The sequence below is a fragment of the Trichosurus vulpecula genome, chromosome 4 (assembly GCF_011100635.1).
Source record: "Trichosurus vulpecula isolate mTriVul1 chromosome 4, mTriVul1.pri, whole genome shotgun sequence".
NCBI classification, from domain to species: Eukaryota; Metazoa; Chordata; class Mammalia; order Diprotodontia; family Phalangeridae; genus Trichosurus; species Trichosurus vulpecula.
This window is the reverse complement of record NC_050576.1, coordinates 399,201,681-399,345,859: the sequence shown is the minus strand read 5'-3', so window position 1 is coordinate 399,345,859 and position 144,179 is coordinate 399,201,681. Positions and strand designations below refer to the sequence as shown.

General features: G+C 39.9%; 3 protein-coding genes and 1 pseudogene across 3 annotated transcripts; 3 read left to right on the top strand and 1 right to left on the bottom strand.

Annotated features, from left to right (window-relative positions):
* Positions 1 to 27,601: 27,601 nt before the first annotated feature.
* GPR45 (G protein-coupled receptor 45) lies at positions 27,602 to 28,723 on the top strand. The gene has a single exon (XM_036753446.1). The coding sequence runs from the start codon at positions 27,602 to 27,604 to the stop codon at positions 28,721 to 28,723; it is 1,122 nt and encodes a 373-aa protein (XP_036609341.1).
* A 25,509-nt stretch (positions 28,724 to 54,232) lies between these two features.
* TGFBRAP1 (transforming growth factor beta receptor associated protein 1) lies at positions 54,233 to 120,956 on the bottom strand. Its single transcript, XM_036756329.1, has 13 exons — positions 120,786 to 120,956; positions 107,123 to 107,329; positions 100,701 to 101,405; positions 92,955 to 93,149; positions 90,947 to 91,101; positions 79,010 to 79,092; positions 75,341 to 75,682; positions 73,408 to 73,465; positions 71,827 to 71,970; positions 68,514 to 68,660; positions 67,369 to 67,528; positions 59,001 to 59,434; positions 54,233 to 57,154 (listed from the first exon to the last, which is right to left on the bottom strand). The coding sequence occupies exons 3-13, from the start codon at positions 101,386 to 101,388 to the stop codon at positions 56,978 to 56,980; spliced, it is 2,583 nt and encodes an 860-aa protein (XP_036612224.1). The 5' UTR covers positions 101,389 to 101,405; positions 107,123 to 107,329; positions 120,786 to 120,956; the 3' UTR covers positions 54,233 to 56,977.
* On the top strand, positions 105,566 to 109,380 carry LOC118847316 (annotated as a pseudogene).
* A 12,332-nt stretch (positions 120,957 to 133,288) lies between the features above and the next one.
* Positions 133,289 to 143,810, top strand: C4H2orf49 (chromosome 4 C2orf49 homolog). The gene is made up of 4 exons (XM_036756993.1): positions 133,289 to 133,432; positions 136,054 to 136,220; positions 138,860 to 139,226; positions 140,664 to 143,810. Exons 1-4 carry the CDS (start codon positions 133,334 to 133,336, stop codon positions 140,718 to 140,720), a joined length of 690 nt encoding a protein of 229 aa, XP_036612888.1. The 5' UTR covers positions 133,289 to 133,333; the 3' UTR covers positions 140,721 to 143,810.
* The last annotated feature ends 369 nt before the right edge of the window (positions 143,811 to 144,179 follow it).

The window sequence follows — 144,179 nt, the reverse complement described above, 5'->3', positions numbered from 1 at the left end:
GAAGCTATATTGGCTCTTCATGATCACTTCTTCCTTTTCCAGATAATCACCAACCAACCCTTTTACAAGATATTCTAGAATTTTTCTAGTAACTGATGACAAACTCATGGGCCTATAATTGTAGACTCTATTCTCTTTCCCTTTTTGAAAATCTAGACATTTGCCCTCACCCAGTTCTGCTATGCCTTTCTTGTTCTCCATAGTTTTTAAAAAACCATTGACAGTTGCTTAAGAAATATATCTGCCTACTCTTTCAGTGCCCTAGGATAGAGTTCAGTTGGATGACCTGATGGTCATCTGGGCTCATCAAAGGTTGTGGGTGCTCTCTCACAATTTTGCTACTTTATATTGGGTTTCAATCCCCTATTACCAATTTTTGCTCTGTCCTTTCAGGCCCAAAGGTTATTTTCCTTGTCAGAGAAAACAAGCAAATTGAATTGATCAGCTCTGTCTTCTCTTTGAGCAGTACTTTTATCCCTTGATTCCTCTCTTTTTCTCAATATAATTATGTTATCTTTAGTTTTCCTTACCTGTAGCAGCTCATTCTGTACTTTAGGACTCTTGACACTGTCATTACAGGGTCATACCTTGCTTTTCTATTCATTCTTCTTCACGTGCCTTTGCTTCTATATACGTTACCAACACAGGCAGCCAACAAAGGAATGGCATATATGTTTGTGATCTGGATGATACAGAAGCATTGTGTTAGCAAGCCTAGACTGCATCTCCACTATGGTAAACAAATATTTTCCCCTACTTCAGTATGTGAGCACAAGAACACCGGAAATCACTGACCTGAGGGTCATTTCACCCGCCTGTAGCCTTGACATGTAATTCACATGTTTCAAATCTCATCTGTTTTTGAACTAAATATGTTTCTCATCCTATTAAAGACATATGTTTGGTGTTACTAGAAACCTGAGCATTAAAAATATGTTTGGCATTATTAGAAATTTGAGCATCTGGCATTTAAGTACATATTGCCCTAGGTTTGATTTGGTGACTTGGCTTTTTTTTCTTTGATAAGTATTGAAATTCTAGTCTGGAATTCAAAAGAGAATTTGACTAAAATCTGGAAAATGGCCTATAATGGCAGGTTACATACCTCTCTCCCTTCTTCTTCCCCTTCCCCCCTCCACTTCACCCTATCCCACTAAAATCTTGACTTTAACCTAAGGATGCTTTGAAATGCAGAAGGCAAAGCATTTTTGGCAATACAGGCATCAATATAGCAGGGAGGATTTAGGACTCTTTCCCTGACCAGTATATTCACAACACTTTCTTAACCCAAATCAGACGTGACAGCAAAGTTTTTGGAGCTTAATATTCCCTTCTGTGGCTTTGTAAAAATAAAGAAAAACAAATTTTACCAAAATCATTACAGGAAATATATTTGGTTTATACACAAATGGAATAATAAGCTATTTTAATAAGGCATATCCCACAACTCTTGTAATAATTGTATTAATATATTATAGTTATCATTATGCTTCTCTTTCCTCTTCCTTACCCCTCTAAAGTAAAAATCCTTTTGTAATATTGCTTTGCTGATCATTCATTTGTAACATTGTTCCTGTGATCTGCACATTCACAGGATACCTGTTACTGTTGTCAGGGAGCTGCTTGAAGAACCCACTTGGATCCCTTTGCACCTGAGCTACACATTTCTGAACAAATTTAGACTGGAACTAGTCTCCCTAGCTTTGGTTCCAACAACCAGCTGCAGAACCATTCATAATTAGAGCTCTTAACTAAAGAGACAATTTGGTCATATACCATCAGAGGGGGGAAAAGGTACTGTGTAGCATCATTGAATTTTATAACTGTTACCTTTCCTAGTACTACTCCCTCATTTTGGAATGATTTTCACTTTTTTTCAGCAGATCCCCATACATAGTCAAATCTGTTCATTTATAAGTTTACAAAACAGAGAAAAAATACTAATTATCTGGACTCTAGAAATCTGCTTTATTCTAGAACTTGGTAAATACAAGTTAGAATGTTAAATATACCCTTGACAGTAATAGTAAAAACATATTGTTTATAGTATCTTTTTTCCTATGCATTTTAAGTATTTCTCATTTTGTCTATGTATTTATTGAGGTATCTCTGTATCTAAGTATGATAAGTATTTATCATCTACCAATCTATGTAATTCTGTTTCTATCTGTCTGTCTGTCTCTCTCACTTGTCTTCATATCCTTTTGGTAGATTTCACATATTTTGATAGATCTGTGAGCTCAATGATATGAGTATTCTCTCTAAGGTATGTTTCATCTACATAATCCCATATCCCTCTATAAATACTCTATAATGGTTCTACCATTGTGCTATGAGGGAGGGGGACAGAAGGGCTTTCCTCTTGCTTTTCTGTGCTTATCAATGGAGCATAAAGGCTATTAATCTTACTAAATGATTGGCCACCTTCTTATTTAGTCATACTCTTTGATAATATGATTTATACTGCTTTTGGAATATAATTCTTTATTGGAGATATGCTATAACCTATTTGCATTCACAATGTATCCCTCTTCTCTTTTTGGTGACTCAATATTTTTGATCCTTTAGAGATGGTAGTATTCCACAATGTGTAGACAGGCAACATCACTGGAAGAATACAGCAAGGACTTGTGATGCTTGTTAGTATGAGAACTCCCTCACAGCTTTTGGTCCATCTTTAATTTATAATCTTAGGGAGGTGCCCGAGGTAAAAAGTAGAGTGAGCTGTTCATGATCATAAAGCTAGTAACTGTCGGAGGCAAGATTTCCTGACTGCAGATCCAACACTCTATCTACTTGCATAGTGGTCAAAGAATTTATCAGCTAGTGGCTAGCCAAGTGGTCATAAGCCTCTCCATATATAGTTAGGCTGGTTCTCCAAAAACGGACACAGTCCATTGTCAGGATAGTGTTTGAAGCCTTACTGGTACAGTAGAAGCTTGTATTCTACTGTAGTAGTCTTTGAAAACTCAGTGACAACTCAAAAGAATGATGAAGAATCTGATAAGTATTTCAGTTATTGAAGAATTTCCTTCATTTATGAATGTAGATTTTCCATATTTGGGGGGTCTCCTTTAACAAATTGTTGACTTGTTTTTCATGATTTTCTTGCATCATTCTCATTTCTCTTCCCAATTTTTCCTCTACTTCTCCTACTTGTTTTTCCAAATCCTTTTTGAGCTCTTCCATGGCCTGAGACCAATTCATTTTTCTTGGAGGCTTTTAATGTAGGATCTTTGACTTTGTTGACTTCTTCTGGCTGTACATTTTGATCTTCTTTGTCACCAAAGAAAGATTCTATAGTCTGAGTCCTTTTATGCTGATTGCTCATTTTCCCAGCCAATTACTTGACCTCTTAGCTCTTTGTCAGGGTATGACTGCTTCCAGAGTAGAGAGTGCTCTGTCCCAAGCTTCAGGGGGCTTGTGCTGCTGTTTTCAGAGCCACTTCTATTCTGAGATGGTATGATGCTCCTCTCCTGGCCTGTGCTCTGGTCTATGAGTGCAAGCACTCCCCTCTGCTGTGTAACCACCAGGAGGACTCCCTCTCCACAGCCACCACAAGCACTGCCACACCAACACTCCTCCTACCCCAAGGACTGCCAACCAGGACCGTGACTCAGATCCAAGCAGGGCAAGGCAAGAGGACCTTGCAGATTTTTGAAAAATCACAGTAGTATCAAAAGTACCTGTAACTTTCTCACTAATGCAAATCATAGCTATTTTCAAATCATGTTATAGTTGTTGTTGATATCCTGAAATACAAGTTATACTCATCACTACTTCTAAAAATTATTTTAGTTATTAGACCCACCACTATATCACACATGATTGAAATCCTCCTGTTTGCAGATGATATTTCAATGTAATTGGTTTTCTTTTGCAAGCCTATGTATTTTATTTTGTGTGTCTAAAACGATTATTCTGAGAAGGGGCCTATAGGTTTCAGCAGATTGCCAAAGGGCCCATAAGTTTAAAAAATGGTTAAGAACTCCTGGCCTAGATGAGCTCTGGAACTCTAGTTCTTTAAGGAGAACTCAAGCTCTAAAACTTTTAATGAGGTCAGTAAGGCAGAGAGTAGAGGAAAGGGAGAGAAGAGGGTCAAGGATAAAATTTCTGCAAATGCTATCACCCAGAGTTAGGCAAGAGGTAGATGAGCCAGCAAAGGAAATAGAAGAAGGAGCTGGAAATATAATAGGAGAAATATCTTAGAAGTCAGGGGAGGAGTGAGTATCCAAAAAAAAAGATGATCAGGAAAGCACAAAGTTGCAGAAAAGCCAAAGAAAATGAAGTCTTAGAAAAAGGTCTTTGGACTTGACAATAGGAAGTGATCCTTGTGAGAGGAGTTTATTTAATAAGGTTGTGTAGATAAAAACATTTGAGGAAGGATTGATGGAAAGATTTAAGGAGAGGATTGGTGAAGAACTGGATACACTCAGTATAGGTTACTTTCTCAAGAATTTTTGAGGTAAAAGAATGAAGAACAAGTACAGCAGATAGAGCATTTGCCTTAGAGTCAGAGGACATGAGTTCGAATCTCATTTCTGATGCTCACTTCTTGTCTGATTTCAGTTCCCTCATCTGTAAATAGAGGGGTTGGCCTCTGAGGTCCCTACCAGCTTTAGCTATGAGTCTATGGCATTAATTTTTTTTTTTGCAGGGGGAAAGCAAGGCAATTGGGGTTAAATGACTTGCCCAAAGTCACACAGCTAGTAAATGTGTCAAGTGTCTGAGGCCGGATTTGAACTCAGGTACTCCTGACTTCAGGGCTGGTGTTCTACTCACTGCACCACCTAGTTAATGGAAAATGAGTTAAGGACATGGTTTTTGCTTTGTTTTGTTTTTGCCTAAGGGGACATGAGCATATTTATAAAGAGATGGAAGAGTCGATGGCAAGGGAAAATACTCATGAGAGAAAGGAAATGATTGATGGAACCAGAGGGGAGGTCATCAAAGGGAACGGTAGCGGGGATGAGCTTTGGCAAAGTCTAAGGGATACCTTATTTCTTGAGAGCAAGGGAGAGAATAAGTATAACTACTGAGGAGTGTTGCAGTGTGGAGGAAAGGAGTCAAGGGACCTTATCTCAGATGGCCTTATAATAATATAACATTTTAAGGTTTGCAAAGTACTTTCTTTACGTACATTTTTTTCAGTTGAGTACTGTAGCAACCTTGTTAGGTAAGTTTTATTATTCCCATTTTACAGATGATAAAACTGGGGTTCAGTGAAGTGACTCACCCATGATCACATGGTTGAAGTGGAATTCAAATCCAGAGTCTCTTAACTCCAAACTCAGTGCTCTATCAGTTACACTATGTTGAAAGAGGCATTGTCTTAAGGGAGATGAAAAGAATTTGAAATAGGTAGCAATAAATCATGGTAAACCAGTGTGGTTTGGGGTCAGGGACTCATCTGAGTGTAGGGCATAGCTCATGTAGATGCTTAACAAATGTTTGTTTACTGGATCTAGAGCAGGAAGGGATCTCAGAAGCCATCTAGCCCAAACTCTTTATTTTACATACGAGGAGGCTGAAGTTAAGTTAACTTGCCCAAAATGAAACCTGTAATATTAGAAGTGGGATTTAAAACCAAGGGTTCTGGCACCAGAATTTTTCTCTCTCAGCATCATATAGGAAGCTTTCCCCAACTCCTCTTAACTCTGGTGTCTTCCCTCAGTTATTTATTTCCTATTTGCTCGTATATAGCTTGTTTTGTATAAATTCATTTGCATGTTGTCTTCCCCATTAGATTGTAAGCTCCTTGAGGGCAAGGACTGTCTTTTTTTTCTTTTTGTATCCTAAGCACTTAGCACAGTGCCTGGCACATAGTAGGTACTTAAAAAATATATGATTGATTGTTGAAGCAGATTGGATAGAAAGTGAAGTTCCCTGCTCTCCCCCTCCCCCTAAGCCAAACTACACCCCTCTCTACCCCACCCCACTTCTGCCCCTAAAAGGTTGCTTTGTGAGGTTTAGTAAAGGGAGACCATATACAAACCAATTCTTAAAAGTAAGGGATTTGGGGAGTTTTTGAGCTACAAGAAAAAATGTTGGATTCTTTCAGGTTAGAAAGATGATCCCCCTAGAAGAATAGATGATGCCTTTCTTATGGAGGAAAGCTAGTCTATACAAAGGAATTAGCAGGTGAACGAGAGGAAGCAGATGAGTGGTGAGCACCATCTACTGGAGGAGAGCTCAACAGCAGAGAGGAGTGAACCCCAGCAAAAACCATGCAACTGAAAGTAGGGATTGTGGACAACAGAAACACTTTCGAGAGGTCTGCCTTCTTCTGGAAACTGAGGTAAGCTGCAGTGAATCAATGGAGGACTGCCTGATGGAAGCACTGGTGGGGACCTGTGATGTCACTGAAGCAATGTGGTACAGCAGACAGAATTGCTATGGATGGCAGCAATAATAAGGGAGAACAAATCCCAACCACCCCTTGGCAAGAGCCCAGAAAAGTACTGTAACCTACAAAGACTAAATAGGTCTTGGGGGATAACAAGGGAGGATGGCTCACTTAAAAGACTCAGATGTGATGGAGCAGCTAGGTGGCACAGTGAGTAGAGCACCGGCCCTGGAGTCAGGAGTACCTGAGTTCAAATTCGGCCTCAGACACTTGACACATTTACTAGCTGTGTGACCTTGGGCAAGTCACTTAACCCCAATTGCCCTGCCTTCCCCCTGCCAAAAACAAAACAAAACAAAAAAAAGACTCAGATGTGAATGCTATTTGTTTCCATGAACTTCTAAATAAATAGTGCATAGTTTGAGCCTTGTGAGTCTGTATGCTTGTAAGGGGAGCTGGTGGCTACTCGGGGGGGAATATCAGATATTGAAATTCCCAGATCTCTGGGTAAGGCAAGAGATCCCTTTGTGTCTAGGGGTGATGGTAAGAGAAAGTTGACAAAAGGGTTACATTTAAATGATTTAAAAGTCACATCAAGCAAAATTCTCTTAGGCCCTTTATCCCTCCATGGTAAATCAATCTTATATCAATCTGTCTGGGAAGGTTAATATAGCTTCCTAAGATGCCTGACATTAGTAGGAGAGAGTGATTTATACATTGAAGAGAATGGAATCTAGTCATTCTGGGGATCACTTTAAAAAATTTTTACCCCTTGAGGGATTAAATGAAGTATGTGAATAGATGTCATTGATTAATGAATTAAATTTTCTTGGCACATGGTGGGGGGAGGGAGAAGGCATTAGCTGAGGGTATTCCTGGATACCCACCTAAAACTATCTCCTCCTACTTTAAAGAGCAGTAGTTTATCATTTCTTCCCTCAGTCTAACAACATCACTTTAATAGTATTACTTCCTATTGAGAATGGTTGCTGGAGGTACTGTTTAGAATTCTGCACACTCCCTTTAGCTCAAGCCTATGTCATCTCAAAACATGGAGAAGCTTTCAAAATTATAGCTTTTATAGCTTCCTATTTTAAAATATGCTATTGTGTCTTATAATAATGCAATTATGGGCCATAAATTCCATTTTTATTGGATAACTAATAAAGCAATATGCCATAAGGCTCAGCCAGCCTTTTACTTTCCTATCATATTTTTCCAGGTCTTAGAAATTTGGCCCAAACCATGACTCATCAGTAATATCCTTTTTGTGGCACTATGAAAAAACCATCGGTCAACTCAGTTGTCCCCCTCAGAGACATCGTATTTTCGTGTATATTCCAAGGATAATTTCAAAATGGAAATTCTCAATTTGTTGTTTGTTATGGGGAATCCAGCACGGAAATTAACCTAGGATTTGCTGTGTCATGCAAAAATAGTGTGAACCTTAGGTATATGTGCAATATGCACATATGCTATGACCAACCAATTTACAAATGGGAACCCCATTAAGAAATTGGCTTGCTCACGCATATGAACTTTAACATTCACATCAAAGGGCTTGTGTCAGTTGGATAGTATTCTAAAATGACTACTCTGATGAAGAGAATTTGGCTAGTTTCTCAAATTCTGGAGAACCTTTGACAAAGCAACTCTATTTCATCTTCCCAGCACATTTTGATCCATGTGGCTTAAAATGCCAATACACGTTGAAAAAAATGCATTGGGTTGGGAGTTGGAAGACCTGAATTCTCATCTAAGTTAATGTCATCATCTCCCTGATTTCATGGTCCTCTTCAAGAATGAAGGACAAATCACAACCTGTGAATACTCTGAGCTGCCCAAGTGGGGACCCAGTTAGCTAGTTCCAGTTGGGCAACTCAGCAACTACTCTCCCCTCCTCCCTTCTCCTTCCCTCTCCTCTTTTTTCTTCCTCTCAGAATGGGGTATCATAGCCTTACCTGAGGGTGTTCTGCCCAAAGGAAGGTTATCTTGGGGTTTACTGGCTAGATCTCTTTTTCAAAGATCATGCCTTAAACCCAATTCACTCTGGATCTCATCAATTGGACAACAATAGGTCCCTGCCCAAGCACAGCTAAATGGTTACTTTTGGGGCTTCTCTGCCTCAGAGTGAAAGTAAATAGTAATTGTTTCTCTTTTGTACAGCAAGCCTAAGGGTCTTCCCCTTCCAATGTGATTTTTTTTTTAATTAAAGCAGCCATCCCTTGACTCACTTCTTCAACAGGCCTAGTTGAATGGGCGTGGCCTTACTCAAAGTGACAACTCTGAAAAACCTTAACTTAAAAAAGCCAAGGTCTCCCATTGCATCCTAGGCCATCTCCAGTCATCCTGAACAATATCTGGCCACTGGACCCAGATGGCTCTGGAGGAGAAAGCAAGGCTGGTGACATTGCACAGCCCTCCCTCACTCAAATCAAAGTCAACTACAAGTCATGTCATCATCAACTGCTGTCATGGTCCTCTTCAAGAATGAAGGACAAACCACAACACCTAAGTTACATCATTGACTTGCTGCGTGAACATTAGCAAGTCATTTAACTATTTTGAGTTTATCTGAATATAAAATTGGAATAAAAATACTAGCAGTTAAAGTAAACCTCATGTCACAGGACTCCCTCTTTACATGAAGAGCCCAGGGACACATTTGGGATCTCTCACTCATCTGGCTTCTCACTCCTGCCTTCTTGTGGAATCTGGGAACTTCAGTCTACTTCTTCCCCAATGATAAACACAAGCTTTCCTTACAAGTTTTCAATATCAGAAGGCTTAAGAACATAATTTGTTGTGCTGGAAATATATTTGTAATAAAGAGAAGAGGCAAGGAATGGTAGATTAATGGGTAGTGATAGGCAAAAAAACACCCTAAAACCCCCAAACCCAACCCTATTAATAACACTTTTTTAAAAATTCATGGAAGAAAAAAGTATAAAAGAGAACATGAGCCTATAGAATAATGCTTTTAAATGCATGAAGTAAAATATATAAGATCACAAAGGAAACCAGTTGTACTGAAATACATTTATCATGGTAAAAATAAGAGAAAACTGACCTAGGGCATCCATAGATTGGGAGCTGGCTCAGTCAGTCCAGATCTAATGACTGATCACCCATGTTTTCAGGACTGAACTTTCCAGCTATCTCAGGTAAAATATTTTGGGTGAGCCCATGGGCAGTTTGGGGTATTTAGCCTGTTGCACCTCTCACCAGTATCCACTGCCACTGAGGTCACTTGGCAGCATTGTAGAACAAGAAATCAAGCCTGCTCTTATGCCTAGTGAAAACATCTTTGTCATTTCAGCATTGTAAATACCAATAGTATTGGTATATTGATAACTGGCCAGGACACAGAGAGTTAATTGAGAGGCAGTATAGCAGTGAATAGAGGGTTTGCTTCAGAGGCAGGAAGATCTGCTCTTGAATCTTGCCTCAGACAGATGCTTCCTAATTTTGAGATCCTGGGCAAGTCATTTAACTTATCTGGGTGTCAGTTATCTTTAGAATGAGGGAAGGATTCAATGAAGTCTAAGGTTGATTGTAGTTCTAAGTCTATGACCCAGTGATCCTAAGAACATCAGAGAAATGATTTATCATTTCAGGAGGGAGGTGACTTCTCCAACAGCAGTCTTCCCTTCTGTCATGGGGACATATGGGGACACAGGGAAGAAGGTTGCTATAGTTACCAGTCATACTCCATTCGAATGTGCTATCCATAAGTACTCACTGCCCTCTTCCCAAAACCCATTTCAACCTCTCTACACACAAACTCTAAGCAATCCCCATTTTAATCCTGTGCTCAGGCAGTATCCCACTCTTTGCATTCGCAACAGAAAAAATGGCCTTTTCCACTGTCTTAGTAGTTTTCACAACAGGTACATAAAAGAAAATTGCAAAAGTTTTTATCAAAGTTAAAATTTGCTTTTTTGGAAAGGCCAACAGACTGGTGAATCCACAGCTGTTCTTTTGAGGAAGTAAAAAGTTTTCACAAGATGACTCTGGAGTCCTAAGAAATCAGAGCTGCCAACATCCTGGACTCTCTGCCAAGACAAGTGACATTACAGCTGTCCTGAACTCTCCCTGGGTCTAGGAAAGCGGTGATGTCATCTGTTCTGCCAGGAGAAACAGGCCGTTTGTTGGCAGCTATGGGTTTTCAGGATCTTGGGGAGGTGCTAATTGTCTCAGATTTTGTTAAAATACCAAGCTAAGGCTTCCATTTTTAAACAAGAGCCATATGCTTTCTTCCTGCCTTAGAATCTTCATACAGGATCTAGGGGCTTAATAAAAACACCTTAATAAAACACTCCTAAACAGTTCAAAAGGGAGAAAATATTGCCAAATTGGCTTTTAGCTGTAAAAAAATGTACAAATAAATTCAAGGCTGCCTCTGAAAATGCCCAACTTTAAATCAAGTAAGAGTCAAGTACTTTGACTTCTTCTGATAAAAGGAACTATGTAAGTATAAAGCTATTAGAGAGCTTTTGTGAATGCCAAAGAACTTAATTTTGAGTCTTTTAGAAAGGACTTTACAGTACAAATCTTTCTTTGTATAGTAAGTCTGCACTTGGAGCCATTGAAACAAATGTGGCCCCAGAAGAAGAAAATCTGTCCTGTATATAATGTTTGCTCCCTAAGATTTTCATGGTATAGTCAAACAGGGTTTGGGAGTCTGCAGCCTCAAGGTCACATGCTGCCTTCTAGATCCTTGGATGTGACCTTTTGACTGAATCTAAGTTTTACAAAACAAATCCTTTTATTAAGGGGGTTTGTTCTATGAAGTTTGGATTTAGGCAAAGGGCCACACTTGAGGACCTAGAGGGCCACATGTGGCCTTGAGGCTGCAGGTTCCCCACCCCCCGTAAAGAGCACTGGCTTTGGAGTCAGAGGACATGGGTTCAGTCCTTACATTTGATCATTACTAACTCTTGGGCAAGTCACTTAAACTCTCTGTGCCTCAGTTTCCTCATTTGTAATAGGAGTGGTTTGGACTAGATGGCCTCTGAGGTCCTTTCCAGTTCTCTGTATATGATCCTTTGATCTTAAGAGGATAGCCTGTGCAGTACAGAAGGAAACAAAAGAAAACTCAACTAAATTAGTCCCCAAAGAGGGTCTCAATAAACCAGTTTGGTGTTTCATTGACCAAATCAATTGGAAATAACCAATGTCATATTGTACAGCCCCAGAAAAGAGAGTGACTTTGATGTGCTGAGTCTTCTAATGATTTTCCCGCGACCATCCCTGTTCCATTCCCTTTTACATACCTGAGCCCCTTGTCCACATCTTTCGTCCCTTCATTCGGAATGAAATAATCACCTTCATTCCAAAAATACTCATTCAGTTCCCAGATGAAAGTCTGATGTTAGCTCATCTCTAGAGTTGTATCTAGGATAGGATGATGGGAGCTCTGCCCCAAGGCTTCGAATTTAGAGGATGCTGACAGCATTCACAACCCTTCAGCAGTGAAGAAACAACAAAGCTCAGCACCTAGTTAGCAAGAATAATTAGTGAAAACAGGAAGCTACCATATGGTGGAGTGAGGTGAGCTCCTCTCCTATCCAGCTGTAATCCCCTCCAACCCTATAGCAACCTCCCATACTGTCGTTAGGCCACTCCTCTTCCCTCCCTCTCCCTCACACTGAACATTGCTTAACCTATACCAGGAGCTCTTAACCCTAGGTTTGTGCCTAGCTTTCCGAGGGTCCATGAACTCGGATAGGGGGAAGTGCAACTTTATTTTCATTAACCTCTAACTGAACTTTAGAACTTCTTTAATTCTTTTAAAATACTATTTTGAGAAAGAATCCATAGGTTTCACTAGAATTCCAAAGGAGCCTATGGAACACACACACACACACACACACACAAAATTAAAAAAACAAACCTGTCCTAGATGCTGTGGAACCTGCTACAGGTGGAAAAACTCATAGTCCAAAGCTCGTCTCATTCCATTAACAATTCTTTTACACGTGTGTACTATTTAATGGAGATAGTAACTTTTAATTTGCTCATACAGGTATACCAATAGCAAAGCTGTGTTTTGCTAATAATAATTTTCTTTTAGAGCAGTTTTAACTCAAAGAAATGGAGAAACAGGTCCTCTTAGTACTCTCTCTTTTTTTTCAGGAAGTAAGGACACATGGTACAACACCTGTTCTTAAACATGACTATTGGATGTATGTTGAGCAGCTTTTGCATATTTTTTCCATTGCCAATAAAGTTATTGAAATTGAAGTATGCCATCTGGTGGGTTGTCTGTATCAGAAGACAGGTGACAGGTAGTGATGGATTCAAGCTGTTTCCACAGGAAAACTGTTTCAGTCTTTCTCTTTTGCCTAAGATGATTCTATTTCTTAACTCTCCATTTTTAGACCCATGTGTTCTTAGGCTCTAGGAAATGACAGTCCAGTAGTGCAACTGTAGAGGGAGAAACGAACCCAGGGATGCAGAAATCCCAAACCAGAATTCCCAAGGCAAGGCCACCTGGAATGAATTCGCGGACCCAAGCATTCTTTAAGTCAAGGAGGCAAAGATTTATTACGCTTTAATAAAGTGGGCAAGAGTTCTTAAGGAACCTGCAACCATACAGGGCTACAGGGAAAATTTAAGTACAAGATTTAGGGGTGAAATCTGTCAATCAGGTGTGTTGGGGTGGGATTAGGGAGTGGTCAGGGCGTGATTAGAGGGTTGGTCAGTTCTTAAAGGAACATGCACTTTTTGTATCTACTGCGCAGGCATCTTACCCAGAGTTCACTGGGAAATAGCCCGGGGAGGGGGAGCAAGAGGAGGTGTGGTTTTGCCTGTGAAATGTCACTAAGTCACCAGGAGTTCAGGGCCAGCTGGAGATACTGGCTAGGTTCCATCAAATGCTTGTTAGTCAAGATTAATGTAAGGGAGTATACATTTGAACTATGTCTAGGATACATGTTAGACTCAGTATATGGTCAGTTATCAACACCTGGGAATCAAACTATAACTGGGCATAGATGCTCACTAAGGAATAAGCAGAGATAATTTTGGGGCACACTCCCCTTTAGCTAGAGAGGCTGCCTGGGAAAGAATGAGAACTAGATGTGTTCTGAAATTGGAATTCTGCCACAGGCACAGGCACCCAGGCAGAGGCTAAGGGGAAATGTGATGTTAGAATTAGGGTCCAAGCACAAGCACCCCATCACAACCACTTGTTTGATAAAGGGGCCAGGTTATTTCAGATGAAAGATCCCATCATATCACTTTCCATTTGGCTCAGAATTCACCCCATCCCCCAAATATATATACACACACACATACACACGCGCGCGCGCGCGCACACGAACACACACACACACACACACACACACACATGAAATATATCTGTGAACTAAAGTCGATGACAATACTGTTCTTTTCATAGCTGCTATATAATTCCAGGAAATTTAAAATCTGTGACTTGAAATATCAGAAAAGTTTCACTCTTGTTGTAAAAGTCTGAAATAGGTCAGGAATAATGACTTTACATTGTATGTTCTTCATTTGTTTCAACTGTGTCCCACTCTTCATGACCCCATTTGGGGTTTTCTTGGCAAAGATACTGGGGTGGTTTGCCATTTCCTTCTCCAGCTCATTTTACAGATGAGGAACTGAGACAAACAGGGGTAAATGACTCGCCCAGGGTCAACAGCCAGTAAGTATCTGAGACCAGATTTGAACTCAGAAAGGTGATTCTTCCTGACTCCAGGCCTGGCATTCTATCTACTGCACTACCTTGCTTCCTCTTTTACGTTGTATAAGTACTTAACCTAAGTATTTTTCCCACATAGTAAAATCAAATCAACAAGTTATTTCTTAAGTGACTACTATGTACTAGACACTGTGCTCATCCTGGGATACAAAGGAAGGCAAAAGGCAGTTCCTACTCTCAAGGAGTCTAACGGGGGAGACAAATATCAAAAGATCAATAATCTTCCTGGGGAAAGGCAACACAGCAGGGTGGGTAGAGAGCTAACTGAGAAGTCAGGAAGACTTGGGTTCCAATCCTATGTCTGATACATACTAGTTTTGTGACCCTTTGGAAGTCTCTTAACCTTTCAAAGAATAGTGGTAGGACAGTTGCTTTCCTGCATTGTCAGAGAGAATTTCCTCACTGGGGTGTTCCCTTCACCAATTAAATCACAAATCCATACTAAAAATCTTTCTTGGACAATCCCCAAATTTAGAGATTACCTGCAACTGAAATACTGAAAGGATCCATGAATGGCCCATTCCCCTGACTCCTCCTCAATCTAAATTTGTCCATCTGGTTTAAATACTTCCATGAATGGGGATTACATAACTTTCTTTATGAACCTTTGATGCCAATGTTTAAGACTCATTGTCAGGACTTTTCTTCTATGAATTGAAATTCCTCTGAGAACTTGTCCATTTCCCCTTTTACTGTCCTCTACAGATGGGAAGACCTTTTGGTTAACTAAATATCCTTTTCCTCATACTTCCTGCTTTTTCGGACTTTTTTCCTTCTTTTTTAATAGTAAACTTAAAAATCATCCATTTTTTAAATTTTATGTTAAATTAACATGGTAGTAATAAAATTGCCTTGCCTCCTCCTTCTAAACCTTTTTTACTTTCTTCTCTATATTTTTTGTGGTTTTTTAATTTTTCCTTCATTTTTTTTTTACATTTATCACTTCCCACCAACTTATCCCCTGGACCCCCCAACCCAAGCCTTCCATTATAACAGACAACTGTACTTAAGCAAAAGAAATCGACATGGTGGCCACACCTTTAAAAAAATGCCACATTGAACATCTTGTCTATCACATCCCAACCAAGACAATCTTTTCTAGGAAATGTGTGTGTGTGCATGTGTGTGTGCACATGCGTGTGTGTGTGTGTGTGTGCATGTGTGTGTGTGTGTGTATGCACACACATAGAGTCCCAGCTATGGGAACTTCCTCTACTGATATATACTGGTAAGTAATCTATAACCTGTAATTTTTTTTTATAATTAAGATTTTTTATTTTTAGTTTACAACCCTCATTTCCATATAATTTTGAGTTCCAGATTTTCTTCCCCCACCCCTCCCCAACACAGCATGGAATCCGATATATCTTCTACGTACAACTTCGCATTGAACTTATTTACACAATAGTCAAGTTGTAAAGAAGAGCTATGGCCAATGGAATGAATCAGGAGAAAGAAGAAACAAAACCAAAAAAACCAAAAACAAACAAAAGAGAAAAGGAGAGCAAACAGTGTGCCTCAATCTGCATTCATATTTCATAGTTCTTTCTCTAGTTGTAGATAGCTCTCTCCATCATGAGTCCTTTGGAGTTGTCTTTGTACCTTTTATTGCTGAGAAGAGCAAAGTCTATCAAGGTTAGTCGTCACAGAATCCATATATCTGTGGCTATATATTATAACCTGTAATTTTTAAAGAGTCAACAGGATCACTGAGAGGATAAGCCAATTTCCCATGGTCTCACAGCTGGTATGCATTGAAGGCTGGCTTGAACCCAGGTTTTCTTGTCTCAGATGACTTGGGTTCAAATTCCAGATCACCTACTTCTGAGCTTAGACAAACCACTTAACCCCTTTGGGCCTGTTTCCTCTTCTGTAAAACAAGGGAATTGAACTAAATAGCCTCTAAAGTCCTATCTGCTTCCAGATTTATGATTCCTCTCACTCTCTCCCACTACCCCATACTGCTTTTCATAAATATAAATGGCGAATCAATCAATCTTATTTTCCTTTTCACATTTTTCTACAATACATAGAATGTGCAGTCTGCCTAAGGAAGGAATACCAGAACTCAGCCATCTCCCATTCCAGATTTTCCCTCTAACCACAGGCCAAAGTGAAACTCACTAAAGAGAATAGCATTCCTAGAACACAGAGCCTCTGTGAATGTCAGCAACGTAGCTTTCCTGTATCTGATGAAAAACAACAGAAAATAGCTGCTTGGAGTTTGGGGGAGGAGAGGAGAAGCAATAAAGAGGCATGGGGTGGATCTTGTACCATCATCAGAATCTCAGCTCCTCCTACAGAGTTTAACCTACAATAATAAGCATTTATTTTATAACAAAGAAAAAACATTCTGGAAGCATTTGTCATGGTACTTAAGAAAATTTGATGGCTTATACCCTTCGAACTGGGGAAAGGATAACATAATCATTGAAAAGAAAAAGAAAAACATCTTTGATGATAACTTTCAAAACTAGGACTTGTGGGGGTAGGTTTTATGGAAGCAGATTTCAGCTTAGAACAAGAAAGAACTCGTAGGGGTAGGGACTGGAAATGTGACTTCACTAAGTATGAGGAAACTCCTGCTATCAATACAAAGCAGTACCTTTTCTTAAACATAATCTTGTTGTCCAGAGCACTGAGAAGATTGGTCAGGATCATCCAGCCAATGTTTGTAAGAGGCAGGATTGAACCTATGTCTTCCTGGCTCTATGGCCAGTTCTCTGTCCATTAAGTCATGTTACTTCAACAGCAACTAGAGCTGACCAGAAATAAAATAGTCCAAAAAATTAACAAGTTAAGACCCTGAGGAGAGATTGGAGTTATGTGTTATAGGGTTATGTGTTTTTTGGAGTTATATGTTATAGAGAGATGATTCATGGTTCAGGTAGGTAGTCTGTTAGATAACCAAGGTAGACGCCTCTATTTAATCTCTTACGTGTATTCTCTCCTCTCTTCCCACTGCCACCACCCTAGTACAGGCCCACATTACCAACCTTAGATTATTACCTCCCCCAGGGTCAACCTGGCACAGTTCTGCACATAGTGGCTGCCTAATAAATGTTTGTTGATTGAATGTGTGCATGCATGGATGAATGGAATGTGTTGAAATTCCTTCTAATTTTGAGATTACATGACTCTATGTACTCAGATGCTGACTGATTAAGTTCAGCATGTATCTATTGCTTCTCTTCCCAATTCTTACTTTTTCTGACATTACCTTCCTGGGTGGTGAAAGATTACTACAGGACCCAGAGATGTGTTATATGATTCCTTGTCACATTTATAACTCACTTACTCATTAGTAATAGTCTACACCAAGAAAGGGGAAGTGGATTCTTTATTGCTATAATTTTTTTGCAGAAGGATATTAGAAGTTTCTATAAAGACGTGTCAGTAATGAAGTACATTTAAGCATATCTTAAGAAACAAAAACAAACAGGTTTGTAATTTCACCTTCCAGAAACTGAGTACTATATATTCAGACACAGGAATAAGGCTGTTTTATAATGCATAAGTATGAAAAACTATGATGGAAATATAGTCTGTGAATTTTGTTAAAAGCAAATGAGCTATTTGTTCCCAATATTTATAGAAGCATTACTTATAATTGTGAAAAAGAGAAGGCAACCTAGATGTCCAATAATTGGAAAATGGCTGAATGGCAGGTACATCAATGACATGGAATGTATTTCTCATAGATTTATAGATTTAGAGCTAGAAAGGCCCTATTTTACAGATGAGGAAACTGAGCCCAAGAGAAGTGACTTACCCAAGTTTACGCAAGTAATGGCAGTGGCAGGAGAAGGATTTAAAGCTAGATCCTTCAGTTGCAAATCTATTGCTGTTTCCTCTGCATGAATATGACAAACAAATGAAAAGAAATTTTCAAAGACATATCAAACAATACAAAGAGAAGAAAGCAGAAGCAGATTGGTATTCATATTAATTACAGCTCTAGAAAAGGAAAATATATGAACAAATAGAGGATCAAATGAAAAACAATAAAAGGAACAAGGGAAAGAACAACTGAGAAGTTATCATAGATATCTGTAGGTCAATGATTATTTTTAAGGTTTAAATGAACTGCGTAATTTTAGGCAAGTCATTTAACCTCATGTGCCTCAAGCAGCTTATAGCATCATCAGCATAGAATTGGAAGGGACCTTGGATCCTATCCAGTCCAACCCCTCATTTTCAAAATGAAGTAATTAAGACTCAGAAAAATTGTGACTTGGTGAGGGTCATGTAGCTATTAAGGGCCAGAGATAGGATATGAACCCAGATCTTCCTGAACACATCTATCACTCCATCCTCTATGTCATAGTAAATTATAGATTAATTACAGTCCACCTCAGTATAGGGCATTCCCATGGTAGGAGTTCCTCCAACTGATTTGTGTATACCTGGAAATACTTGTACAACAGAGTGACCTTCATGTAATAAGGCTCCATCTGTAACAAGAGGCCACCATTGGTGAGGCCTGTCTTTGTGTTGGCTTGAAGGGAGGCAGAATAGACATCTTTAGCCTCTTCTTCTTCCACTCTTCTCCAAGGAAGACTTTCATTCCTGCCAGGAGGGGAAGCAAAAGGTTGGGACCAGAGTCTGCTCTAATCTCCTTAGAGAGAGGGGGCACTGGGAAGAAGTACCGGGCCTATCTGTTCCCTTCACTATTATTAGTCTAGGGGAGATGGTTAGGTTCAAGCTAACTTCTGATTGCTTTTTCATTATTATTGCGGGGGCGGGGAAGAGGACCCCAAACTCTAAATCCAAGGCAGGCATCACCCCTCTCCCATCAGTATCAGTTCCACAATGAATACATATAGTAAATAGCAAAGAAGTCCATTTATCCAAATCGTAGCAAAAACAGAAATCAGAGAAGGCATACATAGGAGAATACACACACACACACACACACACACACACACACACACACACACACCTCACAATACAGTGAAAGACCTTTCTTATTGGAAGCATGGTAACTCAGCTCAACTAAGAGAGAACCCTGGATTTCACACAAAGGGAAATGCCCCACAGTTGCTAGTGTAGTAAGCTAGAGATAGAAACATAATGAAGAGTGACAGCTCTTTTCATGTCTTCTCAGTCTTTGCCTTCAGCAACTTATAGTAGGGTTGGTCTCCAAGACAAAAGGCAGAAGTGCCTGAAACAACTGGATGTTTAAATACTTCCCAAAAAGCTTGAGCAGAGAACTGAAGCTCTCTTGCCTTGTCAACTCTGCCCTGCCCCTAATGAGGGGCAAGGGATTCCTCTCCACCATAATCCCATAATTTGGATGCTTGGGGAGGGGGGAGGAGGGGGCGTTACACTTGTAAATATGCATTTAACTGGTTTTGTTGTAGTTTAAAGTTGATCAAAACTTTTTCAGATAATTTTTAAAAATCAAACTTTCCATAGTTGTTGATTATGTCTCCTATCAGTCTCATGGTTTTCTGGTTAAGAAAAGTCTCCATCTTTCTTCATGTTAGTCAGTGGTGCAGAAATGAAATCCTAAAGTCTTCATAACAAAGCTTGTTCCTTCTTTTCAAGTTGTATGAGAAAGAAGGAAAAAAGAAAGAAAGAAGTAAGGGGAAAGAAGGAAAAGGGGGAGGAAGGAAGAAAGGAAGGAAGGAAAAGAAAGAGAAAGAAGACATAGGACTAGGAGTTATGAGACCTCATTCCTGGTCCTGGCTCTCCCAATATTTAACCTTGAGCTTAACCTCTGATTGACTCAGTTTCCTCAGTCATCAAAGAGAAATGATATCATTTCTCCATTTAGATTATAGTTGTTATAAGGATGAAATGAGACAAGATATTTGAAAGAGCACCTTTTATTGGTGTTGAGTTATCTCAGTCAGGTGATTCTCTGCCATCCCATTTGGGATTTTCTTGGCAAAAATACTGGAGTGGTTTGCCATTTCCTTCCCCAGAACTATTGACGAAGAAACTGAGGCAAACAGGGTCACTCAGCTAGTAAGTATGTGAGGTCAGATGTGAACTCAGGTCTTCCTGACTCCTGGGCCAGTGCTCTATCCACCATGTCACGCAGCTGCCTGATAGAGCACCTAGAAAGTTTAAAGTACCATGCAAAGCAACAACAAAACAAAAAACGTAAGAAGTAAGGTTAGCCTAGTAATGACATATCTTCTTAGGAGACTGTTTATTCTGTCTGCTACTGCTTCTTTGGGCATCACTCTGGCAGATTACATAAGATAATGGACTTTGAATCAGAAGGTCTTCGATTTAAGTCTTTCTCCTGACAATAGCTGAGGGGACCCTTGCTTAGTAATTTCTTTTCTCTGTTGCTCAGCTTCCTCATCTGTAGAATGAGGGGATTGGACTAGATGGCTCTTAGATCCCTTCCAGCTCTAACTCTGTGATCCTATGACTCAGTGAAATGTTTTGCAAATTTTCACCAGAGTAGCTATGTGAAAACACATATACAATAGTATAGCTCAAACAACCCTGGCCTTTTCTCTGGGATCTAGTTTACACTGAAGTTACAAATATTTAATTAGGTTGCTTACTTTCTCTTCTGATCAGTAGTCTAGATTACTGATCTGCAAACATTTAAAATTGCGTATTTCAATCAGTAAACATTTTCAAGCATATACTCCCAATATATGTGTGTATATAAACATATATATGCATATATAAAGTACATATGCTACTGTATTAATAAGATATCCTAAAAACATTAAAAAATAGTCACTTTAAAAGAATGAGATAAAGAGCAAAGAATATTTGATGCTGAAGGCTCCCAAGAGCCTCTAGAATTTATTGAGTAAAATGATATGGTCAGATATTCAATTTAGGAAAACCACATTGGAGGCAGTATGGAGTATGGAATGGAATAGGCTAAGAGTTGAGATATGAAATCAAGTAGAAGGTGGTTGCAAAGTCTGTATGAGAGAGCTTCTTGATAGCAGGGACTGTGTTTTGCTTTGTATTCCCAGCACTTAGCACAGTGCCTGGCACATAGTAGACACTTAATGTGTGTTTATTGACTGACTGATTAAAGAAAAGGGTTGATTATGTGAGCAGAGAAAGGGGATAGATGCTAGAGATATTGTAGATGTAGAATGAATGAGACTTGGCAACTGATTGAAGGTGTGGGGTGAGGCAGAGCCAGAAGTCCAAGATGATACCAAGTTTACAAACCTGGGACACTAGAAGTTTGGTGGTTCTCTTTATAGGGAAGTTTGGAAATGAGTAGGTTTTGAGGAAAAGATAATGTAATAAGATATATGATGCAGATTGCAGCCCATCCATGCCTTCCCATCCTGAATAAATCACTTTGCCCACCTAAAACAAAAAAAGGGTGAGGAAGGGCTCTTATTAACCAGACACTGACCTGCAGTTCAAGGCCCCCAGGATGGTGCCTGCCAAATTGAGATGAACTAGAAATAGTGTGTAGATATGCTCAGGGGAGGATGAATTTTGCCTACGTGGGTAATAATGTGGGTCATAGTTACTTTATGACTAGTCTGAGAAGCCAGCACCCCAGAGCAAAGAGTTTGAGATCATGTACAGGCACAGCAGGCTAACTACAGGATGGGGTAAACTAGGGCAGTGCTGGGCAACAATGGTTAAAAAGGGAGTGGGATTGTGCTGGACGCAAGTCCCACAACTGGTGATCCTAAAAAGATTAGGATATGATCCACCTTCTTGCTCTCCAATTGGTTGTTCCTTGGGATCATAGAGGGGTGCTGGAACAACCTAGGTGGTGGTAGTAGCCTTGGGTATGATTGAAGGGGGTGTTGAATAAAAATAAGGGGGTGGTAGAAGCATAAGGAAAGAAGAGAAAATTTTGAAAAACAGTCCATATTATTATTATTATATGATTATATTATTTTCCAAATAAACGCACAAAATGCAAGTTATAACCAATCAGTGGTCAAGTCTGCTGACAGGTCTTAACAAGCAAGTGTTGGCAGGCAAGCCTGTCATGTATTGTTGGGAGTCCAGCAGAAATATATGTGTTTTGTTTACAAATGTTACTCATTTACAATATGACACTATATGGTTACATGACATAACATTGTGTCATCAAAATTTCAATGCAGAGAAAAAACCTCAGAAATTTACAATAAATTATTAAATTTAAGATCCATCATTTAAAAAAGATATATTTTTTTTGAAATGATGCAAATCTAAAAAAAAAAAAACCATTAAAGGGTTAAAGAAAGTAGATTTTTAGGGGAGTGCTGAGTAATTTTTTTAAAAGGGGGCAGCGGGCCAAATAAGTTTGGGAACCTCTGCTTGGGATCATGCTATGATTACATAGAGATATGGAATCCCAACTTTGGAAACAACTCAGGTAGAGTTTGGAAACTGTGCTAAGCATCTCATAATGGGTCAGGTCCCAGCCTTACATTTCTCCTCCCCCTTCTTCATCTTCTAGTTCACACAATATCATCCACCGATTAACATTTAAATCCGGGTAAAGATCAGGTAATTATTCTCTTAAATTAGATCAGGAAGAGAACATGTCTTCTCTTACCATTCATTTTTTTTGGTACTGAAGTTTTGGGAATTCTGATGCATAATAAATTCTATTTCAACCTCTTTTTTAACTCTGTACATCTTTATGTGTTAAGGGTGTTTATTTTAACAATAAATTGTTGGGTTCTGCTTTCTTGTCTATTCTACCACCTTCCTCCTTTTTATAGGCAAGTTCATTCCATTCACATCCACAATTATGATTGTTTTTTTTCTCCTTATCAAATCCTGCTATAATAGGCAGCTAGGTGGCACAGTAGAAATAGTGCTGCACTCACAGCTAAGAAGAACTGAGTTCAAATCCTTCCTTTCGTCAGATACTTATTTAGCTGTGCATGTGACTTTGAGCAAATCATTTGACCTCTTTCAGCCTGTGATTCCTCACCTATAAAACAGGTATAATAATAGCACCCACCTCTCAGAGTTATGAGGACAGCATATATAAAGTGTTTTGTGAATTCTAAAGTGCTATGGAAATGCTAGCTATTTTTAAAGGCAGCTAGGTGGCCTACTGGGTAAGAATGCTAGCCTCAGAGTCAAAAAGTCCTGAGTTCAAATTCTTCCTTAACCACTGTAACTGTGATTCTGGAAAAGGCATTTAGCCTCTCTGTCTCAGTTTTCTCATCTGTAAAATGGGAGTAGCAGTAGCTCTATCTTATGGGGTTGGTGTGGGAATCAGATGAAATTACATATAATATAGTATTTTGCAAGCTTGAAGAGCTATATAAATACTAACTTAGGTCGAGAACTGGAAGAGACTTCAGAAGTCATCAAGTCCAATCTTCTCATTCTATAGACTTAGAGAGTTATCTGGATAGAACACTGAGAGGAAAATGACTTGTCCAGGGTCATAAAGCCATTAAATGTTAAAGGTGGGATTTGAGCCCAGGTCTTCCTAATTTCAAAACTCCCCTTTATCCACAACTCCATGAATCTTTGTTATGGAAGCCACTGAAACTGGCAGAGCAAGTGGTTTATGGCCTGGAGGGGTGGTATTGGGAATGAGGCCCCGAAGAGATGGGAGTTCTGCTAGGAGGTCCCATTGACCACTTCTCCTGCCACTGGTTCCAAACTTCTGCAGAAAGGTCTTTAGGTGGAATGCAGAGAATGGGGTATCATAGATCTGAAAGAGAAGTTGAGAGCTCCTGATGGACTTTTACTCTACATGAAAACAGCTCTAAACTTCTATCACCTGGGGCAATGATAACTAATAACAATAGTAAATAGTAATAATAAGAATTAATAATGATAACAATAATGGCTAGGTAGGTGCTATTACTATTTCCAATTTGCAGATCAGGAAACTGAGGCCCAGAGAAGTTAGGTACCTTGCCAGGGTCACACAGCTAATAAATGTCCAAGGCAAGGTCTAGTACTCTATCCATTACACCACTAGGTGCTTAATTGGGGATAGAAAAATGATAAGGTGCCCTTGCGTTAGTTTTCTCTTTTATTTCCTGCAGGAATCTTATCTTTTGCATTCTTTCTTTCTTTTGAATTCTCTAGGTCTGTCTCCCTCTGTCTGTGTCTCTCCCTCCCTCTCTGCCTCTGTCTCTCTGTCTGTCTGTCCCTCCCTCCTTCCTTCCCTCCCTTTCCGTTCCTCGTTCCTCTCTCTGTCTCATTTATTGTTCCTTTCCCTTTGGGGAGGAGGCATTTCTCATTGTTTGGGGGCTGGTGGACAGGAGACCTGGGCTTTACTGGAAGCCTTATTCAGCCAAGTTCCTGGAAATCCTTACTGTTTATTTACTTGGACCTGAAATGTGTCAAAGCCTTAGTTGTATTCGATATTAATAGAAAGCCTGTGACCGAAATTCTAAATCGAAGTTTTAAAAATAACTAGTTGCTCAGAAGCCAAAATACACTTAATTAAAAAATATCTCAGAGCGGGGAGGGGATGGAATCTCTCACAATATTTGCTACTTTTGTTGAGCATTAAATTGTTCTTTGTAATGCTCAAGTATTCTCAAGTCAACACATAGCTATCACATAGAGGGCTGTAGGTCAGACATCGGAAGGAAGTTCCTGAGAAGAAAGACTATTAGCAGAGATTTAGACTAGTTGCTCTTTCAGTGTCCTTCAAAATCTACATTTCTGTAATCATTACATATAGCAGATCCCAGGGCTCAAAGGCTTACAGGAAATCTTGGCACTTCTCTCACCCTTATCCCTCATATTCTTTGCTATGCAATTCTTTTGTCTATAATGTGTATGCAATATTTTTCACATTTATCCCCCTCCCCCTTTTTGCCTTATCACCATCTTAGTTCAGACCCTTATTACCCCTTGCTGGGACTACTGTGACCAAATTTAAACCTTCCATGCTAGAAAAGAACCCTTTAAACATGCTTCTTTCCAAGACTCTATAAACCCCCAAACTCATGCTTCTTCTCCATTTCAATTTCTCCCACCCAAATTCTACCCCTCAATTTTTCCACAAGGCTTTCCATGAACATTTTTCCCTTCCAAGATGATGACTCGGCTGTTAATGTAATCCTGTTGATTTTATTTTGTTTTTTTCTTTCTGTCATCTTAATTTTATTTTTTTATTACCAACTTTTATCCAAGCCTTTGTTTTACATCAAAATCATGTTCAAATGTACACTCCCAAACCACAATTGAATACTTCCTTATAAAACAGAAAAATCTGAGCAAAGCCTAAGGAACAAAGAACCTCATTTGACTATACAAGATGTCCCAAAAAGTCTTACTACAGTTTTAAGCTATTGAAGCTATTAAATCTTTGGTGACCCCAAAATCTTGGTGAAGTCTTAAAACTACTAAAGCTTAAAACTGTGCTGAGATTTTTGGGATCCCCTGTATAGTCAACCTTCTACAAGTAGTATCTCACCTTTCTATCAAGGATATAGAGGTATGCTTCCTTCTCTTTCCTGTGGGACTAAATTGGTCCTTGGAATTCTGAGTTTGGTAAAAATTCTAGTATTGTTTTTGTTAACAGTCTAATTGGAAAAAAATCATTTCTTAATGACAGAAATATGGAAATATGGTACGATTTCTGACCCTGACCCATTTTTCTTTTTCTTTCTTTTGTACAAAAAAAAAAAGAAAGAAAATATGGCCATATTCTAGGCTTACCTAAAACAAGTTTTGCTCATTTTTATTTTGATAGATGCTCATTTTAAATTAAGTGCATCTTGAGAGAATTACAAATTACTTCACAGTAAATCTTCCTTTGCAAAGCCCTTGAAAGCTTCTCCAGCCTTAAAAACAAAAGGTCTAGTTTTGCCAAAATGAAAATGAATTTCCAATCATTGAACACGGAAAAAAAAGACAAAAGCGGCAAAATCTTTAAATAATTCTCCCAACAGTTAGACTTATGTTTTCAGGTGCTAACTGCCCTCATTAAAAATGAACCAGATAAGCCAATGAGGATGGGAGGATTTAAAGGAAATTGTTTATAAATTAGATCATTAATTAATTTAACTCCACGCCTTGGTGGCACTGGTCCTCTTTGAAAGGAAAGACAGACAGCAACCACTAAGTGCTAGCACCCAAATGAAATAATCCTCGTCTTTAAGAAGTTTATGTTCTATTGGGGGAAACAGTATGGATACAGATAAGTGGCTACAAGATACATCCAGAGTAAATACAAAAGTAACTGGGGAGAGAAAAGGAAAGAAAGTGCTTGGAACAACTGGAACGATCAAGGGAAGGCTTCCTCTGGGTCAGGATGTGACACCTGATCTAGGCTTTGAACAAGTCTAGACATTCTTTTTTTTTAATATCTTTTTTTTTAATTTTGTTTTTTGCAGGGGGGAATTGGGGTTAAGTGACTTCCCCAAGGTCACACAGCTAGTAAGTGTCAAGTATCTGGGGCCGAATTTGAACCCAGGTCCTCCTGTCTCCAGGGCTGGTGCTCTGCTCACTGCGCCACCTAGCTGCCCCAAGTCTAGACATTCTACAAAAGGAAATGAGGAAAAAGAGTATCCCTGCCCTGGGGGATAGCCTGTTACAGCTACAGAGACAAGAAATTAAATGTTGCATTAGCAGACTACGAAATATATAGGCCAGTTCTACTGGAACACAGTGTGTGTAAGGAGAAATAGTAATGCGAGGTAAGTCTGGAACAATAGGTTGAATCCAGACTGTCCCTGACATAAGTCAAAATGTGACCCAAACTGTAATCCTTGAGGGTGGAACAGAAAAATAAATGAAGGGGAAAAAAAGAAACTGTGCCCATTATAAATCAGTGTCTTTGCACCTTTGTACAAAACTATGTAAATATATTCTGAAACAAAGTAGAAATAAACAGATTATTTTTAAAGGTTTCAAGGGAATTTCCTTAGAAGGCATTTTCCATGCCTTGAAGGAGCCAAGTTCAGTTCCCAAATCTGGAAAGCCTAATTTCAAAAGACAGATTTTAGACCTCACTGAGAAGGCCATCAGCAACCTGGGATTCTGCCAGACGGAGACTTCATTCTACCAGTCCAATTTCAGGGAGATTATGGTATAAAGTCTTCTTACAAAGAATTCACACTTCAGCCTTTTGAAGTAAGAGGGCCATTGACTTCTTTTTCTATGGTACTTCCCAAAGAACAAATAAAACCCAGGCATATCCAGCTTTGTTACAACTCTTGAAATGTCAATAAAGAAATAAATCTTGCCTCTCTCCCCCACTCTCCACTGTTGTTTTCAGAATGGGTTTAAACTTAAGAAGAAGCAGCTGTCACATGTGTGTACTTGTAAAGAATAATTCCTTTCCTCTCTGCATTCTTCTTTCCTTTAGGTCGCAGTTCCCAGGAGAGAATGGAACAGAGGCTACAATCAGTTGTCACCAAAAAGAATCTTGCAAGTCAATGATTTATGAATATAATTTCCCAGATAGCCTTTCATGTGTGAAGCAGAACCTCCCCAAAGACTTTTCTTTCATTTATTAAGGCCTAACAGAGGTCTATAGGTGTGCCACCAGACAATGCATTCAACAGATCAAAAATGGCAGTTACCATTGTGTTAGTGGCAACCCTTTCCTCCATTGTTAGCCTGCCTAAAAAATTTTCTCAGTGATGGCTTGCAACAGTACTCCCATTGAGACTTATGATTCCCTCTTGCTGAATATGAGCAGCCTGTCCCCAGCATCCAGATCTGTGGTTTTCTCCACCCCACTCAGGGTTTTGTTGGCACTAGTCATGATGCTGATGATTGCCGTTGGATTCCTCGGCAATGCCATCGTCTGCCTCATCGTATACCAGAAGCCCGCCATGCGCTCAGCTATCAATCTGCTCCTGGCGACGTTGGCCTTTTCTGATATCATGCTGTCCTTGTGCTGTATGCCTTTCACCGCAGTCACCATGATCACTGTGAACTGGCACTTTGGTGCCTACTTCTGCCGTTTTTCAGCCATGCTCTATTGGTTTTTTGTCTTGGAAGGTGTTGCCATCCTCCTAATCATCAGTGTAGACCGCTTCCTCATTATCGTCCAGCGCCAAGACAAACTGAATCCCCGAAGGGCCAAGGTGATGATTGCAGTCTCCTGGGCTCTGTCATTCTGTATTTCATTTCCCTCCCTGGTGGGCTGGACTTTTATGGAAGTGCCCACCCGGGCCCCTCAGTGTGTGCTGGGTTACACAGAGTTTCCAGCAGATAGGGCTTATGCTGTGGTACTGGTGGTGACGGTTTTCTTTGTACCATTCAGTATCATGCTCTATTCCTACCTATGCATCCTGAACACTGTGCGCAGGAACGCCATCAAGGTCCATACCCACAATGAGGGTCTCTCCCTGGGCCAGGGGAGCAAACTAGGGCTGATGGGTCTCCAGCGGCCACATCCGCTGAATATCGACATAAGCTTCAAAACGAGGGCTTTCTCCACTATCTTGATCCTCTTCATTGGCTTCTCCTTCTGTTGGCTGCCTCATACCATATTCAGCCTCCTATCTGTGTTCAGCCGGAAGTTTTACTACAGCTCTTCCTTCTATGTCACCAGTACCTACATTCTGTGGCTTAGTTACCTCAAGTCTGTCTTCAACCCTGTCATCTACTGCTGGAGAATCAAGAAATTCCGTCAAGCTTGCTTGGAGTTTCTACCCAAAACATTCAAGATCTTCCCCAAAGTGCCTGGACGGTCAAGGAGGAGAATCCACCCGAGCACTATCTATGTTTGCACTGAGCGTCAGTCAGCAGTTTAGGGAAGAACCAGGCAGAGAAGACCTAGCAAATGGTCATGGGAAGGAATTTGGCTTTTGCTCTCAGCATCTAACAGTGATAGCAGGTTGGCTGTCTTCTGTGGTCAGTGTCATATACTGTCTTCATTCATTATTCTGCTAAATGACCCACTGCCCAAAATTGGGGGAGGAAACCATCCAACAAATTCAATTTAATAAACCTATGTTGAGCACCTACTGTGTGCAAGAAATTGAAGTAGACACTGGAGGGGGGATACAGATCCTGGATCTGGAGAAAGAGGACCCAGGTTCAAATTCTGGTTCTGCCAACCTATATGACCTTAGGAAAGTCATTTAACTCTTCGGCCTCAATTCCCTCATCTATGAAATTAGGGGGTTGGACTAGATGACCTTTGAGTTCTCTTCCAGTTCTAAATCTACAATTTGATTAAAAAAACAGTCCTTGATCTCAAGGACTTTGTAATCTGGTAAAAAGCCAGATCAGGTTACTCATTCATTACAAGTAACACGGTCTGATGAAAACTGCCAAGTAATTTGAAGAAAATATTTTGTATGTATGTGTGTAAGAGGAGGAGGTAGATTGTGTTAAGATGACTTAGTTTTTCACCTCAGCCCCCTTCCTAGTACCTTTGTCCAAAGAAACTCTTGGTGCCATATTGTAATAATATAAAAATACCCAATCTGGTCAGTATGATGACCTAGTATTACTTTTCTTTTTAATTGCAATTTCTCTCCTTTGCAGCAGTCTTTGTTGTTATTTATCCTTTGTTTTGGGAGAGGATCAAGCACTCTTTAGATCTGTATTCGTTATATACTAAGAACAAAATGTGCCCAAGTTTTAATCACTGATGCAGTATCTGTTTTCAAGAGTTGCCACGTTGTATACGTTGGCAAACCAACACCTAGTTCAATAGCAAATTTGGCTTTCTACTTCTGTCAGTTAATAAACATTTATTATTATTGTGGCTGGGCACTGTGTTAGGTACTGGGGATGCAAGTACAAAGAATGAAATAATCCGTACTCAGTTCCTCATACACAGTGGTCTTTAAGGCATAGATTCTATGTCAGTGAGGCACAACGAACTAAGTTTAGTTTCTGACTTGCCTTATCTGAATACACATGCACATACCATGATGCCTTTCTCTTCACTTGACCACATGGAAGGTGTGGATAGCACAACGACCTTTTTTTTTATGGTTTTGTTTTTCTTTCAAATATTTATTTTTTTTAATTACATGTAAAAATTTTTACCATTTTTAAAAAAAATTTTGAGTTCCAAATTCTCTTCCTTCCTCCCTTGCCTCCCCCCTCATTGAGAAGGGAGGCAATTTTGTATAGGTTATAAGTGTAGAGTCCTCCAAAACATATTTCCATATCAGTCATATTGTGAAAGAAAACACATATAAAACATATTTCCATATCAGTCATATTGTGAAAGAAAACACATATAAAACATATTTCCATATCAGTCATGTTGTGAAAGAAAACACAGACCCCTCCTCCCCCGCAAAAAAAACCCAAGAAAAATATAATGAAAAAAGTATGCTTCAATCTGCATTCAGACTCCATCACTCCCTTGGAATTGTCTTGGCATTGTGTTGCTAAGAATAGGTAAGCCATTTACAATTGATCATAGTGCAATATTGCTGTTACTTTGTACAATGTTCTCCTGGTTCTGCTCATTTCTCTTTGCATCAGTTCATATAAGTCAGAAAACTAGGTTTTTTAAAACCACTCTGCTCGTAATTTTATTTATTTATTTTTAGTTTTCAACGTTCATTTTTATAAGATTTTGAGTTCTAAAATTTTCCCCCTCCTTTGCCTCCCCCCTCCCCAAGACAGCATGCAATTTGATATAGGCTATACATGTACAATCATATTAAACTTATTTCCATGTTAGTCATGTTGTAAAGAAGAATCAGAACCAAAGGGGAAAACCATGAGAAAGAAAAAAAAAAGAGAGAAAATAGTATGCTTTCAGACTCCATAGTTCTTTCTCTGGAGGAGGTTAGCATTTTCCATCATGAGACTTTTGGAATTGTGACTTAGATCGTTGTGGTGCCGAGAAGAGCTAAGGCTATCAAAGCTAGTCATTACATAATGTTGTTCTTACTGTATACAATGTTCTTCTGGTTCTGCTCATTTCCCTCAGCATCAGTTCATGCAAGACTTTCTCCAGGTTTCTGAAATATGCCTGCTCATCATTTCTTATGGAACAATAGTATTCCACTACATTTATATACCACAACTTATTCAGCCATTCCCCAATTGATGAGCATCCTCTCAATTTCCAATTCTTCGACATCACAAAAAGAGCTGCTATAAATATTTTTGTACATATGGGTCCCTTTCCCACCTGGGTGTTCTCTTTGGGTTACAGACCTTGAAGTGGTATTGCTGGATCAAAGGGTATGCACAGTTTTATAGCCCTTTGGACATAGTTCCAAATTGCTCTGCAGAATGGTTGGATCAGTTCACAACTCCACCAATGCATTAGTGTTCCAATTTTCCCACGTCTTGTCCAACATTTCTCATTTTCCTGTTTTGTCATGTTGACCAATCTGATAGGTGTGGTGTGGTACCTCAGAGTTGTTTTAATTTGCATTTCCTTAATCAATAGTGATTTAGAGCATTTTTTTCATGTGACTATAGATAGCCTAATTCCTTCATCTGAAAATTGCCTGTTCATATCTTCGACCACTGCTCATCATTTTTTTATAGAACAGTAGTTTTCCAGTAAAATAATATACCACAGTTTGTTCAGCTATTCACCAATTGAGGGATATCCCCTCAATTTCCAATTCTTTACCACCATAAAAGAGCTGCTATAAATATTTTTGTACATATAGGTCCTTTTCATTTTCTTTTTAATCTCTTTGGGATACAGACATAGTAGTGCTATTGCTGGGTGCAAAGGTATGCCTTCTGGGCACAGTTCCAAATTGTTCTACAGAATGGTTGGATCAGTTCACAACTCTACCAACAGTGCATTAGTACCTCATTTTTTCCTACATCCCCTCCAAAATTTGTCATTTTCCTTTTCTGTCATGTTAACCCATCTGATAGGTGTGAGGTGATACCTCAGAGTTGTTTTAATTTGCATTTCTCTAATCAATAGTGATTCAGAGTATTTTTTCATATGACTATAGATAGCTTTGATTTCTTTGTCTGAAAGCTGCTCGTTCATATCCTTTGACCGTTTGTTAGCCGGGGAATTTGTATTCTTAGAAATTTGACTCAGTTCTCTAAATATTGGAGAAGCAAGGCCTTTATCAGAGAAACTTGCTATAAATCCCCACACACCCCCACCCTGGTTTTCTGCTTTTCTTTTCTTCTTGGCTGTATTGGTTTTGCTTAGTGCAGTGACTTCTTATCATGGAATTCTTACCGTCATGGAGCCATGCACTGAACCCAATTACCTTCTGTACCTCTTCTCTCCTTTCAATTTTCCTCCTTCCTTCCTTCTTCTCAGCTCCTATTCTTCTACCCTCTCCTTTTCTACTCTGATTACTCAAAAGTAACCTTTAATTCATTCAACAAAAAGAAATCCTATTTCTTTGTTTTCGTTGATTTCCTCTGCCTTTTAGGGATAGAAGGGTGATAGCTGTCTGTAAGTTGCTTCCTTAAACTCCATTCTCCTTCCTCAGTTTATAAGGCTGTTGATCTCTAGGCCAGTGCCTTTCATGAGCACAAAATCCACTTTGGTGGAGGAATTTCTGCTTCTAAGGACAGAAACAAAATTACTACCTTCTTAGGGTAGCCTGGTCACTTCTATGCTCCTCCTACCTCCCTCTATGAGCATTCCTCTGTTTTCCACCCTGCCCTTCACCTGGGTAGCTCACTTCTCAGAAACCTAAGCATGTTTGGAGACTCTGCTAAGTTGTCTGGCTTTTGTCTAGTTGTCCTTCATGCTGGTCCCTGTATAACATAGGACAGACCTTGCCCATTCCATGTTTTGCCATGAGGCATTTAGTTGGACTTTTCCTTGTTCATAGGAACGTAAGCTCTTTGGTTTTGTTTAGAGGTTCAGGTTCAGGTTCAAGCTAAACAGAGCATTAAAGATAAAACTCCAGAAGAACATGGTTCCATACCAGCTCTGGCACTAACTTACTGTGTGACCTTGGAGCAGTCATATAACCTCATTGGCTTTCTCATTTATTAAATGAACTAGATGATCTCTTCAAGCGCCAAAATTCCATGATTCAACGGGTCAAAACCTTGCATGGTTTGTGATTTAGCTAGGTCTCAGAATAATCATAGCCCAGATTTAGCCCTACAACTAAAGAAAGCTAAAGTTGGGCTTATGTTTCCATCCTAAAGTCTGGCCAAGGAACACAGTCTAACTCTTTTTATTGTCCTGTGAATAAAGAAAAGCCTACAGAGAAGCATTCTACATATTATTTTTATTGTATATAATTACATTTCCTCATCCTACATATTATTTCCCATAAAGAGGTGGTTGGATATTTCATTTAGTCTCATCTATTTAAATAGGATTCCTTATAAAAATGAGCTGAGACCTTTTTTCACCAATTGCATTAACGTCCATATGCAGAAAAAGAAAAGGCTCATTGCCTTTGCTTTGGAGCATTGCCGCATGAAGTGTTTAAATCTGTTCCACTCTATTTCTGTCCTGAATGCCAACATAGTATTTGACAGTTTCTCCTTGTGGCTTCTTTTGATGGAGGCTTAAGAATTCAGTCTAATTGTTCAGGAAAAGTGATAAAAGACAGAGCGGGTGCACATTTGAGCCCCTGCCTGTCTCCAAGAGCTAACTGATAGTACATAACACGTAGCATCTGGGACACAGAAGTGAGGGCTCCCCCTTCTTCTTTGTGTTCTTAAAGGAGTGTATCTGGTGGGAGCCTCAGATAAAATATATACGTTTGGAAAGAAGGTTTGGTTTCCCCAGTTTATATCTAACAGCATTGTGTGGTTTGTGGTTAAATATTAAATGTAATGTGTTTGTCTCAAAAGAATAATTTTGTACATGTCTTAAATAAAGTGTTATTGTCCTACAGGCATCTCTGAGACTATGTTATTGGCTCCAAATAAACACCAAAACCAAACCATTCCCCGAATTTAACCCTGGTAGGCAGGTCAAATCCAAATGATGCTGCATGTTATATCAGATGCCCAACATCACCCACGGGACAGCTACATGGCAGAGTGGATAGAGCATCTTTTTGGGTTTGGAATCAGGAAGACTTATCTTCCTGAGGTTAAATCTGGCCTTAGACACTTACTAGCTGTGTAACCTTGGACATGTTTGCCTTAGTTTCCTCATTTGTAAAATAAGCTACAGAAGGAAATGGCAAACTACTCCAGTGTCTTTGCCAAGAAAAGCCCAAATGGGGTCACAAAGATTCGGATGTGACTGAAATGACTGAACAACAAAGACACATTTCCCACAAAACAACAAACTGTAGTTTCAGAATACAGATAAGCAACAGATTACCACAAGGCTGGAAAAATGGGAGGGAACGAATAGCGGAAAAGCACTGAATTTGGAGTCAGAGGACCTACATTCAAACCTTGATTTACCACTGACTACTTATGTAAACTTGGACAAATTGCTTCATAGTTTGCTCCTCTATAAAATAAGAAAATTAGAATAGATGGCTTGTAAGATCCCTTCCAGATCTAAAAATTCTGTGATATGGAGTGCTGGGCCCGGAATGAGGAAGATCTGAGTTCAAATCCAGTATCAAACACTTACTTACAAACAAGTCACTTAAGCTCTGTGTGCCTCAACTTCCGCAAGTGTAAAGTGGAGCTCATCATAGCCCCTACTTCCCAGGGTTTTGATCAAATGAGATAATAATTGTAAAGTGCTTAGCACAGCATTTGGCATATTGTAGGTGCTTAATCAATGCTTGTTCCCTTTCTGTGCCATCCTCTGTCCCCCATAAGATGCTAACTGGGAAATTAGATGAACGGACCGAGGAATAACATAGCATTTGTCAGGTGATCACAGAGGATTCCTTTTGTGCATGGGTTCGACTAGATGGTTGTCTGTCTCTCAAATTTTGTGATTCTGCTAATATGGATTAGATTCCTATGGGTTCACCACAGTGGCAATATAGTGGTTTAGTGGAAAGATTTCAAGTGAGAGAACCTGGGTTCAGATGTTAACTGTACTACTAATTATACTGCTGTGACCTTGGATAAATCACTCCCTGGGCCCCAGGTCCCTCAGCTGTAAAATGTACTTATATTTATGTCTGGGGGTTAAGTACTGGGGGTTCTCCACAATCTGTTCCCCACATTAAATGCACCCCCAATCCACCTCTCCTACCAACAAAGCCCAGGTCCTTTAGCAGAAGAAAACCTGTAGCCTGAAAATGGATGTGGATTTTCTAAAGCAAAGCTAGTTCTGAAGGAAAAACAAACACATTTCATGCTTACTAGTATTCATAATTACTTCAGCTGAGCAATCCTTTCCTCCTGCCCTCCTACCTCTTCCCTTCGCAGGACTGAAGAGAACAAGATGTTCCCGAGAACAACAGTGACATCAGATGATGCCAGTCGCTCAGAATGAGCCAGATGTGGCCAGGGCACAGTGAGATTTTTCCTAATTAGCCTGTTAGGAACAGGAAGAACTAACTTAGCTGTATGAGCAGCACTTCAGATGTGCCTGGGAATCTTACATTCTGTGTTTTCCAAACCGATAAGCAATCCTGCTGCCAGGCTCCTTTCTCTAACGTGCTTTGGCAACGTCTACAGACCCCAAACAGCATGACTGAGCAAAAGGCACTCCCAAATTCCCCCTTACTGTCTGGATATTGCTTCTTCTTCCTCCTTCCTCCTCCTCTCTGATATTTATCTCTTGAGGGAAATGTGTGTGTGTGTGTGTGTGTGTTCAGAGACTTCTCAAAAGAATAGGCTGCACAGTTGTTACTAAGGATGTTTTTTGTTTGCTCATTCCCCCTTCCTTGCCCCTGCCGTTGTTGCATTCCTTTCTCACCTCAGTCTCTGTGACACCTCCACGCCATGTTCCTTTCTGCTGCATTTTGCTGAGATAAAATATTTTTTAAAAATCAACTCTACAATGAAAAGGCTTGGTTCTGGATCACTGGGGCCACTGCCCAAGATAAAAAAAAAAGGGCAAACCAATGGACATTTTTAAAAAGTAAAGGTAAACAGGAAAGAGAAAGCATAAGGGACTTACTAAAGTTGAACTGTTTTGTTTACATTCCTATATGGAAAGATGATGTGTGTGATTCATGAGACCTCAGTATCATAGTAGCTGAAAGGAATATGCATATATATGTGTGTATGTGTGTATATATATATATATATATATATATATACACACATATACGTGTGTGTCTATGTATGTATATGTGTGGGTGTATCTATATATATGTATATGTATATATATAGACAGAGGGCACAGGGTGAGTTGAATATGAAGGGATGATATATAAAAAAATAAAATCAAATTAAGGGATAAGAGAGGAATATATTGAGAGAGGGAGAAAGAGAGAGATAAAATGGGGTAAATTATCTCACATAAAAGTGGCAAGAAAAAGCAGTTCTGTTGGGAGGGAAGAGGGGGCAGGTGAGGGGGAATGAGTGAATCTTGTTCTCATTGGATTTGACCTGAGGAGGGAATACCATACACATGCAATTGGGTATCTTACCCCACAGGAAAGAAGGAGGAAGAAGATAAAAAAGAGGGGATGAAAGAAGGGAGGGCAGACGGGGGGAGGAGGTAATCAAAAACAAACACTTTCGAAAAGGGACAGGGTCAAGGGAGAAAATTCAGTAAAGGCGGATAGGTTAGGAAGGAGCAAAACGTAGTCAATCTTTCACAACATGAGTATTGTGGAAGGGTTTTACATAATGATACACATGTGGCCTATGTTGAATTGCTTGCCTTCTTAGGGAGGGTGGGCGGGGAGGGAAGAGGCGAGAGAATTTGGAACTCAAAGTTTTAAAAACAGACGTTCAAAAACAAACAAAAAAAAGGTTTTTGTATGCAACTAGGAAATAAGATACACAGGCAATCTGGCCCTACAAGAGAAGAAGGGAAAGGGGGATGGGAGGGGAGTGGGATGACTGAAGGGAGGGCTGACTGGGGAATGGGGCAAACAGAATATACGCCATCTGGGAGTGGGCGGGAGGGTAGAAATGGGGAGAAAATTCGTAATTCAAACTCTTGTGAAAATCAACGCTGAAAACTAAATATATTAAATAAATTAAAGAAAATTTTAAAAAGAAAGAAAGAAAGGCAAACCAATGGACATTTTTAAAAAGTAAAGTGGGCCGCTAAGAAAAGGTTCTTGTTTTCGTTTCTCTCCCTCTCTACCCCACCCCCACCCCAATACACACAAATACAGGCACAATAGGCTTTAATTTCCCCAGTACCCAAGTGAGTTGTGGCCAGCAAGTTAGGCATCTGGTGAGGTACAGTTCTCATTTCAGACTGGGTCCTTCAATCAGGCAGGGTGCTGGTAAGAATGGTAAGAGTGAGGATTATAGTGTCCCAGAACCTCAGAGCTAGAAGGGACCATTGAAGTCACTTAGTCCAACTGTACACAAACAGGGATTCTCTAGAACGTTCCTGGCGAGTGGACAATCTGTGTGATTACCGTCCACTGAGGGGGGCCCCACCCTCTTAAGGTTGCCTATTCTATTTTTGAGATAACTAATTGTTAGGCAGTTATATTGAGGCTTAATATATTTGCCTCAGCAGAACTCCTCTTCCCTGCACAGCTTTGCTTAAACAATGAATATTTATTAAGAGCCTACTATGTTCCAGACACTTTGTTCAGAAGTCCTGGGAGCATAGAGACAAAAATGAAACAAGTCCTGAAGAATATCCAGAAGACTATATGTTCTCTAAGTCCTCTCTCAGCTTTAAATAAAAGGATATCATTAAAGTGTTTTCATCTTGAAGGAAGACTATCTGTGAAAGGGTGTCTGGGAATCAATCTCCTTTTGTTACTCACTTTTGTGGAGTTGGACTCCCTGTGACCCCATTTGGGATTTTCTTGGCAAAGATACTGATGTGGTTTGCCATTTCCTTCTCCAGCTCCTGTTACAGATGAGGAAACTGAGGCAGAGAGAAATGACTTGCCCATGGTCACACAGCTAGTAAGTGTCTGAGGCCAGATTTGAACTAGGGAAGATGAGTCTTCCTGGTTCCAAGCCCAGCACTCTATCCACTGTGCTCAGATCTCCTAGGAGTCTAAAAGAATGAACCTGCCCCTAAATACCAGGGAGAGATTGACCTAAGCTTGGAAGTTGGAAGGTAAACTGAAAGGAGAGGCACCATCACCAGGGGCACTGGAGTGGGGAGTAACATAACCAGTATGTCACAGGCAGAGCACGAATCCTGGTATTTCTGAATCCAAGACCAACTCTCTGCCAAGCTGCTTCTCAACCGTTCGCAAATCCTCCCTCTTCTTCTCTACATTTTTCTGTGTTAATCTGTTGCTTCTCTCTGGCTTTCCCCCAAGCAACACAAGACATCATGTGACTATTATTTTATTTAAATCCAACAAGCATTTATTAAACTATTTATTCAGCACCTCCTCATATAGGGCATTCAAGGAATACTGGGAGTTTCAAAAGAAGCCGGAGGCATTGTTTTTATTCTAACTGAATGGGCTTGACCAATGGAAACTGCACAGTCTTAGTCCTGGGAGGTCATTTAAGCCCTTGCCTTGTTTTCCAGACTAAGAGTGACTAGTAAAAGGACAAGTTGGGAGCACAAGCATCACCCCTCCCACAACTTACATTCTTCTCATCTGCTTCACCTCTGCACCCTGTGTACCATGGGACCTGTCCATCTGGTTTCCCAATGAAACCTCCAATATGTGTTGTCTCCCCCAGGGACTGCTTTTCTCATTATTGCTTGAAGACTTTACACATAGTAAGTGCTTAATAAATGCTTTTTCATTTATTCATTCATTGGTTCATTCACATTAGGTAGGTAGATAATACAGTGGATAGAGTGCTGGGTCTATAGTCAGGAAGACATGAGTTCAAAATCCATTCCATGAGTCCAAAATCTCAAACATTTATTAAATGTATGACCTTGGGCAAATAACTTAACTTCTGTCTGCCTCACTTTCCTCAACTGTAAAAATAATGATCATAATAACACCTTCCAGGATTGTCGTGAGGATCAAATGAAATAATACTTGTAAAAAATGCTTAGTTAGCACAGTGTCTGGCATATAGTAGGTGCTTAATAAATGCTGTCTCCCTTCTCTTCTTTTCCCCTTCTCTGATTCATTCATTCCAAATGGCTATGGAGGAGAAAGTGAGGCTGGTGACCTTGCACAGCCCTCCCTCACTCAAATCAAAGTCAGCTGCTAGTCATGTCATCATTTCCCTGATGTCATGGTCCTCTTTGAGAATGAAGCACAAACACAACCTGTGCATAGACTGAGCTGCCTGAATGGGAACCCAGCTGGTTGGGTAACTCAGCTCATCCTCGCCCTCTCCCTCTCCTTCTCTTTCTCCTCTCCAAAGGAAGGTAAATTTTGATGGTCAGAAGCTGCCCCCTTAACTTGGGGTTTACTGGCTAGATTTCTTCCTTCCTTCCTTCCTTTCTCTCTCTCTCTCTCTCTCTCTCTCTCTCTCTCTCTCTCTCTCTCTCTCTCTCTCTCTCTTTCTTCCCTCCTTTATCTTTCTTTCTTTCTCTCTTTCTTTCTCTCTTCCTTCCTTCCTTCCTTTCTTTCTTCATTCACAAAACCTTAAACCCAGTTCACTCTGAAGCTCACAGATTGGACCACAGTGGGTCCCTGCCCAAGCTTCACTTAATGGCTGTATTTTGGGACCTCCTGGCTTAGAGTGAATGTCTATGGTAACTGTTTCTCTTTGGAACAGCAACCCTGAGGGTCTTCCCCTTCCAGCTTGATTTTTTTTCTTTTTTTTTTTTCTAACTAAAGGGGCCTTCCTTCGATTCACTTCTTAGAGGCCTGTTCACTGAATGGGCGTTACCTTACTCTAAGTGAGTACCTGAAAAGGCCTTACCCTAAAAGGGTCAGGGTCTCCAAATACATCCTGGGCCATCTCCAGTCATCCTGATGAATATCTGGCCACTGGACCCAGATGGCTCTGGAGGAGAAAGTGAAGCTGGTGATCTTGCACAGCCCTCTCTCACTCAAATCAAAGTCAACTAGAAGTCCTGTCATCATTTCCTTGATGCCATGGTCCTCTTTGAAAACGGATAAACACAACAACAACAACAACAACCTGTAATTCATTCATTCATCTGGTTACAGATGGCCAGATACATGATTACGAATCAATGAGAATACTTTCCAGAAGCCACTCAGAAGAGCCACACTAATAATTTTAATTTTAATTTTTACATAATTTGCAATGTGCCAGGAATGGTGCTAGTGATTGGTGATGTAAAGATGGATATTGACAGACCCTTCCCTCAAGATATTTGTAATCCAGTAATTACTGGAGAGGGACAAGTACATGCAGAAAGGAATATTCATTTTCCCTCCTACCCTGAGCATGTGACAAGGTTGAAGGGCATTTGGCTCCTCCTGGACTAAATGTCAAGGAGAACAGCCTTGGATAATTTTGATAACTGATGAATTCACCCCAGAGGTACTCATGGAGCTGGTGGAATAACTTTGAGGGCAATTGGGTTGTTCTGTCAAGTTTCTAGACTATGGAAAGTGCTGATATGGGCAGGAAATGCACTGCCTGAGTACTGAGAAGAGAACACCAGATTTTGATTTCACCTCGCCCTCATCTCAATTCCCTGGTTGAGCCCAGTTCAAACATGGATGTTACAGGCAAGCTGGGTTCTTCACTGCTGGGCAAACTTTTGTGTGAAGTCAGAGGACAGTGGGAACGGTGTGCAATGAAGAGACTTTGGAGTGACAGCATCTCAGTCTGGTCCAGTGTTTGAGCTGCTGTACTGACAAGTCAAGGTGCCAAGGGAACTCTGAAATGCCCGCTTCAATAGTACTGAGATGGGATAACCAACCACAAGACTGGCTTTTTCTCTGGGGGGAATAAAAGGACTAGTAATGCCACCTGCTGGTAACTGTGGAGAACTGCAGTGAGCACCAAGTGCTCAGTCAATGGCTCCTGGGTCCCATACCCAGCACGATTGTGACTAAGGCTAGGCAGATCTCTGGGAAAAGGATGCTTATTGACTAGGATCAATGTTATTCTTTAGCTCTGATTAAAGCCATCTTTAGTTTCTTCAACCTGTAAATAACCTTTTGTCTTCTCGGAGCTTTGTGAATCATATATTCACAAGACGAGTCGGTGACAATGCTGTCATATAGTGAAGGACACGTATTTTCTGGGTTTGGACCACAAGCCAGAGATAGGAGAAATCCCCCAAATGTATCCAAGCCACTTATGACATGTGAAAAGTGACCCTGGTTACATATACAAATAACTAAATGACCTAAGTGTAAAGGAACAGTCTGGGGTAAAGGGCTATAAGAATTTTCAGCTGGCATGAAGGAGGAGGGAAGATCTCACAGAAAATATTATCCCATTTTTACAAATGAAGAAACTGGGGCTCAGATAAGCTAAGTGACTGCCCAGGGTCACAAAGCTAGTAAATAAGCTAGTAAATATTAAAGCTAGGAAAACCCAGGTCTTCTGACTCTCAGGCCAGTGTTCATTCCACTCTGACCATGCTACCCAGATCAGAGAATCATGTTAGCAAATTTACTTGGGTAGTCATAGCATAACAACGGATGAGGCACTTAACTTGAAGTGGAGAAGGTCCAAGTTCAAATTCTGCCTCAGAAACTTAAAAGCTGGTCAAGTCACTCATCTACTATGTGCCTTGATTTCCTCACCTGTAAAATCTAAATCTTCGATCCTATGATCTTATAAAGTTTAGCTTAGAAAAGAGATAGCCTGGATTCGGAAAGACCAGTTGAATGACGACCGCAATTGTTTAGGTGAGAAAAGATGTGAACCTGACACAGAGTGGTTGCAGTGGAGATGGAGGAGACTAATGAGGAATATTGTAACTAAATGCCAAATGTCTAGGGAGAAAAATTACTGCCCTGAGTTACTGGATGGCTTTTTAAGATCTACCTAAAAAGTTGCCAAGGCTAGCTGGTGATCGTTCAGGATGGTTTCATGAAAGAGCAATTCTAAAGAATGGGGGGAAACCATAATTTAGTGGGTTATGAGAGAGAGGAGGGATTCCAGGTGGTCAGAACAGTGAATATGATGCGTTAGAGGGAGGAAGTAGCAAACCCTATGGGAATATGTGTGCTCAGAGACCAACAATTACAATAGAGTGGAATGAGGCAGGTAGCTAAGTTAGTGGAGATAGCCAGGACCAGTTAAAATTCCAGCTTCTACAGGAAGTCTTTACCCACGCCCCTTAAGCTAGCACCTTCTCTCTAAGACTAGTTATAACTCGTCCTGTTGTTATGTTAATGAAAATGGGAAGATCTTTCCCATCCATTAATAGCCTGTGACCTGCCTGAGTCACATGAGTCTGAGTCACGTGAAGCCTGTGGTGGAAAGAGCTTGCTGAATGTGTGGAGCAGGAAGGGGTGGGGCAGGAAGGGTGGAACAGGGAGGGTGGTACAGGAAGGGGTGGGGCAGGAAGGGGTGGGGCAGGAAGGGTGGAACAGGAAGGGGTGGAACATGAAGGGGTGGGGCAGGAAGGGGTGGGGCAGGAAGGGTGGAGCAGGAAGTGGTGGGGCAGGAAGGGGTGGGGCAGGAAGGGTGGAGCAGGAAGGGGTGAGGCAGAGCTGAGAGGAAGTGAGACAGAACAGCAGGAGAGAGAGACACAGAGCAGTAGCTAACGAGAGAGGGAGTGATTTTGCCCTTTTTGTGGGAAGGCCCTAACAGAGGGAAGGCTTGGGGATGGCGGTGTCCCCTTCATTGATATCGTTGCTATGATGGAGTTGGCTTCCTGGTGTTTGAATAAATGCTTTGGTTCTGCCTTCAATGAAGAGACTCTGTTGTATCTTGCGATTCAGAACTATGCTGACATATTCATAGCAGCTGTAGCTACTGCATATGGAGTATCACATTAATGCTGTACCTGTATACAGCATGTTTCTCCATAATCATTTGCATGTTGACTTCCTCCTTAGATTGTGAGCTCCTTGAGGGCAGGGACTGCCTTTTACCTCCTTAATTGTGAGTGCTTAGCACAGCCTGGTACATGGTAGGTGCTCAATAAATGTTAATTGATAGATTGATCAACAGAGGAGCTTAGACCCCAGATTTGGTTTTGCTTTAAAAGGTAATGGTGTGTGTGGGGGTGGCAGGCAGCTAGGTGATACAATGGATAGAGCACTGGCCCTAAAGTCAGAAGAACCTGATTTCAGATTTGGTCTGGCATCTACTATCAGTGTGATCCTGGGCAAGTCACTTAACACCGCTCGCCTTCTCCACCCTCCCCAAGAAAGGAGGCAGTTGGGAGCTACTGCGTAATTTTATAAATAGCTGCCTTGACTAAACCCTTTTCAGTTTTGAGGGTCATATTGCATTAATAGTAGAGAGTGAGTTTGTTTATTGTGACTTAATCACTACAGGGAATTCCCAGTGCAGAAACTTCTTCATTGATGCAAGTCAACAATATATCTGTAACTTACAGACTTGGAAAGTTGAATGGGAGGCACTGACAGGTTAAGTAACTCACCTATGGCTACATAGGCAGGATGTGGCAGAGTAGTCTTTGGCCTCAGTTTCCCTGACACCAAGGCCAGCTCTCTATCCACCATGCCAAAATGCCTCTAATAGAATATTAAAACCTTAATTAAATAGAATATTTAAAGTATGAGGTATTCTGGTTAAATCAAATTTTTGCTTAAGGATAAAGCAGAAATGTATTTTCTATAGAATGACAGAATTTGGAAGCTGGAAGAGATCTTAGAAATAATTTAGTCCGACAATTCCTAACCTGGGGTCCATGAATTTTAAAATGTATTATTAATTACTATGTCACTATAATTGCTATCTTTCTGTACTCCTATTTTATTTAATGCATTTAAAATTTATTATTATTAATTTTTATTTTATTACATATTTATATACTGTATAATATATATGTATATATTAATTAACTACTAAAAGTTTGAAAAAAATTAAAAATTCTAGTTTGAGAAGGGGTACCAGACTGCCAAAGGGGTCCATGACAAAAAAGATTAGGAGCCCCTAATTTAGTTGAATCCCCTCATTTTATATCCCTGAGGCCTAAATAAATGAAATGAAATGCCCAAGGATATACAGATAGTTAGAAGTAAAATTTGGATTACAACCTCACTTTTCTGACTCACTCTATTCTTTGCCATTGAAAATCTTCAAAAATATATTAGTCTATTTTTTTCTCTAGAAATTATAATGGGATGAGCATAATTTGATCTAAATGATTCTAAGCTGGTTTCCCACGATTAGCCAGTCAAAAAGCATTTATTGAGCATCTACTATACGCTAGGCACAGTACTAAGCCCTGGTGATACAAAAAAAGGCAAAAGACAGTCCCTCTTTCAAGGGGCTCATAGTCTAATGGTGAAGACAACACGTAAGCAAGTTTATATAAACATACTATATACAGGATAAATTAGAGCTAATCAGAGAGGGAAGGCACTAACATTAAAGGGGAATCAGGAAAGGTTTCTTGTAGAAGCTGGGATTTTTAGCTGGGACTTGAAGGAAGTGAGAGAGAGTGGTAGACAGAGATGAGGAAGTGTGCTATTCTATCCTCTTTATGAGAATAATTTTATAATGTCTCTTAGTTAATACTCTGACCATCACTGATCATCATTTTGTAAAATTGTAATATCAATTAAGTTGGGTGTCTTTGACTGAGTCTTACTAGGTGCTAAACCCCAGGCCCAAACCCCTATCTACTAGGTGCTAAGCCTATGTGGGTATGAAGCCCTCAGGGTCCTAAGGGGAGTTGCTAAGACCAGATTCAATAGTAGGAGGCTGAGTTCTGGGTTTGATGTTGGCTTAAAGAGTGTCTAAAAAGAGAGAACAGAGCTATTTGCTTCGGGCTCTCACTTTTGGAGGTGTGTTGGTGTGGAGACTGGGCAGCTGTAGCTAAGAGCCCTCCAGCTTGTAAACCCGGATGTTGGGACTTTGTTAAACCCTGGTAACTATGCATTGAGATTTGAATCAGACAAGATCTGTCGATGTCTGTAATTTGTTTGTGTTTGCTCTGAAGTTCAGGGTGCTGGTTTTTTCCCCTGAACTAAGTCAATGATGCTTCTATGTTGGATTGAAATAAGATTGTTAACCCCTTAATGTTACTTTCCTTAGTAAAGCAGATCAAAAGAACCTATGCTGGCAGCTTTCTGTGTGCTGGTTGTTGGCAGGTCTCACACCCTTACAGCAGCTGCTAGCAGATTGTTCCAATACAAGTGTTGTATAACTTTGGGGGCCAATGCCTACTAAGACTATGACCTATGTATTAGAAGACCATAGAATTTAGAGCTGGGAGAGCTCTAACCATCTAGCCCAAATCCCTCATATGTACCATTTGGAAAATGTTAATAGATGATCTCTAATATGAACTTTGTCTTTTGATTGCTCCCCAAATTTAGAGAGGAGGGAGGGAGAAGAGAGAGAGAGAAAGGGAGGAGGGGTAGCAGGCCTTCAGATCAAAAGGACTTGGGTTCTAATCCCATCTCTGATAAATTCTCGTTTGTATAATCACTTAACCACTCAATGTTCTAGTGAACTCTAAGACTCTAAGTTGGAAAGGAGACCTATATTGGTGGAGGGAATTTCCATACCTGGGAGTTTTCAATACTAGTGAAGTCACAGTCATTTCCTATCCCTAGTCTTCTAAAAGTAGAATGCTAAGGGGTGGGGTTGCTGGTAAATTGAAGTTTTAATTGTCCTCATTGAGTAGCCACATACCCATCTGCTTTGCTATAAGTTTCCTTGTCTGTTTTTAAGCTCAGCCCTAATGAAAGAGAATAAAATTGTTCTTTTCCTTTCAAAACCTGTTACCAACTTCCTGAGAATGTCTGACATCTCTCCCTCTCCCTCTTCCCCTCCCCTTCCACTCCCCCTTCCCTTCCCTCTACCCCCTCCCCAGCCCTGTTTCCTTACCTGAAAACTTAGGAGAGTTATAAATGTCTCTTTGAGATCTGACCCCAGAGCACTCTGCGTTTCAGGAGGGGAAGAAAGTCTCTACATTAACCCTAAACGTGATTGTCCCAGTGAACAATGACATGTCCCTAATCTGGCTGACATGAGCTGGAGGCAATGGAGGTCCATTTTTTTTGGCCTAAGGGCATATTTTTAATCATTGAGAAGAACCTGGGGCAGTAAATTTGAAGTAAATCGTTAACCATTTTGAGTTGTACTCAGAGATAAACTGGGGTAATTTACCAATTGAGTACTTCTCTAATTTACTCTGCATCCCAAGAACAAATTTGCTTCCTCAAGGCAAATAATTCACTGGCAGAGAGAACCTTTCACCATCCCCAGGTTGCAGTAGATTCTATTCCTTTAGACACATTCTGGACACTCTTGTTTCAGGTTTGAAAGGGCTTCCACTCAGTATCAGCTGCTTCACAGCAAGCAGTTTTTTTTTCCCCTAGTATTTATATAAACATGAAATATCTGAAAATTGCACCATTAGGCAAGCACTGAACATGAATGGAAAATTGGCACTGTCCCCACTCATCTCCAATATCAAATTGCATGAAATTACAGTTATGATGTCAGATATGATAATGGGTTTACAACACGTTTGCTACATCTTACGTACCATGTTGGTATATCAACACCTCCAAGTATAATCAGAGAACCCTTAATGTTGTCTGCTCCAGACAAGATTACCCAAGGACACCAACCTGCTGTGCAGGTGCAGAAATGCATTAGTCGATTCACCAGCAGCAAGGTTGTTCCACAACAATGTAAGCAGGTGCATTCTGTGGAAGATTTGGGACCCTCCTAATGTGATGAAGCATTGTTCATCCCTGGATGAACTGAGAAATGCCTTTTCTTCTCATCAGTGCCTCCACCACCTGCAGAAAGCAATGCAGCATGGCTTCATGGAAAGGGGAAGTGAGAAAACCTCGGTGCCAGGCCTACCTCTGCCATTAACTAATTTTGACCTTAAGCATGTGTCTGAGGCTCAGTTCTCCCCAGATAGAGAAATAAAGAGTTGCCTAGATAAGGGGTTATCAACCTAGGATATGCACACCACAAGGGGATGTGAGATTGTCAAGGGGTACAGGGTTTGTTGTTCATTCATTTCAGTCGTGTCCAACTCTTCATGACCCTATTTGGGGTTTTCTTGGCAAAGATACTGGAGTGGTTTGCCATTTCCTTCTCCAGCTCATTTTACATATGAGGAACTGGGGCAAACAGGTTTAAGTGCCTTGCCCAGGGTCACACTGCTAGTAAGTGTCTGAAACTGAATTTGTACTCATGAAGATAAGACTTCCTGAACTTTGGATTGGGCACTTTGTCCACTGTGCCACCTAGCTACCCAACAGTAAGTAATTATGTTGTCCTATTGAAATTAAGCTATTTGATTTATTTGCAATTGCATGGCAAACTCTAGAACTTATTTCCTTTCATATTGAATAGGGCTTACAAGAACTCCCAGGAGTAGATGATTTCTGAGATCGTTTCCATTTTTAGCATGCTATGATTTTAAATGTCTTCTCTGCTTCTTAAGCCACTTACTTGTGTCTGAGAGGGAAAGGTAGAGCAGAAATAGAGAGGAACAAAAGCTAAAAGCCTTTACCTCTTTCATGGGCTTTGTGTATTTCCTTTGTATTCTCACTCAAGACTCTCTTCGGGTGCTATTCACCTTCTAAGCTCTGAAGGCAAGGACTGGGGCTGTGGGTCATGAGTGACTACTGCCAAAAGTGGCTACGCAGAGCTTGAAATGATGGGTAGAGTCAGCTAGACTTGGAGTCAGGAAGTTCTGCCCAAGATTCATTAGCTATATGACCCTGAGAAATCACTTCACCTTTCTGAGACTCAGTTTCCACCTCTGTAAAACAGGGATAATGGTATTCCCTACCTCACGGGGCAGTGGTGAGGACCAAAGGAGATGCTTCAATTTGCAAATCCTAAAGTCCTATATAAATGTGATCCGATGGAGAGCAAAGTTTGGCCTTTTCTTGTCTTAAGTTTAGGCAAGTGAATGAATGGATTTAAAGTAGTCTGATTAAGTGGGCACAAACATACTTCCCCTATTGCTGATTGCCTTGCTTTCCCCCCTCCAAACAAACAAAGAAACAAAATCAAAAGAATGAAAAAATGGAAGAAAATGTGAAATATCTCATTAGAAAAACAACTGACCTGCAAAATAGATCCAGGACAGCTAATTTAAGAATTACTAGACTATCTGAAAGTTATGATCAAAAACAGAGCCTAGACATCATCTTTCAAGAAATTATCAAGAAAAACTGTCCTGATATTCTAGAACTAGAGGGTTAAACAGAAATTGAAAGAATCCACTAATAACATCTGAAAAAGATCCCAAAATGAAAACTGCCAGGAATATTAAATCCTGTAATGGTAATTAGGGTAGGACTTTTTTTTTTTTTTTTTTTTTTTTTTACTGTTTTCTCTTTTGGAGCACTGAGGTAATGAAGTGCCTTTGATGAGTCTGGCCTTTGTTTCTTTGATTAAATCTGAAGTCTTTGATGACCTGCTTAAGAAACAAGAAAGCCTAGTTCACATGGGCTTGAATCGAATAGCTGTGACACCCTATGACCCTGAACAGGGTATATAAACTCAGAGGTTAGCATTTTGTTTGGGGTTCTCACTCACTGGAAGGGTGTCGTGTGATTCGACCAAACGAGACTCTGAGTAGCTGCTGGAGCCCCCTGGCTATGAAAATCAAGATGTTGGTGCCTCTCTCTAGTAACTATGTAATTCTTTGGTCAGACAGCTAGAGGCCTGTCTGTTGATAACTGTGTGTGTGTCTGTTCTGTTTATATTGTCTCTGTAATTTCTGTTTGTATTTGTTCTGAAGTTCAGGGTGCTGGCTTTTCCCCTGAACTAAGTGAATGGTATATGCATGTTTAATTAAAGTGAGATTGTTAACCCCTTAAAGTTGCTTTCCTTAGAAAAGCAGATCAAAGAACCCGTGCTAGCAGGCCTCCTGTGTGCTGGTGTTGTTGGCCTTACACAGTCACAATAGCAGCAAGCAACACTGTTGCTTCAGCAAAATTCCAGACATCCCAGATCAAGGAAAAAATAATGCAAAAATGATGTAAAATAAAGCAAAAAAGAAAACAATTCAAATATCATGGAGCCACAGGCAGGATAACATAAGATTTAGCAGCTTCTACATTAAAGGACCAGAGGTCTTGGAATATGATGTTCCAGAAAGCAAAAGAGCTAGGATTAGAATCAAGAATCACGAATCACCTACCTGGCAAAACTGAGTATAATCCTTGGCGGGGGCGGGGGAGGGAGAAGATGGACATTCAGGGAAACAGAGGACTTTCAAGCATTCCTGATGAAAAGACCAAAGCTGAACAAAAAATTTGACTTCAAAGTATAAGCCTCAAAGAAGCATAACAAGGTAAACAGGAAAGAAAAATCATAAGGGATTCAGTAAGGCTAAACTGTCTACATTCTTACATGTGAAAATGATATTTATAACTTAAAAACTTTCTCATTATTAGGGCAGTTAGAAGGAGTATACATAGACAGAAAGCAGAAGTGTGAGTTGAATGTGACGGTATGATTATCTAAAAAAATAAAATTAAGGAATGAGAAAGAAGAATGCACTGGTAGAAGGGAAAAGGGAGAGATAGAATGGGATAAATTATCTGACATAAGAGGCCTAAAAAAGATTTTACAGTGGAGGGGGAAATGGGGAGGGGAGCACATGAACCTTACTCTCATCAGAATTGGTTCAAAGAGGGAATAATATACACATTCAGTTGTGTGTAGAAATCTAGCTTACCATACGGGAAAGTAGGAAGAGAAGGGGATAAGAGAAGGTGGGGGAAGCTGATAGAAGGGAGGCAGTTTGGGGGAGGTAAAAGTCAGAAACAAAACACTTTTGAGAATGGACAGGTAAAAGGAGAGAGAGTAGGATAAACGAGGAAAATAGGATGGAGAGAAATACAGAGTTGGTAATCATTACTGAAAAAAATTTTTACAATGTATTTCTCCAATTAGGACTTCAGTTCTCAAACATAGAAAACTGAGTCAAATATATAGAAATAAGAATCATTCTTCAATTGACAAATGGTCAAGGGATATGAACAGGCAGTTTTCAGAAAAAATAACCAAAACTATAGGTTCTATAGGCATATGGAAAAAATGCTCTAAATAACTATTGATGAGAGACTTGCAAATTAAAACAACTCTGAGCTACTACCTCACACCTGTCAGATTGGCCAATATGACAGAAAAAGAAAATGGCAAATGTTGGAGGCAATGTGGGAAAACTAAGACACAAATGTTCTGTTGGTGAAGTCATATACTGATTCAGCCATTCTGGAGAGCAATTTGAAACTATGCCCAAAGGGCTATAAAACCATGCATACCCTTTGACCAAGCAATGCCACTACTAGGTCTGTAACCCAAAGAGATAAGAAGTAAAAAGGAAAAGGACATATGTGTACAAAAGCATTTGTAGTGGCTCTTTTAACGGTGGCAAAGAATTGGAAATTGAGGGGATGTCCATCAATTGGGGAATGGCTAAACAAGTTGTTTTATATGATTGTGATGGAATACTATGGTGCTTTAAGAAATGATGAGCAGTATGCTCTCAGGAAAACTTTGAAAGACTTACACGGGCTGATGCAAAGTGAAATGAGCAGAACCAGAATACTGTATACAGCAACAGTAATTTTGTATGATGCTCTACTATGAATAACTTAGCTGTTCTCAGCCATACAATGATCCAAGACAGAGCCTGAATGTAGACTGAAGATATTTCTTCTTTATTTTTCTTGGGGTTTTTTGCTGGTTTTCTTTCACAGAATAACTTACATGGAAATGTGTTTTGCATGACTATACATGTATAACCTGTGTCAAATTGCTTGCCTTCTCAATGAGGGAGGGAAGGAAAGGAGGGAGAGAATCTGGAACTCAAAATTTGAAAAAAAAGAAGAATGTTAAAACTGTTTTTACATGTAATTGGGAAAAAATAAAATATTAAATTTTTTAAAAGGAATTTTAAAAGCATCTATTAAACATTTATTAATTACCAAGCATACTAGTCACTAGTATGAAGTTCTAGGGATACAAAAAAGATAAAACAACCCCCCCCAACCCCAAAACACTTCCTGCCCTCAAGAGGCTCACATTCTAATGGGGCAGACAACAAGCAAAAATTTGTATATATCAGATATATACAGTGTAAATGAAAAGAAATCTCAGAAGGCACTAGCAATGAGGGCAAGGTTAGGGAGAAAGGGAAAGACCCCTTTTAAAAGGTGGCATTTGTTTGAAGTAGAAAGGAGAATAGTAAAAAAATAGGAGTTGAGAGGCAGTGAGATAAAAAGGAGGGTAGTATCTGCATCAATAGATTCTTCCCCCTCATTTTTCTTATTACTCACTTCCTTGCTCCTTCCCCTTCCTTCTAATTGTGGTTTCCTTGGGACCAGATCTCAAATCATATCAGCTTCCTCTCACATTAGGTAATTCACAGATCACCAGCCTAGGTCTCTGCCCTAACTGACTTTTGGGTGGTTAAAAGTGGCCCTAGCTGGATGCTATGCGTTTTCCCTCTGGCTTAGTGGAGTGCCACACAGCTACCCACATGCACAGGGGCCCATCTTGTCCCACTCTCTTTGTTCTCTGGCCCAACGCCAGCAGTTCAGAGCCTGCTTTCCCCACTACCAACAGTTCAGGGCTTTGCAGTGTTAGTACTTCTGGCTTGTAGCCCGTCAGGCTTTTGCTCCCGAAGGGCTATGGCCAAGTTGGCTATTGAGGCCTGAGCAAACTTCCAGTTTGGAGCCAGGGTCTCTATTTCACTGAAAAGAGGGAGGGGGAATCAGGGTACCAGGGTGGGTTTGATGTTAGCCAGTCTTGTGTCCTTGGGTCTGCTTTGATGCTGATAGCATACGGGTTTGTGTTGGGGAGCTCAGGGTCAGTAAACATCAGTTTCTGGGTTTGGGTGTTTTTTTCCTTCTTTTGAATTCTGGGTGCCCAAGACCATGGAAATAGCTGACGATGTTTTATATATGGTACATAATTTCTGTTTTAAAGAAGTTTGAGAATGTGGAGAGCAGAGAAAATGTCTAGTCCACCATCTTGTTGTATATGTGACTGCCTCAATAAATTTCTACTGTAGCTTGCTGTAGATTTTTTTCTTTCTGGTTAAGTCTAAATGACAATAAAATGTTTCCCTAATGGCAATACTTGACAATTATTTAAAAAAGAAGGGAATGTTCTTTGTCCTTTCAGGAAGCCCACACTCTAGGGAAATGTTAGCACCCGATGCCTTAAAATCTTTGCAAAAGATTATGGAATGAGATCCAGGCAGAATAGCTTTCAGCTTGATAGCCTGATCTCCTATGACCAGGAAGCTTATTAAATCAGGCTGTGCATGGCACCTCCAGCCCTTATTGCTACAAAAACTCATCTTAGGCTTTTTCTGCTCTGTACACTGAATGACAGCTGTTTATTTCTCAATGCAATCTATAGAAAACCAGGCTTCATTAATTCAAGTGGCCTGTCTCCCAACAATGTGTTAACAAGCTTTTAGATGATACTGAAGCCATTTAACTTTTTTAAAAAGGTGAAAGGACTCCTGGTCCATATGGTCTTTACTGACATACATTTTCATTTTAAATGCTAAGGTTGACAGATTTGCTCAGAGTAAATGAGGTGTTAGTTAATATCTAATTACTTTATACACCAGTCACAGCCCATTTAACTGATTCAGATACCAGCCCTTGCCTCTACCACCAGACACATTTAAAACTTCAATTGACATGATTGCTCTCATCACATTGGATTTCTGTGCTGTTCTGAAAATGCCCAGCATCTCATGAGCCTGTGTACTTTGGAGTGGAAGAGGGAGGAGGTCGGGAGGTTTCTGGGTTGGAATCTATTCTCTGACACTTACTATCTATATATCCTTGGGCATATCACTTAACATCTCTGGGCCTCAGTTATCTTCATCTATAAAATGACAAGTTGAATTAGACTTCTAACCAAAAGCTATTTTTAAAAGTTGATAGGATCGTGTCTTCTGGTCTTCTCCTAAGGCAGTCCCTGGCAGAGTTTCAGGTCACATAGGAATAAACTAAAGAATAAGGATTTGAACCCAGGTCTTCTGATGCTCTTATGGATCACTAATGTTATTAGCATTAATATCACTAACAATGTGGTTAAACTTCTGGACATTAGTGACAGAAATGCCTTTTCAAAAGTTTATACATGTATACGAAAAGGTATCTGCGATGACGTTGGTGTAAGCACTACTTTCACAGATTGTTGTTCAGTCATTTCAGTTATGTCTAATTCTTCACGACTCCATTTGGGGTTTTCTTAGCAAAGATACTGGAGTAGTTTACCATTTCCTTTACAGATGAGGAAACTTAGACAAACAGGGTTAAGTGACTTGCCCTGCATCCCACAGCTAGTGTCTGAAGCCAGTTTGGACCTCATGAAGATGAGTCTTCCTGACTCCATGTCCAGTGCTTTATCCAATGTGCCACCTTGCTGTCCTCACTTCCACAGATATCACCCTTTTAGAAAATCCTTTCTGAAGATTGCTCTTGCCAAATATTTCATCACCTTGCAGCTAACCTAGTGACAGCTAGGTTGGTACAAGAATAACAGTCGATTTCCCTTGCCCAGCACATTCAAAGCCCTTGTAGCTTTAGACTTTGCCAAAGATTGCAGGCTGCCAGCCTTGCTCTTAAGTTGCCAAGGCCACCTCCATACATAAGCAGCATAGGAGGAATTTAGTGGAGGGCTTATAGTTTCTCCACCTACAAAATGGGGATAATACAACACAAAAAGATGGTCAGGATCAGTTAAACCAGGATACTACCACTTGCCCTGCCACAAGAATTTGGTGAGAAAAAGCTCTTCACTTGTCAACTGAGGCATCACTGGCCTCATCATGTGTCCCATGATTGTTCTGAGGATCAATGTACCTGAAAGCATTTTGAAGAATTGTAAAAATTCATTCAAAACATTGTGCTATGTTTTGATTTAAGGTCTTATTAAAGAAAAGAACCCTACTACAAGTGGGAGAATAATACTGCGCTCTTTGTAAATGCTCACTATTGAAACCAGAGGAATGCATTAACTTGTTTGCCTGACTGGGCAGAGTTAAAAGTTGAAAGGCAGAAGAGGTCGTCACTCACTATAAGAGAGATCAAAATCCTTTCTTAAAGTGAACCTTTCACTGAGTAACTAACCTGGAGGGAGTTAATGGCAGTGAGCAGTACGAGGATCCATCTGAATTTAACAAAGAGTTCTAAGTCTGTACTATAATTTTTAAAAAGATGTACCTGTTTTACAAAAGCTTTAAAAGCAATGAAGACAACAAAAATTCCTTGGAATACATCAAGTAACAGGAAAAAATATATTACTTTAAGATTAAAAAGAAAAAAAAACTTAAGAGAAAAAACCAAGAATTAGAAGAATTTTAATAAAATCCATATGTTTACATTTGTACATTGTGTATTTCTGGCCCTGTGCACTGACATAATCAGAAGTCAAAAAACAGAGTAGCAAGGATAAAAGTTTCCGGCAGAGCGCAAGCAGAAGGTAGGGGTTCTCTTTGTTGGATTACAGGCATAAACTTGATCGCAAACCACAACTAACAAACGGCGCCTGGCCTCCACCCCCTTTTCAAGTAGCAGCATGTTTAATCATTCTCATGGACGTCAACTTTTTAGCTTGAAGTTCAGATGACATTCTCTACTGCAAACACCTTTAATACACATTAATACTTTATCGGCGACAGCAGATAAGTAGCTCATTAAAACAGCATATTATTGCCCATGAAGTATTAATGTAAACAGTTTAGATCATGCCGAATGAACCAAAGAATTATGCAAAATCTAGTGGCAAGAATGACTGAATGAATACCTGGATTGTTCTACACAGTAGCATGATTACAAAACAGTAGATGCCCTACTGGGAGGGACCTCATTTTAAAAAAAGTTATTAAATAAGAAAAAGGACCTCAAGGAGACAGAGGAAAGAGTTTACTTCCAAAGTCTAAGATAATTCTGCACAACAAGGCAGATCATTGTGCCAAAACCCCAGTAGGGTAGAAATGGAGAGCGGTTCAAATTTGGCTCCTATCTGTCTCATGTATGCTTAAAATAAGTTTCACAGGACTATCGTTTGTTTGGTGAAAAGAAAGGATGACAGCATCACCAAGACTTATCCAAACTTCTGCGCATCCTGTGGAGGGAGTACTTTAAAAAGTGCGGTGTTCCACATCCTTGTATCCATTCTCCAACGAGCATAAATTCAAACTCACAAGTTGTAATTACAACATGTGCAACAATATAATCATTCTGTAAGCAGTAGAGTCATCGGCTGTGCAAAATTCATGAGCAGGTTCTGAATTAATCACAAGTCAATTTACATCCGATATAGTCCAGCTACAGAGCATCATTTCGTAATAATTCATTCTTCAGATAACAGAGCCACAGTGAGTAGAGAGAATGATACCATTCCCCTTGCCCTCAAATAATGTAGTGATACTTAATTTTTGACCCACTTGGAATTAGAAAAGGGGAAGGGTTACAGATTACAATTTAGGACAGGAAACATCTGTAATGGAACTGGGAATGGGTGAACAGCAAACCTTCACAAGTCTGTAGTGGATGAATGGTAGTGGAGGGCACCGTTTAATATCATTAAGTTATCACAGGTAGCAAAATAGTGCTTGTATTTGGAAAGTAACAGCTGCATGGGTAGTTTTCTTGAATGCCAGTTCTGACTAGAAATTATAATAACGAATCTGTATCCTAGCACAGATCTAAAAAGAGGACAATGAAGTAAGAGTGGCTTTAGATGATCAAGAATGTTATACTAAAAACACAACATGAATTCCAAATCTTTTGAGAATGAGAAGCATTTTCATGTTTTATTAATAAACGTTAAAAAAGTATGAAGATATCAGGAGGCAAGACTGCCTTATGGTTTTTTTTCCTTGTAGTAGTAGACAAAGCACTCATCAGGGAAAGTATTTCTCCATCATCTGTGCAAAGGCAGCTTTCCTGAACCGCTTGTCCAAATACATGAGGTCAAAACAGGCATCTCATGAAGACAACATTCGATTTGTCCCCACTGAGTGATTCCCTTTTAATGATCCAAGTTCTGGATAAGAGGTAAATTGTTAATGAAGGAAAAAAACCCCTAAGTAAATCAAGAAGATTTAGGGACAAACAAGTCAATGTGAATATGATTTAAATTAAACATAAAATCTAGTCCAATATGTTAGTTGTAGAATTTCATGTAGGCAGGTGAGGAAACATTCTTATAGGACATAGGAATGGAAACTTGGCCACTAAGCTGGTAGACTGACTTGATTACTGTTGCTGTTTTTTAAGTCCCGAAGGTAGGCTGTTTTTTGTTTTTTAAGCTATAAGAGACTACCCATTTCCAATGGATATGATCATATCTCATTGAGCAGAAAAACAAAAAATAACCCAAGGGGTAGTGCTTAGTGGAAATCTGGCCAACCAAAATAATGGGTTGGGAAATGGAGGACAGTAACAACACAGAGGTGGCTCCTCAAAGCCAGCAATTTCAGAACAAAAGTATAGTTCATGATCTATTCCTGAAAAAATGGATGTAGACCCCAAACATGGATGTGCTGTATTGACCGTGATTAATGCAGGATCTTGAGAGAGTGGCACAATGTGAGCCCCTCTATTTAACAAGATCTCTAAACATTGACCAATTCCTTGGATTTACAAAAAAAAAAAGAGAGAGAGAGAGAGAGGGAGAGAGACAACCTCATCACCATGTCACATTATAGCAAAATATTTTCAGTGCAAATTTATGTTCCTTAAAAGAAAAAGGAATTCGTCAGTCCTGGCTTCCCCCACGATTTGCCTTGATGACAAAGGAAAGGCTCATTTTTCTTTCAAGAAAAAGGAGACATTTGTTTTCGATTACTATGTACAAGGAGAAGTTCACTCTTGAATGTCTCTATTTATGATAAGGTATTTTTCATTTACATTCATAAAAAAGATTAGCAATTAAATGTTCATGTTTCACATTGACTGAAACCTTCCCAGCACCCAGGGTATGATCCTTTCATCTTGATGTCAAGAGCAGCTGTACTCTGGTCTTTTTATCCAGCACATTTTGTAAAGGAATAAGTGTTTGCAAGTGCAAATGTGCCGTTTTCAAGTCCGATTGCCAGGGCTAGATGAGTTAGGGTTCGTGTGTCTATTTGTAGCACAATGAGTATGGACAACACCACCATTCGGATACCTAACAAACACAGGCTCACAAAAGGGACTTTGACACATCTGGCAAAGCTTTTTGTCTGACAGCCGAACTGAGCTTCCTTTTAATTTTATCTGCAAAAAAGAAGTAAAGATCATGAATTGTATCTTCTAACAACATTTCAAAATACTGCTTTTTCAGTTTTCTGGAGAGAGACATCAATCCATTGGTTACTAGGAGTGATTTATCATTAGTTTCTTGAAAAGGTTAAGATAAATTGGGACCCTGGTACAAAACGCTACATAAATAAGACCACTTACTATAACTACAAGTTACAGATAATACTTGTAAAGTACTTAGCACAGTGCCTGGCACATAGTAGGTGCTGAATAAATTCCAGGTATTAATTAATGAAACAACTTCTAATTTTGTAAAACCAAGCCAAGTACCTGCCAAGTTTATAGCTGCGGTTGGCGAAAGCATCTCAATCCCACTCTGAAGCTTCTGTTATTTCAACCAAAGCTATAGCTGCAAAGGGCCATAGGGGTCATCTTCAAGGTAAGGAAACTGAGGTCCAAAAAGGTGGAATAATTTCCCCAAGATCACACAACTAGTGGCACAGAGGCGCAAATTCAGAAAAGATTCTGAGACATTTCTGTTGTTGGCACAGTCTCACTCATTCCCTCTCTGAGCCTTGTGGTTTGTAAAATGTAAAGTTACTGTACAATCTACATATGTACCTGTGCATCCAATGTTAACTGTCAGCCATTCGGTCATTAAACATTTATTAAGTGCCTTCTATGTGCCAAGGCACCATGCTAAGCCCGGGGGATAGATACAAGAACAAGCAAAAGATGGCTTCTGCTTTCAAAATGCTCACCATCTAATGGGAAAGACAATATGCAAAGAACTGTGTACAAACTAACAGGAAAAACTGGAAATAACCTTGGAGGGAAGGCATTAGAGTTAAAGAGGACTGGGAATTTTCCTGTAGAAGATGGGATTTCAGCGGGGTCTTAAAGAAAACTGAGCAAGACAGGAGGCAGAGATGAGGGAAGGCATTGCAGTCATGGGAGACAGCTAGGGAAAAGCCCAGAGTTGGGAGATGGAAAGTCTTATAGGAGGAAAAGCCAGGAAGCCCACGTCACTCTCTAGGGAGAACACAAGGAATTCTCAGTGTCCTTTCCTAACATTTCTCTTTCTGATCATTCCCAGGAGGGAAGAACTGGAGTCAGCTGCATCATGCTGCTGCTTCTCTCCCCAGTTTCTACTTGCCAGCACACTAACACCATGTTTGAATGGAGACTTACTTTTGAATTATCATGACTACAGAGAGGAAACACTGCAAAGGGAGTCACTTGGTAGTACACATTAACATTAATAAAGTTAACAACAAGAAGCTGTGTGGTATATGGGATCGTCATGTTGAACCTGAAGTCAAGAAGACCTGGTCTGACATCTCCCTTAGACACCAATTAGCTGTGTGACCCTTTGTTTAATAATTTCAATTGTGTCTGACTCTTTGTAACCCCACTTGGGGTTTTCTTGGCAAAGATACTGGAGTAGTTTGTAATTTCCTTCTCCAACTCATTTTACAAATGAGGAACTGAGGCAAACAGGGTTAAGTGACTTGCCCAGGGTCACCCAGCTAATAAGTATCTGAGACCAGATTTGAACTCATGAATCGTCCTGATGCCAAGCCCAGTGCACCATCCACTGTACCACCCAGTTGCCACTGTGTGAATGTGGGGCAAGCTATTTAACCTCTCTTGTCTCTCACTTTCCTCATCTGTAAAATAAGAAGGTTGAATTTGGTCATTTCTAAGGCCCCTTCCAGCTCTAAACTCATGATCCTATGAATGAGGAATAAAACAAAACCAAAAACAACTCCATGACCACCAACACCAGGCCCCTCCTAATCCCACCCCAATTTTCTGTTGTGAACAGGTCAAACGTGACCTGCTAAAAATACCCCCTCACCTTATCATGTTTGTGGAGTAAGTTTTCGGCTTTGGCCAAGCCCAATGCAGCTTGAGTCATCCTCTTGGTGTGAAGGCTTTCCCTCATGGCCCTGGTAAGGAAAGGGGCCAGAAGTTGAACTGACCAGGTGTCAGGCACCAGCTGTAAAACCTGAGCTGCATCGAACTCGGTGGGGTGGTGGTTCAAGAGGTCCATGGCAGCCAGGGCCAGGTCACAGTCAGAGGGTCCTGGCTTTAGGTAAACAGAGAGCAGCATGTGGAAGAGCCGCTGCCGGTACGGAGGGTCTTTACTCTGAGAACTCCACAGGCAGTAATCCTTAGCCGCAGAGAAGTCTTTTAGCTCATGCACCAGGATGTGCAGGGCCCTATCATGCTCCTCCAGCTTTCCATGTAATATTGCACTTTCCATGTGAAGATTGGTTCCCTGGATTTTATCTGTCAAAGGGGACAAGCTATTTAAAAATCAGATGGAAATGTAACCCAAAGGAGCACCTGGGCAATACATCACTTCTCCCTAAGTTCCAATCCCACTCAATTTGTCTTTTACTTTAGGAACATATGAAAGTAAAATTCATTATAGAAAACACACCTAGCTGGGGAGACGACAGATGTTGCTAAATGCTGCCATCTAGATGAGTAAGTCAACGTTTTCATGTATCTTCATACTTAGTATTTAGACCCTAGAAAATCAGGCATAACACAGACTCTCTTTATTACAATTATAGGTGACCTTGGAATGTATATTTTTCAAAATTTCAAAAGTAGAGACATCAAATGTTTCAGCAGAGAAAAGGCCCTGGTGAGAACTCAGATTTACAGGTTCACCAATAACCCCTAATTCTAAAAGAAAGTCTCTCATTTACTTCCAGTGGGCACTGCCACTGCCATGTACAAAAGCCATCTCAAAGGAGATATTCGTAAGGCATCTAGCATAGTGCCTGATACATAGGAAGTGCTATAGAATTGCTTATTTCCCAGCCCATTCCCCATCTTTAGCATATATTGGAAGAACAGTAGGCCCACAGAAGTCAATGACTCCTAATCCTATGCCAATTCATAGTTGCCTGGATAGAAAGGTACATGAGTTAAGTGAGTGAATCTACATATTTAAATTATTTCTAAAGATGTTCTAATATTTCTGCAATCTAATCTTTCAAATTAGAAGAGACAACATAATCTGATAGAAAATGAAGAACTTGAGTTCTAATCTCATTTCTGCTCTATGTACACTGTGTAAGTTACTTCATTCCTGTGCCTCCAATGGGAACAGTAATAAAGGGGCCCTTCCTATCACAAAGGGATATTCTGAGGACAGATGTGGTAACAGAGCAGAACTGTGGCATATATAGTTTTATGGAGCTCCAGTTGGAGCGAGGCATGTTTAAGACCGTTCTAATGCATTCCTTGTTTTCATGCGTCCCTCGGGCTTTCCCTGTGTTCCCAGTCCAGCACAGCTCCTCTGGCCTCACTTTCTTCCCTTCAGAGGCTTCACCAGCTCAACTCTAAGCCATCCTCTATGCCTGTCCCCCTTGTCCTCTCACTAGACAAACCTGGCTAAATTCCAACCCTGTTATTCCTGTCACTGATTTCCCACTATCTGCCCTTCTCTGTTTAAGTCAACATTTATTAAGTGCCTACTATATGCCAGTCACCATGTTAAGCAACAGGGATAGAAAGAAAGGCAAAAGCAATCCCTGCTCTCAAGAAGCTCAGGCTAATTGGAGAGAGACAACATGCATGCACAGACATGTCACGTACACACACAATATAGTATACACGTTATATTATATATCATGTGTGTTACATATACCTTATCTGTGTGTCACATACACCTACATAGTAAATATTATATATGTATATGTACTGTGTGTCACATCTATCTTGTTTGTACACAGTTGTGTGTGTCTCTTTCCCATTATATTTACATATGTATATGAAATTATATATATTTCTCATATATACTCGTATGTATGTATGTGTATTGTGCATGTGTATATACATGCATACATATATTCTGTGTGTATCACACACATATATACACACAGGATAAACTGACATAATCTTAAAGGAAACCAGCATTAACAGAGATTGAGGAAGGCTTCTTGCAGAAGGTAGGATTTTAGCTTAGATCGAGGGAAGCCAGAGAAGCCAGAAGTGTAAAATTCCAGACATGGGGGGTAGCCATGAGAATCCATGGAGCTGAAGACAACCTATCTTGTATGACGAATAGCAAGGAGGGCAGTGTCACTAGATCATAGAGTATTTGGAAAGGAGTAAAGTACAAGAAGTAAGAGTAAGGTAAAGGGAGGGGCCAGGTCATGAAGGCTTTTAAAAGTCCAACGGAGGATTTTATAGTTGATCCTTCTAGTTAACGGGACCCACTAGAGTTGATTGACTAGAGGGTTGACATGGTTAAACCTATGCTTTAGGAAGATCAATTTGAGAAATGAGCGGAGGACAGACTGGGCTGAGGGAAGACTAACCAGAACGCTACTGCGGTAATATAGATATGAAATGACAAGGGCTCGCAGCACGGTGGCGGCAGCATCAAGAGGAGAGAAGGGCTATATATGAGAGATGTTATTGAAGGTATAAATGACAGGACTTGTTAACTGATTAAATATATTAGGGTGAGAGAGAGTGAAGAGCCAAGGTCATGAGCCTGGATGATGGGAAAGATAGTGGTACCCTTGAGAGTAATAGCGAAGCTGGGAAGATGTTAGAACTTAGAGGAGGAGATAATGAGTTCAGTTTTGGACAGATTTAATTAAAGGTGTCTAAGGGACATCCAGTTTGAAATATCAATAGGCAGTTAGAGATGCACAAGAGAGGTCAGGAGAATGGTTAGGGCTGGATAAATGGATCTGAGAATCATTGGCATAGAGATGATGATGGAATCCATGGGCGCTGATGAGATCACCAAGTGAAACAGCACAGAACAGGAGAACCCAAGGCAGAGCCTTGAAGGACCCATGGTTAGTGAGTGTGACTTGGATGAAGATCCAGGAAACAGGACTGAGTGTTCAGGTAGGAGGAGAACCAAGAGAGCAAATCAAGAAAACTTAGAGAAAAGACTATTAAGGAGCAAGAGGGGATCAACAGTAGAAAAGCTAGAAAGATAATCATTAAGAAAAGACTATTAGATTTGGTGATTAAGAGATCACTGGTAATTTTAAAGAAAGCAGTTTCTGTGATGTCAGAAGCCAGACTGCAGTGGGTTAAAAAAAAAAGTGAGAAGTGGAAGGAAATGGAAGCATGGATGATCTTAACCAGTTTAGCCATGAAAGGGAGGAGAGAAATAGGACAATAGCTAGCAGGGTTGGATCAAATTAGGATGGTTTTTTAAGTATGATAGAGACATGCGTGTGTTCATAGGCAGCAGAGAAATAGCCAGCACACAGGGAGAGATGGGAGATTAATGAGAGTGGGGATAACAGAGGGGCTGATCTTTTGGAGAAGAGGGTGAGGAATGGGACCATTTGTGCATGTGAAGGGGTGTGGCAAAGAGAAGAGCCACCTCTTCACGTGAAACAAGGCTTCAGGAGGAAACAGTGGCAGAGGCAGCTAAATGATATAACGGGAGAGGGCAGTGCTCAGAGAATGGCCTCCATTGTTTTTTTTTTAGTAAAATAGGAGGCAAAGTTCTCAGCTGAGATGGGGGAGGGGGGTTGGAGGGGGCATGGGAGGTCTGAGGAAGGATGGAAAGATCTGGAAAAGACCCTGTCATGACCAAGACAGTGAATCTGAGGAAGCTGCAGAATTGTGCTGACTGGGTCCACAACAAATTTACATGATATAATCTCAAAAGGACCCTGAGAATTGTACAGTAATACTTGTATTCTCCCTTGACACTCCATCATACCTCCCTCAGATGCTGTCCCCTACTGGTTTCAAGCCTCCTAAGACCCTTTCCCCATTCCTTATTGGTAGAGGATTTCACTTCTTAATTTATTGAGGAAATCAAGGCTATCAGCCATGATCTCTCTCTTCTTCCTGTTTCACAATTTAAAACTCTATTTCTTTATCCTCTGCTCTGTCATTTGCTTCGCTATCTGAAGTAGAGGTGGCCCTTTTCCTTGACAAATCCAACCCTTCTACTTGATACCTCCTTTCCATAAGCTTTTCCCTTCAACCACTTCCTTGCTCTTCTTCAATTACTCTTTACATACTGCCTCCTTCCCTGCTGCTTATAAATAGGCCCAGGTCTCCCCATCATCCAAAACAAAACAAAACAAAACACCCTTAGACTTGACTAGACCCTCAAGCTATCATTCTATATTTCTTCTGCCTTTTACAGTCAAACTCTTAGAGAGGAAAAAAAAAAAGCCCACACACATTGTTTCCACTTCCACACCTTGAATTCTTTTAAGAAAATATTTTTATTCTGAACTTAAATAACAGATAAGAGCATTCACATAAACAACACAAAAATATAACTCTACATGCAATCATAGCTTTCATTTCATACCGCTTACTTTATTAAAAAGTACAGAATGAACTCTACAAGCCGCCCTCCAAAGTGTCCTGCTTGTCTGGGCCTCCCCTCCAAACCTCTTTCTCTTCAGCACATTTCCAACAATGTCTCAATGGCTCTCTTCTTTTCTTTGGGGGGGAGGTGGAAGGGGGAGAGGCAGCCCCCAACTAAAAATAGAAACAGAACATCTACATACTTCTAAACCCTTTGTAATATGGCTTCTGATCCTACTATGGACTGAAACTGTCCTCCCAACAATGAGTTTTTTCAGCCTTCAATCCACTTGACCTGATTTCTGACACTGTTAACAAACCTTTCCATATGCTAGATTTTGTTTCCTGGTTTCTTCTACACATCTGTTTCTGCTCAATCTCTCTGTCTGTCTGTCTCTCTCATAAAACGTCAGACCTGAAGTCAAGAAAACCCGAGTTTGAATCCCACACCTTGGATACTGACGACCTGGGTGATCACCGGTAACTCACTTAACCCATCTGGGGGCTCAGTTTCCTCATCGGTAAAACAGGGATACCAATATTTGTAGTCCGTACCTCACAGGTTCACTGTAAAGCTCAAAGTCTTTAGCTATTATTTATGATCTGTATTTCAGTGATAGGCAGATTGTTATATTCAACCCTAATTTCTCTCCTGAACTCTAGTCCTATATTGTCGATTGTCTGCCAGACACGTCCAGCCAGTCTGCCCACTGGCACCTCAAACTCAACCTCTTCAGAATGGACTTGTCCTCTTCCCCATCAAACACACTCAAATCCAATGTCTCTATTTCTGCTGAAAGCATTCTCATGTTTCTAGTCCCCCAGGTTCTCTACCTTAAGCGTTAACTCCTCTCTTTCCTTCATCTTCCAAATCCAATTAGCTGCCAACCTTGTCCACTGAACCTCGGCATCTTATATCCATCCTCTTCCACCCGATTTCTTGCCTGGATTTCAGTGGCATCCTAGTGGTTCCTAGGCTCCTTTCTTTTACGTTTTTTCCTCCCCAATTCATCCTCCCTAGTGACCAAAATCATCCTCTTAAGGTATCTGACCATGTTATTAGGCTACTCAGAAATCTTTGGTGGCTCCCTATTACCTCTAGGATAAAATACACACTTCTCAGGCTGGCATTTAAAAGCCTCCAGATTTATTTTGTACTAATCTTCTTCATGCAATCTATTTCCTGGCTAAACCGGCTTACTAATTGTTTCCCAAACTTGACACTCCATATCCTTTCTCCATGCCTTTCCACAGGCTTTCCAAAGCCAGAGCCTGAAAGGTATGCTGTACTTCCTCTTCGATCGTGAGCTTTCTCCAAGGTTCCGCCAATGGATCACCGCCCTGGTGAAGCTCTTTTTCATCTCCCTAGTTATCAGTGCTCTCTCTCGTAAACTATCCTCTTCTTTTCATATTATAGCTCTCTGGTAGAATGGAAGGTGCTTAATAAATGTTTGCTTTGCAATTCTAATTTTGGAGAGCAACTACAACATTACATATATCCATATGATCCACGGCCTAGTGATGATTCACTTTAATAAGAATTAACTACACGTGTATTCTATGTAAGGCGAGAGGAGCTGGAAGGGGCCTAAGAAGATGTTTAGCCCCACCTCCTCATTTTGCAGATAAGGAAACTGAGACAGAGAGCAAATCAGTGATTTATCCAGGATACAGAGGTAGTAAGTTGAAGAGACAAGATTTGAATCTTGGTCTCCTGACACCAAACCTGGTACACTTTCCACTTTGCCACGCTGGCTCTAGGGACATAAATATGAAAAAGGGCACAGTCACTACTCTCAAAAACTTACCCTGTACTAGAGGGCTACAGTACCTACAATAACACAACATGGCCAAATGTGCTAAGACCATGCAAAGGACAGATCCAAACAGAGTGTTACATTAGGCTGGAAGAGAATGCTATCCCGGCCAGTCTGACTGCTGTGGCACTGAATTCATCAAGTGGAACAGCAGTGTGAGATCAAGCTAGAAAGCTACCTTGGGGCCAACAGTGTCGAAGGTCTCAAATACTGAAAGAGTCTGAAGATTTCCTGCATGTTTTCGAAACAAATGTTTTTAATAATATCTCCTTCAAAATACTCTATTGAGTATTTATTTATTCTTTACTTACCTAAAAGGTTTCTTTTAAAAAGAGTCCATAACATAACATGTAGTTATGTTCAATTTTCTTTTGGAACAGACCTGAGATTTCAATGGTATAGGGAACTCCAAGAGGAGGAAACTCCCTTCACCAATGCAAACTGGCACCTTTGCTGCAATTTAGAGCCTTGGAAAATCTCTTAGGGCCCTGAAGGTAAGTGACTTGCCCAGGGTCAGAGGCAGAGCTTGAACCCATGATTTCCTGAACCTGAGACCAATCCTCCATCTATTATGATGCACTGCCTCTCCATTAACTTTAATAATATTAACCAATAACATTACAATTTACATTTGTATGGAGCCTTACAGTTTGCAAAGGACTCTCAAATATATCTCACTGGATCCTCACTGTGAGAATAGGCAAGGCAATCACTATTCTCCTCAGTGATTCTCCTAGGGTAACAGTAAGGAAACTACAACTCGGGTCTTCTAAACTGAAGTCCAGGTCAATTTCTACTACGACATGGTCATCTCCCATATAAATACAACTATGTATAACAAAGAGTTTTTTTTATCATATATGAGGCATGTTTTGAGGGCATTCAAGGAAAAATCACTATAAAACTATTATTCATATTAATTTGCTTATTAACAAATATAAATCTTATAATTCAATGAAGCAAGAAATCACAGAACTCAATATGGAGTGTTCATCAAATGAAATAATTACCACCAAACCATATACTTGTACACGCCTACTGGTTTGCAGCCCTAGAATACTGCCATTTAGTATCCCAGGGGAGCATGCTACTGTTGGGCTGAGCTACATGGTAAAGTTACTGGTTAAAAAAATTAGAGAGATTTTTAAATTGTACTTCTAAAAAAGCAGGAGGCAAATCTTTGGCTCAAGGAGAAGGGAACGGGGATGGAGCTGGTGGCTTGAAAAGGCTTGGAACACTTGCTATGAAAAACACAATTAAGTTAATCTGAGATTAATTAAAGGATTTACGAAAAGTCAAAGCTGAGGTTGGCATAAATGTGTAGCATGCCTAGTTAGTGGTTTTGTGATATCCTCCAAAAGCACTCAACAGCTTGGGAAATGGCTGGTGTCAGTAGGTGTAGATGTGATTCACCGGTGTCTTTAAATGTAAAAATGGAACCATTAGTGTCAGAGTACCGTTAAAGAGTCAGGCTTCTCTTCTCCATGACCTTTCTTTTTCGGGGGGGGGGAGGGGAGAAGGAGAGTATTATAATCCAATTTCCAGGGTTACATTCAGAAGGAAAAAGCATGGCAAGTATCAAAGAAGGTTCCAAACACATTCAGCCCAGAATCTTACGCTAAGGTTCGTGGAAGTGCCGGTGACCGTGTCATGCCAACTCTTTAACCCAGAAAATAGACACTGAGTCGAGCAGAGCCTTAAGATATCCACATCTCTGCTTCTTGCAAATCCAAATCAATTCACCATTCATTGAGCAAAGGACAAGACCTCACGCAAAAGGAGACCTGACTACAGCTGGAAACTTCCGAGAGGCAACTGTGTGTGTCTGGGGGGAAGAGGAGTGCTGGACTCGGAAGACCCGGGTTCAAGCCTGGGCTCAGAGACTTAAGTAGCACTGTGACCTTGTGCTAGTCTTTTAACCTCTCTAAGTGCCAGTTTCTTCATTTGTAAAGTGGGAATATGAGAGCCCTCACAACCTGCCTCAAAGGGTGGCTAGGGAGAGAGCAGTTTGTAAATGGAAAGCACCCTGCAGATGGGAGCTATTACCTCAGGGGCTGAAAGCTCTTGAGATGAAGTGGATCTTACCTATCAGACAGTTGACTCTGTAGAGATCAGATTTTTGAAGCAGACTTCGTAGCTTTGCCTGAGTTTCAGTTACTTCAGCACAGTTACCATTTGCACTGGGCTTCTGCTGAAGCACTTTCTCTAGATAGAGGATGGCTAAGTGGGTGTGATACTCTTCCTTCTGCAGAAAAGAAGTAAATGATAAATACACATACATCACTGAGCATATGAATGGTAAAAAAACACCTTGCCAGAGGAACCAGAACGACCCCCTTTTAATTAAAATTACAAACCTCAATTAACAAACACTCCCACAGTATTTTAAGGTTTACAAAGCATTTCCCCAACCTCAACCCCTTTACAAAAATCATAAAGGATAAGACATAGGACAAACTTTGACTTCAAAGCTCCTCTAGAAATTCAAAGCTATTCTAGAAACCACAATATAAATAAGGTGAAGTAGAAATCTCAGGGGAAGAAATTTGTCTTTTGCAATGGAAGTTTTTAATAAGGATTCACTTCCAGGGGTGGGGAACCTGTGGCATCAAGGCCACATGTGGCCCTCTAGGTCCTCTTGTGGCCCTTTGACTGAATCCAAACTTCACAGAACAAATCCGGAATTGGCCTCGAGGCCTTCCGCAGGTTCCCTATCCCTGATCTTAGACTCTGTAGAAGGAAGATAGCAGAATTTAAATAAAATCATTATTACAGAGATTGTTATGGAAAAACAAGAAAGTCAAATTACCCGGACTTAAAACTCCTTTCAAGGAAGTAACAAGAGGAAGATGGGGAAGGAAAAAAAAAGCTGAATGTGGGAATGGGGGCAGAGCAGGGGAGAGGAGGAGTGAGCTATGAGACTATTAGAACATATATCTCAAGGTCTTCATGTCCCTAGGCCTCTTGAAATCATCCAGACAGTCCATTAAGTATTTATTGAGTACCCATATGGTACACAAGGTAATTTGGTACAATTTTACTCAATGTGCTCTGTAATAAATTCTGTAATCGAACTCAGCCTCTTCCCACAATTACTATGAAAGTATAGCCTGTACTTTTTCATGGAATCTTGGACTTGGAAGGGACGCCTGAGGTCATCCAATCCACCTTCTTACCCAGTACATCAACAGCACTGTAGAGAGAAGACTAAACACTTTTGAAGCACTTACTTGTACTCTCCTGTCCACAACTAGATGTTCCAAGTACTTAATAATAGACTTAGGGTATTTTTTAAGGCAGTTGATGATGTCATCTGGGTTAAAGACATCTTTCTGGTGCTCTTCCAAAGGTCTCTTGGTAAAAATCTGAACTCCAACCTGAAATAAAGTGACATTTTAGATACCAGGCTTTTCAAAGTCACCTTATTCTTTTCCTGTTCTAGTGACTGCCCATTTCATACTTCAGGCAAGGAATTAATCATTAATAATGGTGAACAACAGAAGGTATGCAAGCACAAAGTAATGTGACATTTATGCTGGCAAAAATTAAACAACATGGGATCAGAGGCAGAACCTGAGGTCAAATTAAATGTTGATACTTCTTTGTTAAAGTTCTGATAGAAAGATATTGCTGGGAAAAGAAGGGGATATAAACACACACACACACACACACACACACACACACACACACTCTACACCTACTATGTGCCAGGCACTGTGCTAATCACTTTTTACAAATATCATCTCGTTTGACCCCCACAGTAACCCTGAGAGGTAGGTAAATGCCTTGCTTGGGCTCACACAGCTAATAAGTGCCTGAGTTCCAGCCTTCTTGACTCCTGGTCCAGGCTCTATCCACTGGACTGCCTCATTACACAGTAAAGGCTGGGCAGAGAAAATGCAGGCTTTACTTTATCATGGATTTAGACACTATGAAGAGTAACAACTTGGATCAATCCACAGATCGCCTAAGGATAACAATGTCCTCTTGCTGAAGAACAACTGAAAGATCATCAGAAAAAAATGGAAAGACTTGCATGAAATAATGGAGAATGAAAGGAGCAGAAATATATACAGGAATAGAAATACTGCTCAAAGAATAACTGTGAACGATGAAGTTATTCTGAGTATTATAAATCCTCAAGTCAACTACAAAGGACCTGTGAGGATGCTACCCATCTCCAGAGAAAGAAATGATAAATAAAACTAGGCACGGTATAGTTTTACATACAGACATACACGTGTGTGTGTGTGTGTGTGTGTGTGTGTGTGTATGTGTACACATCTATATATCTATGTCAAATGCCTTCTATAGTGTGGGGGTGGGAGGAGAGGGGGAAGGGAGGCAGCCTGGAACTTAAAATGTAACCAAAAATATTAAATTAAAAAAAATTGACCATTTAATAGTTATCCAACAGAATTCACTCTCCATTATCTGCACATAGATTGTCCATATAGACTGAACAGTTTTAAGTGGCAAATGATTAGTTTGGTTGCTGCCTGCCACCTTACATGTTCCTGCCACCTGATGTATACTCAAAGAATTGAAAAGTTATTTCAAGGGAAATTTAACGACAAAGGAAACATGCAGAAAGTGGGGGAGGCAAATGAGGGGCAAAAATTATAATAAAATGTAAAAGCATAGGGTTTTTGGATCATTCATTATTTTGGAATTTTTTATATCACTACCTTCCTCTGCTGAGAGCTGACTACCTATCTAGAACTGCTATTCGTCTTCATAATACTTCTCAGTGTTTTCAATATAACAGATTTAGGTGATTTACACAACACTGTGGAAAGATGAGGAAATGAGCTTTTGAATGTGAGAAAACAACAGTCAAACACAGCAAAATACCCCAAGAAATGTGTGGATATTGTTGAAAGCAAAATCCACAAGTTTCCGGAGAGAGAGCTCAATCACCGTACAAGGACTCTTCACGCTTCCTCTCCCACTGACTAAACAAGACCAAGAGTGACATTTTAATACTGTTCACAGAGTATGATGTACAGTGTTCCCACCGCTATCATTGGCCATCAGCAGCTTCTGTGTCCTCTTTGAAAACAGCTTTACGGAGAACAGAGGCAGTACTTCCCAGGTACGTGGCACAACTGTTGCAAATTCTTCATCGAACCCCCCAAGGGTACTGAAATCCAGGACAACTTGTCCCAGATAAAAAGCTGGTTTAGCCAAAGGTGCCCCATTGCACTACAGGCTTCATCCCCACGGTCCAAGGTGAATTCAGGCAGTTCAGTGCTTTACATGGAGGGAACAGACATTTTTCCCACTTCTTTGAAACTGCATCTGTTCTACTTTTTGGACTACTGGTCTCCCTGCCTCAAGTGTATCCCCAGTCCTATACTCTATCCTCATAAAGTGTAGGGTTCACCATGTCCACCCATTACTCAATAATCTCCAGCAGGTCTCTATCACCTCTAATGAAATCCTTAGTCACATAATGCCCTTCATCAGCTGGCCCCTTTTTACCTTTGCCATCCCCTTATACTTTTTCTCTGCCATGAATCCAGCTTCACTAGACTACTTGCTTTCCTTGAACATTACACTCCACTTCCTGACTGTGCCTCTGATGGACATGCTCTGCTCCCTCACCTCCACCTGCTAGAACCCTGGGCTTTCATGTTGTCACTCCAATCCAACCTTCTGCAGGAGGCCTCCAGGCTTCTTGCTGCTTGTATCTCCCCTGAGATTGCCTTCCTTCCACTCTCTTCCACTGTTGTTTACATCCTGTCTCCTCCATTAGAATGTAAGCTCCTCCTTGTGAGGCAGGACAGTGTTTTTGCCCTTCTTCATAATCCCAGCACTTCACACAATGCTTAGTACACACAAGGGCTCAATAAAGGACTTTGTGCTACATGGCAGCAGCAACCCTACCCTTCCCCAGTGCAACCCCTATCCCTACCTCCTGGCATGACCACACTTCATTCCTGCCTTCTTTTCTCTCCCTGCCCAAGACACAATCTTTCCACACACTCTAGTCTATAGCTTCAGCCTTTCTGCACCTCCGGCCCCAAAGCAGACCAGCCCTGGGCTCTGACTGACAGAACTTAACAACAGAGATGGGAATGGTGGACAATGGATCCTCATGGGGTGGTGTACCTAGTATGCAGGACTGCCACGTTTCTGCACTTCTGACTTTGGTCTATCCCTCTCCTTTGGGGAGCCCAGCAATGGAACACTATCATTCATTCCAACTTGCTCTAGCCCACAGGAAGAGAAATGACAGACGTTACCCTGTTAGGTGAAGTTTCCCAAAGAAAAAGGACATTTCATAGGGAAAGCTACAAAACATGACCTGGCAAGAAATGACCTGCCTCAAGAGATAAATCACAAAAGCCTGCCACAGTGCCTCTGAAATAGGGTACTTGCCTAAATGCTCAAGTTAAGACGGGTGTTAAGATAGGAAGGTGTTAAGGGGAGAATAAAAAAAAGCAAAATGCAAGTCAGAAAGTGCTCAATATGTTTTTCTCCAAAAATAACATTTTTTTCCTCAATGAAAAGGAAAGAGGATATCTATGAAGTACGAACCTCCTCACTTTTCTGCAACACCCACTCAGCGTATTTCCACACTAGTTCTTGGTCTAAGCAGTAGGTTAGGAAATCAACAATATATTCATAAAGGTCTGAACGAGTAGAGTCATGGATTTCTCCATTCACAATGTTCACCCACAACTGGAAAAAGGAAAAGAAATATGTTAATTAACTGTACATCTCCCTGAATCGGCTTAAATAAGATCGAGGCACTTTGTCTTCTATTTTTCTTTTTGAGTTTTATTAATTTTTGTGACATCACCGTCACTTCCCCAGCAATTCCTGCCCTCCCCAATAGAACCATTCAATGTAACAAACAAGTACAATTAAATAAAACATAGCAGCGTATGCCATATTCTGCACCCTGAGTCTACCACTTCTCTACAGGAAGCAGGGATTAACTATTCTTTTTATCTTGACATTATTCTACGAATAGCACTGTGTATGTAGTTGGTAAAAAAAAAAAAAAATAAAGGAAAACAAAAACCCCCCAAAAGCAAGGGGCTGAAGGCTCCTCTCAAAATGAGTTCATATAAGGTCACTTCCAGAGAACCTACAGTTATGACTGGGCCCACTAGAAGTATGTGACTTAAATGACAATCGCTGTCTTCACCACTTTTGCTGTGGCAATGCTACCACATATCAAACCACGGAATAGTTTTGTTTTCTATTTCAATGTTCATTAGCCCAATTACTATGAAATTTGTGTAGAGATGTGAGGATAAGAAGATAGCTTTTGGTAACATTTCCTTAGGAATGGTCATCCTACCAAAAGAATGAGAAAAATGATTATTAATAACTAATGATTTAGGGAGATTCAGCTTTTCCCCCTTTTTTTTCTATTGTCCTCATTTCAAGACGGTCTCGGAAGGCTGAGCTAACCTTCTCCTCTACCAGATCCCACCCAACCTTAAAAGGAATCTCTAGTTCAGGTGAATTCCATTCAATCAAACTTGGGTGGAGATAGATCCTTCCGTCTAGATTGCCCAAGGCTAGGGGTGGTCTGGGTATAGGGAGAGTATCTGGAAGAGTAAGATTTCACTCTTAGGCCCTCACTGGAGTAAGCTCACCTCTTGGTAAATTCCACTTCTCAAAGAATTGTTAACCAATAAGAGTTGATTGCCACCCTCAGGAATACTCCTATTCTGAAAGGGCATAAAGCCTGCCATGAATTCCTTTGGTCTAAGACAGGGTGGTCCCTCCTACAAGCACAGAACTTTACATAAATGCTTTATGTTTATGCACAAATGCATAAACAAAGCCTGCTCTCACTAAAATGGCAAATCAAAATATATTGTCTATTGTTTCAATAAAAAACCTAAGGTTGGACAGCCCTGATCTAAGACTCAGTCAAATGACCATCCTTTTATTAAAATGCTGGCATTATTAATAAAATGATTAAATTATCTAGGAATTATGTTTCTTGAAACATTTTAAACATCACAGAAACAAAAAGTGCATCTTTTTGGGTCCTAGAAAAGTGTTGTAAATCAAGTTAAGATGACCAATCAGTGTTCACACCCATCAACCCGGTATGATTTAAAAAGTACACTGCTACTCAAGAGAGTCCAAACAAACCTGCACAGCAGCGGCATCCTGGCCATTGTAATGATAAAGGAGTCCAAGTGCAAAATATCTGAAAGAAAAAATAAAAGTGGTCAGTGTATGGCCTTCTCCATCTTGCTCATGGAGCACTGAAGTGTGTGTGTGTGTGTGTGTGTTTGTGTGTGTGTGTCTCATGCACACACACGCGCACGTGCGCACACACACGCACACAAACAGCTTATGTGGATGGATGTGCTTTGGTTTTCTATGGGAAATGTACATATAGCACAGGATGGCCACTGAGGAAAGGTAAGGAGGATTAATATCATATGGTTCAAATCTGAGGTGCTGAAAAAATGAAAACTTATCCCTGATGAAATTTTTATTTTAAATACAAAATCTCAGCATAAAATGTGCTACCCCTGGCCCTAAAGTGCAGTGTTCCGAATGATTTTTAAAATATATGTATATATCACTCACCACTTCATAAACAGTCTCTCTTCTCTACAACTTCTAGTTGTAACTAGCCATGACACAAGACGCAACGTAGCATAGTGAAAAGCCAGGGAGACCCGAGTTTAAGTCCCACCTTGGACACATCCTGGCTGTGTGACCCTGGACAAGAGCAAAGGGGTCAGAAATCTGGGTTCTAGTCCCAGCTCTGCCAGCTGTATGGCTTTAGAATGGAAGCCTAAGGTTCCTAATGATAAGCATGGAACCCAGTAGTGTTCTAGGCATCCTATTGAACAGTTAGGTACAGTGTCTTATTCAAACATTCAATATTAATGGCCAGGGAAAAGTCCCAATCTTGTGCCACTATTCCTCTGAGGAAGCCATGATATACAAAGGAAATGTCTGGTTCTTTCCCTGAAGGGAGAAACTCCCTAAGTATCTTTCAGTAGTATTCTGGGTTCCTGGTCCTGTAAAGCATTAAAGTGTATTTTCTTAATATAATTACATAGGTTCCAGCGTATTTTCTTAACATAATTATGCTATCAATAATACTTTAAGAACCACTTGAGTGGGAGCATTTCATTAATAAGTTAGACACTAAAAATTCTGATGCTCTACATAAGTGACCACTCTATATAGCAGAATGTGCTAAACTGGTTCCAGGGAAATGGAAGAAATAAATAGCACTACCTTAATCCTGTTATTATTCAGTAGTTTCTAAGGAGCTGAAGAAGGTAACTTCTTTCAAGGCTGAAACACTCAACCATTAAGAACTGGACTTGTATTAAGATTTTTAGAAGCTTTTCCTGTTCCCTGCCAGCACTAAGCTTAGTTATCATTCACTGCAGGGCATCATTAGTTTTTAATAAAATGCTGATGTAGCTTCTTTCATCTGTATAAATCTATAGATTTAAGCATGAAGCCCTCCCAAAGTAAAGGAGAAATGTAAGAATTACTTTACTCAAGGAAAAAGCTGTTTAATGGTGACTGATGTTAACTAACTTTAACAGACTGACAATACTAATTGTACTACCCAGAGATCCCTTGATGTCAGAATGGAATCTCAAAACCAAGACCACAGTAAAAGAATCTGACCTAGGTTTTGAATGATTATGCATGTTTCTGCCACCATTCTGGTTTAGTAGAATGATTCTCCAATTTTAGGATTATGCCACCTAGGCTTAACTTCTAGACTAGGGGTTCTTAATTATTTGTGTGTGTGTGACATGAACACATTTGGTAATCTGATGAAGAAGACCAAGGGCCCCTTTTCAGAATGTTTTTGAAATACACAGAATAGCAAAAAAAAAAAAAAAAAAACTAATGAGATTGAAATACAGCTACTAAAATATATATTAAAAAAATTCATGGACCCTAGGTTACAAATCAATGTTCTAGACAGTAGCCCTTACCAACCGTATCTTTCAGGAATGAAGGATTTAGGATTCAGTTCTCAATGGAGGGTGGCTAGAACATGCATCACCGCTATCCCATCTTGGAAAGAATGACTCACTTTTTGTGTTTCTCAAGCCATGCCACACTGTCTGTTAAAAGGCAGGAGTTCTCTGTGACCAGAAGGTCCAGTAAGCTTTCGTGATCCGCTTCTGCATACAACTTGAGCAAAGCAGTGTCAATGTCTTCTTTGTAGCCATTTGCCACTTCTGTGCTACGGACCTCGTTTAAGTAGCTCATGAGGAATCTTTTGCACTTGGTCATCTTCTCCTGGTCCCCTTGGGTCAGCTGGTTCAGGTCTGCATACTCATGCAGAGGGGGGTGAGACCGTGTGAATGAAGAAGTTGTAGGCAACAGGAAGGGGTACAGAGATATCAGCTCCCGGACATCAAGCTGGCCGCTTCTGCAATTACAGTGTCAAACTAAATGAAGCAAAAAAGAAAGAAAGAGTACACATAGGCACACAAAAACAACACTGAGGTTGTGTGCAAACATATACATATTTCTGGTCTTGGAGACATTCTTTTAAAAAAAAAAGACCTATTTATTTGTGAGCTTAACTTGGCACAGATTACAACTTATTTAGAGTTGTCTCTGTAGATATACTTATATATTCAGAACTTAAAACTAATATAAGAGGAAAGAAAGGGGTGATGAGTCATATACTTCCTGAGTAAGGAAGTTGGGAAACCCTGTAAGGATAAAGGTTTCCCAAAGGGGAAAAAAGTCTAAATCAATGTGATGATGAGCAACTTGTTTAAGCCAGGAGGACACAGCAATCTTCAGAACATCTGAGAGTAATATATGGTATTCATAAAGGTGGCAGCTTTAAAGGGCTCTTTATTTCAACCCTCAATCTAACTAAATAAAAACCTCTATAGCATTTATATAGGACTTTAAGGTTTACAAAGCACTTTACATATGTTATCTCATTTGATCCTCAAACTTTTCACAAGTATTTTCTCAAAAGACTTTGGAACCATTTTTTTAAAGAGAGCAAGTAAATGCAAGAAGAGACTGTAACCTTAATTATAAGCTACACTTAATATAAAGGGAATTATGGGAATGTGGGCCCAGATTATGAAGCGGAATGACTTTTACTTCATAATTTGGTTTGTAATTGCTAACCAAATAAAATATAAACTCTTTAACTTGGCATTCAAGGCCCTCCACGATAGCCTTTTCAATCTTACTCCAAACAATTTCCCTTCACACATCGGCCGTCTAGACTAACTGGAGTACGGACCACTCACTGCTTTTGTCATGCATGCTTTACTGCTTGTGTGCCTTAATACCGGTCACTCCAATTCCTAGAATGGTGCTCTTCCACATCCTTACCTGTCAAAACACTCTGTTCTTTTATGGGCAGCTTAGGTGCTATTTTGTCCCATGAAGCTATTCTGTACCTGATTCCCCCAGGTGGAAAGTCACGTCTTCTTCCGTGCATTTCTCACACTACTTTCGTTGCACTTGTATGCATCTTTATTATAGCTTGTATTATGGTTAGCTATATATTTGTCTTATCTCTCCTGTTAGACTGGGGTAAGAACTATGTCTTATCTCACCTTAATATTTCCAGGTTCTCGGATAGCACACTGAACATAATAGGTATTTAATGAATAGTGAATTGAAATTAATCCCTGTCAGCATTTCATGAGCAACTTTCTTTTTGGCTATACAATAGCGTAGAATTTCAAGCAGGAATGAGTAAGATTCACTTTTGATGGGGTAATGGAGAGGGTACAGAACTCAGAGAAAACTAGGTTTGAATGCTGACACCTACTAGCTATGGAAACATGCACGAGTCACTGAATTTCTCGAAGCCTTAATTTCCTTATCTGAAAAATGGAGATAATAATATTGTAGTGCTTACCTCACAGTGTCAAATGTAGAAAGTTTTGCAAACTCTACAATGCTTTCTGTCAGTTACTTTTAGTAGCAGCAGCCATAACATACACCAGTATCAGAAGGAAAACCACAAACCTCTTCTATAGGCAACTGTCTTTCAGCACTTTAAAAAAATGGTAGTAGGTCTCTTTTTTTTGTCTCTTTGTAAGCTGGGTGAAAAGAAAGTATGCAAAGCTGCTGCCATCCCATTGAGCTCAGAGGGCATGGAAAGTGAAAAGTGCCAGCCATGAGGAAGTGATGCACACGGAACCAAGGATTGCTTCAGGATACTATAGCTCCCCTTCTCAGGAGAAAAGAAAAAGAAGAAAAGGAGGAAGAAAGGAAGAAAAGAAGGAAGGAAGGGTGGGAGGAAAAGAAGGTATGCCTTTGAAGAGGGATTAATTATAAAGATGGAGTGTATCTCTAATAGAACAGGACAAGAATTTAAGACAAGCAGGCTTTCCCATTTTTTAATGGGATAGGAGAGAAAGCACATGGTAGAGAAAGCACGGATGTGGGAGTCAGAAAACTCTGGGTTGAATCCTGCCTCAGACAATTACCAGCGATGTCACCTTGGGCAAATCACTTAACTTTTCTGCGCCTCAGTTTCCTTGTCTGACTCCTAAGGTCCTTTTCATTTCTAAAACTATGATCCCATGATCCTATAAAGTCACTATAGGAGGCAAATCCAAAATCCTCCTTGGTGGCCTGTTCTAGTACTTATGTTTAACCAACTAACTTCTTCTTGTTCAATTTTCCATACAAAGAATAAAAGTAACATTAAGAGAGACTGCTCTGGATTTGGAAGACCCAGGTTCAAGCTCCACTCTTGCCTCTTCTGTATTTCACTGAGCCTTTTTCCTCATCTGTAAGATGGGGATAATTATGATAATATTACAGTAACCCATGTGTTACCTATTCAGAGGGTCATTGTGATGCATGAACTTGGCTAAATGAAAAGGGCTATGTGAGTGTAAGTACAGAAGATTGCAGATGTGGAGCCAGAAGGGATCTCAGATTCATCGGACAGACAAGGAAACTAAGACACAGGGAGGTTAAGTGACGAGATAAGTGACAACACGGACGATTAAGTACTAGAATCAGGATTAGAACGCAAATTCCAAAATCCAGAACGTGGGATTCTAAATCCAGGACGTTCTCCACTTCAGAGAGCATGTGGTCAGTGTCCCCCTATTATTAAGAGTTATGAAGGTTATCCTTTTCATTTTTTTTGACAGGTTAAATACCTCAACACCCTTAATAACCTTGCCTTCACAGAAATTGCCATAGTTTGCTCCTCTAATTTCATTCTAATTAAAGCTGCAAATAGTTGGAGAGTGAGGAGATATAAGTCAAATAATCAGCACTAACTCAGAAGGAATAATTGACACTGCTATTTGATGTACAAGATGTAATGGTATTATCAGAGCCATAACTAGCACAGGGTCAGTGGGACTCTGCCCGAGGCGGCTGCACCTCGAAGAGGGAAGGACATGCTGTCCTCTTTGGCAGCTGTGCACCTTGTGGCCCATTACCAGCCATGCTATATGCTCTCCCTCACCTTTCCTGACTGGACTGCCTGTTGTGAAGCGCTAGGCCTGGTGACCCGTGCCACGTACACCCAGGGACAGCAGTGACGGCAGCAAGTGCTGACCTCCCCAGCGGAGGCTTCAGGAGCTTCACCTGCCCTCAAATGAATTTTCCCTGGGGACTAGAATTCCTGCTTATAACTGGTTACTATTTGTCCTACGGCATTATATTCTGACCTTGAAGAGCATAACCTACTTTTTTTGTTCAGGAGGATCAAGGTGATGATAGCTTTAACACCAACATTCCAATTTACCTGAAGAGTTCTTTAGCTTCTAGGAACTGAAGCTGTGCAAACTGTATAAACCCCGCCTGCTGCAGGATTCTTCTGTACATTACCTGCAAGGAAAGAGACGATTTGCATTTCTAAGAGAGAACAAATCATCACTTCTTCGATATCTAATCGATATTCGATTCATCAGTGTGAGAAATTCCCTCTACCAATATACATCAGAAATTCCTCTGTACTTTGGTAGATAATCTTATAAGTTGTATGGTTAAAAAAAAATCATGTGAGTGGCAAACCTTTGGGTGATAAGCCTCCCCAGAGTTAGACAGGCTAGTCTTCCAATGACAAACACGGCCTGTCGCTAGAACCATATTCAAAGCTTTTTCTTCAATGGGAAGCTCCACTGCCAACATCACAGTCAAGGACCCAAGGCTAATGCCACAATGTGAAGAGGCATCGGTATCTGGACTTTAGTGCTCTTTGGCTAAGATCATATCTTTGATTTTAGTCCCTCCTTCCGATTCATCCAGATTCATTTTCCTAAAGGATCACTTTTATCACATCATTTCTCCTATAATAGCTCCTTGTTGCTTATCAAATCAAGACTTCACTCTTCAGTTTGCTATTTAAGTACCTTCCCCAAAAGCATCTGCACTGTTGTTTGTCTAGACTTCTTGCCCACTACTCCCAACAGGCCGATCTCTTTGTCATCCCACATCCCCAATGTGCCATGCTTATTCCATGCCAGATCCAAGTTTTATACTTTTTTCAAGGCCTAGCTCAAAACCCACCTCCTCCAAATGCCCAAAGGAACCAGGCTACCTATCTTCTATCCACAATTATCATTTTCTTAATTCTCTGAATTCTTTTTATGTGGCTTTGACAGAATATCTTGAACCTGTGTATATGATGTCTTAAATTATTCTCTAATTGTTTTGCATATATACATATATAGTATATATATGTATGTGTACGAATATGTCTGTGTGTATATATACATATATAACACACATACATTTCTTGTCTGTCCAATTAGACTATAAGCCCTCTGAAAGTAGGAACCACCTCTTACTTCTGCATATCCTGCTGCAATGGGCACAATCTAGAGGCTTAGGAAATCTGAATTACCCCTAATCCACAGAAGGATTTTCAACTATTTTCTTATTTATAACCAGTTAGTACTTCATAGCAAGAAGTGAAGTATAACTCAATTATTATCTATATAAAGATATAGACATGATCAAAATTATCAAGAAATGTTAAGTAATCATATTTAATGTTTCCTTTCCTTTCTTCCTTCCCCCTGTCTCCCTCCTCACGCATTCCAGCGTCCTCCTTCCCCTGTCTCCAGGGGCTCTCCATACTGGTGCAGACTTAGTGCAAACACCTTATCAGCTTTAACCCACTGAGTCTCAGAACTCCTCAGCTCAAGAAAACCACCAGCCTCAGCCTTCCTAATTTCAGGGGATATAGGTGTAAGCCAGTAACTACCCCTAGCTTAATGATTAATCTTAATCAACTATATCTTTCAGTTTGAACACAGCCTCAGAGGCCCAACACCTTGAGCTAAGCTTAAAGGTAATTGTATTACTGCTAGGGAAAATAGAAATTAAAGCTATGACCCATACCTCTAGTTTATTTCTGGCATTAAATATAATATTTCTTTAAAAAAAATTTTTTTTCAACTAACTAGCATTTGTTTTCTTTCTTTCCTACTTCCCCTTCTCCATCTCCCCACCTCAAACCTCCAACACAGGGTAAAAGAAAAACAAAACCCTTATAACAAATATGGGGAAGCAAAACAAATTCCTACACTGGCCATGTTCAGAAATCTATGCCTTACTCTAGTTGCAGTATTTCATAGACTCAAAAATTTAGAGTTGGGAGGGGGCCTTAGTGGAGAAGGGTCAACCTCCTTATTTTATAGAAAAGAAAAACAAAGCCCAGAAACTTCCATAAAGTCACATAGGTCTTCTGACTCAAAATTCAGCATTCTTTCCACTCTGCCACTACTCCCTTTTGGAATCCCTTATCCATAACAAAGGATTATAAAAATCATGACTGCCCTTGAAGGGATGTTAGAGATCATCTAGAATAGCCCTTTATCTTGATAGATGAAAAAGTGAGGCCCAGAAGTGCCACATGTTTTTGAAAGAGGTAGGACTGGTACCTAAGTCTCATAGCCTAATGTTCCTTTCAGATCTAAAAATATGAATTTGATATTAAAAAATAAAAATGTTGTGGTAAAAGAGAAATTTATAATCTGAAGATTTCTAGATCTATTTATAACATCCTCAGTTCATTTAACTGCTTTCACTACTCTTTCAAGCCCTTCTGTGGGAGAATATATGTATGTTTATGTATATACATATGTATATACACAAACATATATATGTACATGTGTGTATTAGACAGGGTGTCCCAAAACTCTTAGTGACGTTTTAACCTTTATACTAAAACTTTTGGATATTGCATTTGAGTGTGTGTACTAGGCACCGGACTGCTATTTCCTGCTTGATTCTATTTCATTTTCATAGAAAAGACATCCTTTTCCAACCAAGGTGTCAGAATAAATCAAGAGAAAAAATTTTAAAAGCACTCTTTCAACTAGACATTAAGAACCAAAGATGGTACAGTTTTAGAAGGGTGGCTTTAGCCAACAACCACATGATGGCAGCAAAGCATAAGAAAATAAGTAAGGGTAGTTGTCACTTTACAAAATCAATAGGTGTCTGAGAAATTAGATATAAACAAATTAGAAAACAAAAAGCCATCCTGAGTTTCCTCCCCTTCCCTCTATTTGGCGCTTGGCGCAAGCTCAGAAGGGGATGTGGCCCTTCTCCTTGCCCCAGCTAAACCCATCACTTGCGCTTGTGATAATTCCATCCCTCTTCTGGGAACTTTATACATTCTCACCGATCATTCCTACTTTGTGATATTCAATTTAAGAAACACTCAGTGCTGATGTGCAAAGTATTTTGATAGATTGGGCATACAAACCACAAACCTAAACAGGCCTTGCCCTTAAGGAGCTTACATTTTATCTTTCGTAATTAGATAAATTTGGCTATAAAAGAAAAGTTATATAAGGAAAGTTTTAAAAATTACTCATGGGCTGATAAGAGTTAATATTCTAGGCAAAAGAGTAGGATAATCATTTTAAATGAAGATTAGTTAGGCTGCCCATGGGAATACAAAAATTGCCATCTCTAGACTAAATAAAATCAAGGTGATATAATTGCAAATAAGAAAAACTTTCTTGAAGATGCAATGGACTGAGCCTGGTAAATCAAATCCTATTATAAAGACATGAACTTTCAAGTAAAAGGATGGTCAGAAGGTCATTACAGTGAGTCAGTTACAGTACAATGAAAATGCTGTCAGTGGCTAGGGCAGTAAATTTAATCTTAAACAGAAGTTTTTCAGATAAAATTTGTTTGGAGCCTCTTGTTCCCCAATCAGCCATTGGCTGGCTCAGACTAGCAAATCATTTAATCCCAGTTAAGGTGCTCATTGATAGTTAAAGTATTAGACGATAAAGGCTGGAGGTCCCATCCTTTCCAAAGGTATTGCATTTTTAAAAGAGATGGTTTAGGGAGAAAAAAAAAAAGAAACAACTGACAAGGCCGGCCCACACACAGCTAGGGGATTAGGTACAGCAGATACAGTGGTTTTTTGTTTTGATTTTTTACAAACTGAAGGTCGGTGGTGAGCAGGTCAAGTCAATCACTGCCATTTTTTTCTAATAGCATGCGCTCACATCATGTCTCCTTGTCACAAATTCGGTAATTCTCATAATATTTCAAACTTTTTCATTCTTATTTTATCTGTTATAGTGACCTGTTGCAATAACAACTTCGATTTGAAGATCTTTCCCACCCATGAATAGGCCATGAGACCAGTTTACGTTGCAGGAAGCCTAAGTCACGTGTGGTGGGAGGAGCTTGCTGAGAGGAAAAGCAAAGTGTGTCACAGGAAGTGCAGAGAGAGAGCAGACGTGGCTGTGCTGTGAGCGTGTTTGTTGGTGGCAAGGCTCCAGCAGAGGGGTGGACGGCTGTGAGAAAGCGTGGTTCTCTGCGGTGATTTTGTGTATTGAACTCTTTGCTGCTGTGATAGACTGGGCTTACTGGTTTGGGGATCTGGTTCTCTGGTATCTGAACAATGTTTTATTACTTCTGACTTCTATGTGGAGAGTCTCTTATATTTTGCGATATAGAACTGATGAGGTTTAGATTGTGGGAGCCCCCTTGAATCTCCCCACTGGATGAGGTGTTTGCCTGAGGCCATAAGCCTTTCATTATTGCTAGGCCCAAATCTCTAGGCTGGGTTACTCTTAACCTATAAAAGTGTCTATGCCCAAATCTGTTACCTTTAAACTAGCCTACTCCTACACTGTCTGGCATTTCCAGGTAGCCTTCAGCTACTTCCCACCCTTAATCCCATTCTCTTGGTTCCTGGAGTCTGACCTCATCCCATCAAGCTCCTCCTCAAGACCTTCCCCAAACTACTCCTCCCATCACCCCAGGACCACCCTAGAGCTCTCCCACAATCTTTGTGTATATAAGTTTCATCTTGCCTCCATGACGGTGCTCAGATTCCATCTACCTCAGATGGAATCTGGACCGCTTGTGAAAATGAGTGTCACAAAGGTGAGACTTCTTAAGACAAGCCATTATGGTGAATCTATAATAAACTTTGTTTTTCTCTTTGGCTGTGAGAAGGCTTGAGTCAAATTCATTTGAGCAGGACCCAGTGTGTTGGTATTTTGGGGTCTCAAGCACCCCTAAAACATACAGTTCCCTAACCTCTTCAGAACCACATAGGCATTTTGACAATTATCATCTATATTGTGATTACTGCCTTGCTAATACACCCGTGATCAGTGATTTTTGATATTACTATTATAACTGGGGTTTTTTTGGAGGGGTGAATTTAATTGGTAAACGTTGTATGTGTTCTGACTGTTCTACTGACCTGCTGTTCCTGCCTCTCTCCCCTCACTCCAGCCTTCCTATTCTCTGAGATACAATATCGAAATTAGGCTAATTAATAACCCTACAATGGCCTCTAAGTATTTCTGTGAAAAGAAGAGTCAATTGATATGGCCAACGTCATCATTGTCTTACTTTAAGAAACTGCCATAGCCAACCCAACCTTCAACAACCATCACCTTGATCAGCCAGCTACCACCAATACTGAGGCAAGATTCTCCACCAGCAAAAAAGATTATGACTCACTGAAGGCTCAGATGTTGGTTAGCATGTTTTAGCAATAAAATATTTTTAAATTAAGGTATGTACATTTTTAAAGACATAAGACTATCACATACTTAACAGACTGCAGCCTAGTGTAAACATAGCTTTTGTATGCACTGGAGAACCAAAAAAATTTGTGTGACTCTCTTTACTGTGATACTTGCTTTATTGTAGTGGTCTAGAACCAAACCCACAATATCTTCTAGGTAGGCCTATACTGATATGCATGTTATGTTTGAGGTGTGTGTGGGAGAATCAGGTTCTAGACTAAGAGTTAGGGGCCTCTTTTGTATCATAGATCCCTCTGTTAGACTGATGAAGCTCATGGACACCTCAGATTACTATTTATAAATGCATTAAATAAATTATTACAAAATGCAGTTACTAAAATTTAAAAAAAAGTTCAGGAATCCCAGGCTAGGGAATTCCTGATCTAGATGCAATCACAGTTGCTAAAAGGAACTGGGCTGGGGGAGAGGGATCAAAGATATCAAAACTTGTGGTCATTTTCTATCACCCCAATCACCCCACACATAAACATTAAATGGTAGAGATGAGAAGTATAACAGAGCTATGCCACCAACATTAATATTAAAGTAAAGAAACAGAAATTTACCACATCATTACAGATACTATATTGGTACAGGCGAAGTGAGGCTCATATATGCCCATTTCTTGATTAAAATATTCTCTTCTATTTTGGAGACAAAATTGTAGGATCATCAATCTAGCAGAATGAATTTCAAAAGAGGACATTTAGTCCAACTACCTCATTTTAAATTAGCAAACCGTGTCCCAGGATGGTTAGCTTAGCAGGCCCAAGGCCACACAGTTTGGGCTGTAAGGACCAAAGGTAAAATTGGAATTTATGTCCTCCGACTCCAAAGCTGTTGCTATTTCTGTTGTATCATGCTATTTTTTAAAATAAATTGCCGAAAGTCAAATATGGACAAGAGTCTAAATATTAACTGGCATGATTGCCAGGACTGATGTGAGAAAAAAGTTCCCATTAGAGTGATCCAAAATTGGAAAAAGTCTCCTGTTTGTGTCACAACAAAGGCTGGTGACCACCAGGCAGATATTCTGGTTCAGTTTTGAATTGGACTAGACGGTCCCTGAGGTCCCTTCCAACTCTGATTCTGCATAGGAATGTTCTGTTTGGAAATGATTTGGCATCATAGAAAGAACACTGGATTTTGAATTAAACCGTACCTCTGATACTCACTACCTGTGTGATGCTGGGCACTTCACCTCGCTGGGCCTCAGTTTCCTCATGTGGCCTAGATGGCCTCTGAGATCCCTTTTGGTTCCAGAGCTATGATCTAGTGACAAGGTGACTTCTGGGGTCGCTGCTCCTATAAATCCCTACTCTGCTATGTGACCGTATATCACTCCACTGTGGGGAGGAGAGGATGGGGTAGTTTTGAATTATTTCCTAAAACAAAGAGATTAGGCAAGATGATCTCTAAGGTTCCTTCTGGCTCTGAGTCCCATTACCTTTCAACTTACTTTCTGTATCAGAAAAGCTTTCCTTCCTTTATTTAAAAAAGCCTTCTCCCGCTGAGTTATTACACAAAATTGTTTCTCCTTATAATATACATATACACATCTGTACAATTCACTGAATAGAAAGAATGGCCAATTTTTAAAAGGAGAAAAATAAAAACTCCTAGTCAAATTCCTTCAGAACAAAATGGACACAGAAACAAAAACATTTTAAGAGCGAAAATGAAAATCACGGGCTCCTAGATTTAGAGCCAGAAGGGACCTTTGAGCCATTGAGTACAAAACTCTCAATTTAAGGCCCAGAATGATGAAGGAACTACCCACAGTTTACACAGGGACTAAGTGACAGAATGGGTTTCTGAATTCTGGAACTCTGACTCCTGAGGCTTGATATAATATTTTATTTTATAACTTTTTGTTATGCTTAGTGGGGAACAGACACTGCTCTTTGCCCCCAACATCTTGGGTCTTTCCTTCCGTTTTGGCTTCTCAGGCACTCTAAGCAACCCTCTAAGCCTCAACTAAACACTCTGAGACCATGGATTCATGTTCTGACTCTTCACTCTGTCAACCCTATTTCTGCAGGTAACTAGGTTACTTTACTCAGAAAGTAGCAGTTTGTGACTCTTAAATAACAGTGTTATCTCAGGCAAATCTTAGGAACAACTTTTATGAACCTTGAGAATACTTAGTAGCACAATTTCATTACAAATCACCCCTCTGTGCTTCACCTACCAAATGAGGGAGGAGGACCAAATCTCACAAGATCCTTTCAAGTTCAGAAACTCCCTGAATAAGAACTTCCTCTTTTCCTTAATATCACGAAAAGCAAGAAGAGGAAAAGGTAGGCCAGGGAAAACAGGAAGGGGTCAAGGAGGTTGATACACTGGTGTCCACTACTTCCTGGTTTCCCTTCTCTTTCTCATCAGCTTCCGCTATCCCCCATTTACCTGAGATACACCATTAATTAAGAGTTACAAATTGCCACTTTATGACTAAAGTAACATATTTACCTACCCTGAAGGTGAGCTTCCCTTAGTGTGTGAACATTCCTAACAGCGCATTAGCACTGACATTCATCCTCCTTTTAAGTATTGTTACAAACATTTCAAAAGTCAAGTTAAATAATGCTTTCGAACCCAGAAATCCTAAAAAAAAAGCACAAATGACTAAGGGAATTTTATCTTCTAATCTATCGCTATTTTCTTTTTTTTTTTTGGTACTCCACATAGTTATACACACTTTATGTTTATATTTTATCCCTCCTCAGTAAATTCCATGGAGGAAAGGGCTGTCTCCCAGCTAAGTTTGGTATCACCTCATCATCTTTATGCTCTGACAAAGCAGACACTTTAAGAAATGTTGGATAAATTGAATTGATCCATTCACAGATTTAAGTTCAACTTGGATATCACATCAAAAAAAAGCGTAATGTTTAAAGTATCAGATCAAAACTACACTAGTGTTATTTAAAGACTTGAATCAGAGCTATAAGTAGGAATTTTTGCACTTGGTCCACAATAATCACGTTTTTTTTTTTAATGGGGTGGAGTGTGGAATGAAACCCCAAGCCACTGGCACAAAGATCTGGGGAGGAGCTCAGCCCCTAGGGACCTAATATCTTCCAGTACAATGTAGCAAGCACTTATTAGACACACAATTTGTGCAAGGCACTGGGGATAAAAATAAAAACCCAAATCATCTCTTCCCTCGAGAAGCTCGAACTCTACTACAGGGACACATATGTAAACAGATAAATATATAATTATTTTATGAGGGAGACAACACTAAAAACTAGAGGAATCAAGAAAGGCTTCCTTTAGCAGTCAAAACGTTAAGTTGAGCCTTAAAGGAAACTAAGGATTCTAAGGGGCAGAGGTAAGAGGGGAGGGCATTCCAGGTATAGGAAACAGCTGGAATGCCAAGTTCAGAGAACAATAATAGGCTGGTTTAGGACATATAGAAAGTTTGTGAAGACACTAAGCCTAGAAATGTAAACCGGAGTGTGGTTATGAAAGCCTTGGAGGGCTATGCTAAGGAGTTTGTATTTTATTGTATAGGCAATAGGAAGTCACTGAAGCTTCTCAGGCAGAGGAATTGAAGGCAAGACATAGGGCAGCTATGCGGAAGATGGGTTTGAGAGGGGAGAGGCTGGAAGAAGACAGTCCAATTAGGAGGCTTTCGTAATAGTCCAAGCAAGAGGTGATAAGAACCTCAAACAGGGTGGCGGCCAGTGAGACTGGAGTGAGTGGGACAGATGTAAGAAATGCTGGAGGCAGAATCAACAAGGCATAGCAACTGAGTGAACACTGAGGATAAGGAAAAGGGGACAAGTGGAGGATGATGCTGAGCTTGTGGACCTAAGTTAGCAGAGGGACAGCGGTACCCTCAATAGAAAGATGGAAGTTTGCTAGAGGAGCAGGTTTAGGCTGGAAGATATGGAGTGCAAATTTTGAAGATGTTGACTCTGAGATGCTATGGGATACTGAGGCAGAGATGACGTAGGGAGGCAGTAAATGGGAACACGGGAGAGAGATTACGGCTGGATATAGAGATCTGGAAGTCATCTGCAACTAATGGGAGCAGACAGAGAAAAGAAGGGGGTCCAGGACAGACATACCATGGGGTGTATTTACTCTTAGAGGGGGAAATGTGAATGATGATTCAGCAAAGGAGACTAAGAAGGAACGGGCGGCGAGAACATCCGGAAAAATGGGTGTGAACAGTATCAAAAGCTGATGAGGAAATGCAAGAAGGCTGAGGATTGAGGAGAGTTTACTGGACTTAGCAATTAACAGATCACTAGTCACCTCAGAGAAAACATTTCAGTTGTGTGCTAAGATCTGAAGCCAAACTGAAGAGGATTAGAAAATAAATGGGAGGTGAAAAACTGGAGGCGAGTAGAGCTTTTTCTAGGATTCTGGTTATGAAATGGAAGAGAGCTATAAAATAATAGCTTCCTATTTTAACTAATAATCCTTGCTAACTCGGTTTAAATCAGGAAATGTATGCTTGGTTCAGAAGCCCCAGTGTTACAGGCCAGGGGAGGGATGAGTTAATTTCCACACTACCACAACACTAGCCAAAACTGCTGCAATTAAAGACATTACAGATCTTGGGTAGTCTGGATGAACTTTGACGTCAGATGGACTGATCTAAGACCAAGCTGTGAGCAACTCTGAGACAGAGGAGTATAAAAGTTTTTTTTAAGATCTGGGTGAAGACCTCATGAAATCCCATGCAAGCTTCTTGCCAGTAGTTTTTGTTTGTATCTTCCTAAAGTATTTTTTAACTACCTCCATCTTCTGAGAGTTGTTAAATAGGATTTTGGTAAAAGGATTGTTTGTTTGAACCCTTGGGCTCTGAGGGATAGTCATCTAGACACCAAGACAGGTGGCACTGAAGGGGTATTTGAGTGCAAACCCTTGTCCAACTACTTGCCTCTCCCCTAGATCACTAATATTCTTGTTTTCAGTCAGGCATGATTCTGGCTACTCATCTTCCCTTCTTCATTAAGAGAGTGGTGGCAAAAGTCCAGAACCCTTTACCAACTGTTGAAGGTGGTAGGAGAGCATCTTACCTGTAAACATGAACATGGATGCATGCTGAATGAATAGTTTTGCCCCCACAATATGTATTAGGGTAGGTTGGGGGATGACAGCAGAAAGGCACATTGTCAGACACGTGTAGCTCTCTCCTACTGCTGGTGCCCTCCTACCCCCACCCCGAGGCATTCCTCAAGGCCTAAGGGATTATTTGGGAAATTAAAATTTAGGCACCATGGGGAAAAGCCCAACCTTTCCCACCCTCATTACATCTCTATCTCTAAATATCAGCAGGAGAGGATACACAGAAAAAAATGCATGAAGAAAAACTAATTGTAGTCTTGAAGAAACGTTACACACTTAAAGTTTGTGCAAAGAAGAGATTTTTGAACAATTTTAACATGAGTCTTGCTTAAGACAGCTTAGACTCCAGTGCTTTAAATCTAAAACTGATCTAGAAAAATCATTACTTTAAAACAGAAACTATTGTATCTTAGAATGAGAATCAGAAAGTAGAGTTTTTCAATCTTAAAAAAAACAACAACAAATAATTTCTTTTGCTTATTTTTCTCTTATTTTTCATTCACTTTAATTCTCCATACTGTCTGGTATACAACCTCAAAGAATACATATGTCCTTTGTTTCTCCCCAATGCCACAGCAATGACCCCTTATTTATTATGCCCATTAAACAATAGCAGGAAATCTAAGTCATTATATATGTGATTATATTTTATGTACACCATATAATAATATACATAAACCTACATACACATACACAAATATATACATATACATACATACATATATATATATATATATGTATATATATATATATATAAATTCTATCTCTGTTCTCTAAGACATCAGCTCAAGCTCTCTTTGCTCTTTCTAGCACAGCATGCCACTATTTGGCCGTGTACAACTCCTACATGCTAGATCTCTTTTCAGACACATATATATTTTCTCTCTCCATCTAGATCTTAAGCCCTTGTGTCTTATATTTCTTTGTATACTCAAAAGCACTTGGCAATGATGCCTTGCACAAAAATAATATTTACTTATGGATTTCATAATTTTCCCCACCATCATCAGTGGGAGTAATAACACTGCTCTTGCACTGACCCATCAAAGCTGTGTGTGTGTGTGTATGCACATACATATATGATCTATTAATATATTAAGTAATATAATATTTATCTATGTCTTTACATGTAGTTTTGTTACTGTCAAACACAGAGAATAATTTGTACTAAGCTAACAAAGTACTAGCAAGATAGAATTCTTAGGGTCTAATTTAACAAAGGGAGAAAAACGATTCATAATTAACATATTAGTTTTCATATTCAGGTGTGTGCTTAAGGCTTTAAAACATTCATTTTCTTAAATAGATTGAAGATTCCACTTGCCCTTCAAAAATAACTAATTCAGCCAATTTAACTTATTTATTTGCTTAGTAAACGTTTTTTTCCTATAGACTGCAAAGGTAAACTTCAGCCCAACTTGGTTCCAATGATCACAAATTATAACTGACAAATATGAATTGTGCCCTTGATTCACCTCTGTGGGTCCCATGAATAAGAATGATTGGAATGTTTTTCAACTAGGTTTCATTATTGTTTGGAAAGTTAATTTCTTACACGATCAGAAACTACAGACCTGAAATTTTTCTTTTGGAATGTTCCTTCGTGCTCCTTTTGCTAAAACTAAAGCTTCTTCCACTCTTCGACTTGCAAGGAGATCCTGAATTTGTCTTTCAAGGGGTAATGGAACCAAGATATATACTCCTTTACTGGTAGCTACAATCACTCTTCCTGTGCAGAAATATAAAGTTGTTGTATAAGAACAGAAACATTATATTTTACATAATTTTTTAAAACCAGGTTTTTGATACATGGTGCATTTCAAACAACTTTTAATTCAACCCAAATACTTACTAAACTTATACTCTGTGCAAAGCACTGAGTTAAATACAGGAGAGAGAGAGAAAAAAAAAGATATGATGATCCTGTCTTCTTCATGCAGGGATATGATTTGTCTCATCTAAATCTGTAATTTTAAAATACCTAAAAACACTCCATTCTGCTTTTAGTTCAATTAAAATTTGATAATCTTACCATAATTAATGAGTGATTACCCCAGTCCAATATGATTTCTCCCTACCCTGGACCACTACACTGTTTATGTATTGCCTATACCACTTACCAAGACAACAGTACCTCACATTATGTCATTAACTTTTGCAAAGCAGTTTACATACATTATTTCATTTGGGCTTCAATAACCATAGAGACGAGTTTTATGATCTATATTTTACACAACTGGGAAAAACTGTTTCAGAAAGGCTGAGTGGCTTATTGTCAGAATATCAGAGGCAGGATTCTATCTCAGTTCTCTATGACTTCAGGTCAAACTCTCTCTGCTCTTTCTAGTACAGCATGCCACTACTTTGCCACGTACAACTCCTACATGCTAGTTCTCTTTTCAGGAGTATGTGTGTGTGTGTGTACATATATTTGTATTTGTATATGTATTTTCCCTCTCCATCTAGATCCCAAGCCCTTGTGTCATATTTCTTCGTATCTTCAAAAGCAGCTAGCATGATGCTTTGCACAAAAAAATATTTATCGTAATTTTCCCCACCATCTCAATGAGATGAATAACACTACTCCTCCACCCCCTCCCCAACCTTCACCTTCCATGAAACTTAATATATTGTCTGCTATGTATAATTATTAGTACAATATTTCAAAAGATCTATAATTTCATTAATGTAGCTACTCCCTTTTCCTGACCTACACTGAAACTTCTCCATGCTTTAGTTCACAGTTTCATAAATTGTTGTCCTCAAAAATACCAAGTCATTTATCTGGTGACACACCTTTTAGTGCTGAGCCTAAAGACCATCTGTGCAGGACCTGCCAAAGCTTGTGCTCCTGTGACACAGTATTCGAGTACCAAGGGTTAACCACAACAAAAGACCTTAGTGGAGGATATAATCCTTAGACCGTGAACTTTAAAATGCTCTTCTTCTCCTCCCCCCTTTTTAACCAGAAGTTGCCTCTAAATTTAGAGCAAATACATGATGTAGAACAAGGGCTCTTACTTTGGAAGTCAGTTAAAGAGTACTATTGGTAAAATTGCAATGGTCCATCATTTAGAATTGATTCTTTTTTAAATTAAAAAAGAAACAAAAAGGACCTTTTGAGAGTCAGTACATGTTTTTCTGAATTGATTGTTCCAAAAACTAGAGTACAACATTCAGAACCAAAGTACTGCACAGAGCATTTTATATACACCCTTCTTTCTGAAAAGCTATAAAATCTTTACCCTCCTATCTCTTTCAAAAATACTGAGCTAATTAATTAGGCTGGCGAGCAAAATCCTTCTTGTTACTGACAGGGAAATTGAAACACAAAGAGGCCGAGGCTTTACCTAAAGACTGTAAGCAGTGCAGGCAGGATCACTATCTAGTTCTAGCTGCTACTATTGAGAGCCTGAAGATATACTCTGTTGACTCTTGGGAAAGGTCTACAAGCGAGTACTGCTCACCAACTCCCTTTTTATATTAAGAGAAATGTAAGGCTTGCATTTCTAACTGAAAGGTAATTTACAATACCATTCAAAAAGATCAGATTTTTTTTAACAGTAGTTGCTAATTTAATACCTTCAAAATCCTGTAAAATGTGGCCTTCCTTAAAAGGCAGTGTCTGTTTTTGCTGTTGATCCAGCATGCTGTGCACTGTAATGAATTCATCATCTAGAGCTATCACATATGGAAAGCAAATGGCTGCACCAATCACACTCTCTGACCAATGCACAGGGGCACGTTGGGATATCCCGTCGACTGTGGCAAACATGCCTGTGAAAGAGAGAGAGAAAATTAACTGGAACGAAGATTACTACTTAGTGCTGTTTTTATACAGATGTGTCTGACGATACATTTGTCATTCAGTTTTTGCAAAAGGGGCTAGACTGAAGGAAAGGAGGGAAGGTGAACAGTTCAAGGAATTACAAGGCTTAATTCTCTGAAGGGATTATGATATCTTTTCCCCAAGATCTATATTCTAGATTCATTTCTGAGAGGCAGGGATTGTGAATAAGTACAGGGAAGGTGCTTACATCCAATTTAAATAGATTAGTCTTTTGTATTTTAAAGTTTGCTTTGTCCCAAATATTTTTTAACTATGCATATAGTTTGCTCCTAAGGCTTTAGATTTTCTTGACCCTACATATTATTCTCTCTCAACTGTTCTTTTTCAGCATTTTGTGCAACTTATAATTAATTTTTTCATCACATATTGTCCAAAACTGAGATGTCTATTCTCTCCAAACCCACTCCTCTCTCTGATTTGTCAGTGGTGCCACTGTTCACCCAATGTTCCATGTTGTACATTATCAGTCTTCCCCCACCCTAACTGATTGGATGACCACTTTGTGTTGATCCCACTTCTATGGTCTCTCTCCCATCCATCGCTTCCTTTCTACACCCATTGCCACTACTCTGGTACAGACCTTCATTACTACCCCCTTGGTCTTCTGCAATAGTATGTTAACTAATCTTTGATTCCTCCCTTCTGTTCTGCACTCCACATTACCCTTCACATTAAAGCCAAAAATTGGCTTCTTCCTGCATAGATCTGGTCAGGTATCCATGTTGCTTCACTCATCTTTTGTTTCCTGAGAACAGCTGGCCGTACAAAACCTTCCACAATCTGTTGCTACTCTATCTTTTCAGGTGCTACTTCATTAACTCACTCCCCTAGTTATACTCTAGGATCCAATCAAAGAGAACTGTGTGCCCTGAACATTCCTTGGCCTTTCCAACCCGGAGGCTTTTGGTTCAGGTAATTTCTTGTACATGGCAGGTCCTCCCTCCTCTGTTATTTAATTCTGATCCGTCCTTTAAAGTCTAACTCAAATGCCATCTCTTCCAGGAAACTTCTCTGATCTCTCCAGCTTGTAATTCATGTGACCCCTTTCAGACCTTACTTTAACACATTGTTTTCCATCTACCACCTTCTATTTTGTATGATAATTATCTGTGTATCAGTTCTGCCTCACCTACTACCCTGGAAACTTCAAAAAAGCAGGAACTACATTTGACTTGTACACAAAAGCTAAATAAATATAGAACTAAATTCTGAGTTAATGAAACAAAAGCAATGTAGGAGGAGAGCTTTCACCCAAATGTCAGGCAAAGTGAGGAAAATGGTAAGGAAATAGACACAGAGTCAAATCTGGGTTTGGTTCTACTTCAGATCAGCTACATTTGCCCCTCACCATGGTCAGACTGTGGTGTGGAGCACATTCTCATGATAGACACAGAAAGCTGACAGTACAGTAATCCTCCTCAACTGATACCTGCCATAGAATAGTGTTTCCTTACAGGGAGTGAGAAGAAGGGTGGAAGTCAGAGGTCAAAAACAAAGCCTGCAGACAGACAAAAGGAAAGGTGCACCAAGCTTTTGCCAGACTAAAAGAATCACTGTACTGTCTGTACTGAGAGAGGACTGCTGAACTAGCTGCCTGTTTTGGAACCACAGAGGTTGACTATAGGAAGAATAAGATCTCTCCGAAGCAAGACTGCCCCCTCAAACCTCAACAAAGAACAAGGTCAGGCTGAGAAAGTGCCAATGTGATACAGCTAAGAAAAGAGAGTAATGTTAGATCCAGAACAGTACAGAGGGGGGCAGAATCAAGATGGCGGCTGGAAAGCAGGGACTAGCGTGAGCTCCCTGCCGAGTTCCTCCAAAAACCTATAAAAAATGGCTCTGAACCAATTCTAGAACTGCAGAAACCACAAAATAGCAGAGGGAAGCAGGGCTCTAGCCCAGGACAGCCTGGATGGTCTCTGGGTAAGGTCTATCCCGCAAGGAGCTGGGAGTGGAGCGGAGTGGAGCAGAGCCCAGCATGGGCCGCGCGGACCAACCAGACCGGGAGCTGGGAGGAGCGGGTGCTAGTGCCCTGAATCAGTGAGCTGCAGCAGTTACCAGACTTCTCAACCCACAAACACCAAAGACAATAGAGAAGGTTAGTGGGAAAAGCTGCTGAGGACAGGGTGATAGAGTTCAGGGTTCAGCCACCGCCCAGGGGGCAGCAGAGGTGGGGCAGCTACAAAACTACAGCTGCAGTTGCTTCTGGCCCCAGGCCCACCTGGTGGGAGGAATTAAGTGGTGGATCAGAGCAGGAGTGAAGAGCCTGCTGAAGATCTGAGTCCAGTCCGGGTTGGGAGTTCTTGGGGAAGGAGGAGTGCTGGTGTGGCAGAGCTGGCTGTAATAGCTCTGAAATCAACAGCGCATCCCCTCAAGCTTGGAACAGAACAGTATAGGGCAAAAAAGGAAAGTTATGTGACTTGGGAAAAGTTTTGCCTGGGACAGACAGGAAATCAAAACAAGTGACCAAATGGGTACGCAGTGACAATAAAAAATTGCAATAATAAATTACTCCCACTGGCATAATGATATGGAGTTTGTGAAGCATTTCCCTCACAAAATCCTATAAGTTAATATGTTATTACCCTATTTTACACATGACTCCGCACTTACTTGACTTGTTTAGGGTCCCACAACCATAAGTAACAGAACCAGGATACAGAGTAAATGGCATGAAATAGTAAGGCAAAAATAACAATGCGGATGATAATTGTCAAAATGCCTGTGTAGTTCTGCTTCGCAAAGTATACGAGACTCTCCACACAGAAGGGAGAAGTAAACCATTTATTCAGACACCAGAGAACCATATCCCACAAGCCATTCATCCAATATATCAGAGCAGTAAAACATTCAATACCCAATATCACGACATGGAGCCTCACCACCCCAAAACCTCTCTGACCCCCTGCCACGGTCCTCCCAAACACAACCTCACAGGACAGACAAGTCAGCCTGTTCATTTCTAACAATCACGAGGGCAGCCACCAGCAGCCACAGCATCTTTCCCCGCCCCACACCCCTCAACATTCTCTGTGACACACTTTCCTTTTCTTGTTAGGAAGCTCCTTCCACCACCTATGTCTTAGGCTTCCTGTGATGTAAGCAGGTCACAGGGCCTATTAATGGCTGGGAAAGAGTTTCAAATCAAAATTGCCACTACATGGTACTATTCTAAATGCTTTCATGGGCATATGAAGAATTGATTTATTGCCGGGGTGGGGGAGGCCAGGAATGGGGGAAGGTAGTGACAGAATGGCCCATGACTGCCTATGTGTAGCAAATACCTGATGGTGAAAATTCACTCTGCCTCTATAATTCAGTCTTAGAGAGTTGTGTGAAATGCTGGGAAGTTCAGTGCTCTGTCCATGATCATAGAGGTGGGACCTGAACCCTGGTCTTCCTCACTCCAAGGCAGGTTGATGTACACTACACTACCTCTCACTAATTTGAACAATTAGTTTAAGAAAAGAGAAGCTATATGGTGGCAATGCTGTATTTTGATAAGGTCTGCACCTCTGCAAATACAAAAGGATCTCAACTCAGTCACTTCCTAACATGCCCACAACAATAATATAAAAAATTTTGGTTGATTTTCTTGTCCAGGCAGAAATATGGGCTATATGGTTTGAGGAAGAATAAATGAGTATAACAATCTGCAAATGCACTTGAAAAAAATATTTAATTCTTTTTAAAGAAAAAATAAATTGTTTAATTATATATGTATATGTGTATATATATATATATACAATATGTATATATATATACACTATATATACATACACAATATATATATATATTACAATTACTAAAATTAAGGCAAAGGATTCACAATGGCAGCACTAGAGATTGGGCTAAAGTTTTGTTGACCATTTTGCTTAAAAACAAAGGAACCTTATTATATTATGTCCCCTTACTAAAACCTTACTCTCATCTGGGTTGAAAAGAAACAATGTATACATCTAAAGAGGTTTAGAAGTCTTTAACTTTGTTAAATCCATAACTTCTAGAGAGGTGAGAAAATTAGGGGATAGGGTCAGGAAGGGACTTTTAGAAAGGTATGTAGATTAAGAATAGGAGGGTGGGGTGAATAGATAGGATAATAATAGATAAAGGGACTTTTAGAGGGAAGGGTAAAAAATAAGGAATAAGAGGGTAAGGGGAGAAGATAAGGTACTGGGGATAAGGCTGAAAAGACAGGCCGAGAAGGAAAATAGTCAGAAAATAACTGGTAACAGACCTGTATCTTACACCGCATACTAAGATAAGGTCAAAATGCATACATGACCTAGATATAAAGAGAGATTTTAGAAGAAAATCAAAAGAATACAAAACACATTACTTATCAGACTTATGGATAGGAGAGCAATTTATGGATAAACAAGAGACAGAGAGGAAAGTTAGGCAGAAAATGGATAACTTCAATTATATGAAATTATAAAGGTTTTATACTAATAAAACAAATGTAGCCAAGATCAGAAGGAAAGCAGAAAATTTTGGGGAAAATTTATAGACAGTTTAACAAATAAAAATCTCACATTGAAAATATATAAAGAACTTTGTTAAATCTATAAGAATACAAGTTATTGGGGCAGCTAGGTGGCACAGTGAATACAGCATCGGCTCTGGAGTCAGGAAGACCTGAGTTCAAATCCAGCCTCAGATACCTGACACTTACCAGCTGTGTGACCTTGGGCAAGTCATTTAACCCTGATCACCTCACCTCCCCCCCTCAAACAAAACAAAACGAAGACAAGAATACAAGTCATTCCCCAATTGATAAATAGTCAAAGATATAAACAGTAGTTTTCTGATGAAGAAATCAAAACAATTTATAGTCACATGAAAAACTGCTCTATATCATTATTGATTAGAGAAACACAAATTAAACAACTTTGATAAATTATTTTACACTTACCAGATTGGTTAAAATGATAGAAGGGAAAAGTGACAAATGTTGGAGGGGATGTGGAAAAATTGGGACACTAATTCATCGTTGGTGGAATTGTAAAATGATTCAATGATTTTGGAGAACAATCTAGAATTATGCCCAAAGAGTTAAGAAACTACCCATACTCTCTGATCCAGCAATACCACTGCTTGGTTTATTTCCAATGATGATTAGGGAAAAAGGAAAAGAACCTATATGTTCTAAAATATCTATAGCAGCTCTCTTTGTGGTAGCAAAGAACTGCCCACGAATTGGGAAAAATGGCTGAACAAGTTGTGGTATATATGGTTGTGATGGAATACTACCGTGCTATAAGAAATGAACTCAATGATTTTAGAAAAATATAGAGGATCTTACACGAAATAACAAAGAGCAAAATAAGCAGAACAAAAGAACATTGCATATAGTAACAGCAATATTGCTTTAAGAACAACTCTGAGCAAATAAGTTATTTTGAATAATATAAATACCCAAATTAACTATAAAGGACATGTGAAGAAAGATGCTATCTGCATCTAGAGAAGAAACTGATAAATAGATGTATAGAATAATTTTATGTACATATACCTATTTGTGTCTAATGGTAGCCTTCGGGGGTGGGGGGAGTGGGGAAGGGAAGTTAAAAAAAAACGCATAATATTCTATATTTGAAAGGAATAGCAAGTTATGTATAGCAGATCTGAAGTTCCACGTGCAATCATCTTTTTCTCATTGTACTATGTTATGGAAATGTTTGTTATATTCCATAAATTTAAAAAAAAATTTAAAAAGAAAGAAGATATATTGACATGCCCTGCATTTTTCATTTCATGAAAAATGTCTTTGTCTCACTGGCTTGACACCAAGTTGCTGCTCAAAACCCCAGGAACGGTGAAATAGGCTTTGGATGTCCCCATTCACACTTCTCTTTACCACTACTATTCTCTTAACACAAACATTCTAATTTCAATTCAACCAATATTTGTGCAAGGCACTATACGAGGAGGTGAGAAGTGCAAGGTGCTTGGGGCACAAGGTCAAGTTTTAAAAGAGGCACTGCTCTAGAGGAGCTGACATTCTGCTTGGGGTTGGGCTTTACGAACTTAATAGATTAATAAAATGCAATATAATTTGAGGACAGAGAGTATACTAACAACTAATAAAATCAGAGAAGATTTCTAATAAATAGAAGATAGCACCTGAACTGAGCCTTCAATGAAGTGCAAGTCACTAGGAGGCAGAGGTGGGGAAGCTGTGCATGCCAGGTATATGGGACACCCTGAGAAAAAGCAAAGAGGCAGGAGATGGAGTGCCAAGTTCAGAAGTTTAAGAATTATTTTTAATTTTATTCAATTAAAATTAATTCAACATTAAGAATTATTTTTAGAATGACTGATGTAGTAACTGATTCTAATCCCAATAATTTTTTTTTTTAATAGCAGGTCTGGCTATATCAGTCTCCTACTCAAATATACTCCAGGGGTTCCTTAAAAAAAAAAGAAGAAAGCCAGTGGCCAGTATGGCTGTTTAAAAAAAAAAAAAAGACCATGAAGTTCAGTACTGGTTGAACTTGCTATTCAAATAAACATACCAATATTAACTGCTATTAATACTGAAGTCAAACTCACTATCACTATTAAATTAGTTTTACAGCAGAGGTTTTTAGCTTGGGGGTGTCTGAACTTACTTTAAAAAAACATTTTGACAACTCTTATTTCAAGATCATTAATTTCCTTTGAGATCCTTTTGTATTTTATTTTATGCATGTACAAACATTATTGAACTATGTATATACAAACATCACAAATACTGTAATTGTGAGGAGCCCATAGGTTTCACCATAATATCAAAGAGGTCCATGAGACCAAAAAAGTCAAGAACTTCCGCTGTCTTTAGGCACATGGCAAGGATATGTTGAAAGAGGAAATCACACACAAACACACCCCTTCCCTTTTTTTTTTTTTTGGAGGGAGGAAGGCAAGGCAATGGGGTTAAGTGACTTGCCCAAGGTCACACGGCTAGTAGGCATGTCAAGTGTCTGAGGCCAGATTTGAACTCAGGTCCTCCTGACTCCGGGGCCAGTGCTCTACTCGCTTCGCCACCTAGCTGCCCTGCCCCCTCCCTTTTTGAAAATAAACTAGCTACTAAAAACTAAGGGAAAAGTTGCTAGAAAAGAAACAGAAAATATAGACCTGGAACTGAGGTTTCAGTTTTTTAAAGCTGGCTTTAAGGTAGAACCTACACTTTTATTGCCATTTGGATAATGAAAAGATTTCCTTAGAGATACGAATTTTTAAGGTATGTTAGCAAAAACTAAAACTAATTTTCTTAAAAACCAATCCCACTGGAAAGCGCTACAACCCTCCTTAATAACAAGAAAAGAAATTGCTGCTTTTGTCAATGAAGATTCATACTGACAAAATTCTGATTTTCTTTTCAAAAGAAACTAAAGGCACCACTCCTACATTTCACCAATGGTTAATAAACTAACAGAAAAGACAGTAGGTATAGGAAGTGAGGGTTACTGAAAATGCCATCACATCTTTCTTACCTAGTCCTCCAGGCCCGGCCAGCAGAAATTCTTGTCTCCCTATCCTCTTCACGATTGGCTGTCTCTCTTCACTGCAATATGGGAACAGATCCTGGGAGGCCCCTGTGTTATAATTCAGTATGATGTACTGTGTAGTGAGCGCCAAGCATAAAAAGTGGCCATCCACAGCCACAGCAAATGGCTGCTCTGGGGTTGACACTTCTTTTACAATCTGGACTCGGTCTTCGTAGACCATAAACATCTGAATGGTCCTCCGTTTGACTGAAATGATGCAAACCTCCACACAAAAGGGGTCCCCACTCACGGGGTTCTCATTTAAAGCAAAAGTCACTGCCCCTTTTATGCGAGCACCTGAAGGGATGGGTTCGAGGTTCATCATGTTAACCAAAGCAATGGTATTGTCACAAAGCACCAGGAGCCTATTTAGGGCTGATGCTGCTTTCAATTCATTCACTGGCTTCTTGAAACCCAGATATTTGTGCCGCTGCTTTGTGGCTGAGAAAGTGACCTTTCCAGTTGGTGACATATTTTCCTCCAATAGGAAGTGGTAGATGAAACATTCATTGGTACCAACATAAAGGTTCTTTCCACAGCACTCAATGCATTCAATATTGATGTGATCTTTGTCGCCCATCAGGAGCTCCCGCTCGATGGCGGAGACCAGTCTGAAAGCCTTGATGTTCATCATTTCTCTCAAATGATCTACTGGAAAAGAATGAAGACAGGCATTTTAATCTGCAGTAGCAAAAAGTCAAACAAAAGTGTTTTAGATCGAGCTATAAATAAACACAGTCTCATAGATCAGTGGAGCAGACCGAATATAAAAAAGCAGCAGGAAAAAACTGAACTCAACTCAACGCTGAAAAAATCTGAGAGTACAAATTACTTTGGAGAGTATTCCTCATTTGACAAGAAGTGATGAGAAAAGTGATTGGAAACAATCTGGCAGAAGTCAGGTTTAGAACATCTTAAACCATATACCACAATGCACTCAAAATTTAGATCATTAAAGGTTACAAGATTAAAAGAAAAATTAGAAGGGAAACTTCATATATCTTTCACAGGCATGGCTTAGGCGAGAGGTCACTATCATGATCTAGGGAAGCAGACATAAGGGCTGGAGACGGGGGGTTGCAATGTGAATGAGGAAGGGGATGGATATTAGCAATATTGTCCAAGATAGAAGCAACAGGACCTGTCAAATGAATAGACATGTGAGGGTGAAGAAGGAAGAATCAAAGGAGATTCTGAGGCCATGGGATTTAGAGCTGGAAGAGACCTTAGATATCACTTAAATTCTACCTGAGAATTTAAGTGACTTGCCCAAGGTCACACACACTAAGTAGCAAAGCTAGGATTTTAATCTAGGTCCTGACTGCAAATCCCATGTTTTTCTCACTACTTTTGAGCCTGTGAGACTTAAAAGAGAAATAAAGAAATTAGGAGGAGGATCAAGTGCTTTTGTGGAGGAGGAGGCTTAGGGAATGATAAATTCAATTTTGGACATGTTGAGTTTGAGGTATCCATGGAAAATCTAGGTGGAGATGCCTGAGAGATTGAAATAAGGAACTGGAACTCGTGGGGGATGTTACAGGTGAGGGTAAAGATGTGGAAGACACTTGCATAAAGGTGATAACCGAAACTCTAGGAATAGATAAGATTATCAAGGCAGATAAGATTAGCAAGGGAGAAAGTGTAAAAAGGAAGGTAAAGAGGACCAAGGACAGAATCTTGCCTCGCTCTCAAATAGCCTGAGACCATGTGTTATATTAATAATTACAAAATCAGAGAACTAGAGTTGGCTGAGACCTCAGAGGTTACCTAGGCATGGAATCTTAAGATCATAGATCTGGAGCCAGAAAGGACTTCAGAGGTCATCTAGTACTATACCCTTCTGTTACAGATGAAGAAATTGAGGCCCAAAAATTTTAAATGACTTGCCTAAGTTTTAATGGCATAGGTAGTTAATGGCATACCTGAGATTCAAACTCAGACCTCATAACACCAAAAAGGTATCAAACAGCCACGTTGTACAAAAACCTTAGGCTGTCCCTTGCCTCCTATTTTCCCTTTTACTCTAGAGGACAACACTATTCTCCCACTCCCTCAGGCTCAAAACCTGAATGTCATTGTGACTCCTCATTATCTCTCACCCCCATATCCAAACGACTGCCAAGACCCATCCCCTTCACCTTTGCAGCATCTTTCTAATATACCCTCTTCTCTCCTCTAAGATTGCCAGTACCCTGGCGTAGGCCCTCATCACCTTCTACCTGGATTACTCCAACAGCCTACTGGCGCATCTACCTTCCTCAAGCAGCGCGCAGCCCCCCCCCCCCCCAATCCATCCTCCTTGCAGTCACCAAAGTGATTTTCCTAAAGCACAGGTTAAACCATGCTCCCCCCTCTAGTCATTAAATTCCAGTGGCTCCCTATTGCCCCCAAGATCAAATCCAAAATCTTCTATTTGGTGTTCAAAGTCCTTCATAACCTAGCCTCCTCCTCCTACCTTTCCAGTCTTCTCACACCTTGTACTCTCCACCATGTACTCCTCAATCCACTGACAGTGGCTTCCTTGCTGTTCCACAAACAAGATACTTTCAGCTATGGGCTTTTTCTCTGGCTGTCTCCTATGTCCGGAACGTACTTCCTCCTTATCTCTGCCTACTGCCTTCTCAAGTTTTCTTTAAATCCCAAGTAAAATCTCACTTTCTTACAGGAAACTTTTCCCAACTTCTCTTAATTTGAGTGCCTTTCCTTCTCTTAATTGTCTACTTATCCTGCATTTCGCTTGTTTGTAAATATTTGTTCCCTTGTTGTCTCCTCCATTATAATGCGAACTCCTGGAAGCCAGAGGCTGTCTTTTGCTGGTTTTTGTATCCCCAGCACTTAGCACTGTGCCTGACACATAGTAAATGTTTATTGACTAACTACTTGGAATTCTTTGTCTTGAGTGAAAATAAAAACAGATCACTGTCAAGCTCTTTATACAAACACAAAAGCTAAATAGTTAAGTATGTAATCAACTGCCTCATAAAAAGGAACTAAAAACAGGCAACCACAGTTTACATTTCCATTATGCTTTTAACAATTACTGACAGTCCTGTAACTTTAGTTGCTACATGAAATGGACCACTGGGCTTGGAACACGTATCCTACCCAGCTATTCTGAGCAGATTTCTGAAACCTTGATCAATATGGGGCAGTGTGGTAGATTCTTTATGAATTAATTACCTAACTTCAAAACCTACACAAAATACTTTAATAATGTACTAAATGAATACTAAGTGCCTCAAAGGTCTAAGCAGCATATATACACAAATATGTTCTCTGGAGCATTACCTTGCTATACCACATATTGTGATCTGCTGACTGGCAATAATTTAAAAGGGGTGGTGGTGGTAGTGAGCTGAGTGATCAATTTTAGTTGCACCTATGTGGTCTCAAGGCCATGAAAAACAGAAATGTCATTTTTCCTGGTGACCACTCTAAGTATGAGCTAAAGTTTAATATTTCTTAAAAGTTCAGCAGTTACTGCCATGATTGGGTTTTTAATGAAAAAATGCAAAGGTTTAGATTACGGAAAGAAGTCCTAGGATTTTTTTTTAAACATGCTGCTGGGTCATCAGAAAAATTTAATTGAAGTCCTCATGGTAATATAATGTGGCGATTAGGGGCTGAAATATGTGGAAGTAACAGAGAAATGAAATGGGAAATGGGAAACATGAAAATCTTGATATTATTGAAGCTTACTAGGAGCAGAGGGAAGGAGAATAGCATGATGGTGCCTCTGCTACTATCAATAACTTTCCTGAGTGTAACAGAAACAGCATAGAACTGAAACGAATCTCATTAATACTCCTTCTATTGCTCCAAAAACAAGTCTGAACCAATCCCAGAGAGAGGGCAAGTGGAAAAAGTGTGATGATTCAGTGGCTTTTGAGTATGTCCAGCAAAAATCTCTAAGTACAGGCCAGATAATAAGAACTTTCTTTAGTCCACTTAGCTTACTTCCTCTCTTTTCAATAGTTACTTAACTGTATAATATGCACATCAATGCAATCGATAACAGCTCAACAAATTTATAGAGGATTTTGTAGCTACTTTCATTTGATCCACACAATAATTCTGTGAAGTAGATAGCGTAAGTATTAATAGCCCCATCTTACAGATGAGGAAACAAATGAACAGAGGTTAAGATGCTTGCCCAAGACCACATGGCTAGTAAGGGGCAGCGGGAGTTTGAACCTAAGTTTTATGACTAAGCCCAGGGCTTTCTATCTTAATTTCAACCATTCATTCCACAAATACTTACGGAGTGCCTATGTGGAAGGCACTCTGAGAAATACATAAATAAGGCAGTTCCTGCATTTTAGAATCTAGTAAGGCAAATAAATATAATGCAACACTTCAAACCTCATGTGAGGCAGCAAAGCTTAGTTAATAAATGATGAATGAATGAACTTGAATTTCACAATAGGAAGCTAAACTCAATATACTCTGCTGAACTGAAAGTCACTTATTTTAAAAAGGAGATGTTCTTAAACAATTTCCCCCCAAACTGTAAAGGAACACCACAAAGTCCCCAGAGTCACTGGTGAATCTCATCCGTGCTGCTCCTGCTGCTTCAGAAACAAGTCTGCTCTGAGTAAGGGCATGTGCAGAGTGCGATGGACTCCAACAACACTGACCTGGATTCCTAGTGAGTGGTGTTGTCACTTACTAGCTGTGAGACTTTACACAAGTCATCTCACCTTTCTAAGTCTCAGTTTCCTTAGTGGTAAATTAAGAGACTTGCACTAGGGCTAGATAACCTCCAACTTTTCTTCTGGAGCTAAAATATTCTGTGATTGTTCTTCTAGAATATGAGCCAGCCTGATCACCCGGTATGGGATAAGCCCTAGGCAAATCCATGAAGTAGATGAAGACTAATCTCAGATGCTACCTTCTCCATGAAGCCTTGAGACAATGCTGGACCAGGAATCGGAAAGCCCTGGATTTGAATCCCACCTGTCACTTACTAGCTGTGTGACTGTAGGCAAGTCACTTAACCTCTCTGAGCCTGTTTCCTCATCTGTAAAGGGGAGACAGTAATACCTCATAAGGCAGTTGTGAGGTTCCAATGAGATAATCTAAGTAAAATGGTTTGTAAAACCAAAAGCACTGTCAGCTATTAGTATTCATTAACTCCCCAGAAAAAAATAAATGGTATTTTTTGCTCATCATTCTGTTTGGACCTCTTCTTTGCACTTAACCTACCCTCTCTACCTAATATCTTTGTTACATATGCACTCGTTCTCATCCCCAATTAGATTACACACTCCCTGAGAACATGGCATGAGGCCAATCTTTGTATTCTCAGCACTTAACACAGTATCTCACAGACTGTACCTAGCAGTGGCCTACCACTTAATAAAATGCTTGGTGAATGACGTCTGTCCAGCAGGCCTATGCCCACAGTCTACCATTTCTGATCTGCCTCTCCCTTTCAGCACTCTGTATCCCAATTTCCAACCAGGCTTCCAATGTTTTCACGATGCCCGTTTTTCTTATCAAAGAAGTCAAGTAACAAATTAATTCACACTGAGGTAATAAAGACTTACTGTATTTCTCTTTCCAGGAAAACCTGCATTTTAAAAGAAGGCTGAAATGCCAATAACCTGGAGAACAAATTGCTGATGCAGAATTTTACCTCTATACCAGGTATGGTAGGGGAGAAAGGATTAAGGTGTGTTTCTTACTTGGTAAAATGAGTTTTTTTACATTCACAAATTCAGAGAGATGTAAGGGAGCTTATAAAGCATCTGCTCCTATATTCCTCATGTTCTAAGAGCACGTTCCATTTGAATTCCAGCCATTGTTGATTATTTTAAGTAGCAGCTTTCTCTGTGCTTGTGCTTCACAAAACATAATACATTCTCATATTCACCTAAATCTAAATAGAGAAATTCCCACAGGGAAGTATCTTAGATCTGCTTTGGTCCTGACTAGTCTGGCAGAGAAGCCCTGTCATTTGCAAAATTACCTTAGGGCCTGGGCTATGGAATGAAGATAGCTCCCTATTGGAGAGGATTACCTGAAAGGGGTTTAGGTTTACATAAGATGAAAGTGGGCTTATTCTCACTGGCTGCTTAGTAGCCTGCCATGGCCCCCTGTGAGGACATAGACAGCCAGAAAGCTGTTTGGAAAGTTCTTAGGATTTTTGTCATAGAATAGTGAAAAAGGAACTATAAGTCCCCTAAAAATTCATTTTAAGGGGCCCCAGGCTAGGAACTTAATTCTAAGGCTTGTTTTATCTAAAGACAAAATCTTGTCAGCACAAAGAAGGATGGGTTGAGGGCTTACAGAAGACAAGTCCTAGACTAGAAAACCAACCACTTGAGCTGGATCCTGGTCAACAGTGTATGTAGTAGAAAGAATACCTGGCTGGGAGTTTGGAGACCTGGCTTTGCCAGAAACCAGGTTTTTGACTAGGTAATTCGACCTCTCTGGACTTCAGTTTCCTTTCCTGTAAAATGAGGGTTTTGGGCTATACTGGATCATCTTTAAGATCTCATTCATCTTGAAAATTCAAAATTTCATGGTTCCTTGTGACCAATATATGACCCTTCGCAACAGACCACTTCCTTCTGCAAAAAAAAGAGAGAGAAAGGAAGGAAAGGAAGAAAGAGAAAAAAGGAAACAATTTTAAAATTGTATAAAAAAACTGAAGTGTGCAAGTGTTTTTTTTTGGGGGGGGTCCTCAGTGTAGGGAACTCTTGGTGAGAAAACTCCTTCCACCAATGCAGATCAGTACCTTCTCTGCAAGTGTTAGAAAAGTCTAGGGTCATCAGGAAGTTAAGTGACCTGTCCTGGGTCACCAAGCCAGTATGTGTTAGAGGTAGGATTTGAAACTAGATTATCAAATCTTTGAGCGGTCTTCTAGCAAGGACACCTTAATGTCAGAAGACCTGCCTTCTCAATTTTTCAGTTCTTCAAAAAGACATGCAATGAAATTCTAAAAATAAGTCTTTGTTAGGAAGCAAGTTACTTAACATTTTGGTTCAGCAACCCTCCCCTCCCCCCTCCCAAATCACATACATATTTAGTCCTGCCAATTATACTTTTATAAGCAATAGTGTCACCTAACAAGGAAACCTTCCACGAAGAGAAACTAGAAGATTTCTGCTTCTCCGGTACTTTTTTTTCTAAGATCATCTTCTCAGCCCCCAACACGTACCTACCTTACTTGGTGCTGACTTTTGAACACAACCCTGCTACTCTAAATTTACTCTTCGTTCAGCGTCTCCATTCTATTGTGTTACTTCTGCAGATTTGCCCAAGTAAGTGCTTAGATTGTAAACCAGGGCTGAATGCAAATTAACTTAGAGCCCCTAGAAACACAACAGGAAGTTCTTAATAAGTGATATGAGATACTAAGTAACCATCTTGATATCTGTAAAACTGTGCTTTATTTTTTCAATGTTTAGTAACAGCACTTTAAACAAGCTATGGAGTCCATAGGTAAATGAGTTAGTGTATAGGAGTGGATAAATATTTAGTCTCAAAGTCAGGAAGAGCTGGGTTCAAATCCCATGTGTGACACACACTGGCTAAGTGACTCAGGTCTTGTCATTTAATAATTCAGAGTCCCAAGCAACTCTCAGAATATAAGTTGCAAAATAGTCATTGATCTATATCACTAGAGGGAGTTCTTTATATCAGTGAAATCACTGGTCTGGAAAAAAATGAGTCCAAAATTATCTTTTGAACCAGTTGTCTTCAGAATAATAATATTTTCACTCCTCATAGGTCAAGAAGGCTTTACTTAATTTTAAAGAAAACAAATATTCTATATAACCTATGCTATACTATTCTTAATTATAATGCTTGATTAAGTCCCACAGTGAAAAAGGCAAGGCTTAAAAGTCAAAGACGTAATGGGTCATTACAGTGCTGTAAGAGGTTATGATGATGAGGCATCAAGAGAATACACAAAAAGACTTCTTTGGATATGTTGGTTACTTTTGCTGAGCTGTTTTTTGTCCCCATTTTTTTATTCTTTGATATAAAAGAAGGCTCTCTAGGATGGAGAAGGAAGGATACATTGGAAAATGTAGGTTAAACGAAAGGTAGATATAAAAATTTATTTTAAAAAGCCAATGATGGCGTCCCAGCTGAGCAACTATGTAACCTGAAGGAGGCCAACCCCCGTAGCAGCACCTACACCCAGCATGGCTATATCTTCTCCTTGGTTTCTGGCTTCCTGGTTTAGTTGAGCGACAACAGCAAGCTTCCAGCGGTGTCAGTGACAAGAGTGACCGAGTCCCCTCTGCTGCCAGACGTGGGAATGATCTTAACTTGTAAGGTCTCCAACATTAGTTCTCGCCTTTACAAAGAATCTGTCTTACATGTGGGATACATAGCACTCAAGAACTCCTTTAGAGGAACTATCAGGAAGGTATTCAGCTACTGAAAAGAGACAAGGTTGAAATACATAAGAGTTTCCGCCCAGGCGACATCATGTGGGCTGAAGTGATTTCCCTTAGATGATGCACAGTCCAACTACCTGGTGACAACTGCAGAAAATATCTGGGAGTAGGGGTGGCCCACAGTGAATCAGCAGGTGTCTAGATGGTACCCATCAGCTGGTGCGAGATGCAGGGCTCTAGGACACACAATAAAGAATTCTGCAAGGTAACCCAAGCATAGCCTAAGTTCCTGTAGCCATAGCAGCTCCATACTTTTCCCATATTGGGGGCATTTGTTTCCTACTGTCCACATGTGATCAAAACAAAAATACCTCGGGCTAACCAGAAACCACATTTGGACATAACTGCCTGAAGCTTCTACTATATATGGAGGATTATTTCTATGACAATTTCACCACAAATTCCACAAATGAACTTTGTTTACCCTTTGAAATGCCAACAAAAAAAATTGTCTGATGTCGGAAGTAGCCAAAAAAGTGGTTTCTAGTTTCTTTCCTATTCCTCTGATACTCCTATAAATGTGGCTTGTTTGTTTTCCTTCAGACAAATAGAGCATTTTACTAAAAGGTCAAAAAGAAAAAAAGCCAGTGGTGGATATTCACAGCCGCTGCTCTAGCCAGAGCTATATGTAGCCTTGATTTCTCGCTTTCTTTCCTTGTTTGGTCTTATATTTTGATTCTCATTGCTCCCTTTCATAGCCACTGGCTGAGGAAGTGAGAAGGCGGCTAAAAAAATCGCTTTACCCATCACAAAACAGAAGTGGGACCTGGGGCTGATAATCTGACTTCTTTTGAGTCGCAGTTTTGTCTACAGAATGAGAGAGTTGCATCGGATGACCTCAAAGTCTTTTACGTTTCTAAAATTACATTATTCTCATGGCTAAAATAATTGTTTTCCTCCTTTGTTTCATGGGGGTTTCACCTCACAAAACAGCAAACAGCAATGGAAAGGGAAGTAAGTCTTCAGAAACCTTGGTTTAAGAACCAACTAAGCCAGATCATTCCAAGAGCATTTACAGATGAAACTGGAAGGAAAACAAACAGATGAAAAACTGAACAGATCTACAGGCTTTTCCATAACAAAACCATCATCACTGGTTACAACAGAAGAATATTTGAACTCAACACTTCAGTGCCTGGTCTGCATCAGAAACAGGCTTCTGAAAGAGCCCTAAAGACAAAGATGGAAAGGGCAGCTGCATTGGGCTGAGAAGAAATCTCAGCTGAAGGTAATGATTTTGAAAGCAGTGAGAGATCAACTTTTATGATATCTAAAAGAGGATACTAAATCATGAGAGGTGGCATGATACAATAGAAAAAGCTAAGGTTCTGAAACATGAGGACCTAAGTTCAAATCCAGTTTAGATACTTAGCACCTATGTGACTTTGGGCAAGTCATTTAAAGTCTCTATCTATGCCTGTTTCCTCAGCTGTAAAATAAGATGAATGAACTAGGTGGACTTTTGATTTCTAAGTCTACAATTCTATGATTGCAGGGAAAATTACACCATATTTTGGAAAGTGATTGAAAGCACACAAGTAACTACTGAGGCCTTACACATCTTTATTAAATCTTTATATGAATGACACACAGACATTAAAGATATCCTTACAGTTTTCACATTATTATGAGACAGTTTTCCAAAGTTTTCTCCAGCAGACTACATTTTCACACTTACACAACTGACTGAGAGGTACAGAGAATTTGAGATCCTTCAATACTATTCAATTCGATCAGCATTTATTATATGCCAAGAACTGCACTATGCAATGGGGATACAAAGACAAAAACCCTGAAGGAGTTTCTGATTGATTATAATGTTTGATTTTTTTAAAAAATATATAGCAAAACATAGTTAGATGTCAGGTTTTCTAACATGTAAATTCAGTGTCCTCTTCACGGAATGTGAGAAAAATAAACTTAATTTCTTTACCATTCTTCAAATATCTAAAGACAGCTATCATGCCACTCCTTACTCTTCTTTTCTCCTAACCATCCCTAGTTCCCTCATCTGCCTTTATATAACATTTTCCAAGTCCCCTTATCATCCTGGGAGCCACCTTCTGGACATACGATGACCCTCTTAAAATGTAACAACCACAAATGCACACTATGTTCCTGATATGGTCTGACTAGTGTCTAGATCTTTTACCTCCTTTAATATACTATTTAATGTACTATTAATGCAGACCAAGTAGGATTGCATTAGCTTTTTTTTTTTTAAGTAACAGAGGCATACCAATAGGTCATAGGGAAATTTTAATCTATTAAAACTTTTAGGTTGTAATGGCAAGCAAAGTGTGACTTTTTGCTGTTTTTTCTTTTGGAGTGCTTCTCGGCACTAAGGCAATCAAGCGCCCTTGAGTCTTGCCTTTGTTTGAATCAAGAGTCTTTGATGACCTACTTAAGTTACAAGAAGGCCTAAGCCACATGAGTTTGGGTCACATGGTCATGATGCCCTCTGACCCTGAAGAAGTGTATATATACTCTGAGGTTAGTATTTTGCTTTGGGGCTCACTCACTGGAAAAGTGTTCGTGTGATTTGGCCAGATGAGACTCTGGGTACCTGTTAAGGCTTCCCCCTTTTCCGCCCCCTGCAAAAAAATCCAGATGCTGGTGCTTCTCTCTGGTAACTATGTATGTATTGCTATGGACAAACAGAAACCCTGTCTACTGATTTGTGTTGTTTGCTCTGTTTATATAATTTCTGCTTGTAATTTCTGTTTGTGTTTTCTCTGAAGTTCAGGGTGCTTTTTCCCCTGAACTAAGTGAATGATATATGTATATTTAAAGTGAGATTGTAAACCCCTTAAAAAAGCAGATCAAAGAACCTGTGCTAGCAGCCCTCCTGTGTGCTGGTGTTATTGGCCTTACACTTTCACAGCAGCTGCAAGCATCATTGTTGTTACAAAATGGCATAGTCGGCAGGATATGATTTACATTGTACAGAGAACTTTAGGTTGGATAGAAAAGAGATAAGAAAAATCTCTACTGGGATATGTATGAAAATCCCTAAGAATCATTTACCTAAACCAGGATTAGCAGCTCAAGGAATACATGTATTGGCTGGGGTGACAGACTATAATTATCAAGGAGAAATTGTTGTGACACTCCAGAATTTGGGTGAAGAACCTGTACAGTTTTGTAAAAATGACAGAATAGGGGGCGGCTAGGTGGTGCAGTGAAGAGCACCGGTCCTGGAGTCAGGAGGATCTGAGTTCAAATCCAGCCTCAGATACTTGACACATTTACTAGCTGTGTGACCTTAGGCAAGTCACTTAACCCCAATTGCCCTTCCCCTCCCCCAAAAAACTAAACTAAACTAAAAATGACAGAATAGTTCAAGTGATTGTTGTTCCTTGTGAAATAAACACCCCTTGTGAAAATTGACCCTCCTTCCAAAACAACTAGTAGAGAAACACAAGGGTTTAGTTCTATTGATAGAATAAAATTGGGAGCTAAAGTATGGGTAAAATGGAAGCCAGAAGATGTTCCAAAGGCTGCAGAAATTATAGCACATGGGAAGGACAATACTGTAACAGTTGTTTATTCAGGAGAAGATAATTACCAAATTGTGCCCTTAACTCAAATATTTTACCATGAATAAGGCTATGACAGTGGGTTCATGGACTCCAGAAGCATGACTAATACCAATAAATGTCACAAGCCACTGAGAGGGAATGTGATCTTGTACTATTAACAAGTGAAAGTTTGTATCCGGGGAAAAAATTGTGAGGACAATCTTAGTCTCAATCTAGGATGGGATCCTCCTGGCTTTGTTTCCTTATAATGTTCCTTTTGAAAAGAAACATTTCCCACCTGAGTTTGGCTATGAGGTTGAATAGACAGTGCATAGTTGGAATCTCAATCAAAACAGAGATGACCCTATTTAAAGGATAACAGCCCACATTTACCTATTCTTTTTGGCCTTTGTTTTGTTTAACCTTTTTGCTAGACTCGTCTCCTCCAGGCTTAAGTACCCTATACTTGGGGATGACTGACTGCTTAAGCTGGACATCACCCACTATCCACAACTGTGACATGTCATCCCTGGACCTGGCATCAATCAAGTTCCGGATGCCACCTTTCTAAAGAACTGACCTCTCAAACATAACTCTTGACCCCTTGGAGCAGTGACAGCTCCATGTTCAACTTCAGCAGGAAGAAGCTATGGAGGATGAGACCTTCACCCCCAAGATTTCGAGACCCATTCGTTTGAGGGAGGGAATGATGACAATGTTCTGTGTACCTATTTTGTGTTATCCTATTATGGTGTTATTGCTACCAATGTTATACCAAAATTCCCATTGACCTATGTAATGGATATGAAAGCTCTAGGCGCCAAAGAGTGAGCCATGTGGCCACTCTGGTAATGAGATGTTAAGTATTTTGAAAATGTAAAGCTCATGATGTGTTTATTTTGTGGGGATTTTGTTGTGCTTAAGAAATGTTAATACCTATTCACACACAAGTTGCCTATGTAATGGACGTGAAAGATCTTAGGGCCAATATGCAGCTAATATGATCAAAGATCTTCCCTGACCATTTAACAGGCTTCAGGTGGAGCTAGTTAAGGGAAGCTTGATTAAGAGAGGTCTGTTCTTAGGAAGGCCCATTTGCTAAGTAGGCACCAAGTGCCAAGCCCACACCTTTTCGCTAAATAGGTATGAAGCCCTCAGGCCCTATACAGGGTATATATATCCTGAGGGTAGCCATTAAGCTCAGAGTAGACAGAGCTTGAAGACAGAACTCTGAGAGAAGAGACAACTGTGAGGGACAGAGAACTGGAAGAAATCAGACATGGAGAGAACTGGAAGGGCTGAGATGGAGAGACAGAGAGAGAAATGCAATGGCTCTCAGAACTGCAGGAGGAGAGGACGCAGGCAAGTAGACAGTTAGGATTCATGAGTGAGTGTTTATGGGAAGGCCCTAGCAGAGGGAAAGGTTATACGATGGCTTGGCTCCTTGCTGCAATATTTTGTTTTAATTTCCTTACTATCATGATAAAGTAGACTTACTCATTTTGCGATATGATTACTGCTATGTTGAATTGGGGTTATAGGTTCTGGGATTTGATCATCTGGTGTCTCAATAAATGTTTTACTTCTGCCTTCTACATAGAGAGTCTTTTATATTTTGCGATTCTGAACTATACAGGCATATTCATGGTCACCATTGATATTATGAATCTTACCTTACTGATATATAGGTCTTTTCCAGAAAAATTCCTATTAAGTCAGGTTTCTACCATCATGTATCTATGTACATTATTTTAAACTTAATATCAAACTAAACATCTATCCTTATTATAGTTCACTTTTTGGTTTGGCCAATTCTCCTAATTCATGAATATCCTGTTGCATCCTAATTCTATCAATGGATACACTTTTATATTAAGCATCCATCATATGCCAGGCCCCAGGTGACAGAAAGTCAAAAATTAAGTAATTTTTGTTCTCAAATAGCTTACATTCTATTAGGGGAAACAACATGTACATATGTATGTATCTCTATATACACACAAATGGACACAATACATGAAAGTCTATACACACATACACACACATACACTAAAAAGCCAGTTTAGGGAGGGAAGGCACTAGCCATTGTCAGGGGGATCAGAAACAGCTTTATGAAGAAGGCAGCATTTGAGCTGAGTCATGAAGAAAGTTAGGGATTCTCCCAGACAGAGGTGGGGAGGGAGAGTATTCCAGGAATGAAGACAGCTAGAGCAAAGACATGGAGACTGTATGTGAAGTAGGACAAGAGGGCATATATGGCTAGACTGTCAAGAGTGGGAACAGGAATGATGTACAGTGAGGCTGGGAAGGTAGGCTGGCCCAGGTCGTAAGGGGCTTTAAAAACCAAAGAGTACTTTATATTCGATCCTAGAGGCAACAGGGAGTTCATGAAATTTTTTCACTGAGGAGAGAGGTGGTAAAACTCATGCATAAGGAAAATCACTTTGGTAGATCTGGAGCGTGGATCAGAATAAGGGACCTGAGAAGGAAGACCAATTGGGAGGCTACTGCAATAGGTCAGGGGAGAGGTTATAAGGACCTGAATTAAAGTGGTGGCTATATAAGTAATGAGAAAGGGATGTTGTGGAAGTAGAAATGGCAAGATTTAGTGACTGATTGGATATTAAGGATAAAAAAGAGTGATGAGTCCAGGATATAGCCAAGGTTTCAAACTGGAGATGATGGACAGTGGTGCCCCAAACAGGGAAATTTGGAAGAAGATGGGTTTAGGGGAGAAGATGGGCTCTGTTTTGGACATGCTGAGTTTTAGATGCCTATAAGTCATCTAGTTTGAAATGTCCAATAAGGCAGCTGGTGATACAGGACTGGACCTCAGACTGGGAATGAATATATAAATCCGTAAGGTTGCACAGCAATATAATTAAACCCATGGGAGCTGATGAGGCTTCCAAATGAGAAAGGGCAGAGACAGAGGAGGGGGAGCCATGGGGTATACCCATCCTTAAGAGGTATAGGACAAAGGACAATGAGGAGTAGTTGAACCTGCAGAGTCAGGAGAGAAGAACAGTATCATGGAAACCCAGAGAACACAGCTAACTTGACATTAGCTCTCCTTCTTAGCTTTATGCCATCCACAGTTTTGATAAGCAAATTTTCTACACATCTATGTTGTCTATAACTTCATCTAGGTTATAAAAATGAACAGGATAGGGCAGGGATGGGGAACCTGCAGCCTCAAGGCTACTGTGGCTCTCTAGGTCCTCAAGTGTGGCCCCTTGACTGAATCCAAAATTCATAGAAGAAATCCCCTTAATAAAAGGATTTGTTCTGTAAAACCTAGACTCAGTCAAAAGGCCGAATCTAAGAACTTAGAAGACCACATGTGACCTTGAGGCTGCAGGTTCCCCACCCTGGGATAAAGTCTTATGGAACCAAACTAGAAATTCCTCTACAAATTGATAGCAATCTACTAGTCAGCACTTTTTGGATATGATTACTTAACCAGCTATGAAACTAGCCTAATCACATTTCTCAATTTTGTCTACAAGAACATACCGTAGACTTTGTCAAATATTTTAGAAAATACCAGATCTTGACCCAGCAATACCAGTACTAGGTCTGTTTCCCAAAGTCATCAGGGAAAAAGAGAAATAATCCATATGTTCTAAAATATTTATAGCAGCTCTCTTTGTGGTGGTAAAGAACTGGCAATTGAGGGGATGCCCATCCACTGGGGAATGGCTAAACAAGTTGTGGTATACAATTGTGATGGAATACAACTACACTGTAAGAAATGAGGAGCAGACTGATTTTAGAAAAACATGGAAAGATTTGCATGAAGGAAGAGTGAAATGAGCAGAACCAAGAGAATGCTGTATACAGTAACAGAATTATCTGAAGAATAACTGTGAATGATTTAAGTTATTCTAAGTATTATAAATACTCAAATCAACTACAAAGGACCTATGAAGATGCTATCTACCTTCAGAGAAAGAACTGATAAATAGAAGTATGTATAGTAAGATTTTACACACACACACACACACACACACACACACACACGTATGTGTATGTATGAGTGAAATGGTGGCTTTTTGTATGTGTATGTGGGGGGGGCAGAGAGAGTTCAGGACTTAAAATATAGTTAGAAAAAAAGACAATACCAGATCTTGGGCATTCTTTTAATTTAGTAACCTTATCAAAAAGGAAAATGACATTAGTTTGGCATGGCATTCTTACTGAACCCATACTGGTTCCTAGTGTCCAACTCCGTTTTTTAAGGTCTCATAAAATATCTGTTTAACAATTTACTCTAGAATTCTCTGGGCAGCTAAGTGGCACGATGGTAGAATGTTAGAGTCAGGAAGACCTGAGTTTAAATCCTGTCTCAGACCCTTACTATCTGTAGGACCCTGGATTAGTCACTCAACCTCTCAGGCTCAGTCTCCTCTTCTGTAAAGTGGAGATAATTACACCATCTACCTCAGAGGTTGTTGTAAGGATTAAGTGAGATAACACATAAAGCACACTGAAAACCTTAAAGTACTATATAAATGCTAGCTGTTACTATTATTTTCTCTGGGAGAGCCATCAAAGTTTTAACTATGATTACCAGAATCTATTCTTTTGCCCTATTTGAAAAGTGGCACTACGTCTACACATTATTCACGGTCTCCCTATATTCCACTAACAGACAAAAGCATTCACTAACGTGAAATCAAACCTGTTCCAACTATCTCAAAGGATATAAAGAAATAACCATATTTCGTATATTTACTATCCTCATTTAAAGATGTTGTTGCTAATAATGTATAACCTATTACACACAATTGTAATTGCAAAGTTTGTATGACATTCCCGAAAGTAATTTTTTTTTAATCTAGGTAAATCCAGTTTAGATTCTGATCTATCTGTTACCAGTCCAAGAAAGATCAGCTCATAAGGGTGGTGTAAAGATCTCTAGAATAGAATATTTAATAAAAAGTACCTTCCTCCGTGTCAGATTTCCAAAATATTGTGTTCCCTTTTTTCAGCTATATTTTTAAGTTCAATTAGCTACTTTAGATTGTGCTATTAAAGAAATATCTTAGTATTCACGTTATTTGTATATTTTGAAAACAGTGTTTAGCTTTTTCTTATATGAGAAACAGTAAGTTTTCTATTACTATTGAACATTAGGAAACCTTAGCCAATATGAGAAGTTATTCTACATTCATTTAGCAGTTCTGGGGAGGGGGGAGTGGAAGTAGGTTTTTGTTTGTTTGTTTTAATAAAGAAAAACTGGTCAGGCTTGCCACAGAGGAAATGGGTTGTAAGTATGGGCCAAATTACTGAATATCCTTCAAACACCTGGCTCCAGAAAATAATTACTTTAATGTATTTCTAATGAGGACTGGATTCTAACCAAGATGAAAAGGCTTAAACTCATTAAGTAAAATGCCTAGAGTTTTCTTGAAGAGAATCTCAAATTTCTTAATACAAGCAGGAGGGGGTCTATTAAAAAACCTTTTAAATATATTTGGACTTCATTTTCCTTCAATAAAAGGGCCAGTAGAACATTGGAATTTGAATCTGTAGCATTTTAAAAGAGTAACGGTTTCTGTTCATTTTCAAAGACTTCAGTGACTAAAGCCATCCAACAATGAAACAAATCACTTTATAAGGCATTGAGTACCCTCTGACTGGACATATTTAAGCAGAGACTGAACCATCATATATCAAGGATCCTTTAGAAAGGATTTGAGCCTTGAATGAGAGGGCAAATTAGATGATCTCTGATAACAGTATCTTAAAGTTGGACGAAAGCTATCTTAGAAATAAATACATAACTGAAAATGACACAGAAGAATGAATGAAAGCTAAGTGGGTGGTTATAATTTCTATTCTAACTTACCATTACCTAAACAGAAATTAGGCTAGAGAATCCACAAGTGAACTTATTCAGAAAGATAGATCATTTATTGTCAAAGACAGCACTCAAGGCACACAGAAATGAAGAACTTTTGCTCTGGAAAGAAACCTAGAGGTCTTCCAGCTCAATTTCCTAACTTTAAAGAGAATGAAAAGAGGCCCAAAGATCAACTGATTTTTTCCAAGGTCACTGTAGTTAGCCTAAGAATCAGTGTTAAAATCCAAGTCTCTGACTTCCTAAACCTCTTTCCACACCACTGCAGCTGCTTAAAAAAAATGCTGAGCCAAAAAGGACTGGCTTCAGTGGCTGTTTTGGAGAGAAGAGGCAAAGGAAGCAGACTCAGCAAGCAGAAAAGGAAGGGGAAAGGACAAAAACTGTCCAAATGTTTTCCCCCCATGCCTTGTAGTAAAACTCAGATGTCTTCCTACTTTGGTCTAACCCTGAAAGAGGAAGCACAGAAACAACAAATGAGTGGTGGGCATCAACTTCAGGCTTCATTTGGGCTAAGGGCCAGTTCTCAGACATCAATTCTGACCTACAAATAAAACATCTCATATTATAGTACTATGATACGCACACACATGATTTATCAATGCTTTAGTCTGCCAAATACAGTGATGCTACATGCTGACCTCCTGAAAACAAATAGATGAAGTCTCTCACAGTGCAGAAATTTCAATAGTGATTAACCCCTTACTCAGTTAAATTTCAACCTACAAAACTAAATGCCTTCCTTTTACATTAATAATGACTACATGGAATCCCTGCGGGCAGCAGGTAATCCACAGGCCCTGGTAGCTTTGTGAAGAAATGCAGCTAAAGGAGATTCCGTACGGGTGAGCCTAACAGTTCGGGCTATAGTGTTGACAAGTACAGGTGCCTGAAAACCAAGCCTTCTGTCCATATTTATTAAAAGCTCCCTGTACTTAAGAGGAGGTAGTATCAACTACAAGTGAAAACTAATTCACTACTTGCACCTCACAACTGGAAACATGAGAAAAATTTCTCAGGATTCTGGCTTTGAGCTCTTCTATCTGTCCTCAAAAGCCATCCATTTGAGTTCAACACTGGAACCAATACCTTTTCAAACATGAGCTTCTCTTGCCCACTGGGGCAAAGATAAACTTTAAATATTCTAAAACTTCAAGATGCCTAGGAACAACTTATGATTCATACACACTTGCACCTTGCCCCCAAACAGTCCTAGGTATAGAGGAAAGAGACCAGAGGGGTATTCTCTTTCCTAATCTTTAGGGTATTCAACCTCGACTTCCAAATCAAACCGTGAGTCTCCAGGATCCTATCCCCCAAACACACAGATCTCCAGGCCTGTCCTTCTAACACACACACACACACACACACACTCACTCACTAACTCATAACTTAAGCCACACACCCCTAACCTAAAACACACCCACACCCACACCGAGTCCTATCCTCCTAAACCACATACACTCCCCACCTAAAACATACAAACCCCAGGAGGTCACACACACAGTGCCATCCTCCTATACCCCCCTCCCCCACACACACATAAAAAAGTCCCATCCTCCTAAACCACATACAGCCCCCAACCACACACACACACACACACACAGTCCCATCCTCCCAAACCACACACACAACCTCAAACATATACACACGGGATCAGAGTCTCATCCTCCTAAACCATACACCCATATACACACACACACACACACACCAGTCCCATCATCCTAAACCACATACACCCCGCAACCTAACATACACACAAAATAACGATATAGTCCCATCCTCCTAACCCCGCCCCCCAGTCCCATCCTCCTAAACCACATACAGCCCCCAACCTCACACATACACAGAGTCCCATCCTTCTAAACCACACACGCAACCTCACACATACACACACAAGATCAGACAGAGTCTCATCCTCCTAAACCTCACATACACACCTCGAGATCACACACACTGAATCCCATCCTACTGAATTTCTCTCTCTCTCTCTCACACACACAGCGTCCCACCCTCCTACACCACAAACACATCCACACACACCAGGATATCACACACAGTCCCATCCTCCTAAACCTCATACACACGCACCAGAGTCCAGCGGCGTCCTGCGGTGATCCGATGCCCCGCCACCCTCCACATGCTCGCCCGCCCCCGCCTCAGCTGGCTGTGACAGTCCGGCCCGCCCGGAGCCCCCGCGGCCTCGCCGCCGCCGCCGCCCCCTCCTCACCCGCGCTCGCCCAGCCTAGGCCTCCTCGGTCAGCTCCGCACCGAGCCGCGTTCCACCGCCCGCTCGGCGCCCAGCCTCCCGCACGCAGCTCCAGCGGTGGCAGCTGCCGAGGCCCGGGACTGCTGGACCCCGCACACGCGCCCTCCGCCCGGCTCGGCCCCGCCCGGCCCCGGCTCCGGGTTGGCTCCGCAGCTCCCCCAGGGCTCCGTCCGGGCCCCGCCGCCGCTTCCCGTCACGTGGGGGCCCGCCCCAGAGTACGACAGGACGACGGCCTCCGCCTCTGATTGACAGGAGCAGAGAGGGAAACCCAGCACCTGATCCTCCGAGTGGCGCTCCCACCCCCTCCTCCCCGCGGCGGAGGATGAGGGTCACGGAGGCCGGGGGCCACGCTGCGGGGCTGGGGGAGGAGGGGCTGCAGTCACTGCTCTCTTTCCCTTGGGAGGGGGTGTGAGGGCGCCCTTAGCAGCGCTCCCTGATAACTGGGGATGTGCGGAGCCGCAGATTCTCTGGGCCTGGAGCTCCTGGCCTGGGACATCTGGGCTCCCCGAGCGCAGCTGGGCAGGTGTTTTCATAGTAGCTGGGATAATGGTCGCATTAGCTTCGCCTCCCCCCTCCACTTCTTCACCTTCTCCTTTCCCCTTCTCCCCTCCCCTCCCCTCTCCTCTCCTCTCCTCTGCTCTCTTCTCCTCTCTTCTCTTCTCTCTCTCCCTGCCCCCCCTCCTCCCTCCCCTTTGTCCTCCCCTCCCCTCTCCCATCTCTCTCTCTCTTCTCCCTCCCTCCCTCTCATTTTCTCTCTGCCCCCCTTTTTTTCTCCTTATCTGTCTCTACTCTCCCCCCTCCTCTCTCTCTCCTCCCCCACCGCCGTCCTCTCCCTTCCTTTACCCCTTCCCTCCCATCTTTTTTCTCTCCCATCCCCCTTTTCTCTCCTCTTTCCTCTCTTTTCTTCTTCCTCTCTTTCTCTGCCCCCTCCCTCTTTACCTTTTCCTCCCCCTCTCCCTTCCTTCCCCTGTCCCCTTCTTCCCCCCACTCCCCCACCCCCTCCGTCCACTTTAACCCAGGGCAAAAAGGAGGGTAGATCTTCCAATTGTGAAGCAAGGGAAAGTTCCTAATATCTGGAAAGACCTTCAAGGTTCTGTTTGAATTGAGTTCTAGGAGGATACCCCTTGACCTCAAATCTTTTTCTTCTCAGTGGCTGAAATTATGCCATTACATATTTGTTCCTCTGAGTCAAGCATTGCCCTTTCTGGTTAGTCTTCTTTTAAAATCTACTCGGGGAGTAATAACCCTTTAAATGTTTTCGTGCCTTTAGTGTAGATTTGCTTGTTGCAATTTTTGGAGTGCATTAGTGTTAAACTGTTTATTATAAAGATCAAGCTTGGCTTTTTTGCTGAAAGAGAATTATACAATTCTGATTAGGAAATTCTAGGATTAGGAAAAAGCTGGGCCTTTGGCTGAAATTCTGATATGAAGAAGCCTCTCCCAGAAATCCTAATAAAATGCAAACCTCTCTTTGTAGAGGTAGGGGACTGGGTGTTGCCTTTGTAGAAGTGTTGGTTGGTTAGACTGAATTGCTTTATTTCTCCTTTTTCTTCTCCTCCCCTTAATTACAGGAAATGGCTAGCTCTCTAGATGGGAGGGGGTAATGGATTTTTAGGAAATATATACTGGTGAAGATGATGCAAAAACAAAAGATATCAACAAAAACAGAGCTTGAAAGCAACAACAGCAACACCTTTCCTCCTGAAGATCAGGGCCCCACAGCGGTGTTGAGTAAGCATGCTGAGCTTGAAGCAGAAAGGAATGGAGGTGAAGAAGGCCCCTGAGACAAATGTTTGCCTACAGCTACTTTACCTAGGGCCAGTCCTGTTACCAAGACATAAAGCTACTCTTGGCTACAAGTCATTTCTTTGGCCCTCTTCCTAGTCAACCCATCTCTCCATCCCCACAAATGCTCAGTTTCTATGTAGGGGAGGGGAGGCAAATTCATTGCTTTCTGAAGTAGTTTAACTCAGAGGAACAAAGATATATACCTGAAAGAAATTCAGTATGGTCAGAAGCGTGTACTCTTAATTTTTAGAAATATCGCTATATTTTGTTTTGTCATTACCTTAATTTCCAAATATATCTCTTCTGCCCCCTCCCAGGGAGCCATCCCTTATAACAACAAAAAGGAGGAAAAAGTCTAGTAAAACCTTCAGTTCCCAATATACTTCCCCCACCATCAGTCAAGGAGCCATCCCTTATAACAATAAAAAAGTAAGAGGGAAAAACAGTTTGGAATCTGACAGTATATGTAGTGTTCCATCCCTTTAGTCTCCCACTTCTGCAAAGAAGAGAAAGAGGTACATCTCTTTTTCGATGCCAGCCTTGGTCATCATAATCAGAAGAGATCCTCCTGTCAAAAGCAACCTCCACTCTAGGAGGCAAAGCACTTCTCAGTTGGTAAATCACTTCATCTATCCTCTGTCTTAACAGTAAAGCAAAGGTGTAAGTTAGAACCAATGACATCAGAGTGGGAAGGTCCTGCATGCCTGATGGCCAGGTGAGCTTACTTTGTTCCATCTTCCTCTGCCTACCAACTAATCAATAAATGTTGTGCCCTTCTCATACTCCTAAAACCTCACATTCCTTGAGGAATTCTTCCCTAAATGGAAGCAAAAATGACATTCCACATATCTACTCCCCAAATCCTTGCCATACTCAGACACCTCCACTAGCTCACACTTTGAAAAATATAAAACCCTCACCAACATACTTTTTTAAAGATTCATATTTTCCATTTAGATGTACATTTATTTAAAATTCATATTTTCCATTTAAATATTTTTTCTTTGTTCCTCTTTATTTATATCTTTATCTACCTAATGGTCTTCTTTGGGTTCTTCCAGCTTTTCATCATAAAGTTCAAATTTAAGCAAAGCAGTCTTTCAGTTGCATCCCCATTATTTTTGTAGTGTTTGGTGGTAGATGTTCTGATCTCAGTGTTACAGTTTTAAATAAAACCACTGTATGATCTAAAATACACAATTGTAAGTAACTATTTTTATCTTAAGTTGAGTAGGAGGAAGAAAGCAAGATAGATTTTCTTTCCAGATTCTTTTAATTATCCCAAGCTTTACCTAAAAGAAAGGCTTACCTTTTTGATACCAGTAATCTGACACTGATATATAGCTATGAGTCATGGAATACTATAGTCTCCAAAGAACTAAAGTTGATCACCCAAAGGGCAATGGAGAATCATATGGTGGGTTTGAATAGGCTGCAAACTGTTATATGTGACAAATTACACAAGAGATGTTATGAAATATGTGAGAGGGGGAACTAGGATGGATAGCTGATGGATAATGCTGACAACTGGAACCTTCTTGATGTCAAGAGAATTCAAGGAAGGGCCTCAGCAAGTTAGGTCTCACTATTTGGGTTTATTGGAGGATATGGACAATAGTCATATAGAATTGGCAGGTACGGATGGGTTCTAATCTACGTTATTGGAAAGACATCCACGTTAATGAGATCACAAATTCTTTGGAATTGTTGTTGTTACTGTTCATCCTTTGTTCTAGAGGAGGATAATGGGGGTAAAGATTTGACTTGAAACTGAATTGGATTTAAGTGAAGCAGAACTGCGCAAAATCATCAGCCTCACTCTCCCCCCAGAGTCATTGGAGACCAGTGTAAACATAGGTCCAGACAACTGGCAACGAGCCCCAGATGTAGTAAGGGACTAGTTTAGAACAACTGTATAGCTATCCTGCCTGTATAGGTACATACAAATACTTTGATGATGTATTTTCATTTATTGCTATTAGAGGGCAGAAGCAGTGCCCGTGTTACTGCTTTATATAGTCTACAATGCTGTTAGTACAATGCTTAGGTCTTCTTTATCTGAAAAAAACAAAACAACCCTAACACTGACCATGCCACTTCCTTAAATTATTATCATATATGTCCCTACCCATTCACTGCTAAATTTCTAAAAAGAGTAGTCTATACTTGGCTGTCTCTACTTCTTTACCGCCCACCCATTTTTCAGTCCCCAGAAACCTGGCTTCCTTTCCTACCCCTTCACTGAAACTGCCCTTACCAAGGTCCACAATATGACATATGTCAACCAAATTTATAAATCAGTTTATTTAATAATATGTTATATGGGTTAGAAATGAGTCCTGAATAAGACAACCAGGTGACCATTAGAAGATGGTTTGCACTGGACTTGTTTGACATTTTACAGAGCAAGAAAGAGATGTGGTGAACTAAAAGACAGATAATTAAACAGATTTCAGGCTATTAAATAAATGCAACTATATAAACTGAATTAATACTTGTCAAGTCTGCATGCTGTTTCACAACCCAACTTTGATATTGAATAGCTAGCCGCCAAACAATATTCAGTTCAATAAACATTTTATTAATCAGCAAGCAATTATTAAGCACCTACTGTGTGCCAAGTACTTCCATGTTAGGGATCCAAAAACAACATTGAGAGAAGTCTTTGTGGTCAACTTGTTTATATCGACAGATAAGTAAATATACGCACACTAAGGTAAATAAAAAACCTATGCAAAATACATAGAAGGTAGCTTCGAAGGGGGGCACTAACTACTACAATTCAATTTTAAAATTCAGTTTTATTTTATTTTCAGTTCCAAATTCTTTCCCTTTCTCTTCCTCTTTTACATATTGAGAAGGCAAGAAAAGCAAAATCCGTTACAAATGTGCATAGTCATACAAAGCGAATTCTCATATTAGTCATGTCAAAAAAATTTCTTTTTTAAAAGAAAAGAAAATATGCTTCAATTTGTACTTTGAATCCATCAATTCTGTATCTGGTGGGGTACAGCATGTTTCATCATGAGTTCTTTTGAGTTGTGGCTGGTCATTGTGTTGATCAGAATTCCTAAGTATTTCAAAGTTCATTCTCTTTACAACACTGTAATTTGTAAATGGTATTGTTGATATTATATAAATTGTTCTCCTAGTTCTGTTCACTTTACTTTGCATCAGTTCATATGTATCTTCCCAGGTTTTTCTGAAACCATCCCATTCATCATCTCTTACAGCACAATAGTATTCCATCATATTCATATATCATAATTTGTTCAGCTATTCCTCAGCTGATGGGCACTTGCTCACCCCCACAAAAAGTTGCTATAAATATTTTTGTACATATGGATCCTTTTCATCTTTGTGTGAGCTCTTTGGAATATAGATGTATTAGCAGTATTGCTGGGTCAAAGGGTATAAACAATTTCATAGCTTTTTAGGCAGAGGTCCAAATTGCTTTCTAGAAATTCCGAATTAGTTTACGACTCTACCAACAACGCATTAGTGTACCTAGTGTACATCACCTTTAGCATCTGTCATTTTACATTTTTGTCAACCTAGTCAATCTGATAAGCATGAGGTAGTACCTCAGAGTTGTTTTAATTTGCATTTCTCTAATTATTAGTGAGAGAATTTTTTCTTTCCTTTTTTTTTTTTTTGCATGGGTAAGGCAGGGTAATTGAGGTTAAGTGACTTGCCCAAGGTAACACAGCTAGTAAGTGTGTGTCAAGTGTCTGAGGTCAGATTTGAACTCAGGTCCTCCTGACTACAGAGCCCATGCTCTACTCACCGCACCACCTAGGTGCCCAAGATAATTTTTTCATGTGACTTATTGATACCTTGTGTACCTTCCTTTGAAAACTGCCTATTCATATCCCTTGACCATTTATGAATTGGGGAATGGCTCTTATTCTTATAAAGTTGACTAACTTCCCTATATATCTTAGAAATGAGACTTTTATCAGATAAACTTTCTGCAAAGATTTTCCCCAAGTTTTGTGCTTTTCTTCTAATTTTAGCTGTTTGTACATAAACTTTTTAATTTTACGTAATCAAAATTATCCATTTTGCTTCCTGTGAATCTCTCTATCTCATTTGGGCATGACCTCTTCTCCTATCTATAGATCTGACAAGTAATTTCTTCCATTTTCTACTAATTTGCTTGTGATGTTACTCTTTATGTTTAAATCATGTACCCATTTTGAGCTTATTTTGGTATATTGTGTGAGATGTTGGTCTCTACTTAGTTCCTACTAGACTTTTTTCCTGTTTTCCCAAAACTTTTGCTGAATAGTGAGTTCTTGTCCAAATAGCTGGGATCTTTGGGTGGATCAAATAATAGGCTACTGTGTTAATTTAGGGAGGGGGAAGGGGCATCACAAGGGGTTGGACAGGACCAAAGCAACTGAACAACTACAAAAATGTTCATTTGCTCTTGTATATTGTATGCCTGATGTGTTTCACAGATCAACCTCCCTGTTTCTTACCCAGTGCCCAAATTGTTTTGTGATTACAGATTTGTAATAGAGTTTCAGATCTGATACTGCTTCCTTCCCTTTTTTTTTCATTGATTCCCTAAATAATCATGACCATTTGTTTCTCTGGATGAATTTTGTTATTAATTTTTGTAGTTCTATAAAAAAATTCTTTCGTAGTTTGATTGGTATGACACTGAACAAGTATATTAATTTAGGTAGTATCGTCATTTTTATTACTTGTTTTGGCTTACCTACGAGCAATTAATATTTCTCCAATTATTTAGATCTTTATTTGTATAAAGATTGTTTTGTAATTATGTTCATATAGTTCTTGTATGTGTATTTTCAGGTGGACTAATAAGTATTTTATACTATCCTTGCTTATGTTAAGAGGAATTTCTCTTTCTATTTCTTCCTGCTGGATATTATTATAATTTACAGAAATGTCTATGATTTATGTGGTTTATTTTATATCCTGCAACTTTGCTGATAATTTTGTTAATTGTTTCAATTAATCCTTTAGTTGATGCTCTAGAATTCTCTAAGTAAACCATCCTATATCATCTGCAAAAAGTGATAAACGTTGTTTCTTCCTTGCCTATACTCCTTATTGCCTATGCTATTCCTTTGATTTTTTCTTCTTTTCTTATTGCTATAATTAGCATCTTGAGTACAATATTGAATAATAGTGGTCAGAATGGACAACCTTGCTTCACTCTTGTTTTTACTGGAAAAGCTTCTTAGCTTATCCGAATCACAGATAATTCTGGCTCTTGATTTTAGATAGACAGTACTTATCATTTTAAGGAAAGCTTCATATATTCTTATGCTTTCTAGTGTTTTTTTTTTAAATAGGAATGGGTATTATATTTTGTCAGAAGGTTTTTCTGCATCTATTGAAATAAACAAGATTTTTGTTGATTTTGCTATCAATATAGTAAGTTATGCTTATAGTTTTCCTAATACAAACCAACCCTGAATTTCTGAATTCATAAATCTAGCCTGCTCAGAGTGTTTGGTCTTTGTGATATATTGCTACAAGAAAGGCCTCTTGGAACAGGTGACACTCGAGATGAGATGTACCTGGAAGAGAGCTCCAGGCTCCAGGAGGCAGGAGTGGAGGGTATTCCAGGCATGGAGGACATTCTGTGCAAAGACTGGCATGGGAGAAATGCCATGCATACGGAAAAGCAAATAGCCCAGTCTGACTGGAACATAGAGTGTGTGAGTCCGAGTAATGTGTAATCAGCTTGGAAATATAGATTGCAGTTACATGGTGAAGGGTTTTAAATGCCAAAAAGGTTTGTATTTTATCCTCCAAACAACAGGGAGCTACCGAAGCTTCTTAAGTAGAGGAGTGACATGATCAGACCTTTGCTTTAGGAATAGCAATTTGGAAGTTGTGTGGAGCATTGTTTGGAGAGGAAGAGACTGGATACACGGAGATCACTTAGGAGGCTATTGCAAAAGTTCAAGCAAAAAATGACGGGAGCAGGAGGCTGGTTTAGAATAGTAGCTATATGAGTAGAGAGAAGTGACTGATGTGAGATAAATTTGAGATGGAGAAGCAACAAGATTTGACTACTGATTGAATGAGGGATAAGGAAGAGGGAAGAGCGGAGCATGATTTTTAAGATTGTGAACCTGAGTGATTGGAAAGATTCCTTCAACAGAAATAGGGAAGCAGTGAAAAGAGGAGAGGGTTTTGGGGGAAAGATAATGAGTGGAACGGCTGAAAGTTTCTAATTTAAGGGGAAAGATACCTAATACTTTGGTCTCTATAGAGCGTAAGCCTTGTTACCCTAAATAATAAAGATTTGAAGCTGTCCCCCCCCACCTCCCCCCTTAAACTTGTAAACACATGAAGGCTCTCTGAAGAGAAAAGCCATACAGTCAGATACACCCACATCCTGCATGCATACACAATTACAAACTTTGCAACTGCTATCTCTATCTCTTTTAGCTACATAAGGAAACTAACTGAAATATGTATTCAGGTCGGGTATGAGGGTCCTTCCTTGTTCCTAGAATGTGAGGCCATTCGTCTCCACCAACAGAGATGGAGGTCCAGGCATTAAGGAAAAGGTCTTTCTCTGAATTGTTTTTATTGGGGTTTTTCTGATATATAAATGCCTGCCTGCTTTTGGTAAGGGGCCTCCCTACACCAGTCTGCCCTAGGATAGGAGATGCTCAACTCTGGCGGGAGACTTGCCAATAAAGCCTCTGTCTGACCTTGAGAGACCTCTGATTCTTATTTCAGTAAGGACTTAGTGTCCCACACAATAATCAATTCGGTTTTATGTATGTTGAGTTTAAGACACCCATGAGACATCTAGGTGATGATATCAAGCCTACCTTTGGAGATATGGGACTGGAAATCTGGAGAGAGATATGGAATGAATTTGTAGATGGCCGAAACTTTGTAAAGTTTGTAAAACTCTTAATATTCTAAGCCTGATTCTCAGAGGTAGTAGTACACTGTGACTCTTTTCACTTTAAAGAAAGATTTTAGCAGGTCTTTGTTTTTTTAGAATCCATATCAACAGTTTATCTTTAAGGTTGGGTGTATCCTGGAAATTCACATTATGATAACAACAGCTTTCTGGTGTGTAAGAAATGGAAGGAGAAGTTTTTTGTTTCCACAGAACTGAAGGTATACTTCCTCCTCCTCCTCCACCCTAGCTTCCTCCACCCTAGCTTTAGCATAATTCAGGCCTCAAGGTCAGTCAGGTGAAGGTTAGAGGCTTATACGCCTGCCTTTTGAAGAAGGCAGTCAGAGGAACCAGGTTGAACCAGTTCAAGCTTATCTAGGTTCTGGCCTTGGTCAAGAGTCCAGGCCTACTGATTTGCATATGTTAAGGAGGGAACTCAGGGGAGTAAGGAATGTAGATGTCCTAAACTCAGAAACATCCAGGCCTATTGATTTGCATATGTTAAAAAGGGGAAAGTAGGGGAAGAAAAAGAATATCGTTTAATCCTAAATTTAGACAAGGAAAACCTAATTAACTTTACTTTTGTTTCTGTATCCTTATTATCCTACCTGTATAAACTGCATAACCTAGGAAAACCGTGTAAAAAACAAAGATTGTAAACTAACCATAACTCTAGCAGGAGTGGAGGGAATGGTTACCCCTGCTCCTGCAGCTGTATTGGTGTGAGTGTTCTCATGAGCACTATACCTACTCTCGCAAGAAGTGTAATAAACGCCTTCCTCTGCCCACTCTGGTCCTGAGTTTTTTGGGTGAGAAGGGGGCACATCACATGGACCTCCCTAAGATCAAGTGAAGGGATGCAATGGGCAGCGGCAGCTCGTCCTGGGCTTACTCCTGGATCTAGCCTTGGGGTATCCTGTGATCCCCACTGCGGTGTTAAGAGGGCTACCACTCTGGGTTCCCTTGGGAAACCTTGTGGTCTGCATAGCCTTCTTAAGGGGACATCACTTGGGTCTTCCGGCCCTGTCTCGGGAGCCTTGTGATTTCACTGCTGTTCAAAGAGGCCATCACTTGGGTCCTCTTGGGGTCTGACCCTAGGAAGCCCTGTGATCCCCGCAGAATTAAGGGGGGCTACCACCTGGTCTTCCTCCGGGGAGTCCTGTGGTCTGCACAGCCTTCCTTAGGGGTCATCACGTGGTTCTTTCTCAGGGTCCAACCCTAGGAAGTCCTGTGATTTCCCCACAACTGTTCAAAGGGGCCATCACTTGGGTCCTCTTAGGGTCTGACCCTAGGAAGCCTTGTGATCCCCGCAGAATTAAGGGGGGCTACCACCTGGTCTTCCTCCAGGGAGTCCTGTGGTCTGCACGGCCTTCCTTAGGGGTCATCATGTGGTTCTTTCTCAGGGTCCAACCCTAGGAAGTCCTGTGATTTCCCCACAACCGTTCAAAGGGGCCATCACTTGGGTCCTCCTAGGGCCTGACCCAGGAGGCTCTGTGATCCCCGCAGAATTAAGAAGGGGTGTTGCCACCTGACCTCCCCCTGGGAGTCATGTGGTCTGCACAGCCTTCTTAGGGATAATCACGGGTTTCTTCTTCAGGACTTTGGCCCTGCCTAGGAAGTCCAGTGATCTCCAAAGCCGCATGTCCTCACAGTCTGGGGAGGTTCAGTGATCCCCAAAACTACGTTTCTCACATGGTGTATTGCAGCTTCGTAATTTACAAAAGCTATCTCTTTTGATATTTACAACAGTTCCATACTGAATTAAGGGAGGTTGTGACCGGGCAGTTTCCCGGGGCCAGTTTTGTGTCCCGCCACTTCTGGGCACCTAGGGAAATGAATCTCTCTTCTAAGCTCTACAGACTTCCTCTAAGAATCTAGTTTGTGATTGTATTATTATTTTTTTTATTTTTAGTTTACAACAGACGGTTCTACATAATTTTGAGTTCCAGATTTTCTCCCCTCCCTCCCCCCGACGGCATGGAATCTCATATAACTACTTACGTATAACTTCGTATTGAATTAATTTATACATTAGTAAAGTTGCGGAGAAGAATTATGACCAATGGAATGAATCGTGAGAAAGAAGAAACAGAACAAAAAAAAAAAAACCCAAAAACAAAAACAAAAGAGAAGAGAAAAAGGCGAGCATGAAGTGTGCCTCAATCTGCATTCAAACTTCATAGTTCTTTCTCTGGATTATAGATAGCATTCTCCATCGTGAGTCCTTTGGAGTTGTCCTTGTACCTTGTGTTGCTGAGAAGAGCGCAGTATGTCAGGGTTGGTCCTCACGGAATCCATATATCTGTGGTTGTGTACAATGTTCTCCTGGCTCTGTTCCGCTCACTCAGCATTATGTCGTGTAGGTTTTTCCAGGTTGTTATAAAGTCTGTATCATCCCCATTTCTTATGGCACAATAGTATTCCATTACCTTCATATACCACAGCTTGTTCAGCCATTCCCCAATTGATGGGCATCCCTTTGATTTCCAATTCTTGGCTACCACAAAAAGAGCCGCTATAAATATTTTTGTACATATGGGTCCTTTTCCCGCTTGTGTGGTTTCTTTGGGATACAACCCTAGAAGTGGCATTGCTGGGTCAAAGGGTATGAACATTCCTGTGGCCCTTTGGGCGTAGTTCTAAATTACTCTCCAAAATGGCTGAATCATCTCACAACTCCACCAGCAATGTAACAATGTTCCAATTTTCCCACATCCTCTCCAGCATTTATCATTCTCCTGATTTGTTATTTTAGCCAATCTGACAGGAGAGGTGTGGTATCTAAGAGTTGTTTTGATTTGCATTTCTCTAATCAGTAGTGATCCAGAGCATTTTTTCATATGCCTATAGATAGCTTTAATTTCTTCCTCTGAAAACTGCCTGTTCATATCCTTTGACCATTTCTCAATTGGGGAATGGCTTGTATTCCTATATATTTGGCTCAGTTCCCTGTATATTTTAGAAATGAGGCCTTTATCAGAGATACTAGTTGTAAAGATTTTCTCCCGATTTTCTGCTTCCCTCCTAATTTTTGTTGCATTGGCTTTTTTTTGGTACAAAACTCAGATTTCTTAACTACAACCATCATTAAGGCATTGAGGCAATGGAAAGAGGATTTGGCATCAGATGATTCAGTATCAAATCCCAGTTCTGCTACTTATTACTGAGTGGCTTTTGATAATTGACTTAACTTCTCAAGACTCAGTTTCCTCATTTGTAAAATGAGAGGACAGAAGACTTCAGAACACCTTCTAGCTCCAAATCGGTGATCTAAGATTATGCAGAAATACTTTGACTCTGTCACCCAACTGGGAAATTGAGTATCTTGACCTACAGTATGGACATTTTTAACTAAGTATAAATTAAGCGTCTGCTACGAGCTCTAGGAACCTTTGGTTTCCTAAGACTGGTCTGATGTCACAGAAAATGCAGCCAATTATCTTGCCTTCCGTTCTTTTCATTCTTTCCTGTGGTCTTTTCATTAGTGCTTTTGCTTCTTGCTTTTTTTTTAAACCCTTAGGGCACCATGATCTGTGTACATATTATGTAAGATTAATGTTGCAAGGTTCCATATAAAACACGAAACCGTCTTGTGCACGAGCTGACCCCGGGAGAGGGGTAGCAGGGCCTCAAGCCAGCAGCGCAGAGTTAAGAACTCCTCCACGGGAGGGTCACCCAGTCTGAAGCGGAGCGGGCGGGGCGAGACTCACTCGCGGAACCGACCCTGCCTTTCCCCGCCCCCGTTACGTCACTTCCTGCTAGGCTCCCTCGCCAGGCATTGTGGGTGGCCGGCCGGGGTCTCCTGGAGACAACCATGGCTGGGGATGTGCGAGGTCGCGGTTGCCCAGGCTCGGAGATGCTCTTGCACCCGGAGCTGCTGTCCCAGGAATTCCTGCTGCTCACGCTGGAGCAGGTGAGGCGCCGCCCGACCAGGCCAGGGAGTGGGCCCGGCCCGGCCCGGGAGTGGGGTCCTCTGCCCCCAGGCCGCCGCGACGCTGGCCCTCGGAACGGGTCGTGATGGCGATCGCAGCCGCTCCCGGGAGCCCCAGCGGGCGAAGGAGGGAGGCTCTCGTGTTCTCGCCCAAGGCTTGCCTGGCGACCGCTTGCCACACCCCTCGGCGTCTGAAATGGTTTTCTGGACGGCGAGGGGGTGCGGGCCTCCTCTCTTTCATTCATTCCACCTGAGCTTCTAGGTGCCAACTGCAGAGGCCCGGGCAGGCTTGCGGAAAGAGGCCCGTTAGGTGAGGATGGAGGTAGGGAATTACCATAATGATAAGAGCCCGCCTGTCTGTGGCATTTCCTTAGAACAAGCCCAGGGGGTAGTTGATGCAAATCTTAGATCCCATCATCCTGGTGAAGAAACTGAGACTCAGGGATTAAGGGATTTGCGGAGGGCTGGTAAATCCCGTATTCTGACTTTAACCCCAGCACTTATTTTACTGCAACGTGTTGCTCCACGGAAGGAAAGGAGGAGAAAGGGAGACTAGGAGCCAGGACAGGGAGAAGTGAAAAAGAAGAAAAACTAAGGATAGAAAAGTGGAGGATGGTAGAAAACCACCAAAAACGTGTCTGTCTTTGGGTAACTTGGCCTTGTGTATCCTTCTTAATTCTAGGGCCTTCCCTCTGTGGAATATTTCCAACTTATCCCATAGATAGCTTCTTTGTACACAGTTTGCATTATTTTTCCCTTATTGAATTGTGAGCTCCTCGAGAGGGGACTCTCTTTTACTTTTCTCTGTATCCCTAGCTCTTAGCACAGTGCCTGACGCATCTTAGGCACTTAATAAATGGACAGTCTGATAACTTGATGTAATTTCCCATGTTTCTTTTTTTTTTTCCTGCTCAGTCATTTAAAATATTAAGTTAAAATAAGCAGTGTTGTAAAGGGAAAAAATACTGCATTTAGAGTCAGAAAAATTGGGTTCATTTATACCAATTCATTAGTTGTGGAATTAGGTAAGTCATTAGACTTCTCTGTGCATCAACTTCATCATAGGTAAGGTGGTAATATTTGCATTACCTACCTACCTGATAGGCTTGTTGATCAAATGAAATAATGTCTTAAAATACTTTGTAACCGTGAAGGTTTTACATGTGCTCGCATGTTTATCTTATCTAATGATGTATTTTCTAATGAAGATCAGAAATCCCAAAGTGTTTTTTTAACTGTTTTTAAGTTGGTAAAGGATTTCAATTTGTTAGGAAAGTTATGGTTCACCATAGAGGGAAAAAATAGAGCAGTTTGTGTTCATTTGGAGGAATAGCAAGTAGTATGTTTAAAAGTGGGTAGTATTTTTGAACAATTGTACTAAAATCTATCACTGCATTTTCAGGCCTTCTGGAAAGAACTAGGGGTAGTATCCACTTACTTTCCCATTTCCCCTAGATCTTTTTCTTTTTGGGTGAGTGAGGGAGAGAGGCAATCAGAGGTACTCAGGTCTCACAGCCAGTTAAGTGTCTGAGACCAGATTTGAACTCAGGTGCTCCGGACTCCAGGCCCAGTGCTCTATCCACTGCACCACCTAGCTGCCCCTTAATTTCCCATTTCCAATTCAGCCTCTATTCTTGAATCAGTTCTGAAGAAATAAGTGTTATCAGCCTCTTAATTGGATGTTTTTAAATTTTGAAACTGCAAATGTCATGTAAACTTGAGTGCTTTGTTTCATTCTTTGTGTCTTCATCCTCCAGTTCTCTAACACAGTGCCTGGCACCTAGTGAGCACCTAATAAATGCTTGTTGATTGTTTGAACCTTTTCATCCCATAACTACCCCTTGAGCCTTGTAAATGGATTGGGAGTTGGGTAAAGGTAATACAAGATTTCCATTCTGTTGATAAAGGAAAAAAGTTTAATTATATCTTGCCTTTTGTTTTCCAGAAGAGTTAAGAGTGGAAGGGAATGAGGTGACAGAGAGGCATGGTTAGGCTGTTTGGATGATAGATGGGAACAACAAAACAAAACAGAAAAGTGGTAGTTGATAGTTTATTCAGAGCAGATTGCTCTAATGATATACTGTTGCCAGCCTCAGAAATAGCTTTTTGAAAGTACAGCTTTTGATTCCAGTACCTCCTGCAGGTATCATTGATGTAAGGGATATAAGGAATAATGCTTTTTAGTCGCTAGCATAAATGCTGTGCTAGATCAGACCATTGACTGTCCAACACAGAATTGAGACTTAGTGGCAGTAAAAAAAGTTTTGGAGGAGGACCTGTAGATAGTCATTTTTATACTTGGTAAAGTTTATGCTACTGAACATTATCATTCTCTTTGTGTTTGTGTGGCTGAAGTGACCAGTGTGTGGTACTAAGCAGTCTTTTTGCTTGTAAAGGTAGTCTGGGTTTTAGCTGTAACCGGCGGTTTGCAAACTTGATACTGTTACAGTGCTTGTTTTTTTCCACTATGTGTATCTTGGTCTTTCATAGTTGTTATTATTAGAATTTTTTAGGTGAGGGGAGAAGGAGCTTGTAGATTATGAGAATGCTTATTTCATTATCATGTTAACGTTTTGAAAATATCCCTGTTCTCTCTTCCACAGAAGAATATAGTTGTTGAAGAGGAAATAAAGATCAGCAAAGATGACCTTACCAATCTCTATGTTCAACATGCCATACCATTGCCTCAAAGGGAATTACCAAAAAGTAGATGGGGGAAAATGATGGAAAAGAAAAGAGGGCAAAATGAATTGAAAAATGAGCATAAAAGGTACTTTTGTAATGCTTCTGGTTTTAATTTCATTTCATGGTTTGCACCCTTGAAAATATTTAAGATATTACAAAAATGTATGGTGTAAAGTTAACAATACCTAGTCAAATGCCTTCTTTCAGGATGGAGATTTGGAATAATATAGAATAGAAGTATGGTTCAACACCAGTTAGCATTAAAAATATCTGGAGGATTCAGTGGTTGCAAGCTCAGTAGTAGTCGATAGTGTGACATGGAAGCTAAAGCTGATAGAACCTTGGACGTCATTAAGAGAAGTACAGTGTCCAGAATGACTGCCCTGGTCAGATCCTAGCTAGAATGTCGTTTTGGATATTTGTAGACTAAATCATGCCCAGAGGAGGGTGAGCAGGCTGTTTAGGGATCTGGAAACAGCGATACCAAAGCCCATATGAAGGAACTCTAGATGTTTAGTCTAGAGAAGAGAACATTTGATGCAGTGGAGCTGTGTGAGGAGACACATGATATCTGTCTTTAAGTATTTGAAGGGCTGTCATGTGGAAAAGAGGTGATGGACCTATTTTACTTAACTCCAAAAGAAAGAACTAGGAGCAGTGGCTAGAAGTTGCAGAGAAAGAGCCATAGGCTTAATGTAAGGGAAGACTTCCTAACTATAAGGCTGCCTCAAAATGTAATATTCAGTTTTCTTTTCATCAGAGGTGTTCAGGTGAAGGTTTGGATGGCCATTTGTCAAGGATGTTTTAGAGGCTATTTCTGTTTAGGTACAACTTGGACAAGTCCTTTCTTCCTCTAAGATTCCATGGTTCTGAGGTTGTCAGAGCCTATGTGCTGACAAAGCTGGGCATTAGAAAAATAGGCTTTTCGATTAGGTTCATCTTTCCATTTTGCTGGCTTTCTAGCCTTGGTTCTGTGTGTTTTCATCAGAATCACTTCCAGATTGGTGGGGATTGCATTAGGGGTAATCACAAACCATGGAAGCCCTTCAAGCTCTCTCTCTGTTGTGTGTCTTTTAATGGGGGCTGACAGAGGCTCATTATTTTTTGGTACTTGTTCTTATGTAGGTGGTGCCTAATTCAGGAAACAAAGAATAACATTCTGCTTCAGTTATAGTACTTTGATTTTCCAGAGATAGTGTCATTAGTTCATTTAATTAAAGCATCCTGCTGAAGAGACCAACATTGTTGGTTCCATCCTAGTGTGGTTCAGAAAGTTTTGCTCTATTCCTTAGCTACAGGCTGCACAAGAAATTCTACCTAGGCATCTCACAGATATATGCCATTGATCACAAGGTAACAAGACTAGGAGGGGATGGTAGATTGAGCATTAGGAAATTCATTACTGCTATTGGAAAGACAATTCAAAGCTCTTGCCTCATTTACAATGTGTTACCAGTCATCTTCATATACAAAATTAATCAAATTATTAATATATTAATATTGAGTATTCTGTTGTCATTATCTCAGTGTCAGACTGGTGAAAACTATTATTGCATAAAACCTAACTACATTAGATAGTTGAGCCTCTGAGTGTAAAACCTCTGAGTGTAAAGTTTTTTGTTTGCTTGATGGTGAACATGCCATTTTAACTCAAATTACGTCACCCTTTGTCTTAAAGATTATGTGATAAAGCAGATTATGTGTTGCTATTGGTTTCCAATAATTTGTAACAATATATACAGTCTCTTTAGGGCTGTCAATGAAAAGACTTTTTATACATACCTTGCTGTAGTTGTTTGTTTTGATTTATAACATGACAGTTCTCACATGATTGGCTCAGTGTTTTTTGAGCAAAAATTTAATGATAACATAGCTATACTTAAGAAAATCTGGCATGTGAAAGTTTAGATTTGCACAAAAAATAAATAAGGGGTGATTTTGGTTTATGCTATAAAAGGCATCACAATATAATTTCCTTCATTAAACTCCTCATACATTTAAAATTACTTGATTTATTAGAATGAGCTAGCTAACCACTTTTTGAGAAACAGATCTATTCCATAAATTGGATTCACTAATGAATCTCATATCAGTTTACCATTTGTCATTGAATGTATAAATCAGCTACCAGTGATTAAAGTATTCCAGACACTGGATGTGATGCCACTAATGGAACTTTACAGCAAATATCCAAGATACCCTTTCTTCATATATCTTTTATTTAAGGAAATGGAATTACTATGGTACATTGACCATAGATTTTGCTAATATGTTAAAGGTTTAATGCAATCTTATAATATCTAATCTAAACTATTGCTCAAGGCAAAGACAGTGATAGAGATGAAACAGATATTTCTAAAGAACTGGGAGAGTGTCAGTTATCTAAATTTTTGGAGAAAGTTTGGTTCTTAGTCTAGATTTCCATTTTTGAAAGAACCTTTGTATTACTTTGTATGCATATTAACGCTGAGTTTCAGTGTATTGCTCAAGTATATTTAAGACTTGGGGTAAATTACTGATAATTATTTTCCGCTATTTTCAACTGTAAACCTGGTTGCTTGTTACTTAGGCATAGTTCTACAAATTCCCCTCATACACACAGTGCTTCATACCTCCTTTTTCCCCTTTAAAAAACAAAACAGCTTATTTAGCATTTGAATTTCATTTAACTGGTTTACTAGTCCAGGTATTTTTCAGAATTTAAAAGGTTTCTGTGTTTTTCAGGGATATGTGTGTGGAAGGTTTACGGAAAAGACCCCTCATTGTCTTTGATGGAAATTCAACGAGTACAAGCATAAAAGTGAGAAAGACTGAAAATGGAACTAATGATCATCTGAAGCCTCCTTCAGTAGGCATTACTAACAATACCTTTAGGAAGTTACCAAATTCAAATGCTTCCTCCCTTATTCTGCCTTCCACTTTGCCTACAGACATTAAAGTGGAAGCCAGTAATGACACTAAACAGAACCATGTGCTAATGACTAGTAGGAGTACATTGGCCAATGTAAAATCACCACCTTTATCTCCTGTTGGGGGAACTACTGTTGTGAAGTTAAAGAGAACTGTTCCAAAAGAAGAAGCAGAATCAGTGGTAGGTATTTGATGGTTTTCATACTAAATAAGGGGCCTAAAAAGTGAGTGGTGAGACTGAGATGTCACTTGTTCATCTTGGATCTATTAATCCTTGTTTTTCTTTTTCACTTCTGAATACTAGGAAACTTGGAAAACTAAAAAATAACTATGGTTTCAATCTGTCTCATTCACTTTTGTATCCATTTTTACTATGTCTTTACATGAACTATTTTTAAGTTAGAAAAACACATTCTACTCTTAATTCTAACTTCATTTATTTTTACTGGTAGAGAGTTGCTATATGCACTCACCTTTTTTGAGAACTGTTTAGAGATGTCAGTGTTATGCTGTATTCAGTTAATATCATTTAACATCTGAGTGCTTAGAATTATCATAAAGTGATAAAATTACCACAGTAGTGTAATATATTTAGTGAATGTATCTGGTAGAAGTTTTAATGTGTTAGGTGAGTATTTCGACATGAGTTAGCTAGCTAGCTAGGTAGTTCCTCTTCAGAAGAGTTTATTTTGTGATGCTTGTGTGTATGTATACATATACACGTATACATACACATACACACATATGCATATATATTCACTATTCTTACAAAGAATTATTTAATAGGAGAATTTAGATTAGCTCATTTTGTGGAGGTACTCTGACAGTCATTCTTCGCAACTAACTGTTGGGTGATTTTTTAGTTTGTAAGATTTATGCATTTAGATTGGGGAAGGGGGTGGTGTCTTACTGATGATTTATTCAAACACCATCCTCATTTTACAGACTAGGAAGAGGTCTAGAAATCACTTTTGTGATAGGATATTTTTTTGGGAGGGGGAGGGATCACATGGGAGAACATAACTCCAAATAGTACAAATAAAATAGAATGTCTTGTTAATAAATAAGACCTAAAAGACAACTTAAAGATGGGCAAGAAACCCACTACAAATATTGTGGTAGATGAGGACTTAAGTGGCACTTGTATAAATAATATTTGTGCACTCACCGTATGGTTTATTTTGGGGGGGGGCATGTGGAGGGTTCTAGACCTGTGATTTTATTGGTTATAGGGAGCTTCTGGTGAGGAAACCCCCTCTACCAATGGAGATTGGTTACAGCTTAGTTTTAATGTAAGGTCCCAGAGCCAGTATGTCAGAGGTAGGATTTGGAAACAGGTCTTCCTGACTTTGAGACTAGCTCTCTAGCTACTACACCATGCTGCCTCTCCTTAAATTAGAATTTGCTGTTAAATTTTCTTGTTTTTGGATAGTTAACTGCCTTCTGTTTTCCAGTATGTGGCATTTATTTTGATGAAAATGAAATAAAATATATTTCCACCAGGTGGCAGCAGTGATCTACTATAGCCCCATCTTTGTAAACCCGTGGCTGTTGTATGTAGTGTTTTGGTTTTCATTGAAATACATATAATAATTTATTTAACCATCTTTCTTTTCAGAGTGAATTAAAGCCCACAGAAGCAAAAAGGAAGATCCAGCATGTTACATGGCCATGAATGGATGGGGTTCCCCAAAATGTAAATATATCCTATAACCATAGATTTCAGAACAAAAAGGTCACATTTATTGACCAGTTTAAGTACTATATTTACAGGGATTCTGATTGCTGTGGAATTTTCTTAAAAGGTTTAAGACAGCCTTGCAGATAAGTTCCAAAAATTTACCTTCCCCGCACACATTTTTTTTCTTTTTAATGCTTCCCCCTCATACACTGGTAGCCAAATCATTAAAAATCAGTATTTTTTACTAAAGGCCTAATATGTCATTAATCACCTTGGCCAAACGGCTGTTTGCAAGTTTAATGATAAGCTTTCTGATTCAGCACAAAAAATAATTTTCCCCAGACAACTTCAGAGTATGTAACAATTTTCTAAATTTTTGTTCATCTTCCACTCTTTGTTATAGGCAGTTTAGTGGGTTTCCTCCGTCAGTGTGTGTGCAGTGGAAGAATGGTTGTCATATAGATGTATCAGCAAATATTACTAAACTAATTCCCAAGAGATCACCAAATAAAGTGAATTCATAACATGGCTCTTAAACATACAGAATTTACCTGTGAGCTGCTGCTGCTTTTATGTTTTCCTCTAGCCACAGGTAACAAAAAGAAGTAGCTGCTGCTACTTTCATTGATGGAACTAGTAATAATGGCAGATTGGTTAGTTATGAATTTATTGAGTCTAATGATGTTTAATTTAAAGTTTACCCACCTGTGGAAATTTACATGTGACTCTTTGATCTGTTATGGTCTTGCAGTTGAGAATACAGTATCACTCACTGCAAGTGAATTTGAGCATATAGAAATGATCAACTCATATTTAATCTAAAGGCCTATTAAAATAGTAGCAGCAGCTGTTGACACTGTGTGCTACCATAGGCAGCCCTATTAGATACTGTCAGTACTCCTACGTAAGAAAGAGACTTGTATTAGTTGTATGTATAGAGGCAAGGGGAAATGGTCTGGAATGGACAGAAGAAAAGATTCTGGAGCTAGAAATTTGCTACAAAGGAAATCTGAACTGCCCGATTGAACTCTTAACTAGGTATAACACTGCTGGTATGTTTTAAAATGGCCTGCCATGTGAATGGCCATTGTCTTAACTCTAATCACCAAAACATTTTAATTCATTGAATAATTTGTTTCAGTGGGCATGCAGCTCTGATTTTGCTGTGGAAGCCAGTGGTAAAGAAGGATTCACTTTACATTAATATGCTTTACATCTAACTTTTCTTGAAAACATTGCTTACGTAAAGTACTTGTATGGTTGACCTTCAACTTGGGGTAGGATTTTTCCAACATTTGTAGAGTAGTCCCTTTACTTTTTGATGCTGAGCTTATTTATTTGAGTTTAGTGCTTGACTAGCCTTACAAACTGTAATTTATCTTTGTGGATAATACTTTATTAAATTCCAACCAATGATTTCTTTTTTTTAAGCATCATATTCAGCTCAGGCTGTATAACCTGTACTATGTATAGTTAAATAGATAAAGCCTAGGTGTTGATGATTTTTGGATATGTGGTAATCTGCAGGGCTGATTTATATGGTCTTAGAGGACAACTACAGTCATAAATGCGTCTGTTTGAGTATTTACACAATTGCAAATTTGTAGTAGTATGATAGATTATATTTTGCATTCTGTAGTCACACTTAGCTTTCATTTCCATTTCTCTCAGTGGAGCGAAAATTATCCTATTGGCAATTCTTAGTCAATGGAAACATTGTAATTGCTTTTATTACTCAATGAAATTAATTTCTTATTTGTGTGTTTAACAAACAGGTTAAGTTGGTAATAACAGCTGAACTGTGTAACACCATTGCTTCAAATTGAAGTTTATATTATGGTCATTCAGAGTAAATGTACATATGGCAGCACATTATTAAACTATTTTTTCTGTTTGAAACATTGTGGAGAAGTCAGAATAGAAGAGTGCCATGCCACGTACGTATGTAATATGAGCATCCTCTCAAGGTATAGATGCATTTTCTCTTAATCCAAGAAAAACCTTTCTCCACATAATAATGCACATTAAAGGACAGGTGTTGGAGAGTAAAAGTGTTGGAAGCTCAATGTTTTAAATTTTTGTGTAGTGTGTTTAATGTCTCTATTTTTATGATGGTTTCAAAGGGCTTTGGAAGAACTTGATTTGAACTTAGAAGAACTTCTTTCAGGATTTTCCTTTATTCACTAACATTTTTCAAGTCTAAGTTGTAGTTTCTAATTCTACCATCCACAAGAGCCAGATTCTCTTAGTGTAGGGGTAGGCATCGTAGTATTGGTGTCACTATGTGGCCTGATGAAATTTTAGTGGCATTACGTCACTTCTCCCATCATATATACCTTTTTCTTTAGGTTTTTTTATTCCTTTTTCCTTCCTCTTGAGTTTCCTTTATTTTTGTCCATTTTTTCCCCTTCTCCACTGCCTAAGCTTGAGTCTTGCCAATGGCCCCCGTGGGCATTTGGTCTATTGATGACATTGAGGGCAGAAGGGATTACTTGCTCCTGCCTTCTGTCTAAGCCCTGGGTGTTGCTTTCACTTTTGAGCCATAAGACTCTTGTTAACTACAGATAGCATTATACAGATAAATAGTATCACTGGTCTAAAACGTAATGTACCATTTAAAAATCTCATATTTAAACCTAGAAAGTTACTAGGCACTAGGAGAAGCTGGCTCAACTAATATTATGACCATGATCTGTATGTCTTTATTGAAACTCTTCACAATACGCTTCTTGGAGTTATATTTTCCTTGACTTAAGCTGTGGAAGAGGGTCCTAAAAGTGATCTGAAAGCTCATGAAGTAGCAATTAATTACCTTTTTTAAAGTTTACATTAAGTAAAAATACCAATAGATTGTCATAAATAAGTATTAGCTTCCCTTCTTCACTATTGTGGATTTTCAATTACATGTAGATGCTGTAATATGGTCAAAATGTTCTTTTTTAAAAAGTGTGCTCTTTTACTAAATACTTGTGCAGGTTTTGTACTTCAGTACAGGAAAGTTTAATATTGTAATGTACATTTTTTGTATGTAAAAATTCTTTTAAGTAGCCTTATCCTTATTTAAATAAAATTAATTCAACTCTCCTTTTGAAGAAGTCTGTTATTTGTAAAGTGCGTTCTACTCATATGAGAATATAAGGATACAGTCTTTTTTATTTTAATCAACTATCCTAAAAGAAGAAATGTATAGATTTTTATAAGGACAGATGTCCATATCTTGATGGGAATATGGCCCATTCCTGAAATGCCAGTAATCTTGACATGTCTCAGGCTCCAGTCCTCAGCTCCTAGTAGGAGAAGAGCATTCTGCTAGAAATCATCATACAGAAACTTGTTCAGCCTCCTTACAGTTCTAAAGGTATGGGCCAGAAAATTGCCTTTGTGTGAACTAGCTCATTCAAGAACATAATAAAAAATCAGAAATACGTAGATGGAGGGGTGGGGGCAGGATAA

Coding starts and splice junctions, on each gene's coding strand:
- GPR45 (XM_036753446.1), top strand. CDS start 27,602: ATGGCTTGCAACAGTACTCCCATTGAGACTTATGATTCCCTCTTGCTG.
- TGFBRAP1 (XM_036756329.1), bottom strand. CDS start 101,388: ATGATGAACATCAAGGCTTTCAGACTGGTCTCCGCCATCGAGCGGGAG. Junction 91,102..92,954: donor CATTTTACAGGATTTTGAAG/GTATTAAATTAG, acceptor ATTTCTGCACAG/GAAGAGTGATTGTAGCTACC. Junction 73,466..75,340: donor TGGCTTGAGAAACACAAAAA/GTGAGTCATTCT, acceptor TTTTTCTTTCAG/ATATTTTGCACTTGGACTCC.
- C4H2orf49 (XM_036756993.1), top strand. CDS start 133,334: ATGGCTGGGGATGTGCGAGGTCGCGGTTGCCCAGGCTCGGAGATGCTC. Junction 136,221..138,859: donor TTGAAAAATGAGCATAAAAG/GTACTTTTGTAA, acceptor TGTGTTTTTCAG/GGATATGTGTGTGGAAGGTT. Junction 139,227..140,663: donor AAGAAGAAGCAGAATCAGTG/GTAGGTATTTGA, acceptor CTTTCTTTTCAG/AGTGAATTAAAGCCCACAGA.